Here is a 144,179-nt window from a genome sequence, read left to right as displayed (position 1 = left end):
TGCTGAACGCAGGACAAACAAAACTCACTCTACAACTAGTGAAACTTTTTTTTTTTTTTTTGAAAGGTAGTGTTTTGCATTCTGTCAGAAAACAGACTGAATTAAACTCATATTAGTCTCATTTGTAGAAAAAGATTTTGATTAAATGAATTGATTATTCTGAGGTTTTCAGTTCATGAGGTGGCAAAGATTAAGGGTCAAATCAGTTTGAGGTTAGGGCTCAAGTCAGCTGAGATCGGAAGGGAAAACAGTCCCAGCAAAGGGATGAAAAGCTGGAAATGATTACAGATTAAAGGAGACCATAACATTTCTTTAGTAGTAAAATGAACATAAAAGGATGAAGAATGATGTGTTTTGTAAAATGAAGAAGCAGAAAAAGTACAGAAACTGAGGAAACAAAATACACCAAGCCTGCTTTAATAAGGAATTCAGCAGAAAAAAAAAAAAAGAAACAAAAAATGTCATTCTGGCATCAGAATCTACTTCTCATTTTTCCAGTCACACTGGAAACCTCTCAATCACGCCGACACTTGGAGTGTTGTGAGTTTGCTGACAGAGACGGCTCCTCTCTCTCTACAGGGCTGCTTAAATCACCGTGTCCACCTTGAGTTCTGACTGCGGAGGGAACTCAACCTCAAGCATTTTGCGAGATATTTATTGTCGTCCCATTCAGGGAAATAAATGACTTCGCTCATAACTGTAATTCTCAGAGGAGATCCTCGGGCCTGCATGAACAGTGAATACATTTTGCAGAGAAAGGCTACAGTGTGTGCATATTATATTAGGGTATAAAATCCTAATTCCAAAAAGCTCGAGAGGAAACACTGTATAAGAACAAGATTCTATGACTTCCAGGCATGAAAAAAAGAACTTTAGAATAACATCATTCAGGATTTTGAGGAAAGCTTTTGTTGAATCTGAGATGTCAAAAAAGGTTGAGACAAGCACAACAATAACAGGTCAGAAAAATATAACTAATATATTAACATATAAAAAAAAAAAATCCATTTTTAATTTCTCAAAAAGAACACAGAAAATCTCTGATATTTTAATCTATTTCCAAATTCTCTTTGGTGGATACACAGAATTTTAATTTGCTTTTCAGTCAAATCGTGCCGATTTGTTTCAACTAGGTAATCAACTAAATGTCTAAAACAACAATTGAGGAATCAGTTGAGAACCATTAGCTCAATTGTGATAGCTGTACTTCTAATAAAAATCAAAAAAGCCTTTAATGTCAGAAAATATATTGGACAGCTTATCCATGGACTTTCTAAGACGTTTCTTTGATCTCTCTACTACCATAAAACTATTTTCTTATTAAATAACTGCTGAGAAAAAAAGAAAAGATAAACGAACAGGTCAACATCTCAATGAAACCCTGCTGGTTTGAGTTTCTCTCTCTGAGACTGGCCGAGGTCCACACTGTGATCGGCCCTAATAGACCCTCTAAAGCCTGATTAATGCATCGACAGGCTCCAGAGTAATTGATTGCATTCAATTGGACTGTAGTCATCAGCAAATCGACCAGAAACACTGACAGCTGTGATTCATTAACATTTTATGTTCAAAAGCAGAGTCATCAGGTCACAGATTATCTCGAGAAAGAAAAGGTGATTACATAGATGACTTGGGTGTTAATTATGAACTCTGTGTTTAATTTTAAATAATTCAGGCTGGCAAAGGTTATCCGTGAAGTCTCACGGCAGAATAATTTACACTTGCTCCTCCACCTCTGCCATTTTTTTTCCATTTCTTTCTTTCTTTTTTTTTTTGATGGTCTAATTGGGTAAAGTGATTGAAATATAAAAGAAGACGGTGTACTTTTGTGACTGACTGCTTCAAAAATAAAATTCACTATTTTTTTGTGAAATGAAGCCTCCCTTTCCTTCTAATTCTCTTACTCACCCTAACTATCTCTCACCCTCATAATGAGGCTTTTTATTATCACTGAAGAGCCTGCAGTCTCTTTCCTGGACTCAAATTATCCTCATACAAGGAGCACATGTGTCTAATTCATTTATCACTGACGTTCATTAATAATCCTGATCACTTTTTAGAATAATAACTGCTGATGATGAATCTATATGTTCTTATAATATGACTGGCTTAGTTTTTAAAGAGTTTAAGAAGGTAAAAAAAAATAAATGAATAAAATGAAGCGTTGTCTTTTACTGTGAAGCAGTCCCTGAACATTGTCAGCGAGGGCGGGGCGGACCGCCACTGAGCCCCAATCTGTTCACAGAGCTTCTGTTCCCTGGAATCATGGGGGTCCGATTCCCCCAGCAGCGAAATCGTCAGTAATTCTTCAACCTAATGGGACTCAAGGCAACCTTTGCGCAGATCATATATGTTATAGTTTGATTCTAAACCATTGTCTGGATGGAGCAGGAGGATTGACACAGATGTCAGTGAAGGTCGAAGCAGGTTAAGAACTTGATCTTGAGCAAAAGCCAGATTTTCAAGCAGCATTAAAACAAGCATCCAAACAACTATCAAAGCTTATTTTACACTTCAGTGCTGTGAATTCCATCCACATGAAGATGATATCTTCATTACTATTCTACTATTATGCAGAAACAAAATAGTGTTGACAGTGCTGAAAGATCTTGGCTGCTTCTCGCGTGCCATATGTCACTGGATCAGTAGAACAGTGGACCAAGACATAAATAACCCTTGGAAACCACTAAACCACTTGGCCTCCACACTGAGACCAAGATTAGCAGCATAATCACGGGCTAATAATGCCACAATCTGCAAGATTAGTAATAAATCAAGTTAATCTGTGCACCAGCAATGCCTCTTTGGTTGTTCCGACTACAAATGATTACGCTCCATTAGTGAAAGGAAGTTGGTTTTAAGTGTCATAATTACACACACTTGAGAAACTTGAATGACTTTCCAAGTATTTGCCAAGTTGAAGTTGCTCTGTGGCTTTAATGTAATTTGTCCAATATATCTGGCTGAGTGACAGACTGCTGTGATAAAAGCCTGATAAACATCAGGAGCCATAACATTATCAACTACTATTAAAAGTTGTTCTATTCTATTAATTCACTGAAGTTTAAAAGCTTTTGCACTGAAAAAAAAGAACACTCTTTGTGAGCTATAATTAGCTATCATGCAAAAGACAATCTGTATAATGTATTTTTGTTATTGTCATAGCCAAGGTGTGTCGTTCACAAAGACGATTGATGGCACTATAACAACATTACTTGTAATTGTTTCTGAAAAAAAACTCAAAGTTTAATGTAGCTGTGGCTGTTCATGGAACCTGTCATGTTTACATTTGCAGTAGGTCCTCACTATATCCTGCTACAGGGCTGAATGGTGCATATTTGGCAGCTTTGATGGTGGATATTTTGCTTCCACGCGTTCAGATTCTGCAGAAAAACGCTGCGGCCAGGACTAAATGTGCTCACTTTTACCTGGTGTGTCCTGATGAGGAGCCCATAAAAAGTACAAAGGAGGGACAACAGCAGCACGATTACAGGAAATGCAAACAGGAACACGGTGGTCTTGACGCCCGTCACGCTTTGTGTTCAGTTAATTTAGAACAGAAATGGGCAACACTCAAGCCACAAAAATGCCAATCCGCACTACGGGCCCAAATATAACTTCTACAAGGAAGATTTAAGAAAATTGTGTCTATTAAATCAACATCAACATCTATCTAGAATACCTAGCTCTCTAGCAAGTAACTCTCCTCCATTTACTCCATGCGCTGCACCGCAAGTGGTGATAAAGTCTTAGTTGTGCAGCATTTGTTGTCAGTAAAGCAGTGTGGGATACCTGGAGTTGTTGGATACATTTTTTGTGTATAGATTAATCCCAACTGTTTACAAAGGCTGTACCATGCCACCAGATACAAACACTGAGTCACAGTCACACATGGCAGTGGAAAAGGTGGTCCTCCCCTCGAGCATCGTCTGGTCTGTGACCCCAGCGGCTGACATGCTCAATCAATCAACAGCAAGAGACTTTGAATTTTTTTTTTTTTGTACTTGTTGCAGTTTTGTTAAACCAGTGCTGTCGAGACTTGTGCCATGATTATCTCTCAGTATGCCGAGTTATTTGTCATCACGACCTGACAGTAAACGTGTAGAATCCGTCAGACAGTAGCTGTGCTGCCCAGCTTGCTGCTGATAACATCAAGTTCAAGTAATCAGATCAAATGTTGATTTGATTAAAATAACACAGAGGAAATATCTGCATCGGATCAGACTGGCCCTGTTGAATTAAAATGATAGGTGGTGGTATCGCTTCATGCAACATTTATGTCCATTTTAACGCCACATCGGTTTCTTCTGTCAGAGTTTGAGTGCATGTCTGCCCGGGAATTTAAAATAATGATAACGGGTGTGGCACACAGAGTGATTGATAGCCGATTGCATGCTCTTCCTTTCACACTCGGAACAGGGAGAAGGTTTCTTTGGCGCTTCGCTTATTCTAGTTGACAAATCAATGCTGGTGGGCTTCTTGGTAAGGCAGGTTGGCTGTCAGATCATGTGCACGTTTCACAAACAGCCAGCAGAGAATTAGAGCACAGATCGACTGTTCAGCGGTTTAGCATGCACCATAAATTTCATCCAGCTCATTCAGTTTGATCGCTTTATTCAGTTTTCTTTTCATGTGAAATTTGGGAGACGTGACTCCTCATTCGAAAAGGATTCAATCAGATCAATAAAGAAATGTCAGAGCTAATGAGACCGAATGGAAAGTATGATGTTAGATGGCGACGGTCAGCGTGTGAGACGTCTGTCCCTTCATTTGTCCTGTGATGGACTCTGTCCAGCATACCTTCCTTTCGCCTGGTGTCAGCTGGATCCTCTCCAGCACGCTGCTACCTTTCGTCGGGAAAAACTGGTAGAGAAGAAGACGGATGGATAGAATCTTGCCAGATCCCCCCTCACAGTGGCAAAGCAATGAGATGTAAACAAAATTCTTTTAGTTAATGGCAAAAGACAGTCTGATTGATTTATTGGGGATTCCACCCAAAACACGGCTGTGAATAATTAGGAGAATAGGCCCGATGTCTTTAACAGTTGTTCAAGGAGCAGAAACAGATTCTATCACGCCGAGTCCCTTCTCTACACAATATTCCCTCATATATAATTTTCATTGGGCTAATAAATCATACAGTTCTTCAGATTTTTCTTCATCCCTTGGGGTCATTTTGCTCATGATGTTGAAAGCATGTGTGTGTTTGTGTGTGTGTGTGTGTGTGTGTCCATCAGAAATGTAATAATAGCATGAATACAAAAGAGATGACAGGCTGTATGTGTGTGTATCTGTAGCCTGGGGGATTACTGTGTCACAGAGAAAGGTGATGCTTAGCTTCTTTTGCCAAGAGTTATCTCTTATCTTGACAGTATTCCTTTCTTTCTTTATTTCTTTTATCCCGTCGGGTGAAGATTTTAGCCACTGAGAAACAGATAATCTGCGGTAAAAACAAACACAATGCTGCTGGAGGACACGGTCCACTTATGCACAAAGCACATCCGACTCTGCATTGCATTATTAGAAAACGTAATTATAGCTATGATATAACCATGCTGACACTTCTTAAACATCTTAAAAACAGTTGAGGAAGGCATCTTTTGTCTTCACATTTTCAGACATGCGTGTCAGACGTGTCAGTCAGACCCGCACGACCGGTTATTATACTCTGAAAATAAATGTCTGCCATCTGATACACTTAGCATTGACTACTTTCATTACACTCGGGGGCAGCGCACCTTTAAAGGCACAATAGGTCCCCTGCAGAGGACCCCGGATCAAATGGCAGTCTGCAGCTGCAGGAACATGACCTCCTACAAGCCTGCAGAAAACCCGCAGACCTTTCTTGCATTTTGACTGTTGCCACCAGAAAAGCACAGATTCGTGGAATGAATTGAAGCAGAGGCTTTGTTCCATGCAGATGTGCCAGTGAGTCAGAATGAAGTCCGCCAGAGCCGCAGCACTGGCACATGTGAATGAGAGCTTTTATCAATATAATTAGAAACACCTGTCAACGGCAGACCCAGTGTCCATTGCGAGAAAAAGGTCTGTAATTTCTAACTGAGCTTCCAGCATCAGGTGCATTAGTGTCTCCCATTGATGACTGAACAACAAGCTTTTTTTTTTTTCTTTGCTGTTTTGTTAAAAAATCCAATGTGTTTGATTGATGTGTTTTTGGAGTGGCATTTGGCCCCTGTAATATATTTTATTTAGAAATATTATCATTCTGCATAAGCCTTGACTTCCTTTTTTCTTTGGGTTCTCTCTTGAACACAGGTTTTGAGGAGTTTTGATTGTTCAAATATGATAAATGCAACATTGAAAACATTGGAATTCTTAATTCCCTTATATAGCTTAATTGTCTGAGAGCATGCATTGGCTTAATGGTTTGATGTGTACACTTAAATTACCATAATTGTATTATTTTATTTGTATTTTTTCACCTTGTTTCAGGAATCGATATAAATCCCTCATAGCTTTCCAAAAATCATGCCTATTACTAACTAGAAACATCATTAATGATGATTTTCAGTCACAGAATATTTTTAATCCTCTGTTTTCCAGTGTATTTTCTCTCATTTGTGAAAATATCCTTCATCATGCATTTTAAATTCAAGAAAAACCGGTCTCTCTGACCAAGATCACATTCCTTCAAAACCGAAATTAAGTAATTGGTACTTGTGTCAACCAATCAGTCTGAATAACATGTATGAGTGGATACAAATAGCACTATTACGAAATTTGCATGTATTTCAAAGATTAGAAAGTTGCCTAAAAACCTCAATAAGCACTTCAGTGATTATTGATGAAGTCTGTAGTGAAGTGCTAAATTACCAAACGCTCCACGAAGTCATGCAACATGGTGCAGCCTCAAATAAACGCCAAATGAATGGAAATGTGGCTCTATTTGGGGAAGAACCACTGCCTTTAAGTGATGGCATGTTACAGACTTTAGAAACGTGGATGAACGCTTCGCTCTTTTTCATTTGAAAGTGCAGTTTAGCATTATTAAAACCGTAATTACCTTTGCAAATCCAATGTACATGTGAAGATTACTCGGGTATATTAAATAAGACTTGCATTATAATTTTCTTCTCATGTGAAAAGTGGAGGCCACGTTCATGATTAATTAAACACTAGAGGTTTGAGTTACAGGCGCCATATGGCTCGAGCTATTGAACTGTAATTTCACTGTGGTTCACCGGCGCTACATTAGTTACATGACGGCTTTTAATAAATGAGTGGAATTCTGAATCGTGACACTTCAGCTTTTTATGATTAACACGGTTTTATGCTTTCCTATGGATAATTCCTTAGTCCTACATTTGAATAAGACCAATCAACAGCCTTTTATGTGAATTTTAACACATGGAGGAGGCGTTTGTTAAAGTACTAAGTCCTTCGAAAGCCCGTTGACTGATGCTTTTTTTCAGTTTCAGTGATAAGTTGAGATAAATATAGTGTGGAGTGGAGATAAAAGCTTTAGATTTAGTTTGGTTTCAGGACCTGTAATCACACACTGCGTTCTCCATTTGTGCCAAATTTTCATGAAGCTGTTTTCTCGTCACTTAAGAAGTTTTTGTGGTTTCAGTTGACAAATATTCAATATGCGCATTGTCGATTAAAAAGGCAAATGAAAAATTGATTGTTGTTTTTTTTCTTAGTCACCAATATCATTTGTGGGCAGGACTGACTGCGTGTTTTTACCCATTCATACAGCTTTAGCGTCTGGTTTCAGTTGCAGTGAGCCGCGATAAACTCGTTCAGCCATATGGTTTGAGTTCTAAAATAAAACAAACAATTACAGTTGCTGTTCTGTCCTCCAGCGTTGCGAGCACGAGGGCATGCTCAAACTACTTTGTCGCAGCTCCACACTGTGGTAAAGTCATTCCCTCTCGTCCCATCTGCTGCACCCGAATTATACTTTTAACCACGAGTTTAGGAGGTGATGCCTTGATGATTTGTGTTTAGCAGACCCGTGAATGTTTCTCACAAGCTGGACAGTTTTTTTTTTTTTTTTTTTTTTTTTAACACCCTAACTCCAGGGGTTGAAGTTTTTGAAATATATTTGGAAAGCATGTAGCCTGGACTAAGTTGAGCATCTGCGATGCTCCGCCTGCAGAGGCTCCACAGTGGATCATCCATCATTCCTCTGGATGCGTCGGTATGAGGAGCTGCCGGAAAGCCCTCCACCACACATGCCTTTAATGTCTGAGTGTATTATGGCTGTGCGTACAGTCTGCTGTGGGCTATTTGTTTTGTTTTGGTGGGTTGCTCATGCCGGACCGAGACACGTTGGGAGCTTTCGCCACATCTCTAGTTAGAGTGACATCCCTGATCTCTCTGCTAAACTTCTGATAGCTCACTCTGAATTAGTCCTGAGGAACTGTTTGTGGACATCTGGCATTATTCTTAACTGAAAATATTTTTTGTGAACAGAGAAAGAATCTTGAGCATGAGTTTGTGTAAGTTAATAAATATTACTGTGTGTATTTTCCTGGAGACAAACGGTTTTAAAAATATGCTTATTAACTCAAACTTGTTTAACAATATGGTAATATCTGTCTAGAATTGTCAAATTTTGATGTCTTACAGTTGCCAACTAGGAAAGGTATAGTCACTTGTCCAAGTCAAGATTTTTCATTTATTCTGCTTTCTTTTCTTCTTCCTTTTCCTTATTGTTATTATACAGTAAGTACTGCTAATTATTGTAGGTTAGATATACATTTGTTTGTGCATTGCACCATTTGTGTTGTCTATGCTGCTGCAACACAACAGTTTTCCCACACAGAATCAATAGTCTTTACTCTGGCCACAGTGTGTGTGCTTGTAACCATGTGCATTTCTGCAATGGTAGAATTAAACAGTAAGTACTGCTAATTATTGTAGGTTAGATATACATTTGTTTGTGCATTGCACCATTTGTGTTGTCTATGCTGCTGCAACACAACAGTTTTCCCACACAGAATCAATAGTCTTTACTCTGGCCACAGTGTGTGTGCTTGTAACCATGTGCATTTCTGCAATGGTAGACACCTGTAGATGTGTAAAAGAAAAGAAGAAGTTTTGGTAACACTTTACTTGAAGCCCCTCTTTATAACACATTATAAGTAGTTATAAACACTAATACATGATCACAATGCTTTATAACTCACTATACAGCAGTATACAGCATAGGATTAAGGTTAGGGTTAGGGTTAGGGTTAGGGTTAGGGTTTGGTCCTGGCATTGTGATCATCTATGAATGTTTATAACTACAGCTACACATGTTATAATGGCATTATAATGCTTTATGAATGTACTTATAATGTGTTATGCAGGGGGGCTTCAAGTAAAGTGTTACCGAAGTTTTTTTTGTTGTTGTTTTTGTCCTAGACGACACATTTCTTGAAGCCATACGGAGATAAAGTGACAGCTGTGATGCAGCCAGAACAGAGGACAGCTGCAGTGTGACGAATGAAACCAGACTCCGTGAGAACTTATAGACAGATTCTCACCAATCCTAACAAACGGAGTCGCTGCTGTTGTGCCATGTGCGTACATGTGCACCGGGTTGGCTTTGGACTTACATGGAGATCATGCTGCTCTAAGGTGCAGCAGGTATTCGCTGAAGTGAGCGCAAAGGCTCTCAGTAGAGGAGACATGAACTCCACAAACTGCCGTCTTCCTCTGGAACAGTCAGCCGCCCTGTGCTCACTGCTCTCACCTCTCAGAGCAGCTCCTTCGGAAGCTGGCTGCTGTCACAGCGCTGCTTTGCATCACGACTCGGGAGATCCTTCACACCCAGAGGCGTCAGAATGTAAAGTACGTTAAACTGAGGAAGAGGAGCAGGGAGCATGACGACAGCATCCTGTTGATCTGATATTATCTATTATATGAACCAATTGTTCTAAGTGTTCGCAATACGTAATTTCACCACAGTCGCTCTTTTCTCAAGAAAAATTAGATGTTTGAGTAAAAAGGTTCACCGCTGTGGTGGTGATGGAACTCGTAGAAGGGATATCTCTGAAAATATGTGAAAAGAAATATACTGTGGGTTTTTTATGGCCTTGAAAAAAAGCATTTCACATGATTGATCATGATATATTAATGAATAAATTAGAGATATATGGTATTAGAGGATTAGCATCCAAAAAAGGTAAATGGATGACAGACATCAATATATGTATTTAAATAATGTTAAACCAGACCTACTGAGGGTCACTTTTGGGGTCCCTCAAGGATCTGAGTTAGGTCCTTATTTATTTATTTTATATATAAATGATATCTGTGATGTTTCCAGAATAATTAAATGTGTTTTATTTGCTGATGACACCACTCTCTACTGCTCTAGAAAAAACCCAGAACAACTTCTGAGTACAGCTGAACAGGAATTAAATGTACCAAAAAACTGGTTTGAGATCAACAAGTTATCACTGAATCTAAACAACAACAACAAAAAAGAAAGTGTATGATTTTTGGGGCCAGTCAAAAAAAAAAAAAAGAAAAAGAAAAAAAGAAATGAAATTAGGCTACAATCAAGGTAAGTGAAACTGAAAAGAGTCTGTGAAAACAAATTTCTTGGTGTGATTATTGATGATGATGGAAACCACATAATAATAATATATAAAATGTCAAAAATCATTGCTGTAATTTACAAAACAAAGGATGGCCTTAATAAAATGTCAGTATACACACTTTACTGTGACATTACTTCCAACTATGACTGACTGGGTGGAAAACTGGGGGAATGCTGATGAAACACTCTTCCTACTTTCAAGTTACAAAATAAAGCTACGAGAATAACAAATCAATCCAACCACTTTGCACCAACTCAATTTAATCAGTTTATCAACTGTTGGATTTCAAAACCCTTTAATTCTATTATTTAGTTTAATTCAAAATGATATACAAAATATTTTATTTTTCTGCATTACTCAGAAGCACATCTCTGCTTTATAGTTGTTCTGGCCTTGACTTGTTTGAAATCAGAGAGCTGTTAGAATCAGTGTGATCGACAGACTCGCTGTCTGCGGTGCGGCGGCATGTTGACACCAGCCTGGTCAGAGTTTCTGAGTCTGTTTATTCGCAGGTATGTAGGTTAAAACAAAAAGCCAAAAACACATAACATCAGCAGGAGTCCTTTTTCAGACGAAATCCTGTCGGTATGTTGGTTCGATGCCCGTCTGCTGCAGTCTGCCATGAAGCTCTGTCCCAACTCCTCCTGGAGCGGCTCTCTTAAAGCCTCTGCTGGCGCTGGGAGAGGGAGGGGAGAGGTAATCAATAATCACCCACAGGTCACTTCAACCAACTCTCCTCACACCCCTTAAAGGAATACTCCGAAGATTTTGGATCCACGCCCTATCCCGATCATTTACAAGTGAGATAAGCTCATAAATACCTTTTTGTGTCCGTTAGTCCAGTGCCTGGCTCCCAGCTGTTAGCATCGTAGTTAGCTTAGCTCAACTACGGCAGGTGAAGAGGAGACAGAGCCAGACTGAGAAAGTGGACAAACTACTCCTTCCAGTGGTCCAGGGGACGGCGTATTAGCACACGAAGTAAATCCGAATGGTTATAAAACTTTTTAAAAGACGTGTTTTCTTTTCAATCCCTTAAAATAATGTTTTGATCCACACAGACCTGCGCATGCGCAGTGCTTCGCGGAAGGATATACCGGAGCACAGCAGTAGAAGCATAGATTCAGCCGCTGTGCGCCTGGTATATCCTTCCGCAGCGCACTATGCTTGTGCAGATCTGTGTGTGTGTCAAAACGCTATTTTAAGGGACTGAAAAGAAAACACGTCTTTTAAAAGTTTTATAACCATTCGGATTTACTTCGCGTGCTAATACGCCGTCCCCTGGACCACTGGAAGGAGTATTTTGTCCACTTTCTCAGTCTGGCTCTGTCTCCTCTTCACCTGCCGTAGTTGAGCTAAGCTAACTACGATGCTAACAGCTGTTAGCCAGGCACTGGACGAACAGAAACAAAAAAGGTATTTATGAGCTTATCTCACTTTCTAAATGATAGGGATAGGGCGTGGGTCCAAAATCTTTGGAGTATTCTTTTAAAGCAGCCAGATCACCACCTCTGTCTGCCCTGCAGCTGAGCTTGGCCACGCCCCGGCACACCCCGCCCTGCCCCGCCACCACAATCAGTAGTATTGAACACACTGAGTTGCACCATATGTTTCTTCAGATTCCTCGTCAGAGAGTTTTTTTTTTTTTTTTTTTTTTTGTCTGAGGGGCACTGATGTGAACAAGGGGCTGTCTATGTCCTCATGTTGAGAGTAGGGCTGTCAAAAAATTCCCCCCACGACACAAAAATTCTTTTTTGACCCTGATTCTTAACATGGTCAAGGAAAAGCAAAATTCTTTTTAACCATCCTAATGATGAATGAAAAATATCTGTAGCACATGAACATAATTAGGGACAAAATTCATCCTTCTGATCAACATATTTGCAAATGCAGTTTAGTTGTCTCTGAATGGAATTTTGTGGAGACAGGGTTGCTTTTTCCTAATTAAGTTTTGGTGATCATATAATGATGCCATTAAAAAAAAAAATAAAACTCAATGTCTTGATCTGATATCCAATTCATAAATCATTAAAAAAGTAAATTTCATGCCACATGAAAGAGTCAAATGTCAGCGTTAAATTCTCTACCGCCGTTGTTTCAGAGCCTCCTGAGCATTACATTGAGCACAGGACCGATATCTTGCATTTAAACAATGAATCTCAACAAACGCTGTGAGAGAAATCCTCTACAATCCATTAGGATCTGAACATATTTGAATGAGTCGAAAATGCTAATTGATACCAGCATGTATCGTGATGGATGCGAAGATGAGGAACACAGACGACAGACGGCTGAATATGGATCAGTCTTGTAAGAGATTTAAGACAATGGATTTCAAACTAAAGTGTGAAGCCTGTCAATAAAACGGCTGATTCTTCCATCTTCATTTGGACAATTACAGAAGTTCCATTAGGAAGTAAATGCCACATTGATCTCCGAAGAAGTCCGTGAATAGCAGAATGCAAATTAATGTGAGGAGAGAGGAAATTCTGTGATTACAGAAGACTGAAAGAGCAGCATTAGTCAAATGTCACATCAGTTACGTCTGTCTGGAAATGACAAAAGAACATCCAGGCATTTTCTCCGCTCAACAAAAAGAAAACATTTCGTGTGACTCTAAGTAGCTGCAGACTGCTACACCTGCCTTTTAATATGTCAGCCACTTAAAGGAAAAGTTCAGTCATATAAGCTTTTTACTTTGTTATGTTCCCCCAGGACGGATATACAGTTGGTTTTATTTAAATGTAACAACTGCAGCGTGTCAATCAATTAGACCAACGCAATTTTTCTTCTCTTTCAGGATAGCACTGATTGTATAATTAATCTTGAGAAACACACCAAGAAGTTGGGAAAACAAGCGTTTTTATGCAAATATGCAGAAACCTGTCAGCTAAAAAAAAACCAGGAGATCACTAACTGGGCTCATTTTGATTCTATGTGGGAACAGAGAGCTGCTTTCTAACTCCAACAAAACATAAATAGAGGTGACATGAATTCCAATTTCACACAACACACCCAGGGGCAGAAGTGTTTTCAGATGTTCAGTAATAGCAACACTCAAAGGCTGGGCAATGGGTAGCAATAAGAGATCATTATTTAAATCACTCTAAGGCATTCTGAACAGTTCACTGAGTTGGGGAAAAAAAGATAAAAAAGTAAATATGTGTATAATACATAAAGCCTTTGTGTCACAAAGAAAGAAAGACATAAATCGAGCCCAAAGACTGAAAGACTTCACACACAGGAAAAACACATCTGAACACTGAGAATCAATTGCAGAAAAAAATAGAGTAGTAATATTTTAACCATCCAATCATCAACACTGTGATATCCTGTGAACCTCTTTCCATTCTTCTGATGTTCACTGGATCAAACCATCTTTGAAAACCTCAGAGAAGTATTTTAGCTAAAAAAAAAAAGAAGAAGAAGAAAAAAAAACACTTCCTACTACTGTCCATTCCTCAAAATCACCAGGAGCATTACAAATCTCTTCTTTGAAGCCGCAAGAGAAAATATCCTTTTTGCTTTCAAATCTCAGAGCAGCTTTTCATACAGTAAATGTCACAATTTAAATCCACCTGAATCACTTCTCCGGTTTCTGGAGTCTCAAGTTCACCTTCGGATGGTTTTTAATATAACAGAAGTGTGTGGCATGGTGTGAATCTCCTTCTATTTCTGTCTTCCAAGAGTTTCATTCTTTGGGTTATAGTCGTTTTTTATTTGCAAACCCTCACTAGCCTAATTATAAGAAAAGCATAGTAAAAGGTCAGTCACAAGAACAGGTTTTAGAAAGCTTGTAAGGTGACTTTCTTTTCTTTATCTCAGTTACAAGTTAAATAATGTTTCACTGGGAGTGTTTGTTGGGTTTTCACATTTGTGTTGAATCCTAATGACATTTATTGAATACTGAATTTAAAGAGACAGCATGAGTGGCACACACAGAGGTGCTAAGGGTGTGTGTGTGTATATGTAAAAGATGTCAATAAATAAACTCTCACAGCATGCTCCAAAAAAAAAAAAGAAGAAGAAATCTTGTGTGTGATTGATGGTGTTTTGTTTTGTGTTGTTCCTGCAGCTTGTCGTCACTTTACTGCATCTTTTGTTGAAGCATTTTTCATGGCGAATCTCTCACAGCGAGGGATACGGCATTATACTGTACATTAAGTCAGATCATATTCCCCTCAGTATGATAATCGGTGGCCGGTCCATTACGTCTAATTATATCAATCATCGCCCGTAGATTCAAAATGCCACATTGCGCCCTGCTGGGGGCGTTTATGGGCCTGTATTCATCAGAGACAAATTGAAATTCAAGGCACATGATGCACAAACTCAAATCACACCTACCGCATCTGTGTGGAAAATGTCTTTCTCTCCCTCTCACCGCCGACAGCATGAGTCCTGTTGGAGCTAATCTGGAGAGTTCTGCTGGAAAATCAACCCACTATAGCTCTAATGTGCTTGTTATCGCACTGGCATGGCTGCCACACAGCTGGACAGCTCCTTTTTTGTATCCCTACATTTCTGAACATCTTTTCTTCCTCAGTCCTGTCAGTCTCACAAATATTTTGAATTTCCTGGCAACACAGCTGAAGGGAAGCTACCTGTGTACTTTAAAATGATGTAAATAACATTACCCGAAGGAGACGTCGCATACAGAGGATCTAATTGTTTGTTCCAGTCAACTGTGACAATGTGAACAAACCTGCTGGAGTAGACTATATAAACATAAGAAAGCAGTATAGTTTTGAAGTGGTGCAGTTTAGTGTACATGTGAGTATTAAGATTCCTGTATATTCTAGTAAAATGCTGCAGCCAACATGATCCCCTGCCAGGAACAAACTAAAGCTCGCTTTTGCTCGTTTGTTTTAGCTGGATTTGCTTTCTTATGGCATTCCCTTCCACAGGAGTGTGCACTGCTAATTGAAAAATAATTTTCTGGGAATAAAATGTGGAAATCAATTAGATGAGAAAACAAGTGTTTGTTTGGCAGATCTCCAATAAATAACTGGATGAAGCCAACATTTCCCAGTGTTTAGTAGAATATAAGATTCCAATCTGTTACCAAAGAAACCTGTTCAGAGTCATGAGACGCTCATTGGTAGAGTATTCAAACAAAAATCCCTACCTAATCCAAATTCATGATCAGTTTTTTCTCTCTTCAGAGAATAGTCAGTGAGATGATTGCCTTGTGGCTCTCCAGCAGTATTAATTTGAATATACTTTATTGATTATCGAAAATACTAACTTCGCCTCCAAGAAGAACAACTTTTGTTGAATGAATGAACTTGTGAGGAAAAATTACTTTCATTATTCTATTCATAAATGTATACATATATATATATATATATATATATATATATATATATATATATATATATATATATATATATATATCTGTGGGTGACCAGACGCAAGCAAATCAGCACTGATCAGAATGTTTTTACATCACATTTTTTAGAAAATACCATGAAAGATAATCAAACCACAGAGTGTAAACATAATGCATTTAAAAGAATGGTAGTTGGCAGTAGGGTGAGGTGGGCGCCACTCTGATTGGTCCAGCCCGTCACATTATATAGGAAAATGGTCGCAGATGTAAAGCATCATATCCGGTTCATCCACTAGCTCATTATCAGTCGGTAAACTTTAAAGATGTTCAAACATCATTTACTCTGAAAAATCCAGAGGAAGTTTTAGCATTCAACAAAAAGAAAAAAAAAAAACCTGCTACTTGGCAGAGTAAGAGACGTGTGTGGTGTCAAAGCTTGAGATTAGCAGGATTTATGAGTTGGTGTGACTTGGCAGCCGTGGGCCATTGTGCTGCAGCTCTCAATCTTCTTGTTTTGTCCAATATCAAGGAGGCCAAAACCGCTCTCCGCTGGTTAGTTGTCCAATTTGGCATGAGCAGGTTCACCAGAAACGCCTGTGCATCTAATTTGGTGATCTTCAAGAATCTAGAGACAATAAGTAGGTCTGTGCAGTTTTATGTAAAAGTTGATATGAAGAGAATTTATTGAGCAGAGCCTGTATAGAGGAGTGATTTTCTAGAATATCTCTTTAAGTTGTATAGGCGTCTCTGAGGCCTCACCGCCTCCCTCACAAATAGATTCTCTCTCAGTGTGTCATCCAAGTGAACTCTGCCATCTGCTGAACTCTGCTTCTGCCTACACACACAAACACACGCACACGGACAGATGCACACACACACAGTGTAAAAAAATCAAACTTTCCCTTTTAAATATATTATCAATTAAACCACTGTAGTTCCTGTTAAAATCACATATATAACAGATAGTTATTCTATTAAACAGGTACATTATTCAGATTTTATACTACTTTTGATATAATTGTCACATGCACTACCCTTAAAGTAAAGTGATATTTCAGTTGCTACAAACATAAAAGCATAAGTGCAGTTGATGCCTTCTATAATAAAGAAACATTCAGTGGTATATTCCCTTAAAACAGCCTACAAACAAAAATCCGCTTGAAGATAAGGTTGATAACCTGAGTTACATCGTGAAGTAACAGTGATTTCCTGGATGACTGCGCAGAATTGAGCGCTGACAAAATTATATGTGTGATTTTAAATGGATCAAAGTGCTGCACACATCTCTTGCTGTAAATTGAATTTCTCCCATTCAGCCACATTTTTTTTTTTTTTACCGGCAGTTAAGTCCTTTTGCAGTTGACTGTTTGTAAAAGTCGTGAATTGTTCCATTTTCCGAAGCATTTCAGGTTTTTTCACAGATTGGTTTAAACCAGCGGCATTCTGCTGCTTTCTGGTCAACCAGCAAAAATACATGTTGGTGACATTCCTGTCACAGATGGATTTGGAAAATTCTAATTTAGAAAAGTGGGTTGTCCACATGAACGGACACACACACGCACACACACACACACACACACACACACACACACACACGCTGGCTTAAATGCATGCATGTCTGTGTGTGTTGTGACTTCCACTATGACTTGGTTTCGGGTTACCAGGCCTCCCTCTCTCGTCTCTCTTGTATTTCAGTCTTTTCCTCCGCTGGCTCCAGGAGTCTGCTTGTCTGCTCTCTAAATAGAGTTGACCTCAATGCAAACTTGCTGCTGCTACTGTGTTTAACTTTGCATGGGAGGTGATGCATATGGACGATACGATGTGTGTGTATGTGTGTGTGTACTTTCTGTACATTTGAATGCAAATACCGGCAAGAACTGATTCGAATTAAAATTACATGTTTGAAAAAAGGGAATACGGCCATAATTCACTCCTGTACTTGTGGACGGAGACCTACTAAGTGGAAACAAACACACAGTTGTACTAAAACTGAATCCACTACCGCTGAGGTTTTATATGATGCAAGGAAATGTAAATTTTGTCATTCTAACCACAACGTACTTGTGCACCCTGAAATGCACGCAAGTAATCTGAATAAGCCCCCAAACCACGGAAACCATTATCCGACCTGCATACAAATCATGCTTAGCATGTTTTGACAGAGGACGCTCTTCACCGATCTGTGCACGTCTCGGCGAAGCAGAGCGACGGAAAATCCAGACCTGGCATGACGAGGCTGCTGAAATGATACAGTGGAACCTACAATTGAGTTTTGCCTTTGAAGAGTGAGTCATTGCAGATTTGTGGCCAAGCAAAACATGCCGTAAACTGTATTGAGACTTTTTCTATCGTGAAGGGAGAGACCTACATGGAGCGTTCTGCAAACGTGACGTAGCATTGAGGATTTATGGAGAAAACAAGAGAGATGTGATTGTTTTACAGTCATGCTCACAGCCGTCGTCATTCACGGCAGCAGCTCTGGAGTTCCTCTGGACAGGAATCCCCGCGGGTTTCATATGAGTTAAATGTCTGGCATAAAACTATCAGAAAGAAAAGAAAACACGACTGAAGCTTCCTAAGTGACTGTAAAAAGATGATGTTTATTTTGAAAATACTGGGTCATTCGTCCACTTTTTATTCCTCTACATTTTAACCATTGTGATCAGCGTCAGGAAATAGAAATGATTCAGACTGTACTGTCACTGGAGGGGGGAGTTTGCTTGTTTAGTCCTTTAAGTCCGGACTCTTCATTACTGAAGAGCCCGACTGAGAAGTGCAAATGAAACAAGAAAGCCGCTACGGCAACCTCAGCTGAGGTGAGTTCAGGGGAAAAAAAACGAGGTTAAATAGGTTTAATTCAGAAACGTTATTCACTCAGTCCCTTCAGAGGTGCTTATTCAGCGAAACAAAGAAGGGAGGTGACTTTAAACAGGCCTTGAAGGTGGCAGCTTCCAGCCGTAGAGGACAGCCAATAGGACGCCTGCTCCCGGATCGTATTACACCACGTTAGAAGAAAGATAAGATGAATGAGGAGCAAACGGGATACGAAGACGTTACCAATATCCTCAGATGTGTCTGCAGCTTTGAGGAACCAATTAGCAGCAGAGCGACACATATAGAGCGGCAGTAGCTGCCATTTAGCCGCTGAGGTCTGTCAAAACGGCATCGACAAGGAAAAAAAAGCTGATATTGGATGCAGACACTGAAATGTCATGTGTAGCACGTCTTAGCACTTTGCTGCGTTTTTCCCCCTCCCCTCTTGGTATTTCAGAAGCTGCCTAATTGTAAAGATAAAACTGTCAAAACAAAATCTGTGTTGCCCGTCACACACTCCATCGTCGTGGGAAACGACCCCGACCTCAGGAAAAGGGGACCAACAGCTGCCGGAATAGAAAGGTCACAGAGAGAGATCAACCTCCCGTGGCTTCAGGAGTTCATAATTAACATGTTCCCACCCGGTTTACTCTCCATCCTTTACTCTGTCAGAGGCTGTGCGCAGCTTTAGCAGATCAAAGCGATGGACGGGCTCCCTCCAACAGAAAACCTTTACCCAATTAGCTTTTAAATATTCACTCTGAACATGTTATCAGTTAGAACTGCTCAGAGGCTGATGCAGTGAAAAAAGCTTGGATGTGGATTCATAATTCCTCGTACATTAAACTTGAAAGCTCTTTATGTAAATCTTTAAAAAAGACTAAACACTATCAGACAATGATAAACTAACACGATTCCTACTGGAAGTGTGAGTCCAGGACCAACATGTTTCTGACCGATCAGCCACACGGATTTATGATCATGCTTTGTTAAGGATATATAACTGTGTGTTAGTTTTGTCAAATGACTACTTTTTTTTTTATCTGATTTGCAAACCAACAGTACAGTTCGGGTTTAGAAAATAGTTGTGGCTGAAAAAAAAAAAAAAAAGTTTGGCATGAAAGATGTCCGTCTTTGCCCAGAACTCAAAACACTCTCTGTTAGATCCAATCTTAAAAATCTAGTGTTTTGCTCATTTTGTGGCAGAAACCGTTGTTCTTTTTGACTTATATAAAGCAATGCCCAAGATGTGATATCAAACCCTCAGTAATTTCTTTGCTCCCATCACACACACACTGCATACAGGTATACAGCTTATTCTGACCTCACACCAATTAGTCTTTACAGCAGTGATGTGTGATCACTGCGGACAGATGAAGCAGGCCTCCTGCCAGTTTAATGATTTTACCATCAAAATCACCAAATTAGCATTTTTTTTTTCTGTCAGATCACAGGGAATCAAGCAAGGCGTCCCTGAAATGTGAGTCTGCTCATCCTGCACAGTCCAATACAAGTTGGGGTGAGTCTTCTGGTTAAGTGAGTGTCTTTTGCTTTCTTTCTATTAGTCATCAGAATAATCTTTGTAGACACTTTTATTGTGTGTCCTAACTTTCCAAACTAGAGGTATTTCAGGTTTGTCAGTGAGATATTAAGTCTTGCTGAACGGACATTAAAGTGAAAAAACAAGAGGTGAAGCCAAAATTCCATTTTTCCTCCATAGGGGAAATGCTGAGAACATGAGATGAAACCATGCATCTTCTTTATGTTTTTTTTTTTTTTTATAAGATGTGTACAGTACAAGAAGATATTACAATATAAAAAAAAAAAAAAATGTTTTAAATCATCTTCTCTTCTGCAGCTGCCACAAGTCTGAAAGACTTTGTTGATGCAACAGTGTGTTTCAGATCCTGTTTACATGACAACGCTGCTCTGAAAACGCAGCTTCTTGAAAACAGCTCCCACGTTGGAGCTTTTCAAAAATACGCAAAGCTGTTTTGACATTTATTTTTCTACAGGGATGGGAGTTATCGAAGCACCGCCATAAAATGAGTTGAACCAAATACTTAAGTGACGCCTTTGAGGCAAGCGCTCAGGCTTTGGAATTTGGGCCTCAAATGGAGAAGCAGAAAATAGTAATTCTGTTTTACAGCTCTCCTGTGATGTGATATATTCCAGGGTACTGTGTGTGCAGTGGTCACTCCACGTGGCAACGAGAACGACGGATCAAAACATAAGTGCTGGAGCAGAGTGAGAGGAATTAGTTTGTTCTCACGGGGTGAATAAACCTCCTGCTGCTTTTCAGAGCAGCTCATCAGCAGAGAGGAAATAGTTACACAACAAACCAAACCAGAGTGTCTGGGAGTACAATGTAAGTGACAGTTTGGAGAAAAAAAAGACGCTGCACTACACAACAGGAAGAAACAAACAATCAAGGTGGACTTTTTAGGTGAAATGAAAACTGTCCTGCTGCTATATGCCAACATTTCGCATGTGATCGCGCATGATTAGCGGGACTCTGTCCCCGAGGAGCTAAGCCCACATAAAGCCCTTCACTCTCACTTCTCCCTCCTGCGCTCAGGCTCTCTGGGGAAGGAGAAATCACTCAGCGTGCTCGAGATGTGCCAGCATGCGATCCGTGTATGAGGAATGGATTTTGAATATTTGGATCAGAAGAGGCTTCTGGGTGGGGTAATGCCTGATAACACTGTCACTGAGGTAATCACCCATAACAAATGCTTCCACGGCAGAGAAGTGGGCAGCCGCAGACGCTGAGGGGGGAAATGTTTTTGGCTGATCTTGGGAAACTGTCAAACCAGAAGTTTACCAGCGGTGGTGAGTTTGGCTCCTGAGAGAAGTGGAGTCGACAGACAGACTGTCTCTGAAGCCTTCCGAGTCGCAGAGGAAAATCCAGACATTCAATCATTTCAGTGCCTTTTTGTTTGCTGCCTTCAGGACCACATCTGCATTATTCAGTCTAGAGATGTTCCGATTCCGATACCAGTATCGGAAATTGCGCCGATACTGCTGAAAATGCTGGCATCGGTATCGGCGAGTACTGGAGCCCAGGCACCGATCCGATACCACGTCATTAATTAAATTAGTAATGTATTTACTGGTCAGCTCCTTTAGCTCCGTTAGCGCTGACACTTCTTCTTCTGTAATGTTTTACGGCAGCTTGCATCCCGTTGGTTGCACTACCGCCATCTGCTGGTCGTTAGCTCCCACACAGTTCTTTGCTGTGCCACTGTGCTGCAACTTGCTATTCTTGAGAAGAAGAATGGATCACGTGACAGATGTACAGCGCCCGTTATAGAAGCCTTTTTTTTTTTTTTTTTTCAATTTAACTTCATTTGTTGGTTTTGGAAAATAACATTTTGGAAAGTAATCTTTTAAGTTGCTGTTGAACTATTTTTTTTATTGTTCTATTTAAATGCCCTGTTCATTTTATTATGTTATGTTTGCACCCTAATTAAAAAAAATATTTCTAGATTTGTTTATTAAGTTACTGTTGCACTACTGATATTTATACTGTTTTATCTAAATGACTTCATTTTACAATATTGTCTGCACTTCAATTTAAAAATACAACAACATATATTCCTAGATTTAAGTTGTTGTTGCACTACTATTTAATATTGTTCTATTTAAATTCCCTTTTCATTTAAAAATATTGGGGCTGCACTTCAAGTTATTGAAAATAATTATTCTTAGAGTGATTTAGTTCAATTGCATTTGCACTATAAAGTTTTTATACTGTTCTATTTAAAAATAAATGGCTTGAATTTACTGATTGATTCATGTTTTAGAGGGTTAAACCTGAGCCAGGCCTCACATCAGTGATAATCATGTGACAGTCCTGCAGGCGTGGCATGGTATTATTTTATAATATACTGGTATTGGATCAGTACTTGGTATCGGCCGATACCCGCAGTAAAAGTCTCGGAATCGGTATCGGGAGGCAAAAAGTGGTATCGGAACATCTCTAATTCAATCATACATACTTCCTATTGACTCCTTTCCAATGTTGCTTGAATAATTACCGTTATGAAAACAAACAGTTTCAAGACGAACAAGCCTTTTTTTTCATATTTGGTTCATTTCATGCGAAAGCTGGTGTTTTTAACATTATATCAAACGATGAAGAGTCTATAGTGCAGATAGAAGTGTCAAACCTTCCTACTTTGCTTATGTTAATATTTCCACAACCAGTTGAGGGCGCCATAATGATGAGAAGCTCGAATTTGCGGCGCTAAAGATGTTAACTGCATCCTGTGCAAATATTCATTTGTGGTAGATTTATTTCTCTTGCTTCATGACAGCACAGCGCTCTCCTTTCTGTGTAACACACTCTACTGATACTGATATCCAAGGTCTTGAATCTCACATTGCCGGAAGGCGGATTTTTTGGTTGACTTAAAATCTTCTGAATATAAAACATACATGAATAAACATGCTGCGTCTGTACAAAAGGTTAAGTGGGCATTTGAAATGAAGCACTCGCAGAATAACAGCAAAACTTAATGTGCTCAAAATAACTTCTTATTTTCTGTGACAGAAGCTAAATATAAGCCACAGCAGCAGAGAGCAGAGCCGAGTGTCTGGACTTATATTTTGCTTTGCTCCTTTCCCCAAGGACGCTTTTTGCTGACTTTATATTCTTTTCCACTTTCGAAGAAGTCCTTTTCTTTCTTTGTCTTCAGTAAACACAGATTTATTGCTATGTTGAATTTGAATATGTCACACAACGCCAATTACTCTGCACCACATTCTCAGTGTGAACTGCAACTTATATGTCAGAGTACAGAACATTAATAATCAGCATAAACTGCTTTTACTATTGTTTGACAGCTGGATGAACTGATCTGTCCAACATTGGTGAAATTGACTCCAGATTCATCTACGCTTCAAGAAGATGTGCCGGTGAATGTTTGATGGCCAGCGATAGTAATTTATTCATATTAACATTATTTTATGTTACTTGTTTTCAGTAGTACCACTATATGATTCCCTCAGGAAGAAGCATGCATTCATTTAATTCAATGTTACAGAGAAGTGGGTCTGAGTGGTTTGAATGAGTCTGTTTCATTTTACTTTAAGGTCTGTTCAGAAGCAGCAGCAGCAAACGGGGCAACAAATAATGCCTGTCTATTGTATTTCTGACTCGCTCTGCATCTTTCCACACTGGAAACAATTATTTTCTTTATCATGCTGCCGTAGCAATGTTACTCAGTGTCCAAAGAGTTTGACAAAAACTATTTTTCAATCTGCATTCATTAAACCTGAGTGTAAGATCATGGTTAAACCTACATTTACTCTGCTAATATCACCTTGATCAGAAGCCCAATTTATTGTGTCAAGTAGCAAAGATGCAGCAGACACTAAAAATTTAAATGTATCCAACAAACTTTTTTCACTGTAAACAAAACGAAGCCAATTATTGAGACTTCTATGCAACACAATTGATATATGTAATTAAGTTCAAATAGCAACAAAAAAACACTTTCAATTATTACACAAATTTGAGTTGATGTAAATCACTCTGAGCTTTGTCCATTAGGTCAAAGGTCCAGGTCCTCTTTACTTTGGCCCACGGAACATTATGCAAATTGTTCCACTGTTATGTTGGAAAATACTGTAATACCAGGGTTTTAACCTGTGTCAACAGCTTTTGTATAAACGTGAACATTACTCTCCACACAACACTTGAACTATTAGCGGTCGTGTGCACATTGGGTCCGAAGCGACAGCTGTGTCACTTGAAAAAAGCAAACACACTGAAAACAGTCTTTTTCCAGGTGAAACTGGCTTCTAAATGCTTACTGTGAACATGAATGTATGCTTTATTGAATGCTATACAACTAGCACTTGGCATTTCCTATTGTTGAGTATAAAAGTTGAATCCCAGAGGAAAATGTCAGGTCAGCCAGAGATGATCACATTCCAACGAATTACAGATGAAAGGAAGCGGATGTTCCCATCCATCACTTCAACTTCAATAAGCTCACTTCCTTTCCTCGTCTCAATGACAGCCACTGTCTTTCTTCCAGTTTTCAGTGGTATAGAACTGTAACTTTGATTCTTTTGCCCACTGCCCTTGACATATATTTTGCTTTAGCTGTGTTCATGTAGGCAGTTTTAAATCTTCCGAGTCGCACAAACGACGCCTCGGTCTCAAAACGAGCTTTATGTGAATCGTCCTTGAAAAGACATCATAGACAGAACTGATAAATCACCCTTACAGAAAAGAAACCACTTTGAAGACATCAGTATCCAGACAAGAATTAAGTAAATCACAAGTTAAAAATAGCAAATAATAGAGTTTTGCAATTATTTACTTTTAATTATGAGAAGTTCCAATAAAGAAATGATGCAAAACCAAATCAAAGTGGGCTGTTCTTCAAACCAAGCCACGTGTCCAGTAAGATTTTTTATTTGTAAGAAATATTATTTGTTGCTTGTTCTTGTGCGGTCAGAGTGACCTTCAAGTATATGATTATTCTTCCACAAAAATGACAGAGTACAGTGACCTCCACATCTGATCAGCAAAATCCATTCCATTCATGAATTAAAATGACTTTCAGTGTCACATTTGAAAACATGAGTCCCTGAAAGCGCTCAGCCCCTCTGGGCGAACCGCGGCGTCGCTTGAAAGCTCGCAAGCCAATTAAAAATATAATCTGATGTAATCGTCAATGAGGCCTCAAGGTCAAAGACCTGCTGAATATCTGTGAAAGTGTTCGTTAGTGGTGGATCTCTGAGGAGATGTGACCAGTGGGGAGGGGGTTTACCACCTCACCTGGCTCTTTTGGTTTTATTCACTCTGTCAAGATGGTTTGTGGACCTGCTAGTCAGCGGAGGACGTTACCCTACAGCTCAGCACCAGCTTCACCACAGAAAAGCCAGACGATCCAGCATCCTGACAACAGCAACGACTCACTCAGAGAGCCCCCCTACTCAGAGAGGACATGGCATCCTTTTCTATTTAGTACCAATATTAGCATTATCGTAGATGCTTCACCAGTCTGAACCTGCTTTACTATACAGTGTGGCACATCCACACACTCACACACACACACACACACACACACACACACACACACACACGCTCAGTCTTGTATTTCTATCCTCGTGGGGACCGTCCATTGACTCCCATTCATGTCTAGCCCCTAACCCTGACCCTTACCCTAACCCTAACCCACACCACAACAAAGCCTAACCCTAAAGAAATGTTTTTGCACTTTTACTTTTTTCAGTAACAACAACATGGTCAAGAAAACACTGTTTCTCCTACTTAGGACCGGAAAAAGGTCCCCACAAGGCACGTCGTTTCACGTTTTGCTATCCTTGTGGGGACATTTGGCCCCGACAAGGATAGAAATACAAGAACACACACACACACACACACACACACACACACACACACACACACACACACACACTGATGTGGTTCCAGACCTTCACACCCTCTTAGCTGGGGGTCAGTGTCCTCTCAGCGCACACAAGGGCAGAGTTGGATGGGGATTGAATCTCCTGCTACCACAATATAAGATGTGCCGTCAATATAAGACATGTGGAAAACCTTGAATTATATTATCTTAATTCTCCAGCTTAAAAATGAATGAGTTAGCAGACAGCTGAACTCAACTGAAAGACTGAGTCATTAAAAAAAACTAATAAATATTTAAAAAAAAAACACCCTCTAAACACAGCTATGATTAATTTTATAATAAAATCATTTGAGAATTTACTTAAAAAAAAAATCCAAACTTGTTCAGCATCTAAATGGGTGTGACTCGTGAAGTTGTGATCCTCATTATTTCGGTTTAGCGACCTGAAGAGCAGATATCAGCGTCTTTCTTGGAGATACTTTACTCTTCAGCTCAGTGTGAGATAAAAATCATCATTTTGCACTGCTGGGCATTTCATCCATCCAGTGAGGAAAATGAGCATTGATTGGCCATAAGAACATCCATTTGCATTCAAACTAGTTCTCGGTTTTCGGCTCGCACTCATTAATCACATCACTCACCGTATTCCTCAAAACTTTTTCCTCCCAACTCTGTGTCCCAGAAGTCACAATTCGCAAGCTGTAACATGATCAAATAAATCAAGTTTACATATTACTCCCTCTTTCATAGCATAAAGTCAGAGCGTATTGATTTTTGTGTGTCTCACATCATCTGTTTGAAAAATAATTGCCCCTCCTCATTTATTTCCCCCTAGTTTCTTGTCTGTGCTGCTGACATGCCATTAGACAGAGATATAACTATACATTTACATATACTTGAAGCTCAAGAGCCAGACTTGAAATCAATAAAATGATGCCCTCCCCATCTGAAAATAATAGGATTTTCATTCCTTTAATACATCCACCTTAAAGGCATCACAACGGCAACCTTTCACACACAAGGCATTGGTCTTCATCTCATCGCGATCCCTGCTGTAATACATTCCCACAGAACGTTTTGTTCTGCAGAATTAAATCATATTTTATTGTTTGACTCAAAGAGGCTCGATGGCACAAAGTCACCTCCACCACAGAAACAGCAAAAACTAAACACCAGTACTTAGAAAACACATAAAAGTTACAAATATCTGCTGGGAATCAGATAAAAGTTTTCTATATTTTCTTTAGCCTTTTGATTATTTATTTTTTTTTTTTACATTTTATTTGAAATACAAACGTCTTTGTATTTGGCGTTAGCTCATAACAACAACCATTAAAAGAAAGTGGCTCTTAAAGGTGAGTGATGAATTGCAGCAGACATCATGGGAAGGCTACCTTTGTCTGGATATTGTGGTTCTCTGCTGGATATCTGTGCTGTTTATAGCTCAAACTGGGAGGAGATGATGCAATTATCTCAGCAGAAGGACGGCTTTTTGTTTGACTTGCTGGGGGAAATATAAGGGTGCAGTGTTTGCTCCCTTAATTTCGGTGCAATTTTTGCCTTTTGACAACTGGGTCTGGAAACAAAGGAAGGTTTTATTAGACTTAATGTGAGGTGCAACTGAGCAAACTCATTTGCGGGAACAGCATGGGGTGGAAGTGGCATTTTCAGCAAATGAAACTACGACTTATTATTTATGCAGCTGCCCGCTCTTCCTATTTGTTATGGTATTTGAACTGAACCACTTTAAGATAAAATATGACAAAACTCACCTTCAGAGTATCTTTCCTGCATTTGGCTTTGATACGGCACAAATGTAGTAGATCATGGTATATATGGTGTCGCATGGGAGCCTTTAAAAACTACAATCCCACCTCTATTCGATGAAAATTAGATAAACATCAGTCCACTCTAGATAAATCAGGAAAAGCTATATTAGCTGGGCGATTTGTGTAGGAAGGGAATTGGACTAAAGGGAATCATTCAACCCAGGACACCTGTCTTCAATTCCACTATGCAACCAAAAGTAAACATTAACTTCTTTCAGGTAGTTATATGTAATTTTCCTCATGACTTTTCCTAATATTCATGGTTACTCCTTTATTTTAGGGTAGATTAAATCATTAAAAATAAATAAACCAAAGCTGGGCTATTTACACTAAAACATGCCATGAAAAAAGCAGGATCAATAGGCTGCTACAGACCATATCTATGAGACAACCAGGTGTTTTAGTGCTTCTGGATTTGGACTGATTCGAACCTATGAAGCCTCACTGGGAGTTATTTCATGGTCAATTTATATCTCAGTATCTGGCCGGAATAAGGAGGCCTCTGCTCCAAGTATGATGTTAAAAGAAAAAGTGCTCATGGTGCTGTCAATTAGGGGTGGATATTAGGCTGCTTTCAGTTCTTGAGCAACAGATTTATATCATAGTGCTAAGGAAACGTTGTAAAACTCTGAGTGGGAATAGAAATTATTTCACAGCATTGAGGAAAAAAAAAGTAGTTCTTGTTGATCGAATGCAACGGGGAGGGGGGGGGGAACTAAACATAGCAGGAGATTTTCATGCAAATAAATCTCCATAAACCTGCTTCATATGCAGATGTATACATACATGAGTGACGAAACACATTAAGGTTTTACACTTGCTATTCTAAGCACCTGCGTTATGAGCATCTCCTGCTCCGTCACCATCCGCTCCTTGTCAGTTTGATAACAGAGACATAGATGATTTAATCTGCAGCGAAGCAGAGCGCAGACGCTGTCGAAGCTGTCACCGCCGGTACCTCATATGGAGAATCATAAATATTAGTCGTGACAAGAGTTCAGGTTGTCGTTTTTAATTGTGATGTTCCACAATACGGCGTACATGATGTTGAATTTGTTTTGCGCACAGAGAAAACACATCGGCAGTGTATCATTTGTGACCCGCTCCTTCTTCTTCTCGCTACTCGTGCACTCAGTCAAGTCGGCTTGCTGCCGCCGCAGGTGCATTAACTCAAGGTCACTTACTTCAACCCCTCTGTGTCAACTCGTTTATCCATTTCAAGCCTGCTGTTACACCTCTATCGCTGCACAAAATCCCATCAAGCAAACTGGCATCACCGCCCCTTTCTAATTTTGTTCAATTTGAACTGGTGTTTGCTGGTATGCTCTGCAAAATGTGTTCAATTTAAGGATATTATACTTTTATTAGATGTGTGGGAGCGTACAGAATTGAGGGATGGAGGGATAGCGCTGGCCTGAAGAGACCTTCAGTGATTTTATTGTAGAGAGAACTTCCATTTATTGTGATGCTTCAACTCCAGAAAAGTTGCCCAGTGTTACACAGGAGTAAATCAGGATTCTGCAACATACTGATAAAAGAATGAAGCTACTCAAGTAAGCCTTACAATTGCCCTGGTGGTAATTAAACCTCGGGGGAGTTGAGGGATTCACCGAACCAATGATGTGCCTTCATCTCTCTGTCAAGCAGCATAAAAGGGCAGCTTGAACTGTCACCAGAGATTACATGCTGGATGGTTACTTGATCAGATGAAGGTATCTTTATTCCTCCAGTTTCCTGGAAGGTTTCTGTTTTTGTTTTTTTTGTTTTTTTTGTTTTTTTGGGGGTGGGGGGGGGGGTGGGGGGAAGGAGCTGCATTGCTGTAGATGTGAATAGCTGTCGCTGGCTGAGTGCAAGTTGGCTGCACTCCTGTGATGTTGCTTCATCAACTCAGCAGACCTTGGATAAGATAAAACACTGATCTGAAATCACGGATTGAAATTACCTAACAGATCATTTATAAATTCCCTTCTAACGTATTCCTAGCGTGTCAGACAAATGCTCAATTTGTAATCGAAAAACGGAATTGTAGGGAAAATCAGCAGTAGGTCAGCATGTTGCTTGTTTTTATTAGAAATCTTTAAGATTTTAAACTTATATCAAGTTTGTACAGACAAAACCAATATATTTTCACTTTCCCATTCGCAAACATCAAAGAAAACATAAAGCGTGATATGATGAAAACTTTGCATTGCACATGTTTAAGTAATTCTCCTGTGTTGATCTATCTTTAGTCCTATTTGTCCTGATTAGAAGTGCGGAGGCTGACAGCTCAGCAGACGCTGAGTGAAAGGGAGGACACACACCAGACAGGCCATCAGTCCATCACAGGGCCAACGCAGATAGACAGACAATCACTCCGAAGCACACATTCACACTTATGGCCAATTCGGAATAACAAATTAACTTGAGAATACCCAGAGCGAATATAAGCATGAGAACATCTACAAGTTGTCTGAGACTGTTGTTTTTGATAGAATAGATCAGATATTGAGTGGCTGTGGGCGGGAGTGAAGTCTGCAGCTTTGGTCAAATCTTTTAGTTGGGAATTTCTGGTAGGTTGAGGAAAACGATTTCAGCTTTATTCTTAGTGTAAAGTCAACAAAGTGATATTGATTAAAGCTAAGAAGCTATTCACCCAGTGGATGAGATTTCATTTAGTGGACCAAGCCGATGGATGCCATTGTAATAGAGATCAGTTAGGTTGAGATATTTACAGCTCGACGCCAATTAGATTTTATTGTGAGTAAAAGAATAATGTCAATGGGAAACTTCCAAACTTCTCAACTCTGCTCCCAAATGATTAGAAGAACTTTCTGCCACTCAGAAAAAAAACCCGCAGAATGAGTTTTGACTGGAGTTCTCGTGAGAATTGGAGATGAAAGTTCTGCATTTCAAAATATTTTGGCAAAAAAATAGCATAAAACCAAACATATGGATGCTGTTCCGCTGTGGCTGGAGAAGTTTCTATGGATATTTTCACACTTTTTTTTCTTCCATCATGACAGACGCCTTTAAAGTCTGCAGGGGCTTTTATACATGAAGGATCCCGTCTGGGTGGAGTGCCACTTTCAACTTGTTTGTGCGCACCAAGTGTATATTTCACTGGGTTTTTCGCAACAAGGCAATTAAAAAGATGATGAAAAAGGCTTTGCTGGCTAGCGGAGATAAGCTCGCGCACCATCCCTATCATACAGCCATTTATCACTTTTTTTGATTTCTTTAAGCTGTCATCGCTTGTTTCCAGTACGCCTTTTCAGATTTGAGCGCGGAGAGATCCGAAAGTGACTGCTCGAGATTGTGGATTGTGTTGCTCCTCTCAGTTTATTGAAGCACTGCATCATTAAAAATCTATTTTTATTTACATCCCTCCTTATCCGCGAGCGCTGAACCCCCTTAATGATGTGAGTGATTCTGTGACTACAAAACAAGACAAGTAAATGTGGAAAACTAATGCCTGAACATTAAGCTGTGTAAATCATGAAAGTATGTAATATTTAGAGAAAAAGAACCAAATAATAAAAGCTCTTTCTTGCGCCCGTCTTCCTTGCCATCTTTCTCTAACCTCTCATCTGCGTGATTTTCTATTTTCTTCAGCGTGGGACAGAGTTTGCACCTAATTACAGCCCACAATAAACTCGAGCAGACAGGAAAGATTTTCATTACTTGTGCAGAAACAAACTGGATTGCGATCCAATGCCTTACAAGTTGGAAGTGATTCAGACAAATAAACATGATTACATCGGGGCCCGATGTGCAGCTCATCAGCGCTGGGTTCGAGACTGCTTTACGCAGAGCTGGATAATGGAAAATTAAAACTCACTTCAGATTGAATAGAGAATTTTTTTTTTTTAATTGCTTCCAATCAGTGTAAGCCATCAGGACATTTGGGCAAATTTTAACAGAAGATAAAAACTGAGACCAGAATGTTTTGCAAACTACTACATGTTGTCATATTTTCTAATAGCTGTGTCATATAGAAGATCAAACCTAAATCAAACCAGCAAAGGCCACTGAACTATATTGTGTTTCTTATCTTTATTCTGGACAAAATTGCAAATGCGTCCATCATTATCAATAATGTTAGGCAATGATGCAAACATCACAAAGTTTTTTTTTTTTTTTTTCAATAAAAACACAGGCATCATTGTTTTCAGCATTTCTGTCATTCGGTATACAGACATCATTCACAGACATTGCCGTGTGAAGGCAAAACTTTTCCGAAATCAAAATGCAAAAATGATGTTTTCTCTTGCTATAATGTTGTATAAATAGGGCCTTAGAAATACCTAAGCCAATAAGAGGGCTTCCAGCAGACCGTCCAAACACTCCAGTGAAAATAGCAGCCATGTAATTCACTTCACCTCACGTTTCCACTGACAACTATAAGATTCAGACACAATTAACAAGTCTTCACAACATCCACACATAAGACACGTACACTTGTAAATTGCAGAGTATTTTCATTCAAATAATGAGTTTCAGGCTGATGCTGCTCCATCCAGTTCCCGCATGGTAAACAGGCATGTTTAAGCAACAGCACTTCCAGCAGAAAATGAATACAAAACTCTATTTGTACACTATTTGTGTGCAATGTCATTATCCTGAAGTGATCACCCTCAAAATGCAATCTAAAAGTACTATCCGTGTACAGCTCTGCATGCTTTATGCAGGATATCAGTAAATAAGTGGTTATACAACCACTGAATGACAATTCTCTGTTACCGTTTGGCTACTGGCCAGCCAGCGTTAATGTCAACATGCTAATGAGATGCTACAGCAGCGACCATGTCAAGCCCAGTGGATTGTCAGGCCGCGACAGCTGAAGCATGTCGTAGTGATCTGGGTATTGGCCTTTGAATCAGCCAACAAATGATTCACAAATCAAAAATCCTCTCTCTGTGCTTCACTATCAGATATTAATCAGCCCTGTTACCAAGGACACGACTAAAAACAGAGAAAGAAAGGTCTGAATTTCACATTATTAATGGTTGCCTGGATGTAGTTACTTCCATTATCGACATTCAGCATAGAAGTTGTAAACACTGTTTCGAATTGATCTGCAAGATTTTATTTCCTCCTTTCTTGATGCACATGATTTCTACAAAATAACCTGCTTATCTTTCACTCTGAAGCTTCTAATGTTGGTGAGATGAATATGGTCAAAGTCAAAATGTTGCTTTAAAGCAGAAATATTGTTCTGTCAAAACTGGCTATGAGCTGACTCCGCCTCCCTTCCCCCAGACCAGGTGGAACTAATCACCTGATGTCCCTGATTGCCTGGGTGTGGAGGAGACACCTGTGCACTCCTCGCATGAAGCAGGACACAACAGGTGGTTGTGTAAATATCTCCGCTGCTTAACACGGAGAAATGTTTGTTGAATTCTGGAGCACCTGGGACATTCCGGGGGGGGGGGGGGGGGGGGGGGGGGGGGCTCAGGGGAGCCATCTTCTCCGTGTGACGTGAACGTGGGAAACAGAGCATTTTCACGGGTGCGGGAGGGGCTGCCTCTCTGAGCAGCACAACAAGGAGGAAAGCTCAAACACGCAGGCACGAAGGAAAAAAATGCTTTGGGGGTGTTTTTGGTGAGTACATAACTATATAACGAGGTTAAAACATACAAAAAGTGAATTTTGCATGATACAGCCCCTTTAAGTGAAAAATTCACTAAAATGGAACCATAAAAGCCTGTTATGTGGAAAAGTATTTGATTCATCATTGCATTTGTTTACTACCTCTGTGTTAATAAGTTCAACATTTAAACTCTACCTTTGTTAAAAATATTTGCTTCTTTATGGCCAAATCATCATTAGTACTCTATTACTTTGAATTAACTTTTATAAAAAAAAAATAAAAAAAAAAGACTTAAATACTCGTAGGATTAATTGAGCTATATTATTTGTGTTTTCTAACTAAGAAAGAAACTGGCGAAGACCTAAGAACCTATAATGAACTCTTGGAATTAGAAAATGGTAAATTGTACTACTGAACCTAAGGAAGCCTAAAGAATTCTAAAGAAAGCTAAAAGAAAATTAAAGGAACCTAAAGAAACTTAAAGCTGCATTAAGGAGTTTTTCAACTTTAAAAATAGTTTTTTTCCACCATAAACATGTTACAAATATTCAATGATGTGTACAATGTGCCCTGACCTGTAGTGGAGCCAGAGTGGGGGCAAGGGGGCGGTCGCCCCAGGGCCCACAAGGTCATAGGGCCCCGTTTCATGTGATGTGTTCACGTTTACTCGTGAATAAATTATTATAATAAAATGTGCAGTGTGTGCGAGAAGGTATACGCATATGATTGTGGGCTCCAATTTGCCAATTCTTACATTACGACTGTCCATGAATGCATCAGAGCTGTAAGCCAGCGCTGATTGGCTGTGCGGCATGAACAAGTTTTTTTCTTTTGCACTTGATCTGAACTTTTTGGAGGGAAGTTAAACAGTATGCTAAACACTATGCTAGCCGCTAGCGGTACTACCCAAAACCTAACATCGGAGCCATTGGTGAGTCAGTGAAACCTTCAAAAATATTATCTTTATCAGAATGCTGTGGTCTTAAACACCTGCCTATTTGAATGTGCCTTTTGTTGCTCTCAACTATAAGAGACAGCGAGTCTATTTTTTTTTTTTCTAATATACGTGAATTCCAAAGGATATAGATAGCTGTGTCTATATCTATCTGAATGGATTGTGTAATTTTAGACCAGCTGTGTTCATTTTATATTTAAGCTGTATCAAAGATGGTACAGATTTAACCAGTGAGTTGTTATCTGAGTTTTCAGCACCATGGACAGCGGACGCTCTGAGATTGACACCTGTCAGGCTGCAACTCCAGCACAGACCCCACCAGGCAAAAGAAACTTAAATTTTACTCGAGCGCTACTAAAAGAGTGAGGAAGGAGGCTGACCAAAAGTTACAAAATAACTTTACTTACTTCAGTTGAAGCCATTCTTGCGAATCGATCACCTCTTCGTGCCAAAGTTGCTAATGCAGTTTCCCCTCCTCCGTGAACATACATGGACGCAAGCCACAGGCACGAGCGTTTCACTAAGCTACAGTTACACCCAAGGCCTGCAGGGGCCGTTGTATCGCATGAAATGTGCAAATTCCTTAATGCACCTTTAAGGATCCAAATAATTGCTAAATAAAGGAAAGCAACACAAAGAAGTCCCAGGCAACTTAAGAAACCTGAAGAACTGGAAAGCTAAAGGATAATATAGAATTCCAAATGAATTTAAAGGGCTGAAGAATAACCTGCATCTGGAACCTGAAATGTGATGACAATAAAAGAATTGAAAGAAAACTTGGACTGGTTCTTTGAGTGGAATCTGGTTTTTAACATCCCTCAGAAGAAAACAGGACTTGACACATATAGAAAACAAACATTGTGCATATATCTAACATTGTGTTATCTTGATGGATTCTTTAAAGTCTGCAGCCGTGGGAGAGACAGTCTGGTGACAGATGAGTAACAGCAAGATGTTTGTGCCTCTGGAGATGATGTCTATAGCATTCCTGTTGGCAATTGTTGCTCTGCAGCAATTGTGGCAATTAGACAAGAAATTAGCAATCAGAGACAGCAGGAAACTCAAACTGCAGGTAGCAAAAACAAAACAGCAAGAACAACGCTAATGCCTATTTGAAAACCCCATGAAGTGCCGAGCTCTGATGTGGCTGTAAGCAATGGACAGAATGTTTTTCTTGAGCAAAAACACAACGTCTGAAGTTTTTGGGGTAGATGGGCATGAAACGTAGCTTTCTTGTTCATCAGTTAATGCAGTCTGAACATAATTCAATGGGAAGATGAGTTTAAAGATTATGCAAAGCAATTCAGATGTTTCACATATCTGTCGTAAATAAAATATACAAAACTATGCAGTAGTGGTTGACAACAGTTGGGATGCAGCTTTAGCTGTAGAAAGACGAGAAGAAGAACCCGAACGTGTTCAACGGGAGAGTGTTTGTTGATTTAAGAAGTTGAAGTTAATGCCAGCAGATGTTCACGGTGTTTCCTGTGTAGCAGCAAGCAGAACAATTAATGCTGCCAAAAATCCAACCACATTCAGATCAGTCATTTTGTGCATCATGAGCACTCCGACCGCAGAAAGACTCATATTCATGAGTGCCATGTTTACAAGGGCACATGTTTACATTTTTCATGAGCAGAACTCACAGCTAGAAGACTGTGTCTGTCTGAATAAGTTAGTGAACACTTCTCCTTAACGATCCATCCACCTCTCAGCTGTGGCGACTCAAGACCCTTATTGGACAGCAGGATGATTGCACAGGGCTTTCTGTGTACACAGGAAAAGTCTTGGACCTTTGAGTTCAGCTCATGAAAAATGGGAACAAAAACAGAAGTGTTGCCTTTGTGTTGTTACTACACTCCCATGAGCACATTTACAAACCTCAAAATAGATAGATGAGGCCTTGAGCTGCACTTATATGAACCAATTTGGTTTGAGACTTAATCAAAGAGGCTGATTTTGTCTGCACTCATTTAAAGATTGAAAATAATGAAATTTCATTCAGTGGAGTGTGTTTGAAGATGAGTGTAAGGACATTAGAGCTGTGGCTTTTGTGGGCTGTTCTGGCATCGCTCCCTCAGTACCGGATCAAATTAAGATATATATACAGCTTTGACAGGACAACCGAGCGTTGTGTTATTTACCCTTGAATGCAGCATTTTTACTCCAGATTTTCCACATTTTCTCTGACAGCTGCAATCACCAAACGTTTTTGCAGCAAATTGTGTTGTCATCTGTGTGTATCGCTTTAACCGTGATTGAACAACATGTAAACGGCGGTGCTTTAAAAAAAAAAAAAAAAAAATCCTTGAGGTTTCCCACAGCCCACAAGGCTTATCCTGCACGATGCAGGCCACAACTAATCATCCTCCAAGACATTACTGTCTGTATAATATTTACTTGTTTATCTCTCCCTATAGATCTGGATGAAATATTTTCCCCCTGTAAAAAAGTCTCATTGTTATGCAGTGAATGCAGCGAGGCTTTGATGCATTCATGAGAGTCTCTGCAGATAAGAATTCACTTCCATTGTAACCCCAGTTAATAGGTTTGAGAGGAAAGGAATGACATTTTAAAGAACATAAGCAAATAAAAGACTTTTTTTTTTACCGCTTTTGCGACTGACAACCTCCAGAGTGTTTGTGCAGAAAGGCGACGTGTGTATCACCAGGACAAAGGTCACAGAGGAAGAAAAAAAAGCTACCTCATATCTTTGGTTGCTTGGTAATACACGGGGAAAGTGGCGAAAGAACAGACTGTATTATAACATCAAATGCAAGTACAGTGTCAGATAAGGTTTCTCGTACAAAAGTCACATTAAATTGTGCTACTTTTCTTTGCTCTGCATTCACACATTTGTGTGTTGTTGTATATGAGATGATGAGGAACAATGAAATGCCCATCTGTGGACATAACATTGAACCATAAAGTTAGATGGGAATGGAGAAATGATAGCAATCAACAGTTTTCCAGTTTCACTGTGAACGTAAAAAGACATGGGTACAGAGAGTAAAGAGCTGTAGTCTGAACTTACTGTATGTCAGGAGTGAAGGCGTCTTGATCAGGAGAAGGATTTACTATTCACAATACTAATTATCATTGTTTGATTTTCACAATATAATTATGGGGATATTTTGACAATAGCAGTATTAATTCAGCTAAATTGGAATGTATGCAGTGTTGATTTATTACATTACTCTGCCACAACACTTAATTATCACCCAAGGGAGCCAAGCAATTCCCCCATTGATCATTTGGTCTCAGTGGGGAGTTTTTCCACACAGAAATAGAACAGCCCATGTTGTGCTGCCATACGATTAAAAAGCAAATGGTGCAGTGCAGTATGATCTCGCTTCGTAAACTTTCATTTTTGCTCCAGAAACTTCAATCTGTGTTGTATCATAGTGTGTGATACTTTGCCAGAGAGACACCATTGTGATATGTGGTATGGCAATTCATCAAGTTTCACCTTAAAGAGAGCAGGAACAAAAGCTTTCAGACAGTCACATGTACTGTGATGCAAGAATAAAATCCACTTTGTTTCTTTTTTATAAATCATGGTAGTAATAGTAAGTAGTAAGTTGTTTTCTGCTTTTTGAAGCTGGAATTTGGCTCTTAAGGTTCAGTTCGTAGATGCTACAATTTCATTGAAACCTGTGTGTGAGTGTGTGTGTACATCTCACAACAGTGAGATAAACTGAGTGTTTTCATGTCTCACTAGAAGAAATGTTCACTGCTGTTTATCTCTGTGGATTATGGTGAAACTCAGGCCCTGTCCACACGGAGCCAAGCTCAGACAAATCCGCACAAATGTTTGTACTAAGTCACCCATTGTCCACACGGAGCCAGCATCTCAGGGCTCTGAAAACGACAAAGTTTGAAGCCGGGTCCCAGAGCGGAAAAAACTGAAGACGCGCCTGAGACGTCTCCGCTGTTACGCCTTTGCCGCATATATTTATTGAGAGGATTGCGTCATCGCCCCGCTTCTACAACAGGACGCATGCGCAGAAGTCCGACAGAACCACAACAACAATGAAGCTCTACAATATCGTGTACGCGCTTCAGACACTCACTTCGCTTTTATGGCTATTGATGCAGAATCTCTGCTACACCACCACCGACGATCGTCCGTCCACACCAAACTTTCGTTAACTTTTGCTCCGGAGGTCGCCATCTTTTGTGTTGCACTGCAGCGCCGCCAGTGGGCTTGGCATATGTATTACAGCGTTTACATGCGTCTTCAGTTCACTAATGTGGACGCTTTTTTTTTTTTTTTTTTTTTTGCTGACTCCGTCTTTACGCAATTCGTTTTGTAAAATATGACCGTTTTGGCTCCGTGTGGACAGAGACTCAGTTTTGGGGAACTTTGTATTGGAACATTCTATTCCTAAAAATTTGTTTAAATTTGTGCTTATTATCATTTGCTTGCTTGCATGATGTTTCACAATAAAGAAATGTGTAAGAGTGATGGCTGAGGAGAAGATTGAGTTAACAAATGAACCAGTCAAGAAGAAAAGATAGGAAGCCAGTTTATTTGGCTATTGTCCTATTTGGTTCTGATCCAGATACTGTACATCCTCCAGAAAGATGTGAAGAAGGGAGAGAGGACAGAAATAAAAGAAAAAATAAACTGCAGGAAAGACACAAAGTTATGAAAATGCAAAAATGGCTCATAAATGCATGATGAGTGGAAGGGAATAGAGAAGAGGAGAAGCGCTCAGTGCATCATGAGAGGTCGGGGTAATTTTATGGTGAGACAGTGTGTTTCTGAGGTTTTACTCCCAAATACAATTGCTTCAGGTTTTGTCTGAGTTCAGAAGCAGAAAATTAAAGGTCACCCAGGTCTTTATGTTTCTGAGACATTCTTGAAGTTTGACTAACTGATTTGTTTCATCTGGCTTCATGGATGAATAGATTTCTGAGTCATCTGCATAGAAATAAGAATTTAGGCGGCATCCTCTAATAGTCATGCTTAAGAGAAGCAGCATCGGTCCTGGAACAAAGCTCTGTGGAACTCCACAAAATGGGTGGAACAATAATTTGAAAACTTGTACACACAAGAGCGTGTATGGTATAATAGACATGACTTGAATAGTTGGAGATCAGGAGTCTGAAGAGAGAGGAAAGATATGATATAGGAAACCATTTCAGAAGATATGCTGAAGAATAAAGCAATTACTGACATTAGCGCACAGAAATATTGACAGTATATCTGAGAAAGTTGTGAGAAAATTAGAAAAAAGCTTCTTTTTTTTTTTTTTGCAGAAGTTTGTGAATTAAATACTACAGCTATTGAGTAAACTGGGCTCAACAAAGCTATAAAACTTTAAAAGCCCGTCCACAGTGCTGCAGTTGTAGTAAACGGTTAAATATTTCAATAATAGTTTTACAGTAAATACGGGAGCGGATGAAGAAGAAAAGTAATAATGTTTCCAAATCAATATCAGTAATGTTTCTTCTGGTCAATCAAAAAAAAAAAAAAAAAAAAAAGATAAAATCATTGTTGAAAGCATGTAGAAACCTGAGAAACATTGCTTATTTTGCTGTTTCATTGTGAGGTGAATATATTTTAGAAAGTTTGTCTTCATCTCAATATTTAACCAAAAATAAATAAATGAGCCAATAAACCAACTATATTAAAAAAAAATGAAAAAACTGAGTCTGAAGCTTCAGGTGATAAAGTGATCGAGATAAATGAATAATGGATGGAGTCTGAGAAAGAGTAAGGATATTCTGATTATTCATTTGAGTGAGGATGCTCACACCATCCTTCCTTTTCTTATCCCGTCTGGAAATAATAAATGCTGAGTCGTCTTTATCTGGCCGAGTTGACAGTATAGAGCGACCCATTAAACGCTCAGATTGTCTTGACTATAGGGGTTCGTTTCTGAATAAGTGTGATTCTGGGAATTTAAATCTTTGTTGTCAAGTGACATCTGTTTCATGTTATAGTTGGAGAAGCCTTTGTGGAGGTTTACATTGCAGTGAACTTATTCTCTTTCAGAATATGTAGAAGAAATATGGATCAAAACCTGGAGCTGTGTAGAAACTTCGCTGCTGTCCTGCTCTTTTCATATACTCCTAAACATATATTTTAAAAAAAAAAGATATCCAGCTATCTGCCTTGCTGGATTCTATTATCAGTAAATTAAATGTCATGTTTTTTTTTTTTTTTCTGTAATTCCTAATTTCATTTAGAAAATTAATTAGCAGCAAACGAATCAGATTCATGTTTTGTTTTTTTTGTTTTGTTTTTTTCTTGCCTATCCAATTAATTTTAGTGGTCCAATTAATTCTAACAGATCAAACTGTGGCGGAGTCACTTGTCTCAGTGAGGTATTCATCACTTCATCACAAAAAGCCTTTCATGACAGAATTTCAATGTCATGTTTGTCTGAATTCATTACAACGCCCACTTGATGAGCAAAACACAAAAAAAGAAAGAAAAGCTAAACCTTTGTTTGTGAAAAAAAATTAAATAAAAGCCAGTGTCTACATTAGTCAACTTCATCTACCTGTTTATTAAGTGGTCTGTTTTCACCCGTATCACCCATCATTAAATTTGATTTGCTACTTATCACCATCGGTTGCATTTTTCTCCCCCTGAAAAACAGATAAATTTCTTAAGATATTCTGCGCTCTGCTTCCCTGTGCCTCCTGTTCTCTTTACCTCACTGTCATCCGACGAGGCCCTGCCACAATTTAAACGAGGGAGCATGGGACATAACTTAATGAGAATTTGTCTTTACTGCTCTGCCGGTAATTAGTTTGTTAAAGCAGAACGGAATGAGTGTGTCTCAGGAAATGTTAAATTGAATATTAATTAAATTACAAATGAGAAGCACGCTTCAATGCTAAATGCTAAGAGCCGCTGCCAGACTGTGGCTGCTGAACTGTTGATATGTCTAAAAATTAAAAATGGTTTTATCTGCTTTTCTCATTTGGTTTGTTTGAAATTGAATACTGTCCGTCGTTGCAGCTCCGCGCTCCGGCTTTGTGGCTCCTGATGTATTGCAGTCTGTGACTCTTCCAAGACTTGGATGTGTCGCATGTACGGAGACAACCAGGTAATGAGATGTAGATATCCCCTCGTCCCTCTTTCAAAGCCCATGTTCTCATCCCGTCTCTGCCTGTCAGCTCTGGAGCAACGGCACGGTTCATATTGACCGTCTTTCAAACAACAGAGACAAAGGTCCGTGACACAGATCAGTGAGGGAGACGACAAGGGCAGGAGGACAGCAAGTGTCGAGGAAACGCCGTGAAAATCAACCCAAAGAAACGTGAGTTGAATCGCCGTCGACACGGGGTTGACATACTGGGAGGGAGCGCGTCACACACGCGCAGTGAAGTGTGCGCGTTGTCAAACCGTGTGAACGCCGTGTTGCTGCTGATGTGTTTGAGCAGCAGCTCAGCATTGTGTAAGCACAGAGTGACAGTGTGGACCGGCTGAATAATTCAGACTCCTGACTGCATGATCTCCATTCTTAAACATGCACTGGTAGTTTATACGTGTGTGTGTGTGTGTGTGTGTGTGTGTGTGTGTAGGCACAGACTGCAAAAATAGTACTCACCTAATCGTGTTTCGGATTGTGTTAGTGTTTGTCTGAATTTACATGTTTCAGATCAGATAAATCCGTCCTGGGAGGATGGGAGGGTTTTATCTGATGTTATCTTGAAATCAGTGCCGCTAATAAAAGTGACATCAAAGCGGGGTACAGTTCTGTACAAAAGTTCCAGACGGTTTAAATGTTTAGATTCTTATCGATCTCCCGTTACCACGAGGGCGCCAACTTGTTGTTTTAAATTGATTATCCAGCGTGATGACGACCTAGAGTAACAAAGAGTCGGAAGCTGTTTTCAGATGGATGTTTCCTCACGAAGCACTGATCTCATCATCTCAGCATCTGAGTCAGACTTTTATTATATAAAGAAAACAGAGGAGTTTTACGGTTTGCTTGGTGTCAATTCTTGAAGTTATTCTCACCTTTTTATCAGTGACTTCTTGTGAAAAAACTACTACACAGACAACATTCCCAAGACCTCTAATGCTCTGCTGGTCGATAACAATCTCTCAAATGCATTAATAAAGAATGTAAAAATTACCTTTAAGCAACTCAACCTGTATGTGGTGACTCTGCAGCCCCAGCCTGCAGGTAGCGCTGATCTTCTTGGTGGAGGGGATGAAACGTGGCAGAGATCAGGCCAGAGCCGGCCTGCAGGCTGCAGGTGAATCTCTGACTTCCTGGCCTGAAGGGGCGAGTTTTGCATGACTCCTCCAACCTTCAAAGCTGAATGCTCTCCATGACATGTTGAAATATCAAACTCATGTTATGTTTATATGACATGAGATTGCTTCTTAAACCAAATAAAAAGCTCTCTAATAAATCTCTTCAGTCTCAGGGAGAGAACTCCAGTTGATGAGAATTCTCTTCTGACTGTGTTTAACTGGGGTCTATTTATAGAGAGAGATATGACTGTTGCATGATATGTCTGAGTCCCCAATGGTGACACAATAATAAAACTAAGTGTATTTGTGGTTAACATTGACATCCTTCTGTTGATTCTACATGTGCTCAGTGAATACTGCTTAATTACGTCAAATGTAACAAAATATATGATGATTATAATTACAAAAAGAACAAATATTTTCCATAATATGCATGTACAAATAACCCAACAATAAAACTCCAGCTGTTCGTTTTCTACAAACCTAACTCTGGAGCCATTCCTAACATATTGGAAAAGAAAAAAAAAGACAGGTTGCACCTCACATTCACACCAATTAGCTTTAAATGCAAAACATATTTTGTATATTTGCATAGTTTTGTACACGTCGGGGTGGGGGGGTCACCTCAGTCTACCTTGGTAAAAATTTGGTTATCTCAAGGAAAAGGCTGGGAACCACTGATATAGCTAGTTCCCTGCTGAGTTCAGGAATTGCATTTTACCATCATTATTCCATTTCACTGACTTCACGGTCGGGCAGGGCTGAATAAGTGCAACTCCTGATGTGACAGGAACAAGACAGTATAATATTAAGACCTGTAATGGGTCACCTTTAAACAAAACCATCCTTCCAGCGCCACCGTCTGTGACTGCTGACCCGCTAAACGTGGCTCTGCGGATCAGCAGGTACGAGACAGCAAGGCACCATCACACCGCTCGCAGGGAAGCAGCAACATCAACAACATACGATAATCTGGTCAAACAGTGCAACAGGGCTAAAAATAGAGGTAGAAAAAAAATTAACTGTGACTGTTTGACTGTTTGGCACAAATCTCTTTGGACTGCTCAACAGAAGGTGGCTGGCATTGCTATTAACACATGCTAGTAGGAGACTTGTGGTCTCTCACACCTAAAACTGCTAAAATGGAAAGCACATCTCGAATAAAGTGGACTGTGTAGTGATCTTTTCTTTTCTTTTTTTTTTGATGGATTCAGAGAGCAGTGAATTCAGAGTCTTCCACCAGCCCTCATTCAGCAGAAGGTCAGTTTATTTTTACTTGGTTGAGTTTATCTGATAAGTTTAGAACAGGGTGACACTGGTACAATGAAGATTAAAGAGGGCAGTCAGAGAAGAACAGCTCCTTCTCTGTTGTCCTAGTTTGAACATGTTGGGCACCTGAAGCAGCTCAGGCAAAGAGTGGGGCAAAGATTTAATTAGAAAGTCGGTTTGTCAACTTGGACCCATGTTTTTCTCTCCTGTACATTCATAACTTTGTGAGTCCAGCTACAGAATAATGCTCAGCTGTACACTGTTAATATTATTGCAGAGTTCTAATAAGACCCAGACATTGCAGTTTCAATAAAATGTGACAAGATGATATTGAGACTTTTCTTGTGGTCTGGGTCAAAAAAGCAAAGGAATTATGAAGCAAATTGTGTTGTATTTATGCAGATGAATTCAAAACACATGCCTGCTCTGCTCTGACCGTGCACAGCTGATTCATCCTGTGTGCCACGGCTGTGTTTAAGTTTCGAGTTGATCGACCCCGCTCATTCGAGTCAGGTGTATTGATTCAGCTATTGACTGAATTCAAGCTAGTGCAGGACGAAAAACGAGAAATTCATCTGTGAATGGTCCATCATATAATCTATAACTTCATATCTCGATGCTCATTTTGAATTCTGTTGCCCTTTCCGCCTACGAATGCCTGAAAGGCAGGAAAAAGGCAGAAGAAATCAAATTTGGTGTCATTCTTGAATTCTTTGGAGTACAAACAAAAAAATGAGTCCAGAAATATTCTGAATTTGTGACTGCAACAGTCATACTGAAAGTAACAACAACTAATGAAAGGTTATTAAAGTTAGAAAACACCTAAATCAAACTTTTTTTCTTGAGTTTTTTTTCATCTGGCTAGATACGAAGGCTTGACGGTGCTTTGAAGTTGTCATCAATCTTTATTTTGGCACATTGGACTATTTTCGCAGCACGCCACACCTGCGCAGCACACAGCAGGTTGTGTCCAGGGAATTTTGCTATCGTCATGCACAGCGCATATAGCAAAATAGCAAAGAGGGACGAGAGAAGGAGTTACTGGGTTTAACCCAGGCGACTGTAATCTTGACCAATCAAATGAACGCCTCTCCTCCCCTTTAATAGCGCTGCGGGCGAGGCGCAGTGGCAATTTCTTCTGGGCACCATCATGGACGACGACAGCAGCAGCTGCAGCTCCAGGCGGCCAAACTTCTCCCAGGAGGAAACTGATGTGCCGGTCCGAGAGGTCCGAGCTCGCACTATCAGAATATATGGAAATGAGAACAGACCTCCACTGGCTGATGGTGCAAAAACAGCCTGGGAGGAAGTCGCTAATACTGTCAATCAAGTTTGCCCAGATATTCTGAGAACCACTGAGAACCAGTTGGAGACCCAGGGACCAAGGAGGTGGGAGACCTGGAGGTAGGGAATATGTCGATACCGCAAACTGGTACGAGGCCACACCTGTCTCAGTCTACAAAATTACCAAATTGACTTTGCAAGGGGCTGACGCCAGTTAAAATAATCACTGTGCTGGTTCCACACTTCCGTGTTGTGGCACGAAAATAGAGTCCATTGACTTTCATTGTTTGTTTTAGTTTGAGAAGAAACAGTGGGATTAAAGGGCCAATCTCATTTCAACAAAAACATTTAATAAAACATTGAAAATAGAGACTGAAGGTATATCATGCATTCTTTTTTTACTTTTTATTTCAACAGTATTTAAAGAATAGTCAATAGTCATGTTGTCATTCCATCTACGCCTACATCTCTACTACTTATGGCCATTGATGTTTCCAAGTTGCAGTTTTAATCTGATGTTTGGTAAAGTCCGCTGTTTGCAGAAGTTCCACCAGAACACCAGCTCTCTTTGGGGATGCTCAGGGTTAAATGTTACACTGACTTACTTTTCACAAATTCTTTCTAAAGAAAAAAAATATATCTAGGGTGTATGACTAAGCAAGCTGCAGCTCAATAGATGCACCTATCTGTGGAGGAATGAGAAAAAAGTGAGAACAGATTTTGACTCAGACAATAAAAGGCACCTCATAAGGTTTAGTGGCACAACGGTGTGCAGCTTGCAGTGTCTGTATTTATTTGGGTAAAACATCTTTAATCCATCTATATGCTTGAGTCTCTCAGTCTATTCCTCTGTGGAGCTCTATTGCTCTCTATATACACCAACACAATTATGAGAGACTGCAGTGTGTGTGTGTGTGTGTGTTTATGTGTGTGTGTGATTCAGGTTTAACCTGTTATGTCGTTTTGGCAGACTTCTCTGAAGCCATACAAACTGTAACCCCACATTAGAGTTGAGGTGGGATTCATTAGCAGAATCCCCAAAGAGAAACTCTGCTAGAGTGTCATCTTGCTGCCTCCCTCCATTGTAGTTCTGCTACAAAGCCACCAGTGAAGCCCACACTGGCTTGTTTCTTTGTTTTGCTTTGGGCTTTTTTGTTTGTTTGTAATTTTTGACAGGATGTCAAAACTGCACTTTTGTGTTTTCTGGCAAAACTCTTGAAGAAGTTGCAATGAAGACATAAAAGAAAAAAAATCACTTATAAAACCTATCGCTTTGTTTCTGAGTTCCTATTATGTGTTTGTATTGAGTTATGTGCATATACTTAGAATTATTGGAATTGGCCGAGGCATCTGCATGTAACATCTCTTGTCTATCCAGTAATTAAATCACTCCAGTGAAACTCCCTGGTGCTTGACGTGGGTGGAGTGAGTCAGTCAAGATCGTGCACATGCAGTCATTCTGCAGTTGCAGTGCAAAAGAAAAAGTGTGGCTGCATTTTACCAACTTAGACCTCCGTGATTGTAAATTTGAATATAATTTTTGTGGTTTTACCTGCAATCACAGAGAGACAGACAGCTGCAGCCCACCAGAGCTGCCTGAAAAATGTCTGCCTGTGTGCCTTTGAACACAGTTTATTGTCCTTTATTATAATATGTGCGGCCTATATTTGATTATTTGGGACTTTGTTAGTGTAGAACATCATAGAGAAGGATTACTGTGTTGCCGAGGCTGGCCTGCGTACGACCACAGGCTCATTAGGATAATGCTGCCTTCAGTTAGATGGGATGAGAGTATTCTGTCATTATGAGGTCTGATACACACTTTAGCTTCAAGATTATACTCGCCATTTATAACAATAGGGGCTGTGTGGGGCTGGCTGTGGAAATGAAGGCATTTTGAAAAATACCACAACAAAAACAATTCTCGCTCTGGCTGACTGTAAGAGAGGTGCTTATTTTGTAATTAGGTGTCTCCATAATGCTGATATGATGAATGAATCATTATCATGATTAACCTGAGGACAAGATAAGTTAAAAGCCTTTGTGCAGACACTCCCCTTTTAAATGAGCGCTCCATTTACTGAGAGACTGAAAACATCTATTTTTGAAGCAGCTGAGATCCTTAACATCTGCACTGTGTCTGCGGTGGCGAGTTTGTTGCATTTTTCTTGAATTTCATTCTTCTATGCTCATACCAGTCACCACTTAGCCACTTATATTTTAATATGCAATAGGAAATTGTTCAACTTTATTCTGCCGTATTGATATTTTAACTATTAATAATTATGTGTTTGTGTGGAGCGATGCTACAAAAATATCCCCTCTGTGATTATTGATGGATTTCAATTCAGTTCTATTCCGGATAACGAGAGGCTCACTCCCCAAACATAGAAGAGGAAACTGGACATGTACTTTACATTTTCTGTCCATTTCCAGACTAGTTTTCCAGACAGGCCATCTTCTGCCTCAACTAACGTTACGGTGTATCAGTGAAGACTATTCATCACTGCTCGATTTCCTCCGCAGCCTCAGCATACTGGAAACATACTGTTGTGTCTCTCAATCAGACTTCAGAGACGACACACTGTAATCAAGGAAGGGAGTTCTTCTAGTCATTATCACTGCTTTGATTTGTTCCATTTCAAAGAGAATAAATTATTCCAGCTGATATCCTTCAAGTTGAATCTCAGGTCTCAGTTTTTTATTTCTGTGAGAGACCATCATTATCGTAGGTTGATATTTCTATTGTATATCAGACATTTATACTTGATCCGGCAGTCTGAGGGCCTTTGGTGAACCCAAATTTGATATTACAATTCAAAATGTGATCGACACAAAGGATGTACTGATGATCGTGTCTGGCAACACAAGCAAAGTAACACACTCTTTATTGTTTTTCTTCATGAATTAAGGACACCAGTTGTGTTTTCCAGGTCACGTCGAATACAGGGAGGAGCACTTTACAAGGCGCAGTGTGATTTTCATTGTCTGAAAAGACTCGTGCTGCAATCGATTGTGTAGGAATCTGTTCCTATTAACTTATTTAACAAAGAGATGCATTTCCTTCACACTGACAAACTCGCTCTGCTGAGGTAAAGGCGTTTATGTAGCTGTACTCCATTCAAAACAACGGAGAAGGCAAATTGTGGCTTACGAAATGCGTTGCGAGATGATGGAAAATCAAGACGCCATAGTCCGAAGCTGGCCGAGATGATGTTTCAAATTTTGAAACATATTTTGTTGCGGACTGTGGCGGAGTGGGTGATGCGGGGTTAAACACAGGCGGTCTGAGAACTATCCATTATATGCGGCAGGAAGCCGAAATGTGTAGCATCTCTGCGGTGTTACTCCAAAGTCATACGAGAAACAAACAGTCAAAACAGTCGTAGGAAAATGAAAAATTCCACATCGGGTAGTTGCGGTTAAATGCAGGATAGCTGATCAACCTCGATCTCGTGTGTTCTCAGACCGATCTCACATTCTGAAGCCATGATCTCAGCTGCAAGATGAAATAAGTCACTCAGCAAAAGTGAGGAACAATAATAAGCGTTACAACAGTTTCACAATAGCATGCAAGCGTTAAACTACTCAACAACTTCTCTTCCTCCTACTTGTATCATCTCCACTTTCCAAACTTTCTCCTCTGCTTTATCCATTTATTGTTTCTCATTGTCAGTCAGTAGATATGTGGCAACAGTACAGGTTCTTTAATGTTGTGAAGAAATAACTTCTTCCAGGCTAAAATCCATTGTACGGTCGCGGTACCTTCCGCCGCAAACTCACAGGAATGATTCACCTGCTTTTTACGCTGTTTTAAACATGCATACACTGGGCAATCCGCATGGAATTTAATCAAAAACACCTTTTCTATCTTTAGAGATGCATTTTTTTTTTGACAAATTAGAATTTATGTTGTTACACTCCGATATATTTGATAACTTCTTCTTCCAAAACCTCCAATTCCATCATTTGGCATTTCATTTTGCGCTTGTTGGGAATGCAGCACTCCATCTTTTCACACCATAGCGAATGTAAGCAAACAAACACATAAATATAGCATTTCCTGCAGATAAGGCTCATGTACATGTAAAATCTTCATCTGAATACTCCTGTTTGATGTCAGTCACGGTGTTTTTTTTAGATGATCTACTTCAGAATGCATAAAACTGAAAGTGCAATCTATGTAGATGATCATGCAAGTTAGCATATTCAAAAATATAATTCAGATCATGGTAAAGTAAACTAACACAGGGTTAAGTTTAAAGGTGGTCATGTAAAGATTTTTTTTTTCTTGTTCCGAATGTCGTTCATATTTTTTTAATCTGCCTTTTTAATCTAGTCCGAGTGACTCCTCCAGGCTTCAGACGATTGCTTCTCTACATCAGACAGTCAACTCAGTTTTGTGAATCAAGAAAAAACAAAAAGAATGGCATGTTTCTGGACACCATTATGATTGGTTTATCTTTAGGCTAAAAAAATACAATGGTGTACATTTAGAAAGGCTTCCTGGAGGAGCATTTTTATATGTGTATGTATATTTCCTGCCCCTTTAAACAGGCTCCTAATATAAATTTCTGGTTTTACTCAGCAGTGAGCACATTTCCTCATTGATTCCTTTGTAATTTGAATGACCATTAAAAAATCACATGAAATCACATGAATTCCTGAAGATCAACTGGTAATAACTGCTCCCAATCGGTGTGTTTCTTGTTATTTGCTGCATTTAAGTTGTGGCCCTCATTAATATATATGTACATCCAGTGGCGGCTGGTGGTGAAATTTGTTGGGGGGGGGCTAACAAATGCTTGCATACTACAGATTAAATAGTTAACAGAGTTGCAAAAGCAACATCACTACACAGTTACATCAATTACAGGTACACTATATTTTTTTAGTGCTCTACATCAACTCTCTCTCTCTCTCTCTCTCTCTCTCTCTCTCTCTCTCACGCACACATTTACACACTACAGACGTGTTCCAACCCAACTTCAACGACTGCCCACAGATAGCCTGCTGCACCTGTCTTAATATTACAAGTGTTAGGTGACATGTAGCCAAACACGCCTTCAGTACAACAGATAACCTCAGCAAAAACAAGGCGTCACAGTCCTTTAACAGGTCGACATGGGCCTACCTTATTTGAAAAGAAGCTCACATCGACGCCTTTCTGGGATGTAAATAGGTCAATCACCATGTCGTTGAAGTCTGGTAATTTTTGGATGAAGTCCGTCTCGATAGACAGCGTGGCAAGTGCATTCAATCAAAGCAAATAATTGGATTATCCAAAGCAAATACTCCACCTGGTTCATGCTGACGCCACCATAGCTGAAGTTTTTCTCCGTCCTTCCCAACTCTGGCACAAATAGCAGCACCGCTGTGTTAAATCGCCGCTACTGGTCAAAAGCCAGTGGCCTGTGGGCTAACTGAAGTTCGCCCAAAATGCTCAGCAAACCACGGGGGGCGGGACATGACACCTGTCAATCACTTACAAGAACAAAATGAATGTATCTGCTGGGGCTTTAAAAAAATCAGCCAGTTTAAAGATATTCTATGTTTTCCTTTTGACTGATTGGTGCTGTTGCTACCTTTGTTTGTATCTAAACTTAGAACAATCTGTTGTAAGTTATTTAAAAAAAAAAAGTTCATCTTTTTTGTATTAGCTGTCTTTTTGTGCTGGGAGGGCTTAGCCCTGCTAGCCCATTTATACCAACCGTCTCTGTTTATATCTGCAAAACAGAATCATAGTTATTTTCTGGATCCTTGATGTTTACGTCATGATGCAACAAAGAAAACATAAAATCAGCAGTTGTAACCTTGGCGCTGAGATTAAATGTCGCTGCACTCCAAGCTCTTCCTGTCTTCATTCACAGCAATCCAGAGGACAGCCCAGAAAAAGCACAGATCCCCACTATCTGCTAATCTTTCTCAGTTGTACGGCTCACTTTACAAGTATCTTAAACCTTTACAAGTCCAGAATCAGGATGAAAAGACCCCAACTTAACCTTCGCCCTAACCCCCACTTTCTGTCAGCACTTGGTCTCAATTACAGCACTCAGCGCAGGTCTTTGTAGTCTGACCGAGTGCATCCCCACCGCTTTTAGATTTTTATGGTAATGTGTGAGTTGTGTTCTGCTGCTGGGGGCTTTACATCAGAGGGTGAACCAAGTGAAGGGAAAAGTTTAAGAGAAAGAAAAGCAAAAAAAAAAAAAAAAAAGAAAAAAACACAGGTGCATTTAATACCGACTAAGTGTTTCAATTAGAGATTGGAATTTAATATTATTGGATTTCAAACGGTGTTTAATGAATTGCACAACTAGGCTGAGGGCATCAAAAAGCTGGCAAAAAAAACAAAGAGGCAATAGAGCTGTTGTAGTTTGGACTCACTTTTCTCTCTGTGGTTCTGAAGGGACTCGTACTTTGTTTCGAGCAAATTAAATTATTTAAAAAAAAAAAGGATGGAATTCCACCTTTTTGTCTCATGGTTTTGCGTGCACACTTCAAATGAACATCCACTAAAACAGGATAAGAATAGCTGCGATTACATCCAAGTTACTCCTGACAGAGAATTTCTGTCCAAAACCAAAACACTGCATGAAGGCATCCTGCTGTGTGAGTCTCCTCATATCTCTATATATCAGTAATATCATGCTCTACTGAATCATTTCCATCATTCTGCCTCTTTACACGTATCTCTGTGAGTCACTTGACAGTGAAACACTCAGAAGAAAACCAGAGAAGCATTGACTTTCTTATATTTAGCTGCTGCACTGCAGATATGAAAACAACAAGATCAACACTGGCCCTTGTGTTGTGAATAATTACATTTTTATAAGCCTGCAAAGTGATTTTGAGTTTAATGAGAAGGAAAAGAAGAAGAAACTTTTATGGTATTATTATTACATGAGGCAGTCAGACATTAAAGCACACCAAGGTTTCCTTCGCTGCAAAACAATCACGCAAGGAAATACAAGCAAGTAAACAGAGAAGTGAAGGCATAAAGGTAAAAGCCTACTTTTGTAGAGAGCATACAGTTACAGCGGAGTTGGAAAGTTCGTCGAGCGGAAGAGGTCAATGTGAGGTGCTGGGAAGGAAAAGCTTCACACTCTGATTCGAGATCGGGAGTGATTGGAGTGAAGAGAGTCATTACAGCGTCAGAGCAGAGAAGGAGTTCAGTGATCAGTGGTGGCAGGGTAGAGCGCGCTCCCAGTGTGCAGGCCTGGATAACGGCCCGGGGACAGATCACCTCAGAGCCTCCAAACAAACGCAGGCATGGAGTGCAGTGTACAGAGGAAAAACACTTAACTGTGAAGTCGTACGACCTGCAGTACTGATTTGACCCAAATGCGTTTGTCAGCATGCTAGCAGCACAGAGTTCCAGCGACTTTGAGACGCCGCTGAAAAGTTTTCAAGTGAAAATAGAAAACTTCTGAGTGTACATTTACACAACGGTGCTCAGAGCCACTGAAAATGTAACTTTTTGAAAACGTTCTCCCAAGTTGGATCTTTTCGAAAATACTCCGACTCCATCTCCTTGTAAATGGGGGAAAATGGTACTTTTTAGAAGTGCTATTATTGTGCATGCACACCACCGTTCTTCTGCATGAGAGAGTAGATGGACGATTGGATGATTTCAAACATTAAAGAAGAAAAGGACTGTTGGCGGATTGTCCTATCTGGAGACTTCTAAACTCTTCACTGACACTAATATAATGCTTCGCTTCGTACTGCCTCCATGTGCAAGTTACTGCTTCTAACATTAATTACTAAAGTTGTCATAGGTTTATTTACTCTGCTGTATGATTTGTGGCACAAAATTAATGAACTTCTAAATCTGTATTGGCACGGTAGCACGATCACACTCGTGCGGTCTTCCTAATTACGCTGTTAAAAAAAGTTATTCTGTTCTGTCAGAGTTGTTCTAAATAAATTGAAAAACATTGAAAGTAATTAAAGTGCCAACTTGAAACTCTTCTTAAATATAAATCCAGTCAAAGCTGATACGACCACATATCTGGTTTTCAGTGCTTTTTGTAAACCATACAACATGAGCACCACATACGTACCTCCATCAGCCGTGATCGTCCGCTTACTGGAATATATTACAATAGCGACAATATTTCCACAGAATTTCTCTTTTTTTCTATTACTAAATGGGATATTATTCACCCCATCGTTTTCATTCAGCCCTTGTCAACTCACTGTCAGTTTTAAGGCGATGTCAAGTGAGCTGATTTTAATGAAATTCCTGTCAGTTCTTCATCAAGCCGGTATCACTGCAGAATCTCATCTAATCACTTGGATGATGGATCAGTTGAGACCATTGACATTTTTTTCCCACCAATGTTTTTTTAGTCTGAAGTACATTTTATTTTACTGCATACAAAAAAAAAATTAACATGGTGTAATGTTTGATCATAACTTTTCACTCCTGACTATCACACTGATGATGACTGCTCATTGGATAAACGGGTTTCCAACCTTCCAAATCTGTGAATGGTGAAATATAACATCATCATCAGAATTAGCATATCGTCATGAGAGAGCAAAAGTGTGAAGGTAAATACAAATATTTCATATTACATGTTTTATGAAGTGCTGTTCTGCACTCTGCTCAAAGTTAAAAAAGAGGTTCATTTTCATTTGCTGTTTACAATGTTAACTGTCAAAAGTGGTGCTACCTTATGCATGCACAACAAAAACAATCACATTTCTCACACCAGCTGTCATCGCACCTTTATTTACTCTTGTGGGGGGGTGGCTGCAGTGGCAGGTAAAATTATTACCTAAAGAGAAATCATTATTTCGTTTCAGATTTTTTTTTTTCCATCTATAACTAACTTCTTTGTTATTTCCTGACTGCCCGTTTCAGGATCATGAGGCGCTGCATCTTATCAGCGCTCATATTAAAACTGCAGTTTGCTTGGTTCATGCGTCTTTGCCCATTTTACGGATTCCAAGTGGATTTGGAAAATCACACATCTGTCAGTATCTAAAAAAATAAAAGTCCGATCAAGCCTAAACTCACAATGCTGGTGATATTAGAGGAAGGGATTTTTTATTTATTTTTTGTTAAGTATTCAGTGTACACACAGATAAGCTTATCTCACTGAGCAGCGGAGGTGAAAACAGAAAAATGCATCTTTATTTGCAATAAGAATAACACCAGAGCCTTTGAGACACGAGCGCCATGAATAGTAAGTCACGCAGCCGCCTGGTATGACACACAGTACTATACTGTGTTATCTTTTCAGCTTTAAAAGTCATTCTGTCACTTTTCAACCCACATAATGAAATCACCTCACTGTTGACCTTTAGGTAGTTGTAGCTATAAGAGTAAAACTGAAAAATTCACAACATGAACAAGAAACAGCATAGAAACTGAGAGAGGTTTTAACAAAAACTAAAAATATACAGCAAGTCAGACGAAAAAAAGGCCTGACTATATTTTATTCCCATGATCTTGATGATCAGAGTTAAACTAAAAACTTTTAAACGATTAAAGCCCTATTGACTGCAGAGGTAAGCATTTCTTGTACATGTCACAGACATGATGGAGGAGTCTGAGCCACAGTCTTTGCATCTACCCGGCATCATAATGTTGTCCTTTGTTTTCCCCTTGTGAGACTGTGGCGTTTCAATCTGTGCTGGAACAAAGATGTGCAAAGGTGGAAAACAAGATTGAAATTGCTGGAAAGAGAAGCCGTCTGTCTCCAATGGGTTTGGTGCCTGTTATTACAGGATGTTACCAGACCAGAGGAATTCCATTATACAGAAATCTATCAGGTTCTTCAGTCATAAAATGTAATGTTGCCCAGAAGCTGCTCTCAGATATCTGCCTGAGCATGCCCACACACACACTCGTGGGGGTATCTGTGTTTTCATCAAGCGAAACATTCACAGAATGGTACATTTCCATATCTGAGGTGATATGAACAGCCCGTGATTTTCCCCCTCAGCTCACAAATGGAAAACCTTTTGCAGTGGCAAAGAAATGAGAAGGTGCAGCACCCATCGCTCCTCATGGGTTCGATGTTGTTCTATAAAAATCCTAAAGTACAATGGAGTTTTGGAAAATGGAGGAAAGGTAATATTTCGACAGATTAAAAAAAGAAGTTGTAACTTTTTTTTTGCCAATATGGCAATAACAATAAAATGGAAAACTTCTGATTTCAATTTTGTAGAGAGTTGCTTTTTCTGTTTTTCTGACGGGTTCACTTTTAGTGAAATGAAGGTGGGCAGCAGGGTGGGGACAGGCTGCCAGTCCCTCCCAGTCCCTCCCAGAAACACAGACAACCACACACACTCACATTCACACTGACGGGTTGTTGTTGTCTTTACATACATTTATATATGTGTGTGTGTGTGTGTGTGTGTGTGTGTGTTCTTGTATTTCTATCCTTGTCGGGGCCAAATGTCCCCACAAGGATAGCAAAACGTGGAACGTCGTGCCTTGTGGGGACCTTTTTCCGGTCCTAAGTAGGAGAAACAGTGTTTTCTTGACCATGTTGTTGTTACTGAAAAAAGTAAAAGTGCAAAAACATTTCTTTAGGGTTAGGCTTTGTTGTGGTGTGGGTTAGGGTTAGGGTAAGGGTCAGGGTTAGGGGCTAGACATGAATGGGAGTCAATGGACGGTCCCCACAAGGATAGAAATACAAGACTGTGTGTGTGTGTGTGTGTGTGTGTGTGTGTGTGTGTGTGTGTGTGTGTGTGTGTGTATTTTTTTTTTTTTTGCTCCACTAATTAACTTCACATGCATGTTTTTGGACTGATAGGAAACCAGAGTATCCAGAGAAAGCACACACACGCATAGGGAGAGCATGCAAACTTAACACAGAAAGTAAAAGAAATGTAGACTGACTGATCTCAGGAAAACGTCAGCATGATTAAGCTTTAGTTTTATCGAGTAAGGCTTTTATTTTTAACTTTCACCCAGACTGTCAATGTTATGCTACCAAGAATGGCAAACATAAGGTATATGGGCCAAAACTGGTCTTCAAAATTCCCAAATCTGGCCCATCAAACCATCCATGCAAATGGTAAAAATTTAAAAGAAAATATTGGTATGATTAAGAAATTTCGGATGAGTAGCAGATACAACAAAAACACTGGGACCCAAGCTGAGATATTGGTGATGCTGCTACGAAAGACGGCCCTCTGTACTGGGTCTCAGTGCAGAGGGGGCGGAGCATTCCCGACGGGCCCTTATGATAGTAATTTTACCATTCAAACAATACCTCATGCTACCATCAAACAACACACTAATGCTCACTTTTATAGAGCCAAGCAAACCTATATGCCTCAGAAAGCAGAATAAACTCACAAACCAGTTCACAAACTTGTTCTGAAGAGCAAATACACTTGCGCACGCACGCACACACACACACACACACACACACACACACACACACACACGCAGCCTTATAGGTGTCAATCTCAGAGCGTCCGCTGTCCATGGTGTTGAAAACTCAGATAAAAACTCACTGGCTAAATCTGTATCATCTTTGATACAGATTAAATATAAAATGAACACAGCTGGTCTAAAATTACACAATCTATTCAGATAGATATAGACACAGCTATCCATATCTTTTGCAATTCACGTACTGTATATTAGAAAAAAATAGACTCGGCAGTCTCGTATAGTTGAGAGCAACACCAGGCACATTCAAATAGCTAGGTGTTTAAGACCACAGCATTCTGATAAAGATAATATTTTTGAAGGTTTCACTGACTCACCAGTGGCTCCGATGTTAGGTTTTGGGTAGTACCGCTAGCAGCTAGCATAGTGTTTAGCATACTGTTGAACTTCCCTCCAAAGAGTTCAGATCAAGTGCAAAAGGAAAAACTCGTTCATGCCGCACAGCCAATCAGCGCTGGCTTGATGCATTCATGGACAGTCGTAATGTAAGAATTGGCAAATTGGAGCCCACAATCATATGTGTGTTGGGGTTTACGATTGGTAATTGGTAATTGGTAATTTATGTGTTACATAAATTGTGATTTCCCAATTAATAATTGCAGGTCATTAACAGTGGATCACCAATAACAATCAATTACTGCATAATAAACTGTTTAAAGTGAAGCACCAAGTAATTTGACTCAACATCAATTATTATCAATCAGAATAAATTGTTATTTATTCGTTAATATCAAATAATCAGTTATTTGGGAATGGAGTAGACCACAGAGTGATTTAACCATCAAATTATTGATTAACAAGGTGGTATTAATTAATCAATAGTGCCACAAATTACCAATTACTGGAAATGGGTAATTTACAGAAAACGAGCTGAGAGAATTTGTAAATTAAGCATTAAATTAACCAGTGGTTGATTTAATTAATAATTTTAGGGCACCACCCTAACTACCAATTTTCATTCTCAAAGATGGAAAGATAATTTAAGCTGGTTGTTAAACTTTGGATAAACAACCGTTAAAATTATCAGAGAAGGTGTAAGATTGAGCACAGACTGTCCAACCATCAACATTGTCACAAAACACAATCCAAAAACACAATAATGAATCGTCCAGTTCAGTTAATGAGCGTTTATTAACAATGTCTATTACTAATTAACACATCAAATTAACACAAACAGAACATATTCAAACTTGCAAGTGGTGTGTGTGTGTGTGTGTGTGTGTGTGTGTGTGTGTGTGTGTGTGTGTGTGTGCGCGCGCGCGTGTGTGTGTGTGAGCGGCGTCTGAAGACGCAGAAGAGGAGGGAGGAGTTTCACCCTTCCGAAGCAACGCCTTGTGCGGTGTATTTGAGTCAGTATGTCAGTCTGGCTCGGTCCACTCTGTCCGGTTCCCGGACGCGAGGGTGTCTGGCGAGAGGGAGAGAGAGAGAGGGAGAGAGAGAGAGAGAGAGAGAGAGATCGGGCAGGACAAGCTACGCGCGCCTGTGTGCACGAGTGCAGACCTGACGACCGCACGCCTGCGCAGAAGAGAGAGAGAGGGGGTCTCCGAGCCCTCTTTCCTGGCTCCTCCCAAAGGGCAGAGGTCGGGCTGCGGATCTGCTGCATGGGGTGTGAGGCGAGATCACGCGAAGAGACAGAGTTGAAGAGATCTGTGTTTTCGACTGAGAGAGAGGGGTGAAGGACCGAGTGGGTGGGCGAGTGACGCGCATGTGTGCTCCCTACACGAGGTCTACCGCGCTGGCTCAAATGTACTAATCTCATGTTAGTAAGAGAGGAGAGGAAGAGAAGAGCCTACTTTCTCACACGCATAAACAAAGCAGCTCGGCTGGGTCTGAGGTGAGAAGGGAAACTCCTGTGCACGTGTGTGCACTGGAGGGGAGAAGAGAGCGATGAAGAAAGAAACAGTTACACAATGTCATGAACAAGCTTCAGTTCTAGTTCACAATAAAAGCAACACAAGCATGATTATCACCATTATCTAAGCTGTCTGCCCAGGCACCAACCTCTGTGTGATGAGGCATTTAAAGGGCAACTCCGGTTTTTTGACACCTGGACCTTATTTCTAGGTGTGTGCATGCTCACATACTCACTCAGACAAACATCGTGCAGCTCAGAGTCCTTCAGAAGTTATTTAGATCCAACTGATGTAGCCGCACTTAGCGGAGGCCACGGCAATGGAGCTTTAGCGCGGGACATAATTTCTGCAAAATCGCTCATTTCGGCTATATTTCTTCAACCATTGCCAGTGTTATAAAGTCAGCTCATCTACCGTCTTGAGGTGGGTCAGCTGAAGAGCTGACATTTTTCTCTAACTTAGCCACAATTAGCTCGGATGGGAACGTTGCGGACGTCCTCTCCCCAGCAGAGAAGCACTTTGAGTCGGCCTCGGTTGTCACGATGCCCCGGCATCTGACTTCCAGGGGCGGAGTTGGGGCCGAGTTGGAAACGGCCCTCAGCTGCTCCACGGAGGCTCCGGACACTGGCGAAGACGCACGGCTCACGCATGGCCGCTGGATGTCTCTTCTCGCCGGGAGGATGTGTATCTCCGCTCCCCGGCGGATGCGCGCTCTGGGCCAGCCACGGGACACGCGACGACCTGCTGCACCGCGGCCGGAGCTCTCTCCTCAGCGGGAGAATCCAGATCTCCGCCGCCTGGCGGATGTGCGCTCCGACCCAGGACGTGTGGCCCCTCCGGAGGCCCCCCTTCCGACTGAAAGGCAACCCAGCGCCGATGGAGGAAAAATACAGCCGAAATGAGCGATTTTGCAGAGATTATGTCACATGCTAAAGCTCCATTGCCGTGGCCCCCGCTAATTGCGGCTACATCGGTTGGATCTAAATAACTTCTGAAGGACTCCGAGCTGCACGATGTTTGTCTGAGTGAGTATATGAGCATGCACACACCTAGAAAAAAGGTCCAGATGTCAAAAAACCGGAGTTGCCCTTTAACGAGCAGCTCTCCGCTGCTCTGTGTGTGTCCGGTGGCTGATGAGGTGAGTTCGGTGAGGGGATCAAAGCCGCCGCCTTGATCTCGGTCCTGGCTGCGTCCAGCCGGACCTAGATGGCTCTTTCTGGTTCCACGTGGAGGAAGAGGTCCAGTCCGTCCGGACTGGACGCTCTGGACTGCAAAAAGGGAGAGGCGGAGTTGCAGCAGCGGTGTGGCAAGCTGCAGCGGTGTGGTCCTGCTGGTATCTCAGTCTGCTCAAAGGCAGCTATTGCTGTTCTGCTCCACTGGGGAAAGGTTTCACTGGTGAAAAAGGGAAGATGGATCGGTTCCGTCGCATCCCGCCTGCGGGTCAGTTTGGTACCGGGTATAACCCGTTGGAGAGATGCGCTTGTGCACGTCCTTCCTAGACAGAAACTTTTGCTGAACTGAAGATGACGGCTCTGGTGATGTCCATTTGACTGGCAGGCGGAGCTCCCGCCAGGATCTGTTTGGCCAATCAGATGGTTATCTGAGTCCCCCTCCTCTGCTCTGAGAAGGAGCCTCACGAGCACCCTCGTGAGGTGGAACGGTGGTATTGCACCATTACCTGGTTCCCCTGCTGTGCAGAGGTGAGTTGGTGGAATATTTCCATTGGTCAGTCCCCAACATGCGTGTACCTTCTCGCACACACTGCACATTTTATTATAAGAATTTATTCACGATTAAATGTGAACACATCACATGAAACGGGGCCCTATGACCTCGTGGGCCCTGGGGCAACCGCCCCCTTGCCCCCACTCTGGCTCCACTACAGATCATGAGCCTTAAAGTCCCAGTGACAGCGTGACTTCTGCATAATGGCACAGCTGTAGGAGTTTTTTTTTTTTTTTTTTTACATTTCACTGTATTTATTACCAGAAGGAATCACTGGAACTGGCCTATTAACCTGGTCACTTTTTGGTATTTGTGCTTCTGTTCCAAGTTATAATTTATCTTCATTTTTTCATTCCTGTTTAAAACAGGAACATTCTGGGTTTTTTTTGTTTTTTGTTTTTTTTATATCTATATATCCCCTGCAACCCTTCTCAGCTCTTCCTGATGGATACTTTTCTTCCACTTGGTATTTTTCTAAGGCTCACATTTTGTATAAAAAAAATAAAAAAAAACTTTAAAGTCTCCTTTAAAGTTAAAAGATCCTGTACAACCAACATGATATACACTCGTCTCCGAGCATCAACTGCCAGAGCAATTAACCCACAGTTAATTAGAAATTTTCCCTCTCCTGTAGTTCATTTGGATAAGACGGAGGTGCAGAATGGTACACTGGGTGATTCATGGCCCACTGGTAATCACACAAGAGCAGGAACCGGGATAGTTGAATTAATCACACATTCATTTACTTCGCAGAAATTGCCCACCACAGCTTTATGATTTAACTGTGTTTACCCACTGAATATATATCTTCCAAACACACCCTTCTCAAGTTATTCAGTATGCTTGTGGCATTCCAGTTTAAACAGTTCAAAAGCAGTTTTAATACCGTTGAGTTTTCAGAGGCACCGCTGATTTGAAGGCCCATTACAGCGACTAAGCTTCTTTTAAATCCTTGTTCTACAAAGAGAGCTTTGGGACTAAGTTCAGCTGTGAATATATATATGCCAAACATTTGTAAGGTCATTACAATCACGTGTCGGTAGAAGATGTGTTCTTATTCACACACAGCATAGCGTACACTTTCAAAGAAATGCTAGAGAGTTTGAAAATACAACAGTTTTGCTTGAATGTCAGAAATCCAGGAAGCTTGTTGGTAAAAGTGCTTGGCTTTAAACTTGGACTACTATATAGTGTTGTGCAAAATCTCTGTTTTTTTTCTTGGTCATGCCCTTAGTTCTTTTTTTTTTCTGTGTGTGTGTGTGTGTGTGTGTGTGTGTGTGTGTGTGTGTGTGTGTGTTTCATGCTGCTGTTTGTAACTCAGGCCTTTCATTAAACATTTATAGTGTCAAGCAGATGCAGAGATAAGACCTGAAGCCATCACTGCTCATGTTCCTTCAGCTCGCATTATACATTCCTTTTTAACAAGTTAAGCAAATCATACCGTAAGAAGCAGATTTTTTTGTTTTCCACAATGATTCTTCCATCCATTTAAAAAAGGGAGAACAAACAACTTTCTCATCGTGAGTTATATTTAGCAGTGATGTTTGACAAATTTCTGCTGAACATGCTTCACAATGAGCTTGCTTTAATGCAGGATGTTAATATTTCAGGCTCGGTCATAAAAGCTGCAGCTATATTTGCAGCCTGAGGTGAAACCTTAGTTTTCAGTGTCATAGAAGTGTTTGCTTGTTTCTCACCATCCTGGGGATGAGGGTTAAAGCCACAGCATTAGTACTTCACTTGGAACCGACTGGATTAGACTGGCTGGGAGTCAGCTGATTTTCACATGTGTACACACAGTCCCGCGTCTGTCCCGGCGGACCTGTCCTGCTGCTGCTCCCAGGACTTTGTCTGCACTGGCTCTGCAAAGCAGCACAGCAGCAGCAGCTGCAGCGTTCTGTCAGTGTCACCTGATCATTCCAGCCACAGGAAATGACTGCCAGATCCCACTGCAAATATACAGCAATGCATATTTATGTGTGTTTGTTGAGAAGTTTGAGGCTTCATGTGACAAAGAAAAGTTTCAATCACGCTAAAAAAACAGAGCCGAGGCAGGAAATAAAGGTACTGTTGATAAATCAATTTCTTCACCAGCACTGATTCGATAGCAAACATAAATCCTGGAAGCCACACATAGACTCCATTCATTTTTAGACTTTCTGACAGCTTTTGATATTTTCCTGGAAGAAAACCACATTTTTTCCGCAGAGGTGTGGTGCGGTTTGCTTTAAACAATTCAGCCAGCGCTGCCAGTTCTGTGATTATCCTGGTTAAAACAGGCATTAGCTTAATGTTTGGAAATAGTGGGCCACACACATTCCCAAATACCACGTTAGAGTCATAACATTTCTGCTGTAGTTCAGCTGTCAGGACAACTCAGTTACAGCGCATCCATTTCTCATGTCACCGAGCACAGTTGATGGAGTGTGATAGCAGCATGACGATTTTATACAAGCTGAGCTGAAGGATTTTCAGTTGTTTCATTTTGAGTGGCATGACATGACCTCCCCATCGGAGATGCAGTGAAGATATGGAGCCTCGCTGTCATCCAGGTAACCATCAGTGGGCTGGAAGCCTGCTGGCAGCTCAATTACTGCACATCCGCAAAGATGGCATTCCAGGCTCTTATCAGCTGTTCGCCCATGCAGGTGACTCAGAGTGAACTCCGAAAGTAAAAGACGGTGCTCCAATTACCCATGGGGTAAAAAAAAAAAAAACCCAATCCAGTGTACATGTGATGTATTACAATTATCCCTTAAATTATCCCCTCAGTGGCTGAGGTGACGTTAACACTTCTAATAGTTAGATGTACATCTGTGGTGCCAAGATAAGCTTTTCAGAAGTAACTTTCGGATGAAATCTGTCACCTTTGATGACTGTGCTGCAATAGTATATCATATCCGTGCTCTATATTGGCACTTTGCTGTTATTTTTAGAACTCTCATTGCTTAAATCCCCTCCTCCATATCACAGGATTAAAGGATTCCTTAGGTGTGTGTGTGTGTGTGTGTGTGCGTGTAGTTGGATTTTTCCCAATGCCCTGAAGAAACGCTCACGTCAGTGTCTGTCTGAAATGTCTGCACCACACTTGACACACATTCACATATTTATGCTTCTTAAGATACCAACTTATACATTTACACTGACGTCTCAGACACTGCTGACATCCACACATGAAAATGCCTCCCGAAAGAAACAGCTGAAAGTTCCTTATCTGGTTTTTCAACTGGTCCATCCTGCACATTTTTATGTGATAATATGGCTGAATTCATTAATCCATCTTGATCAAAGATCTTATCAATTTGAATCACATTAACTCTCACACCATATATGCTTTATCTCACAAAAATGTATATTTGTTGAAAACCTGACTTCCTTGTCTTTTTCACCTGACACATTGTTAGGATCCATAATGAATAAACAATTAAAAAATGGTAAATCTTCATGTATATTCTGATGTGATGCTCCACTTCTAGTTTAGCATTTTAACTTATTTGATTGTTTTGACCTGTCTGATCCATTTATAGTCAGTTCAGTTGTGATAAAGTAATCCAGAGTGTCTTTTTTTTTTCCTTTGGACATGATTTCCTCTTAAAGAAGTGTTGATGCTATAAGGGATGCAGGAAGTTGTCCAAGAAGTGAAATCAGTCTCAGCTTCAACAGGTCAGGCATATGCTTCCTGGCCTGTGCTAAAATAACATATGGAGTCTCCACCGAGTGCAATATGGCCACAGCAGGTCAACTCCTGATTTTTAAAGAGCCGCACTCAAGTGAGTCTGCAAAAATGTAAAAGTGCTGATAAAGACTCTGGTCATTTACATTTTTTCCATTGCTACAATAGTATAGGGGCTCACATCAAACCCTTTCCAGTTGCAGAGGCTGCAGGCTGCTGGTCCTCGCTCGCCCTCCCCCCCTGCAGTCCTCTGGTTGAACTATCGGGTCCCCAAGCGATGTCCTCACCATGACCCTATTGAGAAGTCCTGTCCAACACATCGGCACGGACAACAGTCAGTCTTTGTCTGGGAACTGTGATCATACAGAGGTCACACTTTGTTCTCCAGGGAAAACGCCAACACAGCCGCACTCAGCTGGGGGCTCATGAGCATCCCCACAGGGAAATAACCAACATTAGTTCACGCTTCAAACTGGCTAATTAGATTGCACAACAAGTCTGCATCCTGCAAAGCGTATGTATGAGCTGTAGACTGTTTGTTGTCATGCTTTTTATCAGCAGGAGTCATCAGATGGGATTTTTTTTTTTTCATACAACTTCGCCAAACATCTCTCCAGAAATGTCAAACCACAACAGTGGGATCACAAAGGATTCCAGAAACGTATTTACAATTAACATATAGAGAATTTACATATTTGACATTAAATCTAACAATTCACAACACATTAAAAAAAACACGATTGTTGCTGAACAACACATGAATGAAGCTGTTGTCTTTGTTGACTGATCTTTTAAGACAATATCACACTTATTTGCTATATTTACATAAACCAAGCTGCACATCAAGTTTTCTCTCAATTCTGATATTACAGGCTCGATTCCCTCTGTCCACATGTCGAAGCATTGAATAAGAATCTAAACTCCGTCCATTGGATGGACTGGGTGTCTTGCATAGCAGCTGCTTTATTGGTGTGTGAATGGATGAATGGATGAATGTGATTAACAGTGACTGCTCAAGCAGGGAGAAGTGCTATAAGTGAAATCCTTTCACTATTTACATATTTTTCCACGCTGTCGGTTTGAGGTTAATCAATGAAACAAAAATTGGTCTGATCACTGTAAACAACTCAATTTAGCAGTTTTGCCCATAAAGTAGTTATTTCATTAGTTTTTTTCATACATCTGACTGAGCAATGATAATCTTCAAACACACACATGTTAGTCTGGTTTCAAATGACCAGTCCTCTGAAGAGCGAACGGTGCTTTAACAATGAAACGGCCTGACGTGACCAAAAGGGGGCTTTCGTTTATCTTTCATTTACCATGTAATGAGATCCCTCAGCCAAATAGATGGGTTGGCTCAGCGATGGAGGCTCCAGTCATAAAGTAACACTGAATGCACCGTGTGCCTGCTCAGCACATTTAAATTACCTCCTTTGTCAGCCCCATTGCTTGTGAGCGAATGAATGTGAGGCCACAAACTGCCAACTTATCTTTTGTCGTTAAATTGCTTTGAGCCCCTCTCTAATTATTTAAAGACCAATGGACGATATTGAACCGATTTAACTGTATTAAAATAATCCCATTAAGTTCCCCCTGATGGTGACTTGGCTTAAAACAGAAGTATTTTTGGATCATTTTTGAGGAAATACAGGATAAATTACCCTCGCAAGACAAATAATTCAGGTTTTCTTGCAAATCTGAAACCAAAGAATCTCTAAGGTGTTTCAGGGGGAAATAATTATTTGCTTCACATATGATATTATATAAAAAAGCAATATTAGGTTCTCATTTTTGAAACAAAATTCAAAAACTAAATACTTTAGTGTCAATCCTCTAAAAAAGCGATGTCAAACTGAAGGCTCAGCCACCAAAACGTTTAAATCCATCAAACCTGGATACACATAATACCCTGGATACCCATAGAACTTGATAACCATCCAGCTTCCATCCTATTGAACTCTGAGTTATCCTCAATTGCGGCCTCATCTTGTCTATTGGGTCTAATCCCAATTAGACTGTTTAAAGACATTTTTCCCCTGATTAGCACATCAATATTAAATCAGATCAACTTACCTTTACCATAAGGTTATGTTCCACAGGCCTTTAAAGATGCTGTTATTAAACCTCTCCTCAAAAAGCCCACCCTTGATCCAGGTGCTCAGACAAGCTACAGGCCTTCCCTTTATTTAAAAAAATCCTAGAGAAAGTTGTTGCAAGTCAGCTTCATAACTATTTATATAATATTTATTATATAATAAAGACCTATCTGAGTCTTTTCAGTCAGGTTTCAGAGCTCATCACAGCACAGAGACAAGGCTCGGCTTAAGACCGTTCTCTTTAATAAAGCTTACAGTAGTCTGGTTCAGGCCTCCCTGGACCGTTTTCTCAGTGAAGCTGCTGTCGGTCAAAATCCCTGGAGGACCTAGACAGAGATTCTCTTCTCTCCTTTCTCACGATATGCTTCACTACTATGTTTCACTAACGTCTGGCTGTCTGTCTCTCTGCCCCTCCCCATAAAAGTGTGTAGAAATGACTGTGCTGTAATTGCCACTATAAATAAAGCTGAACTGAATTAAAAAGCACAACTTATTTAAAATCATTTTGGGACTTTCACGGTTTTACGTACAGGAAGTTACCATCAGTATATGTGGATATTGTAGTTTTCAGAGTTCATTGTTTGGTTTTGTAAGAATATAGATATTTTCATCACATTTACTCTACACCAGAAACATTTAAACTTAAAGGTTATTATGCCACTATTTCACAGTCTGGCCCACGCAAGATAAAATTGGGCTTGTTTGAGTCCCTGGGAATAAATGTTTGACAGCCCTGCCCTAAACCTAGCTTATCCAACCTGGTGCCAAGAGAAGAAGGCCGTGCCTCTCCAGATAAATCAGAAACAAAGTTAGAAATATCTTTTTCCTGTGCCTTAATATCCACCCTTAATTTAAAGAAACATCAAGAAAACCTTCACAGAAATAATAAACCTTCAGCCCAAATCCCAGGTGTTAATATGACAGTGACCTTTACAGGAAGTAATTTCAAACAGTGTTCATGCACCAGTTAAGAAGTCTCGGAAAAGTCAGGTCTTTCCTCTTTCAGTCTGATTTCGAGCCCTTTAGGTAGAAGTCTATCTTGGTTAAATTACTGTGATTCATTGTGTTTTATACTGAACAATAGATAAAATAAACATTGCATGTTATCTGCTTGTGCAAAATGTTTAAAGACAGGATTACATCCATTTTCTCTTAGCCTCTTTTCAATCTTTTAAACCACGTGGACACAAGCAGACATGAAATTACGCTCATGCTCAGTTTGAAGGTCAGTGATGTTCAATTTCCAAAATTTATCAGAAATAGAAATCTGAATGAAAACAGAAACAGAATATTTCAGAAATGTGCTCATCTACATTCAATCAAACATTTTGTATTGTGTAAACTTTGTTTAAATGATATGATCCTGAAATAGCTGTATTTTCACGCGATTGTTCGTGATCCTTCACTGAAGCTGGATTCACACTTTTTTCCTCCACCGATATCACGTGCCCGCTGTGACAGCTCTGCTTCACTGGACCAGTCGAACGTGGTTCAGACAAGCTCTGGTTTCAGGTTAGGATCAGGTCATTTCAGGATTTTATTTGGACACATGCTCCCTCGCCGCAACAAGAATTTACATTTGGGTTACATTTACAACTTGCATAATTCATGCGCGTGGTGTCTGAAGACGGGCAGTTGTTGCAAATTAAAGATCACTTTGGAGGATGATGCCGTTGATTGCTGTTAGTCGATTCAATTTAGCTTTCAATGTGGATAATTTCAACTCAGCCAAAAAAGACAATGATGAGGGACAAGCGGAGATCAGCCAGAGTCCAGCCAGTTTGAGCCGGCCAATACGATCCATTATTGAGCCTGATATTGACTAATAGGTGTTGCAGATGGTTTACAGTTATGAGCTACGATCGTGCCAGGGACTGATATTTGCTCACAGTGTATGTACTGCCGCAAACACAGGATGCTCAAATGAAAATGGTCACATGGATGGTTATGTAAGTATGCGAACTAAAACCTGGATTTCTGTCCTTCATTAAGAAAATGTATCATCCAAACGACAACCATCAACAATTACAGCTATGAGTTCTAAAACAGTCAAACTATACTGCGCACAGTAATTATGGAAAGAGATAGTAGATAGACCTTTACTACAGATTACAGACAACCACGTGAGGATTTTTTTTTTTTTTTTTTTTTTTTTTTTTTTTCCTGGTTCGGATGTTTCTGATGACAGACGGGCAGTTAAATACATAACTCACAGAAATGCAGGCTCTCTAATCTCCAACAAGCACAAGCCCTCAATAAACTAATTCAGATTCTGGGTCTGATTTAAAGTGCATTGTAATAAAACTCTTAATTATACGTCATTCTATTGTATCAAACATTCTGATGTTTAAAGCAGCGATAGCTAAATAATTTGGGTCAGTCGGCGGCTTTAATCGGATGAGAAGAAATCATCATTATGTTTCAAAGCAGGTCACTCCTAATCTGAGAAACAGCATGTATCCCTCATCATTGTATTCTCTCACTAATCCGCCGGATGACGGCCGCCGACATTACCGGGGCCACAGCGCGCCAGACGACAGTCATTCACTGTGAACCGCAACACCCGCCGGGATCCTCAAGTATCCATTTCCAATATGAATTAGAGAGGACTTTGAGGGGATTTGCTGCGGATGCTCGGTCAGTTCACGACATCGTGGTATGTTGAGAGCATCAGCAGGGAGGCACGAGGGAGAAAGCCGGATTACATCTCATACCTGAATGTACAACAGATTATTATGGAGCTGGATTTAATTTCCAGTGTCTCTACTACAGGTGAGCCTGCTCTGAACCCTGCCGGAGATAAAGTTTTAATTACTCAGAATGGTGAAAAAGCATTTGAAACATTCAGTGCTGCCATAATTCTTTTATGCATTGTCAGATCATCAATAAGTCAGATGATTCAGGGTTGTTGTATAGATGCTCAAGAGATAAAAACTGACCCATTACATCCATCCAGACCTTCAGCGGTCATCACTGAGGCATGGGAATCGTATTGTGTAGTTGTTCTCCCCGTGCTCCAGTTTCTTCCTTCTGTCCAAAAATATTCTCTAAATACAAAATATTCTTAAGTTTCCTGATACATTTTATTTATTTCCAAGGATTTGTAGAAAGTTGTTCAGAACCAACTCCAACAATTGATAAAACGGTACAACGGTGATGAATTGTTTCAGTCTGGTTTTCTGCCTCTTCAAAGGATCGAAACTGCTTTTTTAAGGGTTTTTAATAATCTTTTAAATCTTGATTCTGGTGATGATGCTGTTTCAATTCTTCCAGACCTACGGCAGCATATGACCCAGTGGATCACCACAGCTGGATCTTATATTTGTTCTATTTCACTGTTTTGCTTTGATTGTTTTATAAACCACTTTATACTATACTATATAATTAAACCTGACAGTAACGTGCATGTTTCAGCGCTGGTGACCATTCCAGGATGTGACCTGCTGTCACTTGAATAAGCTTAGATCAGCTCCACAACCCTAAATTGGATGAAGAGTCAGATGATAATATGTATGAGGAAATGTCTTACAGCTTTCAATATGACTTCTATCATATATCATATTATATCAGCATCACAGTTAATATATTTTTGTAGCTTTTTAGCATCTAAACTTAAAGCTCTGAAAACATATCTTTCAAACTTCATATTCCATTTAATGATTTTGTTGGGTTTATGATTTGCAAATTAATGCTCACACAGAGGGAGAGTTTTCTATTTCTTTTTTGTTTTTTTAACAAATGCAATCTTGAAATCTAAAGGGTATTTGTTTGCGTGCAAAAGGCCAAAATGTAGCGAAATGTCACATAAACAAATCATGATTTCATTTTTCAATTCACCCAATCTGTAAAAGCAAATTGAATAGTGTATTATTATTATTATTATTTATTTATTTATTTTAATCAGATAAGGGTCTACAGATTTTACATTCTGTAAATTCAGAAAATGCCTCATTTATTTAGTTCACCACCCTGAGAGACTGGGGTTTTTTTTTTTTTCGGTCATTGAAATAACAAACACCAGTGGTGACACCGGCTGAACTCTCTCTTATCTGCTCCGTTTCAGCTGGTTTATCGATCCTGTAGATCCTACTGGAACAAACCTCTAACCTCAGCTAAACGCAGCGTCGTCTCAGGGTTACAAATGTGGAATCTGACAGGATAATTAACGGAAATCCACGCCGACAATTAGTAGCTGTACAGTAATTTATATTCACTAATGGTTCGAGGTGACCTTAGACATTCTTTTTTCTGAGAAACAAAAGCTAGTTGTCATTTGTGGAACAATATTTATTAAAAAGTGACTTCATACAGTCATTTAATGTGTATGAAATGGTTCACAGTTATACTTCACCGCTATTTATGTTAATGATGACTTTCTCATTCAATTTGAGTGATAATAAACATGACGGTCCCAAAAGAATTCGAGGAATTTCACCTTTTCATAACAGCAAACAATAAGGCTTTGCTGCATGTTTTGCTCTCTAATATAAACAAATAAAAGCTGTGAATCAATTCATTGTAGATCACCACAAAGCACCTTAATTACTCATTAAGTCTGCAGTGACTGCTACAATTTATATCGCCTCCAGCTGCTCCACCAGGTGTGTTCATCTTTCACTATTAATTTAGTATTTAGTTTGAATGAAAACACAAAAGGAATGAGAAATTATTTGAGGCTGTAAATAAAGTGAGAATGGCTTGAAAATCTGCTTTGAGGAGTTGCGCAGTGCAGTAAGTGGAAAATAAATGAATCGCATTCACTGAATTGTGCCTTGTCTTTTGTGTGAAAGCTTTAAAGATATACACACGTGCAAACTAAATTTTTACTCCATAAATTAAAACTTTTAAGTTCATAATTTAAAGATTTGATAGCAGTATTTTAACAGTCCAGCTCAGAGGCGGAGCGTGGGTCTCAGTACAGAGGGGGCGGAGCATTCTCAATGGGCCTTATGATAGTAATTTTACCATTCAAACAATACCTCATGCTACCATCAAACAACACACTAATGCTCACTTTTATTGAGCCAAGCAAACCTATATGCCTCAGAAAGCAGAATAAAGTCACAAACCAGTTCACAAACTTGTTCTGAAGAACAAATACACATATGCACGCACACACTCACACAAATGCAGCCTGACAGCTGTCAATCTCAGAGCGTACGCTGTCCATGGTGCTGAAAACTCAGATAAAAACTCATGGGCTACATCTGTACCATCTTTGATACAGCTTAAATATAAAATGAACACAGCTGGTCTAAAATTACACAATCTATTCAGATAGATATAGATACAGCTATCTATATATTTTGGAGTTCACGTATATTAGAAAAAATATAGACTCGACGGTCTCTTATAGTTGAAAGCAACACAAGGCACATTCAAATAGGCAGGTGTTTAAGACCACAGCATTCTGAAAAAGACAATATTTTTGAAGGTTTCACTGACTCACCAATGGCTCCGATGTTAGATTTTGGGTAGTACCGCTAGCGGCTAGCATAGTGTTTAGCATACTGTTTAACTTCCCACCAAAGGGTTCAGATCACATGAAAAAAAAAAAAACTCGTTCAGCCAATCAGCGCTGGCTTACAGCTCTGATGCATTCATGGACAGTCGTAATGTAAGAATTGGCAAATTGGAGCCCAAAATCTTATGCGTATACCTTCTCGCACACACTGCACATTTTATTATAATAATTTATTTACAAGTAAATGTGAACACATCACATGAAACGGGGCCCTATGACCTTATGGGCCCTGGGGCGACCGCCCCTATGCCCCCACTCTGTCTCCGCTACAGGTCCAGCTGTATGTGGCCCCTGAGTTACAGTGATCAAGCGGGAAGCTGAGCTTGCTCCAGCACCGAGATACTGGTGAAGGAAGTTATGAAATATATAATAAAGAGCTCAAGTGTGAAGAGATGAATTTATTCAGATTTTTTTTACAGTTGTACATTATTCTGTTAAATGTGAAAAGCCTGATATTCCACATTCAGGAAGGCAAAAGTTACTTTGTTAGACTCAATCTTCATTGTGCCCTGAAGTAGATCGTGAGCCATCATTTGTGAGAGAAATGTCACATTTTTTTAACCGGTTAACCCCTTTAGGAAATCCTTACCCGAAACAGTGTGCATAACTTTTTGTATTACAAGAACTTTGGTTGATTCCCTGTACCTTTTCAAATGGAGCTCATTGGGATAACCTCTTTCTTTTAAAAAGTTGTTTTCAGAAGTCCTCACATAGTTTTCTAATATATAATTCCACTTTAGTGGTCTCCTGTGCAAAACTCTCTTCAAATGGCTCATAAATGCCTTCCAACCTATTTATCGCCTGTGTCCCTGTGAGATCCTGCAATAGAACTAAGTGAACAAAGCGCATCACAGATATTATCCATCTATATATATATATATATATATAGTTACAGTGCAGTATATAGTTACAGTGCACATCAATAACTGTTGCTTTTCACACCTTAAGATCAATAAGTGAAATTAATTCAATGAATGAGCATCAGCCAGCAAAGAATGCTGTTTGGCATTTTCACCGTAAGAGATGTTACACAGCACGATGCCATGCAAGTGCAGCATTTCTGATTATTGATCCATTGTTTAAAGTCATTATGGAATAATCACTTTATGAATATTTATTGAAACCTGATGAGCCTGAGGCGTGGTTACGGTTTGCAGGTTTGCATGGAGTCATCAGATCCCTGTCAAGGATGGCAGGCTGGGTAATCATCAGTACGACGCTCTGCGTAATTATTCACTCGAACTGATTAATCGTATGACAATATGTGCACAACAGTGTCAACACTATAGAACGTGGAGCAGATTACAAGAGCAGAGGCAAAATAATAGGAACAACCGTGATTCGTCTCCCAGATTGCACGCTGATAAGAAACCAGAGCCATGAGGATGATGATGATGAGACACACAAACACCAACATTCTGTTCATTTAAACACGACCGTCACATGCTGCTGAGAACATTCACTCCCTCTGAATCCTATTCAAAACGTTACGTTCCTCGCTGCTGAAGAATCTGTTCACATGTTTCTAATGTTTCCTTTCCTCCAAATCGCACGACTCAGATAAACGTCTCTTTATCGGCCTTCTCTGGAGTTTGATGACAAACTGGCTGCTTGTATTGGTCACGTCACAGCAGGATAACATCTGACACTAAAGAAGAGAAACGCTGCTGTAAATTACACATCAAATGACTCATTCACTGCATTGTTTGTTTTATTTCAAGACGCTGGAGATGGAGCTTGATTGAAATTCATGCAACAACTTTGTCAGAACAAATCTGAGCAATCATAGGAGAGAATTTAAGCCTTCTTAAATATTCAGCAGGACAAAAGCTCCTAAGATAACTGAGATTGTGAGGACAGCTAGCAGTAACCAGAGACGCTTGTGAGAAGGTGGTAGATTTTTTTTGGGTGGAGTTTTAATACTAAGCAAACTAAGCCTGAAAGAATTTATAACAAAGGTGCAGTATTTCAAATACTTGGGAATTTTTTGTTAAGCTGAAAGGATTTCTTTCTATGCATCTCTGTTAAAATTCCTGAAGTCTCCAGTCTTTTCCTTTGATTAGCTGCTCTGGTTGTATTGGATAATCCCTTCATCTCACCCCCTTTCTGGAGAGGCTTATATCATGACCTATTTGAACTTGTCTTAATCTCACTACTCCTCCTTCCTCTTTTCTTGATATCACATCTGTTCCCCCTCGTACTGTGAGCCGCAACTATAAGCAACCTCCTCTCCGTGCATCTCTCGCACCGTTTCCTGTGGCGTCTGCTTCAAAGTCTGCTCCCATACGGCTCGACCTGCACGCTCCCCAGAGAAAACACTCTGACGACACACGTTCAAGAGGCTAAAATATTTTTGCCAGGTTCAAAAACAAACAAACAAACAAAAAAAAAAACCCTTTCATTCATCATCTTTACTCACTTCATCTTGAGTAGGGTCACAGGGAGCTGGAGTTTATCTCAGTCAGCAGCTGGCCAGGTGCAGGAACAGGTCGCCGTTCGATCTCAGGTCAAACACAAAGAGACAGACTTCAGCATGCACAAACAGCCATGGAAGAATCGCCACTGATACTGAAACCCGTGCTGCTGTGAAACGAGAAAGATGATTAATCCACCTCACCACAGGTCCCCTTTTTGGAGTAATGTTAAAGAAAATAAAGTCACAATACAATCTATCCAATCCAATACAATCCACAAATATGTATGGTGCTGAGAAACCCCACTATGTCCAAATATCAGTCAACAATTATTAGTGCATACTGGTGTCCAGTAGGTTTTCTTTTAAGCTCTTATAATTATAGCAAACAGCATATCGAAAAACAATCACTGTTTTTGTTGACAACATACCATAGATTGATTGACCTAAAACTAAATTGTTGAAAATAAATATGTCAAGTGTATCATGAGTGCCCAAGTCAGAATACCAACTTTTTTGTGTGCACGCCGATTAAAATGTCAGGTGATATTATTAATTTCTCTTGACGTGTGACCGTCTCTGTGTTTACCCTCTGATGGACTCCCAATTTTTATATTCTGTATTTGTGCTCCTTCTTCTGTCATATTGAGGTGCAGAATAACACTGTATAGAAGATGGAAGGAAGGGTTCATGGATGAAAATAAAACTTACTTTAAAAGTGTTTATTTCTTGGATTTGAAGAGACAGTTTAGATTTTGTCATCTGCTGAATACCAAATGATCTAAGTAGTAACTTCCAGCTCACAATAAAACACCTTAACCACATGTCCAACTTCACATTCATAGAAGTAGTTTCTCCTCGATTCATTAACTTTAACAAGGCGGCGGGGATCCTTCTCTGGCACCTCTTAAATGCTAAGTTATGCACATGCAGCGCCGGCCAGAATCTCATTTCACTGCCTGGTAAAGTTTGCATGCGAGGCAAGACGAACCTGCAGAGTAACTTTAACACATGGAGGGAGCTCAGCCTTCTGAAAAGCCACGTCACAGCAGAGTGTTTCTACTTCCCTTCGCTAATGCGCCCGTTAATGACTGCGCATTAGATCAAGCGTGGAAAGGCAGCAGAGCATGAAGCTGAGATGGAAACATCTATGACGTCCAATCCGTTATTCTGCTCTTTACTCCTTTTAATGTGATCCTAAATGACAGAGCAGAGGCAATTACTGACTTGGCCGCTATTTATTTAACTCCTGTAACATCAATAACAGGTCTGAGTTTAGAGAGTCTACGACTGAACACCACACAAGCTTTGCAAGCCTGGATGAAAGCAACATCATTGGAAGAGGTCTATTTATGTTTTGTTTGTTTTTTTTTTTTTTCATCACTGTGGCTCGCAGCTGTTTGGAGACGTGATCAAACTGACGCTAATCTTTAATGTGAACTTGTGAACTCAAGAGAAGTATGTCTGTTTCATTTTGTGATCACTGCGAACTAGAAAATGATCCAGATGCAAGTAAATTAATACCTCAGGCTGTCCAATCACCCTTTCCACATTGCCTGATTCATTTTCAATGGTGCCATAAATCTCTGTGATAAGCTAATTTAGAGAGCAAGGCCAAATTGTCCGATTTAAGATGCAGAGCAATTAATTACAGCAAATCAAGTGGGCACATTAAAAACAAACAGAAGGAAACAGTGCTGAGTTTCAAACCGCATTTAAAAAGCAGAGTCAATGATATGATTTTCTTCAGAGCAGGGCTCCATGGGAGGACAAACGGCAGCGGAAATGTACACTTCAGCGTCGTCAGTCAGTCAACCAAAGTCTTCCAGACCCTGAGTGAAAAACAACACAACTCCTCGAGATCTGTTCATGTCTCAGCCGCTTTCCCCCAGCATGCAACAGCTGAACCTTGCAAAGGTTTCAAGGCTACATCTGTTCATTTTTTTATTCACTTATTGATCATATTGTGTGTCTGATGGCTGGTCCGGGACTGAAGAAGAGCTCTATCTGCAGATGGCCGTTCTCATCCTGCATTAAGACTCTGACATCTGCTTATGAAACTTGGCTTTTTCAATTGGTGCTTGAAAATAGTGTATCCGACTGGTTAATAGTGACTTTTCCTACCACTTCTATACGATTGATATATATCTGCTGGTTGAATCAACTTGTCAGCAACTGGATTGATTGCTTTTACAACAAATAATCACGATTAAAGTCCATGGCTTTTATTCTTATACCTCGTATCAAAACAGTATGATAAAATCTTCTGATGCTGAACGTTTCCACTTTTATATGATCCAGTTGTGATACTAAGAAATGATTCGAGCCATGATTCGTTCAAGTTAACTGAGCTGTTTTCCCGGTGGCAGGATGGATTCCCTTCCCAAACCAGAGTCAGTGCTTCAATACCAAGTGACCATCTGTCGTTCTGCCACGTCAAGGCAGCTTCGACAAGTTTCCTCAACTATCAGATCATTTTTCTTGCTTATGATTAAGAGGGATAAATATGGAGAAAGCAGAAAGTTCAAAAAACCTTAATCTGATGGTGTTCAGGTCAACATCAACACAAACTAGAATTTAAAATACAAAAATACAGTGAAGTCACATTAAAACCTCCTTAAACCATTTCAGACTTTAAACCTGAATTTATGTTTATCAGACTTGTTTTTACTTCGATTTAAGCCATGATGATTAAGGGTCAAAAACTTAAACCAGAAAAAGTCACCAAAAAAAAAAAACAAGTCATTAGTGATCTTTGACATCTATGTATGTCCTCACAACACATGATTTGGTGAGGATGAGGATACTGAAAGTGGTTTAAAACATTTGTGTCACTGGTACGTTTACTAACTTCCACCATTTGTTTTTTTTTTTTTTTTTTTTGGGGGGGGGGGGTGGGGGTGGGGGGTGGATACAGGCTGTTTTCTGAATATTTAAAAGGCAGCCTGTGCTGTGGCGATAGATCCATAAGGTCCCGCAGACACACGGTATACGAATAACTACATGAAGTCATGTCTGGCTGGCAAGCCGCTTTCATCAGATTGGTAGTGTCAGAACCTCTAATGAGATGAAAATAACAATCCTTATCTGCAGGTTGGCAGATGTGGTTAAAGTCGGCAGATAAGGCAGGAGTCAGCTGACGGGGATACAGTCTTGATGAGACAGGGTGTGAAAAGATCTTTAACACACAGTTGCCTCTTAAATGAGTGTCTCGTTAAATCCATTAAGGGTATTTAAAGGTATAAGGGTAAAAATGAACGCATCTGCAAAACATTTATGCCCAATTACTCTGCGGCTGCGTTTACCTGAACCCTCACAGTCCCCGGGAAATTCATAGCCAACGTGCAACAGCAGGAATGTGTGGAGCTCAAGGTCGGCCAGATTAGAGTTTTAAATAAATCATCAGAAGCACATCGAAAAAGCTCTAATTACTGACAAATTTCTTTTTTAATTGATACACTTGAGATCTGCAGCATTTGTCATATTTTAGTTCTTTGTTATTTAGGGACTCTTTCTATATTCACAAGATAGAGGGAGTGTAGATTCTTTCAAATTAAGGCTTTTTAGTCAAGTGACCATGTATAATGCTGTGTAGATTTCCTCCTGTTCTGTTTAAGCTCACTGATGACCGTGACATGATGCATTTGATTTCCTAAACTTTGAAATAGGCGGTGCGGCTGTGTGCTTTGTGCCTCTCTGCTGGTAAAGCAGCTTTTCCTTCCAGTCAAAATTCCAAATTGATGCATTCAACGAGAAAATATTATCCTGTACTACATATGAATCTTGTAGACTTTCTAAAACGTGTCCAATCAAAGCAAATTTGAAAGTAACTTCTTCGCAACAAAACTCTTCATGTAGTAGGACTTTAGATTTTGGTCAGAATGATGTTTCTCAGTATATTTTACCATGTGTAAGTGCCACCTATAGGGGTCAAATATTGGATTATTCTTACGTAGCGCTCTTTGACCCAAACAGTGCTTGAACAGATATATGTATCCAGACAGAACATGAGTTGAGACAAAAAGCTTTATGTTCAAGATGCAACACTTTCTGAAGAAAACCCATTTCATCATAGTTTGCTCATTTGAGGGCTCAAGATGCAAGACTCCACCTTTGGTGGAACAGGAGCTCATTCAAATGAGCAAAACAAAAAACGAAAAAAAAAAGAAAAAAAAATCCAAAACAACAAAAAAACCACTAAAATATGAAGATCACACAAACAGACGCTGAGATGCTGGAACATAATCCACACGGGACGACCCAACAACCAGAACACAGGGAAGACGCCCAATATATGCCGCAGTCAGCAGGCGCAGACAATCACACACTCAGCCGCAGGTGAAAGACGTCATCAATCAGACATCAGGAGAGGAAGCCAAGCAGCCTGAAACCAGAGACAGAGGTGTGGCGTGCACGATGGCTTTATTAAAACTTCACTTTATAACACTTTTGACAAACCTGAAATCTAAACCACTACATTTTCAGTATTATCTCTGCATCCTTTACACATATGCATTCCAATGTATAAATCACATTTATTTTATTTCTTCAACATCAATTATCAATTTGAATATAATGACCAATTAAAACCATGCACTTTTTTTTTTGCAATAATTTATTTCACACTTGTGCACATGAAACGGTAAAGTTTCTTCTATCAAACTCTATAAAATGATTTGAACAGATAAGTTGTGACATCAAGACCATTTCTCCAGAACCCCTCCATCTCAAACAACTTCAAGTTGCGGAGAACACATGCTGCGAAGACGCCTGGCTCCCATCTCCGTCTGCAGACGAACAAACCGCAGTAAACAGTTTGGGTGGCACAGGTGGCCCTCGGTGGTATAAGCACCGCTTTTAATTTGGCGAGCCCAGATTAAAGAGTGACACATGTCAACAGGAAACAGAGATGTGAGAGACGGAGAGCCGACTGAGATTAATGATACACTGCTTGTTAAGTCTGTGTCCCAGTAAACTTTCCTGCAGGCCTCTGTCTGCCTGTCTGTCTCTCAACCCCGACACTGAGGTTCTACAGCTAATGTGGCGTAATGAGGGACATAAATCAGCCCTGTCTGTTGTGTTTACCACTGCCGCATGCAATATTGCAGCACCGGATTTATTTGGTGGTTTTGAGCAGAAAATAAACAGTGAAAGATATGAAGCTTCCCTCACTGACAACTTAACAGAGCTGTTGGATCATAAAATACCCAAATAACTATAAATACTGATGACGGATCAGTGGTTAAAAAAAAAAAAAAAATTGTTTGTGACTGAAAGACTTGCAGGAAATGGACTGGAATACGTTTGTAAAATGAAAGTAAGTGATTTAAAATGTCACTACTTCATACACAACGTATTTCTGATGTTTTATAGCAGGGACTTCTCCTATAAAATAAGAAGGATGTAGATCAGAGCCTTGAAATGGATTGAATAAATATTCTATATGTGACTGATTTAACGTTGTTGTTTCCTAAATAAATTCACCTTGTCAACAGTGAACATATTTTTGGCCCAGTAAATCATTTTTTCCTGCGCGACAACAAGGTACATATGTCCTCTCAGATACTACGTTGTCAAAATAAAGATTGAAGAGATTTTTTTTTCAGCAGACAAGTTCTCATATTTCCAGCGGCATGCCAGGAATAAGCAGCTATATATAAGTTATCACTCTGGAGACATGTACAGTACTGCTGAATACACTTTCACTGAGGTAGCAATAGTCGGGAGTCACAGCCGACCTCAATGCCTTAAAATAGAAAAGTGACAAAGGTCAGTATTACGGCACTGCTCTCAGAGCTTTAATCGTCATCTCTGAAGTAATAAATCATCGCGGCAGGTTTCGCCTGTCCTGAAAACAGCGCTTTCTGATATGTTTGAATCTAATACAAAGCTGCAGTCCCGTTCGACTTTGCAGCCTGCTCCGTTTCGTTTTCTATGTGCGGAAAGCAATAAATACAGGAAAGTGGTCTCTGAGCCTCATGGATTCTTGAAATTGCAGCTCGTTCACTCTCACACGGCCGTTTGAGGTGCCACGGCCTGTAATTCTCAGAGACTCGGTTTCTGGCATCAAAGTGAACGCAACTGTTTTTTCAAGGTGCAACCTACCAACACAGCAGTGACACACTTGTATTGAGATTAATATATGTGCTCTGTCACTATCGACAGTGGTGTGCCAGACTAAAAATATCATTTAAACATCAAAAAGATGAACAGATCACCTGATTCATGTTTAATTGATAAACCTGCCGCCAAAATAAACGAGCCTCAGACTTGTGACATGAAGACATAAATCAGCCTCAGTTAATTCAAATGTAAGACAGCTGAATGCAGCAGCTTCATGTCGTAAACGCAAGAATGAACAAGCAAACAATAACATAATTAGACTCAAAGGTGACAACAAAATGTGGCATTGTCCTTTAAAAAGTAGCATTCCAGATGTTTTCTTGATAAAGGAGTGGGTAAAGGAGATGTGTGGATGGAGGAATGCATATGCTGCAGGACTTATTTTCCAGAGAGTTTCTTCGTCTGGAGGTTTCTTTGTTTGTGGAGTACAAAATAAATAAATAAATAAATAAATAAATAAATAAATAAATACTCAATTCACAGCAGTGTAGATATAATAAATAAAACTAAAATGAGTCATGTGGGATGCCTCTGCTGTAGTCGAGTAACTTATAGACCTTTCAGACTGAGAATCATTAAAACAATTGGAAAAACTGAAAAGATAACTGGTGCAACTTAATGCCGCGCGAGAGAAGATATGAAGCAGATGCTTTGTTAAAACTTAATGAAAAACAACAAAATAGAATTTATCTTCCAGGCAACGGGGAAAAAAAATCATCATCTTATTTGTTGCAGCTTCAGATAATAATGTAAAGCACTAACCAATACGTATTAGCAGTCCCTGTGGTCTGAAATGACTGGATGGAGTCATGTCTGCGTTGGTGAAGGAGATGGAAGCAGGAGCAGGTGGAACTCCTGAGGGGCTTCGCTCCACGGGTCAATATACTGATAAATCCTTAGTCTGCTCATAGAGAGAGAGAGAGAGAGTGTGTGTGTGTGCACGTTGTGTGTTTATTTATGGATCTCTGTGTGAGACAGCGATGGGGGGATTTCTTTCTCCCGTAAGAAAGAAATAAACAGCGAGAAATGAAAAGATTTATGTTCATTTCCTCCTCACTTGGCTTCCTCCTGAATGGCGCATGAATAATAAATGTTTAGCCAACATAAACCTGACTTCCATTGTTGCACCAGATGATAGATTGGTTTGACTGGAGCGTGCCCTTCCTTTGAACACTGTTACTCTTTGATTTAATCTGGCAGCTGGGGATGTGTTGGAACACGGCGAGTGTGTGGAGTCTTTCATTGTTCCGCGGCGCTCACCGCCTCTCAGAACGTGAGGCGCCGAGGGACGTGAGCGCAGGTTGTCATTCCAACCAAACACTTCTGCACTAATTACAATTCCTCCAACCACAGAGGAGGAATCCTCGGTGAGATCGCCTCCTCAAGTGTTTGGTTGAAATAAGAATCCAGAGGACAAGCGGGCCTCATTGTGCACAAACGACAAACCACAGCCAGCAGTTCGTTCCAACCACACAGTTCGTTGCAACCAGGCAGAATAACAGTTATCTAGTCTTCTTTCTGGAAAAAGAGGTAAAATAAACAATGGAAGCAATATATAAACAACAAGTTTTGGGCATCTGTGAACAAGCCTCAGACAGGTTTTTTTTTTTTTTTTTTCCAACACTTGCTGCCACAAATTATACTATGTCAGATTGGTTTTTGTAGAAAGTGGTAGAAACGAAATGCAGATCTCTGATGCAGGAGGCCAGAAATAGCAGCTTAAGTTCATCAGTAGCTTTAAAAGGTGTCAGTTCCATCAGTTCCTTTTGTTCCCACAGATATGGAGGAATAAACCACCTTTATAAACCACCTGGCCATTATCAACTGGAAGGATGAGTGCTACAGTGGTGCCAGATTGCAATATTTCTGGTTATTGTAACCACGTCTTAGTAGTTGTTTTCATTTAATCATGAGCGGGTTGAGAGGCGGTTCATTGTTTTCCCCTCACATTCTGGTATTTGGCAGCGATACTGAGAGAAGAAAAGAATGCCAAATTTGAATTAACTGTCACACAATGGCAGTAGCTTCATTCTGGACCTGAGGACCTTTCTGTGTAGAGTTTATTTCTTCTCCTTGTGCATTTGTGGGCTGCTCTGAGTATGAACACACTCAACTTACATACAAGGTTAATTGCTGACTCAAAAAAAAAAAAAAAAAAACATGAATGTGATTGTTTGTCCCTTTCTAAGATGTCTTTATGAAGGACTAATGTCTTGCCCAGTCCTTCGCCTTGGTCACCTGGGACCGACTCTGAGCTGAATGGAGCATGAAATAATATTATCATGCATGAAACATCTCCAGACTGCACTGTGACGCACCGTCAGCGACACACCCCGGGGTCACTGTGTGTCTCGGGTGCCGGATAGAGAATTCCCCATCCAGCTGCCCCACGCAGGGTTAATCGAGTCTGACATACATCCAAGGAACAACCTATTTTTCAGCCTCCAAATCCAAAGACACCTTGTGGCTTATTGTATTGCTTCATTTGCTGATTTAATGGCCTTCTCCTCTGCTGCTCCTGTCATGCCCAGCTGAGTGGGGGGCTTCGCAGAGAGCAACCTACAGCACCTTTAAAGTCGATTTAATAGGCTCAGAGAAATTTCACCCGTTCTCTTTCTGCAATCCACCTTCAGTTCATTGAGCAGAGCCTATTTCCTGTTTTAGTCTTCCTCAATCCGAGGGTACAGCGAGGTGATTACATCCGGCTGAATCTGTGTCAATAAAACATGAAAATTAAGCTGTTTTCTTAAATTGACCTGTAGGTTTCAGTCAAATCTGTACAGAAGAGGATTATTTTGATCTATGTTCATGCACAAAACCTTTCACCAGAATTGATCAAATAAATGTCTTTATTGCACATCTGTCTTTCCCGATGATGATGGGCTGAATTTTAGCCTCCTGTACATCTGGCCATGTGTCAACCGTATCACCCTTCTTTGGGGTAGATGTTGAGGACATCATTCAACAAAGGGAACGGTTTGCTTTTCTTGCCAGATAAATCTTTCTTCTTTATTTATTTTTAATCAAAAGTAAAACTCGAATCGATCAAAACAAACAAACACAAATGACAAATGCTGACAATTGCTGTAGCTCAAGAGATGAAATGGAAAAGAAATCAAGATGTAAAATGAAGAAATGTCCTGTATGTGTGACTGAATACAAATACTAATCATCGTTGTGCTGTGGATTTGAAATGTTAGACCAAAGCACACTGACTGCTGACTATATACTTTATTGATTTGACCTTCGGAATTAAATAAGAGCCGGCTATTCAGTCTTCAGTGGACATTTCCGTAGTCTCCAATGCATATGTGACCTCCTTTGACTTCCATGTTGTTTTTTTTTCTGTTTGTTCACACTGGCTTTGAGAACATGCGCCTCTGAAGTTCATACTGAGGAAATGGCAAATATATACCTGCTTCCTGAGGAACTCAAACATGTCTGAGCTTCAGCTGAGTTGCACATCATGTCGACGCCAACGTCTGGTTGACTGAACGGTTTCACAGAGTGAGCAGTTTGATTATAAAGGAACGCTAATAGCTGTGAGAGCAGGAGTGTGAATCTCTGACAGGCCCGGGTCCAGAGCACTGGACGGCCACTTCAGTATGTGAATGTAACCAAAACTGCACACTGGTTTACCATTCAAACAATACCTCATGCTACCATCAAACAACACACTAATGCTCACTTTTATTGAGCCAAGCAAACCTATATGCCTCAGAAAGCAGAATAAAGTCACAAACCAGTTCACAAACTTGTTCTGAAGAACAAATACACATACGCACACACACACACACACACACACACACACACACACAAATGCAGCCTGACAGGTGTCAATCTCAGAGTGTTCGCTGTCCATGGTGCTGAAAACTCAGATTAAAAACTCACAGGCTGATTCTGTACCATCTTTGATACAGCTTAAATATAAAATGAACACAGCTGGTCTAAAATTACACAATCTATTCAGGTAGATATAGACACAGCTATCTCTATCTTTTGGAATTCACGTATTGTATATTAGAAAAAAAACAGACTCGCGGTCTCTTATAGTTGAGAGCAACACAAGGCACATTCAAATAGGCAGGTGTTTAAGACCACAGCATTCTGATAAAGATAATATTTTTGAAGGTTTCACTGACTCACCAATGGCTCCGATCTTAGGTTTTGGGCAGTACCACTAGCGGCTAGCGTAGTGTTTAGCATACTGTTTAACTTCCCTCTGTGTAAAAGTGCAAAAGAAAAAAGTTGTTCATGCCGCACAGCCAATCAGTGCTGGCTTACAGCTCTGATGCATTCATGGACAGTCGTAATGTAAGAATTGGCAAATTGGAGCACACAATCATATATATGCGTATACCTTCTTGCACACACTGCACATTTTACTATAAGAATTTATTTACGAGTAAATGTGAACACATCACATGAAACAGGGCCCTGTGACCTTATGGGCCCTGGGGCGACCGCCCCCTTGCCCCCACTCTGGCTCCGCTACTGATAATAATACTAGAAGGCAGCCAGTCTGAACATTTACTTCGCGTGCTAATACGCCATCCCCTGGACCACTGGAAGGAGTATTTTGTCCACTTTGTCAGTCTGGCTCTGTCTCCTCTTCAGCTGCCGTAGTTGAGCTAAGCTAACTACGATGCTAACAGCTGTTAGCCAGGCACTGGACGAACTGACACAAAAAAGGTATTTATGAGCTTATCTCACTCTGTAAATGACAGGGATAGGGCATGGGTCTAAAATCTTCGGAGTATTCTTTTAAAATAACTTTTAATTAAGCATTGGTAAGATAGGTTCTGTTTTTGGGTTAATTTGGTATCCATCCTCTGGAATAGTTGAAATACTTTTCACAGATTTCTCATTTTTAAAATTTTTCTTTTCATGTGATTAAAAAGATATTTTCAAATTCTTGGACATGTACAGTACTAAAAGTACAGAAAAATCATATTATCATCAAATTCTCCAGTTTTAAATTTACTCCGAGAGTGTTAAAGAGTGGACTCAAATATACACTTTTGTAGTGTTCAATTTAGGTGTTAAAAGATACACGTAAAAGTGTACGTTCTTAGAATTAATGCTGTACAGAGTTAAACATTAACACGAGTCAACACAGTGTTAATACAGTAGCACTGTTCAGAGTGTCAGGATTGAAAACATCAACACTGAATCTGCAGGGTGCAAACTTCCATATTAATGTAGTTTTGAGACTGTCAGAATTAGTTTTGTTTTTTACTTACTGTGTTCCGCAGTTACTTTTTTTTTTTTTTTGCTAACGCGCAAAGCAAGCTCTAATTTAGGCAGTTGTTGACACGTCTCAGCTACGGATGAAGGCGAATGACTTGTAAAATTGAGAAGTAGATTGACACAGGGGTCACAAAATGAATTGTAGCTACACAATTATATTTACCCATGGCTGATTAGTCCATTAGACGCTAATGTAGGAGACAGAGGTACAAGTCTTCATCCATCTATTTATTTATAATTGCTGTTCGTTATACATCGTTAGTGAGAGGCAGGGAAGGCTGAGCCTCACCTGTCATTATGAAAAAAATATATTAAACAGTATATATACATAGCAGTGATTTGAACAATAAATCATTTTGATTGCTTTCCCATTCCTCATTCAAAGGGGAGGCGATGCACTGTGCGGCAGCAGCAAGCTGAACTTTGCTTTGAATTGTGCTGCCAATGAGAGCTAGCTACTGCCTCTCTGTGTGTTGCCAACCTTAAGTGTAAAACCCTTTAATATATGCTGCATGACTTTCTATAGCTTAGGCAGGTCTTCTGCCTCATGGCAGAAGGCAAAGAAATACTGGAATAAATTCCCACCTAAAAAAAGTCCTGTTTACCAATTGTGGAAGAACACATGTTTGGTGGACACAAAAAATAACTTGTCACTGTGAAGCACAGTGGTGTAAATGTTCCAGTTTGTGGCCACTTCACTGCCTCGGGGGACTGGGCAGCTCATTGCCACTGAATCAACAGTGAAAGGAAGCCTGAGTAGTCGGTCCTTAAGTTAAAGTTGAACCAGGGGTGGATTTTCCAACAGGATAATGATCCGAAGTACATGAACAAATCCACCAAATAATGACTCCGAGAGAGAACGTAGTGGCTTTATGGGATGGAATTGTCGAAGCGCAGATTTTAATCTCATTGAAATGTCACGGGGGGATTGGAAATGAGCGGCGAAGGCAGGAACACGCTCAAAAGTCTCACCGCGGAAGGAATTTCAGGAGGGGGAACACGTTCAGTGAGTTGGTGTCGGAAACGGATCCACAACTGTGAAAAACATCTTAAAGATGAACTTATTGTTTCCACCAAGAAAAATGATATTTTTCATCTGTTCATTTTTTGGGAAATTATCCATTTAAATAGTAATTTATTTTTTGTTATTGTGTCACCTTTCAAAGAGGATCACAGCACTGACTTTTTAATACGACTGTAACTATCTTTCATTTTTATTCCTCAGGTGAAACACAGCAGACTGCAAATTAGATTTGATTGAAATCACAAAAACTAATCCAAGATTCTCATGGAATTTGAATCTGAATACACGACAGGCCGTATCGAGACTGTGTGGGTTTCTTTGTCAAGCTTTGTATCAAATCTGGTAGAAATCCTCTGCTGTAAACATCATGAAGCCGGAGCTGAAAGTGTCTTGGCTGAATGTGATGAATGAAAATGTTCTGGTGTTGCTCCCTCTGAATACCTTTGGTTATCTCCAGCTCTCATCTCACCCACAGGTATTTCTAGCAGCCAGGTATTTGCAGGTCATTGTCTGCTGGTTCTTGGATTTATGACCGCAATCTGCAGATTCATGACATTTTATTAGATCATGGCGAGCAACAACTACATTCCAGGGGATCAGTTTTAGAAGAGACACGCTATCCATCTTCCCTTATGTTTTTTATTTAGATAAAATGAAAAAGGCAAAGAGCTGTGGAAGAATTTCATATTTTGCCAGAAGATGCCTGTTTAGTCATGTCAACAAACAGATCAGGAGATCAAACATTTAGATCCTTAAAGTGGAGAAAAATAATTTAAAAACGTATTAAGAAATGTGGTTTCAAAGCTCTGTCGTCAGACACAATCTCACTGCCTCATCATGCATATTTGTGCCAGTCTAAGGCCTTTAATATTATTTTCATATTATCTCCTTTATCACAGACATACTATTGCAGGATTAGATAATGCCAGCATATAATACATTACGCAAAATGATTACCGCCATCCCCCAAGGCAGCACTTCACTTGTCATTTACATATTTACCACTCTCAGCCTCTCCTGACACTTTTGGTTACACAATCAGTCAGTTGTTCCTCCTCCACTGTCATCTTAAAGCAGAGTTTTCCAACCTGGGATCTGGAACTCATTTGGAGGAGAGGCTCCAGAGGGACGCCAGAGACACTTTTCAGAATCCAGACGCTGCCAAAACCTTTCATTTTGCAGACTCTTGCTTTTTCATAATCATGAGAGTCGATGTGTCAGCCGGGATTTGGCAGAAATTTTATGTTTTGAAAAATCTGAGGAGATCCACAGTATTATTTAGAGAAAAAAACGACAGGGAAATAAAGCCTTTAAGAATGTTTAAGGACGATTTTACAGGACTTTTTGACCGAGGAATCAAACATGCATGACAGGCCAACAAGCTTTGTGATCAACACTGACAAACAATGACATTATTTACTGCCCAACAATTTGAAGTGAATTGATCATAAATTATACATAGGTGTAAATTTGTGTGTGTGTGACTTGTACCTGCCTTTTCAATGGATGGCAAAACAAGATAAAAATCTGTACGTCTTCTTCTGTGCCTGAACGTAGGAGCGAAACACTTTTCTTTATTCTCCAACATAAAAGCTGTGCTGTATTTTGAAAATTGTGCCGACACAGCCGGCTGTTCCTGTTCATTATTTCCTGTGCAGTTCATCCTCTTTGTAGGGATTGATTAAGTTTCCAACACACAGGGAGTGGGAGGATATTTTTATCAAAGCAGAGCAGAAAGCCACCGCTGGGACGCTGTAGAAACGCGCTGCAGTGCATCTGGTGGAATCAGGAGTGTTATCAGACTGGCCTCAATCAGGCAGCGCACGACGCGGCCGAATCCAGCCGAAGGGCAGCAGAGAATCATTAGAACACTGTCGCAGGCAGGGCTTTCTAGTTCTCCTTATTTCGGTTATTTATTGAGTCTTGGTTTTGTGTTCGGAGGAGTCACACCCACATAGTGTCCCGCCTTGTCTATAACCTGATCTTCCCACCCGTCCCCTCTGTTCACCTGCCCAGTCACTGTATGTAAACTTCTGGATGAATGTTAAATATCTGTCTTTTCTTCGACCTTCTGACGTCCCTTGCTTTTGGATTCTGTCTCATTTTGCAATCTTTTGTCATTTCACCCTGTGCGTCCCGTTCTTGGTTCCCCCTCAATGTAAGATGTACAAAACTATGCATCAGTGTTGACTTCAAACATGAGGCGGCGTCTCTGTCCCTTCATTAGAGATACAAATCAACAGTCTCCTGGTTTGGATGTGTTTCATGCTGATGTGTGTGAAACAGGATCTCCATACAGATGAGCTGCTGTACAGATTTCACCCATTGCATGAAGCAGATATATTAACGCTTTCCACACATGAGACACATATTTAATTAACATTGGGGGGAAACTCATAGATTTAGCAAAACGGCATAAGCCTGGTTCAAATCATCAGATGCATTTTTTTTAGATAATTACATATAAACAAAGAAATCAGTGAAGAGACATTTGAGACATAATTAAAACGTCTTCAGCTGAATAACTGTAAACAGAGTTTGGCATTTGGCAGAGAGTAAACAAACGCGATTGAAAGGTTATGATTGAATATCTGTTTGACCTACAGGACGAGACTCACTCAGGCAAAATCTCCAAGTCGGCATTTCTGAGAAGCAGCTCAGCTCCTGCTGCCAGGCTGCAACTTGGCAACCTTGTGCAAAGGGTCAATGACACCAGACGACGATGTTTAAGAAGAGGTCAAGTGGTTTTCAAACAAATCCATCATCTGATGTAATAGCAAAAAAGGGTCAGTTTAAGCTCTGTGAGCTTTTTATTATTCATAAATGGGTGAGAGGAAGTGCTCACGTCTCACAAAGTAGAGGACAAATGAATATAAACATCCCCACCTCTTCCTCTCTTCTTACCTTTTGTCTCTGAGGGGATTTTACCCTTGGATCAGTCTCAGACATGCATCAATATATTGACTGGAATAATGCATTGAACTCCCGGAGGACTCCTCTTTCCTCTCCTCTTTTTCTTGACAGGGTGTGGAAGATTGAAGCCATCCTCTTTCAAGAGAAACTGCACTGGCGTTAAGACATTTCAATCAGGGTGCTTTGAAGACAAGTAGCAATGAGAGCATCTGGCTAATGAGGATTTGCTCAAAGATCAAATAAGCTTTAAAATAGCTGACACTCTTTCAAAAGTATTTTAAATTAAATTAAAACATTCTCAGAAATTAATAGATATGCATGGGCCAAAATGCTAGTGCCGGGCCTCACGTCCAAAGGGAATTGAGATACAGTGAGCGAATTTTGCTCTACATCCTTTATCTTGACTCGGTGTGGGTTTTTCCATTACCGAGGAGAAGTGGGAGCAGCCAACCCCAGACTGTCTCCCAGTGGCTTTGCTCAGTTGGCTGGAATGATAAATTTTCCAGAGTCCCTCTCCTTCCACTGAAATCACAAGAACAAGCAGCGTCTATGTTTAATTTGGAATTCACCTAGCTGCAGGAATATAAAAAAGGAAAAAAAAAAGTGTTCTCACTTTCAAATGAGGCAAAAACAGGTCAGCAATTACTAATTTATCGCTGCAGATGTGATTCAAAGTTGGCACAGACGCACAGGAAGGTTGGTGGTCTGCAGAGATGACAAAAGGTTACTGATGAGCACTTGGGCTCGAAACACCCGGCCCATTCTTTAATGACACTTTCTGCACACGTCTCTGTGTTTCCTGCTGACGCTTTGATGCGGCTATTCTCAATTAAATGCTCTACATCTGCCACCATGCTGTGCCACCCACTTCAATGCCACAGTTATAAATCTTTTCCACCACAGACGCAGAGCGTTGGGCAGTCCGGTTCCTGGAAGAAATGTGGTTTGGCCTCCCTTAAATGCAAGTTTCTCTTTTCTGTCTGTTTTCCTACATGTCCTGCTCTTTGAGAAAAACTTACCCCAGAAAAACCTTTAAAATTATGGCTTTATGGTCCAGCTGACCTGGTGTAATTTGATCTAATCTTTTTTTACCTTTTGTTTTTTTAGTGATTTTTTTTTTTTTCTTCTTAATACTATTCCTGCAGTGTGGTCTTCCAGCAAGTCGGATTTCCTTCAGATCCAGGCTGGAGCTGTTTCAGCGGGGTGTGTTGGTTCTGTGTGCTCACGTCATCACGGCGTGAAGACATGCATGTGAAGGAAGTAAAACTCTTCCAGAATCTGGTTGTTTTAGAAAAAAAACGGCTCATTCAGCTGAAAGTAAAACTCTGAATGCCTCTCTTCATCCTCGTGTCTTCAACTTGGCCAAAATGCTCACCCTCATTTATTAACACTCACAGACATAAACACAAGTAGAGTAAATGTTTATAATGTGCCATGGAACATGGCGCACGGCAAAAAAAACGGCGTAAATAAAACTTTTTGTATGTATTCAGGTTGAATTGAGTTCGACCACAGCTGTTTGGAGATCACCTCTTCAGACAACACAGCCGGTGTGAAAGCACCTTTACTGAATCGTCCGTACTCTCTTGTGTGTTCACGTTGAAGATGCGATGCCTGATGAAATTGGTTGTATTGACTGATGCTTCACTCTGGTATTGCAGACTTATGCAGTAGCTTTTGGACTGTAACAAATGTTATGCTCAAAGAGACGCTGTACACTCACTGTGCACAATTATGTGTATTTATTTCCCACATGGAGTCCAGATAGCAGTTCAGAGTTACAAATTTTTTGTTAAGCGTGGAGATGCAACCTTTTGTTTTGACAGTACAAAAACACAAATGTCTCATTCCAAACATTTTGCTTGTTTTTGCTGTACAGTATCACACTATCTAGTTAAATGAAGCAGCTCCCAACAGTCTTTCCTTGAGAGTTTTTGTGCCAAACCGCGCACAGCTCATCTTCTCCAGAGCTGATGATCAGTACCTGTCCTCCACAACCTGTCAATCAGCAGAAGTCATGGGACTGGAGCCGGAGAGTCTCGCAGCCTGCGCTGTGATCGCAGGTGATGGCTGACATGCTGAGGGACCTTGTAAGCCCACGCTATGGATGATTAACCCGGAGCAGCCGAGAGGGCTCCTGGCCCGTTACAGAGCCACAGTCACAGCAGCAGTCCATCGCTGGATGGTGAAAACATGGCACATGAGTGATTATCTGAATTTGAATTTGGTCATGTCCGTGTTATGTTGTGACTGCAAATGGAAAAAAAAAAGTACAAGATGTAGTTTTACAACACAACCTGTACGATTTCCACAAGCCAAGTATTAAAAAAAAACTATTCAAAATATTAGCAATCCACAGTTGTGATATAACTCACATCAGTGGTCTGAGCAAATAAGGATATATTTAAAATTGCCAAAAGAATGACAGAAATAAATCTTTTAACCAGGTTTATTTTCCATGCACTTGAAAGATATATCTGCACTGAATCAATAAATTAGAAAAAATAAATAAATTAATTAATTAATAAATATATAAACAAAACTTTTCAACATTTTTAAATCAAATAAAAAAGTGGTTATCAGTGTACATATCAGTTTGCATCTTATACAGATACAAAGGAAAAAAATGCTTTGTGGCTGCCTCATTCATATTCCTGTGGATTCACTCAGTGCAGCTGACGGAAAAAAATTTGAAAAACAAAGAATTATATAGGTTTTCAAACATGTGCACAGTTATATTTATACACGTTTCAAACTGTATTTGAAAATTGTACGGTGTGGTGCTTCGTAGGAGGCTGATGTTCTACAGAAATCTGTAAAGAAACGTATTAAACCGAGAGATTCGTTAAATCACGAATGGTGAAATCTGTGTGATTTGATCAGTATAATGCTTTTCAAGAAATTTCATCATGTGTACATGGTAAATCTGGACTTTTTTTTACAGACTTTTAAGCATTGAAATCTCCTTAGATAACAATCAGCTATGATATTTCAATGAATGCCTGATAAAAGGTGAAACGTAAAAAAGACAAAGACAAACTTATCAACAAACTTATCATATGTTGTGTGTTGAATGCAGAGTCAGATGACAGGGGAATCAAATAAAACAGTAAGGTGATGAAAAAATTATATTATTTTCATAAAGACACGAAGCTTTACAAGTTAAAGTTTACAGAAAAGGTAAAAATGTAGAATTATCTCTCGTTAACAAATATCATTTAGTAATCGGTTAATCTCCCACCTCACAGAAGAATACCACCAGTTTGATTTCTGCTCTGGGTCTCATGCAGCGTTTGAATGTTCTGTTTGTACTTTTGTGGGTTTTCTCAGAGTAAATGGTTCTCCCCACACAGTGTGTGTGAATATGTGATATTCTCTGATGATCAATATGTTAGTTACTTGATGATAACCTGCCTTTAACCCAAAGTCAGCAGGAATCTGATCCAGACCGTGAAGACAGGAATAAATGTCGATCAAACAGAGAAGAAGAGCGGACATGAAGACCAGAAAGACGCTGATATTTGGATTTCTTTGGACTAATAATCTTACGACAGAAAGTGCAGTGGAAACTTGCAGCACCACAGGGTGTGAAGAGTAAATCTCTGCAGCTCCATTTCACATGCTCATCATTCCTGTACCGCTCACGTCACTGCAGCTTATAGATTTTAAAAGAAGTGGATATGATTCATCAGCATGTAAAATCGTTCAACGTGAAAGTGATCAAGAGTCGAGAAAATACTTTAAGCTAATCAAATTGAAAGGCGGCCCTCGGAGAACATCATTACGGAGGCCGTGGCGCTGACTGCGAGCTTCATTTAAAAGGGGAATGTTTCTCAAGTAGTCCAAGTTCATTGCCAGTTCATCAGCGAATCAGTTGTATTTCCTCTTGTGTTTGATTTAAGGACGACAGAATGATCTTTGAGGAGAGTCTCTGTAGCAATTGTCCTTTCAGAGTGATTTCAGAGGTCTAATTCATTTTTGATTGTTTTTTTTTTTCTTTTTTTTTCTGTTGCTAACAGTTAGGATTAATAACGCGGCAGTGCTGAGAGCAGATTGGCCTCAGCAGCAGTGATCAGCCAGAAACTGTGTAGGAGTCTCACTGAACCTGGGCAATTATTACGGTCATGCTAAGCTGTAATCAGTGGAACCTGTCAAGTAGGAACCATTACTTCATATCAAAAGATCCAGCGTGTGAACGCGAGGGTGTAAATGAGCAGAAAGCTTGCTCGATGAGGGGAGAGTTGAGGAGGATATTTTAAGTTTTGGAGGAGAGGTGATTTACGTGTCAAGAGCGAAATGCTCTTGGAAAAAAAAAAAAAACGGACATGTGTTTTCATCTTAATAAAAGTGAGAGGAAAAATACTTAATGCAGTATAATTACATCCTCGCCTAAAGGTTGATTAGGATGCATAGTGAGGTTTTCTCTGATTGGTCTGAATTTAAATGATTTGCAGTAGCTCTCTTCAGAGGCAAGGGATGTGATATGTGTTTCAAAGTGGGTGTAATTCCACCCATGAATTTTCTTTTTCATTTGGATAAGGAATGGTTTCATTATCTATGGAAAAAGAAAGAGGATGCAAATTTGGAAGGATTTAGATGAACAGGCTCCAGCATTTGGACATTTTCAAAGGTTCTGTATCGGGAAAAGTAGGTTTCATCAGTGTGTTTCAGCACTTTAGAAGCAAACTTCAGTTTTCAGCTATTGATCACACAATGAGCAAAAAGGCCTTTTAAGTTTTCTCTAGAAAAGTGATGTTCTTTGGAGGCCCTCCTGGATTGCCTCACCCAGCTAAAACATGCCTCTGATATTATTTATTTATTTTTTGCATGCATGCATGCTACGATTTGCATGTGTGTTTTCATGCATATGAAACATCACTCATGTACCAAATCACGCAAAACACTGTAAGCTGCATATCCTAATAAATAAACGCACAATGCGTGATGTGACTGACGACCTGGGGCAGCTGTGGCTCTGTAGGCAGAGTGGGTCATTCCTCAATAGGAAGGTTGCAAGTTCAATTTAGTCAAAATGTACTTCAGCAAGACACTGAATTCCAAACTGCTCCCAGTGGATGTACTGAGAGTCTTGCACTACAACTGCCTCCACTAGTGTGTGAATTAGTGATGTGATGAACAACGTGAAATGCTGCTCAGGTGAAATCCATTTACCGCAAAAAATGTCTCTATTGTGTTTAAGAATGTGGTTTGAATTGGCTTAGCATGTAAAAGCTGCAGTCATTGAGCGAAAAGGCATCTCATCAACTGGCTCCCCACAACTTTTGTAAGCAGACTTCTTTTTTTGTGCGTGTTGCAACCCCTCTTAGGTCTTGCAGCCTGTACCAACTCTCATCTGTTGCTCTTCCTTTTCCCACTGCTTTGACGTCTCATATCGCTTTTTTATGCTTCCCGATGAACTCTGATGTATTTGCACAACACAACACAACTTTAATACGTTTGACAATTCTTTCCACCAACATGTCTGTGATAGCACATTTCACTTCAATCACTTTCAGTCAGGTAAAAAAACGATTCAGGCAAACAGAAACACAGTTTTTGAGTGTGAAAATGTCCAAAAGCAGGTGCAATCATCATAGTTGAGAAAATTCTCTTTTGAGAAGTCCAGTGGAGGTAAATCCTCAGGTCGCTTCTGTGTGTTGGATCTTGAACCCCCGATTTGGAACCACTGATTTAGAAGGATTTTTTTTTTTCCAGTCATTTACCTGAGAAATTGGTCAGAGTGCAGAAAATAAGTTAGACCTGGGCAGAGTCTGGGCATGTGCACCACATGCCAGTAAGACAAACACCGTGGTCCTGGAATGGCTCCATCAGTCTGCACTACCATTACAGCTCCTATTATCTCTGCCCGATCTGCACTACAAACCTGATTTGTTATGTCCGGCGACTGACTGATACAGATGAGTGTAATAACGTCAAGGTAAAACAATCACGGGCAGAGTGAGTCGGGTCACTTCTTCGACACCGGTTGTTTTCACACGCTCACAACAAATTAAGTTTCCCGCACAGGAGGGATACAGAAACCTATAACTCAAGCCAGCTCCAGGTTCAGAGGTCTTCACCGCAGGTGGGTGTTCGTCTGAACCAGGTGAAATATGGACTGGAGACGTCCATTTATCACTCCCCACTGTGCCAGTTGGCTTTGAGACTGGTCATTTCCTGGTTGGTGGCCCAGGTGATTCTTGGAAGGAAGTAGGTGTTAAAAAAACAAGCAAAAGAGTAATTATCAAGCTGTGGCAGTTTTGCTGGGTAGTGGAGTTATTTCCTTGTTGATGAGTCTCAGCATCAAAGTGCTGGCTGAAGCAACATGTTAGGTTGTTGTTTTTTCTGTGATATGAGGCTTCTCTTCAATTTCAGCCAAACTTATCAGTACCAATTAGACTGGCTGACTTAATCTGTCATCTCTCAGCATCCCAAACCCCTGAACGCCACCGCTCTGATGCAGACTCTGAGTGCTACTGATGCTCGGTTCTTTATGTCAGAGCTGACAGTCTGCCACAGAAAATGACTGACTGGTTGAGTAAGACGTGTGATAGTTTGAAGGCTACTTCACAGAGCACTTGCTATTGCACAACATCCGATGGAAAAAAGGTAGCGCAGGGAAGAGGGTTTTTATTTGTTTTTTTCTTTTACATAAAAGGAAAAACATTACAAAAAACATAAAAGTTCTCCAAGATGGCTGCTGTTTCTTTCATGCAATAGATCAGGTGCAGATAACAGGTGCCATATAGATTATGTTCCACCTGCCCAGGAGAAAAATTGCCAACTCAGCATCAGTTTATATTCCCTTGGTGTGCCTCATATTTATTCCCCTTTCAAGCAGTGCTTTACTCTAGCTCTATAAAAAGCATTGTTGGTGATGTACTGAAAGTGTTTGGATTTATCAACTTGCTTAATTGCAATAATTTTTACATAGCTGGTTGAGATCAATACAACACAGAGTAACGATTAACCCTTTGTAGAGCAAATAAACAACTTTGAAAAGAAAACATGCTCAACATGAATTATGACATTTGTTAATTTTGCAGATCCAGTCAGGCTGATTTTTCCATTTTGCAGTGATTTTCCTCAGCTAAATTAACTAAATGCTGTTCATATTCACATTAAGTATGCAGATCTGAGAGCAGTCCACTGTGTTTTTTTAAGCATCCTCTGTTTTGACGGTCTGGAACAAAACTGGTAATGACATGCGCTGAACACTGGGTATTTCAGTCTGTTTGTGAAAGTGTTTCAACTGCACTTAAAAGTTTGAATCGGTGTAATTCCATCAAAAATATCATTACCTTATAATATGCAAAACACAATGTTAGTATTTGAATCTTCAGAGAGTATCTCAGCCGGCACGGCTGTGTGTCAGTGTTTTACAACCCAGCGCCTCTCAGTGAAGGAACACAGTCGCAGGCTCACCGATGTTTTGGTGAACCCCGCTAATGGGGGTGAGGGTGCTCATTTAGCAACCAGATAGAGTCTCGTTTAATCCCACAGATGTGCCTTATCTGTGTTTTCCAGTTTTTATTACCTCACTTCCTCTACTCTGTATTCTGTGCCTATTTTTCTCCCGTTTTATTTCCTCTGGCTGTGGAGATGGAAGCTGGAGAAATAGAGCAGTGAAGTCCGCCTCAGACTCACTCTCCTCTACACATTGTGATATAGCAACACCGGCGGGCTGTTGTAACTTTTATTATTGTTAACTGAGTCATGTTTGTGTCATTTGTAACCACAGGTTTGACATTGAATGTCCAGATGTGCTAATTTCCTCTTTATAAATGGAGTCTTATGTTTCTTTGACATATACACGGTCTGATTTCTTAATGAAGGAGAAACTTATTTCAAACACAGCCTGTTTGCCTTTTTTCACAGGCTATCGAAGGTCCATTAAATGATCCACGGTGAAGCCAGAAAAGTAAATGTGTTTATTTTTCAAGCATATTTGACAACAGCTTTAGAACTTTTCTTCCATTGTCACATTAAATGTAAAAAAAAAAAAAGAATATACTGTATATACATATACTATATGGTCCAATTTAGTTTTTCCAAGGAAGTAACATTTTTGGAAGTTTGTCATTTTGAGAAGAATGGGAGACGATAATAAAACCATAAAAAGCAGCATATTTTACATGAAGTCTTTCCGCCTCTGAATTCATAAAATCTGAAACGATTTGATGGCAGACATGATTGTGGAAACTCATTTTGAGGTGAATCGCTGAATAATGCAGATTTATTCAGCCTGCATCAAAAGGTTTTATCGCTGCAAGTTGTGGAGCTGTGATATCTGTAACTGGCTGCACGTGAACCACCATCGACCGCATTCATTAGTGAAACATTTTCTGGCATGCACTCATTATTCGACCGATTCTAACAGTTCCTCTCACTATAACGGCATTACGGAGGCCAGAGGGTGGAGTTCGAGATCGCTGAGATGTATGTGTGCCGCATGAAGGATGCGATGGAGCCTCAGACCCCCTGAAGCTGCTCCAGCCTTAAATCTGCAGAAGTGGCCTCAGCGTGACGGGGAGAAAAGGAGCCAGGGACAAGGTGGTCTGACTGAGACCAAAGCAGAAAGCAACTCACATGTGGGGGAGTTGCAGGTGATGGAGGAATATAAAAGAAAGAAAGACAGACTTGAAGCGCTGAGGGGGGTCAGCTGCAAAAACCGCATGTGGGAGGAATAAAGAGACGCAAATTCAGTAAACCTGCCCCGCCTTCTCTCAGCCTGCTCTCACTGCCGACAGAGACTTATCAAACCGCAGCGCCAATCTGAAGCCAGTTTTGCTGTCATCTGATGCACACCTTTCATCAAGTCACTGAAGTAAACCTTCCCGCTTCATACATATGCATTCGTGTCACAGCAGTGTGCAGCGAGACTGCTGGAGATGCATACGTGAAGCTGATTGAGCATGCATGCTGTAATTCGGTTTCAGAGAAGAAATAAATATTTGGTGTGTTCTCAACGATTCCGTGAGGAGAGCAGGTCGTCGCCTCACCAGCAGCGCCTTTGTTTTTTTTTGTTTTTCTTTTTTCCTCTGGAGCTGTGAAGTGCCATTGAAATGAAATAATAAAAGAGCTGATCCAGACGACTGATAAAACACAAATATCTGTGTGACTTGAATAATCATATGGTCTTTGTTAGAAAAACGTGTCTTCGAGGTGAGAAGTTAGGAATAAATCTTCCAGGAGCGCTTTTTATACGACTAAACTTTAGACTATAATTAAAGGAGGGGATGAGGTGAATGAGGAGAAATCAAAGATCAAGAAAGGATTAGCATTGACTGGATTTTGAGTTTGACGACCATATTGGTGGCGATGACAGCTTCAAGACCTCTTTGGCCGGCCGAGGATGAAGCAACATGAAAGGATTGAGGAGGGAACCGAGAAGGACATGGAGCAGAGGTGATTAGCTTCAGATATGAAGCCAATAAGATGGTTGGATCAGAATTCAGGGCGATGAAACTGACAGGTGATTCTTTAAGCATCAGGAAGAGGAAGTTAGTTGAACAGCAGAGCAGCAGGAAACTGCAGAGACTCTTTAAGGCTGTCGGAAAAGATCAAGCATGTATTAAGTGTTCTTTGAAAACTAAAGCTTAATTAATATGTCCGAACTTATTATATTCTCCAGGTATTTTTCAAAAACAAACACACATACATGCATTTTAATCCAACATCCACTTTCGGTGACAATGACAGGTTTCAGCACTCAGTGTCTTGCTGTCTTTTCAGAAAGTCACAGTCATATGAGAAGAAGTCCCCATTCAGCTGCACCTTTTGATAAGCGTCGTCACACCTTGTCGTTACAACGCAAATGACACAATGAACGCAGATGTTGTGCAAGCACATAATTTAAAATGTTGTTACATTTTTTTGTTATGTTGTGCTGAAAAGCTCCAGTTTGTTGAACTTAGGTTTTCATTCTCAATAGATCACCTGTGACAATGCATTTTTTCACACTTCATCTAGAATTATAGTAAGTCAGTTCTGCTGTGATTTTGCACAGTATTTTTTTTAATCAAAACCCCATTTTATCCCTAATGAAAGTTCTAAGTGTTGCTAAGCCGAAACCTACAGCAAAATTCTGAACGCCTGAGTGTACAATCTGCATCCAGTCTGTATGTTCTCCTGAAATATAATTAGGAAAACAATTGTCTTCAGTAGAAATGGAATTTTTGGAATGAAATGTTGATCCTGCATTTGGTCAAAAACCACTGAGTAATCTTTAGATGCAGTCTCAGTGACATCCATTCATCCAGAACAGGTTGGATCTGTGACTTGTTGTTGGACATATTATAGAAAATGAGGACAGGATTTGTACCAATGTAAGCACACACTGTGTATAATAATCACTAAAACGACTGGCATCACTCAAGAGTAGTACTTCGGAATAGGGCTGGGCGATATGGCAAAAAAAATGATCACGATTTTTTTTTTCATATCATTCAATCTCGATTAAAATCACGATATGCTATATTGTTTTTAAACCAGTTTTAAAACATCGGCTCTGAAAACTAGAACTATAGAATAGTTTAACATTTTATTAACAAACCAAGCAAATAGCAATGCAAATTAAATAATATAAACATAGAAAAATATAAGAACAATCTCACTTAACAGTGCAGTAAATGGGAAAAAAAAATCTAGCACCAAGACAATAAAATCCTGCGATGCACCGTTTTTTCAGTAAAAGAGAAGAACTGAACGATTGTTAGTTAAAGTGTGACAGTTTTCAGCCCTGAGGATTTTTGTTGCTATAAAAGATTAAAAAACTAAAGAAACCACCTGGGGATAATGAAGGTGCTTTAGAATGTAAACATTATTTTCAAGTTATGATGCTAAATATGCTGCTGCCATCATTAATGCTTGCATCAAATGTACAAAATTTAAATACTCTAGATTGGACAGATTAGATTTAAAATGTAACGGTGCAAAACTACAATAATATAAAAAAAATAGACAAAATTAATCATTTTTCTCCTCTTACAATGTTGCTCGTATGGTGCAGTGGCCTGAAAAGACAGCACTGGCTACATTTACGTGCAGTCAATATTCGTGTTAAGATAAATATTCTGGTTTCTGAAACATTTGGAATAACCCCAGGGAGATCCTCATTCAGACCACTGCCACAGGCGACGCCATGACTGCATTTGCACTTCATGCCACTAGGTGTGCTGTTTGCATGTTCAGCCTTATTTTACACAGACACCACAGAAGAAGACCGGCGCTGCAGCCGCTGCAGGCTCTCTGCATGTTGTTAGAAATAGAGCGTTAGCGGCAAGAAGTGGTGATATGTTCAATGATGCGATGCACCGTCATTTTCAGTAAAAGAGAAGAACTGAACCATCGTTAGTTAAACTGTATCACAAGTAGTTCCTGGACTCAAAAGACCAGATTATTTGCGGATCGGTGAGCTAGCAGCGGTGAGCTAGCAGCGGTGAGCTAGCAGCGGTGCGGGTGGAGCAGCCTGTCCTGTCAGCAGCAGCCTCATCTTCAGAGGATAACGCCAATACATGGCTGACTTCATCTGCTTCGCTGCTCCACGTTCAGCTCCATCTCTGTTTACTTCTCAGACAACTTGCAGGCGGAAGTTGAGCAGGAAAAAGTCGACTGTGTCACGCACATTTCTGCCATGTCTGATCGAGTAAATGTGCTCACAGCTGATCACCGTGATCGACTGGAAAATAATCGCGATCACCAATCACGATCATATAATCGCCCAGGCCTACTTCGGAATCATTTTAGTCTCAATGAGGCTTTTAGGGCTGTTGACTATTATATTAACAGCTTTTAAAAAGTTTGACTGACATTGGTAATCAGCAGCGTGCGGTGGTGTTTCAGTCAGGGCCAGCAGTACCGGAAGAACACACAACATTGCAGATCTATGCTGCACAATATATACACACTCTGAAATCAATACCTCTATCAAGGTCACTATTATTCAACAATTCTTCAGTACTTACTTAATCAACATGACAGCTGATCAACAAGCACCAAACGTCAAGATACCACGAGATCATCTCCCATCACTCCTCACTTTGCAGACTGGGAGAGAGTTTTTCCACCAAGGAGCAACAGCAAAACGCATATATATTCCCAACAGCAACACCAATCTGATCCAGAGAGAGTAAAAAAAAAAAACAACAAAACCCAGAACTCACCAATCCTGTGATCCATCTTGATCAACTGCTCTATGACATCCTCGTAAGTTCTTGTTGTTTTTAGTAAGTTTTTAGCATTTTAGGATATCCATTTGCTTAAAATTTCCATTTCTTTCTTTCTTTTTTTTTTTTTTCAAAAGTTTGGGAAGAAAAAAAAATCTGCTTGAAAGTTCCACAATTTTCTCTGTCAGTCAATCATCCAGCATCACGTTTCTAGAAAAACATTCAGCCATCAGTGTCGTCACACAGCTGCCCACGAGCCAATCAGTGAAGCTCATCTGAAAGGCCCCATAGAGAAACCTCAGCTGTCTGTCAATAACACATCAAAATCTGATTGGCTGTTCATGCTGCCATGCAACGTGATACAACCCAATAGCGCCATCCAGCTTGGATCCAAGTCCAGCTAAATGAGATAAACTCAACAAGTAATTGAGTCTGAAGCCAAATTGGTAATTTTGCTAAACGGTCTGCTCCACTGGTGTCAAAATGGGTGAGTTGCATACCAGGTGGAGGCGTGGAGAGATTCAGCTTGGCACACTGACAATTTCGTGTCAACACAAGATTGCCACCTCCATCCATTCAGTGAAGGTGGAGCAACATCACTGCGCATGATTTCATTCTAGTAAATTAAAACTAACAACAATTGCAACCAAACACATGGTGGAGGAAAATATTTCGGACTATTTTTCTTATCTGCCTGAATTTGTACCCCCCTCAAAATGGGTTAATGAAGCCAATTCTGGCAGACGCCTGAATTCTTGGCATCGTGGTCCATGGTGCTGTCGAGGTGAAATTACACACACACACACACACACACACACACACACACACACACACACACACACACACACACACACACACACACACACACACACACACACAAACACACGCAAATGCAGCCTGACAGGTGTCAATCTCAGAGCGTCCGCTGTCCATGGTGCTGAAAACACAGATTAAAAACTCACTGGCTAAATCTGTATCATCTTTGATACAGCTTAAATATAAAATGAACACAGCTGGTCTAAAATTACACAATCTATTCAGATAGATATAGACACAGTTATCTATATCTTTGGGAATTCACGTATATTAGAAAAAAAATAGACTCGGCATTCTCTTATAGTTGAGAGCAACACAAGGCACATTCAAATAGGCAGGTGTGAAAAACCACAGCATTCTGATAAAGATAATATTTTTGAAGGTTTCACTGACTCACCAATGGCTCCGATGTTAGGTTTTGGGTAGTACCGCTAGCGGCTAGCATAGTGTTTAGAATACTGTTTAACTTCCCTCCAAAGGGTTCAGATCAAGTGCAAAAGAAAAAAGTCGTTCATGCTGCACAGCCAATCAGCGCTGGCTTACAGCTCTGATGCATTCATGGACAGTCGTAATGTAAGAATTGGCAAATTGGAGCCCATAATCATATGCGTATACCTTCTCGCACACACTGCACATTTTATTATAATAATTTATTTATGAGTAAATGTGAACACATCACATGAAACGGGGCCCTATGACCTTGTGGGCCCTGGGGCGACCGCCCCCTTGTCCCCACTCTGGCTCTGCTACAGACCACGGCGATTCGCTCGTGGTGCATTTAAAGGCAAGGAGCAGTGTTCATTTAATTGGTCACAATTGCAGTCGGCTGTGCTAAACTCAGTCACGCCTTCCGTCCTCCCTCTTTGCCACTGGCACCAGTGGGAGGGACGGAGGCCTGGATGTCCTGCTCTGTGCCAGGCTGCGCCATTCACCAAAACTGCAAAATGTTCTACACACCCTATCAACGCGGTGTGCGCCACGCTTGCACCTGGTCGACTAAAATACAACCCAGAGTCTGAGGGGTGATCAAAGTCCAGTCTTCTGATTGGAAAAAAAAAAACAAAAAACAAATAAATTAAATAATTTATCTCTAAAGTCGCACTCTTCCCATCAGATGGTCTTTGCATTGTTGAGAAAAACAAATGATCGGGCCAAACACATTCAAATGATCAAACATTGACAATTTGTCTGACATTTATGAAACAGACATGACAAAAGGTTTTAGGTAAATGTAACAGAGCCTAAATGGCGGAAGATGGATCACTGTCCCTGATTAAAAACAGAATAAATAACTGGATATCAGAAAAAGACAAAACAGTTGGGATTGTTTGGGGCTCTTGTTGCAGTAAAGGCACATTTTTTGTGCACGTGCCTTTGCAGGTACATAATTTACCTTCATGAGTGAGTGCACCAATAAAACACAGTGAATTACTTGCAAAGTCTGTGTTTTCCTGCATATTAATAAATGGTGTCATTACTTTCTGGATTGTTGTTTTGGTAGGTTATCCATTAGTCTTAAAAACAGAGCTGCATTATTAAGAGCGATTACAAACTACCTTGATTCACCCACCCCTGTGCCTGTTTAGCTCCAGTTCACTTCATTTAGAGGTGTGCTGTAATTAACAGGAGGTTAATTGCTTTGAAAGATTGGCTCCTGGGATTTATATATAGTGACCTGAGTCATGTGACTTATTTGCTGCTTACCAAGCCATGCCAAGATGCGTCCAAAGAACAAGTAATGAGAGGGGAGAGTCATTACGAAATCTAATGGGACTCTAATTGGTGTCATTTGGTTGTGGCAGTCACTTACGAATTGAAAATAGTTGTATGAAGCCTGTCCACTGGTTACCAAGCAACAGATATGTGACAGATTATTACTGGAAATGCTAAGTATTGCAGCTCATTATGTAATCAATCAATAATTTATAGATTGGACTTGGATTTTGTGTTAATTCAATTTAAAGGCCACTGTGACCCCACAAAACATTCTTTTTAAACAAGAGTTACTAGATTATGTGTTAAACATGACACAGTTTCACATGGCATTGTTATTCAGGAAAGCTTTTTTTTCTTCTCTCATTTAGTAATTTCTACACCTCTGTTGCTTCTGACTCCCGGAGGAAAAATGTTTTTCACAGCCAATGTAGAAAGGATACAGCGATAATTAGCTGTTTTCCTAAAACTTTTCTTTTTAAACTTTTGGAATCAGCTGAACTATCGATTGCAATTGCACTGGTTGATATGAAGTGTAACATGTCATTCAAGTTGATATTTTCACAACAGTTATTTAAAAAAAATATTGTGCATTTGTTAAAGATAATTTCCACCCTTTAGACTATTACGTATTGTACAATTTCAAACATATTACTTGGTTAAAGAAACCGTTTTATTTTTAATGGTAGATGAACTCCATGCATGTTATAATTACATTTATACATTTATTTTGTGTGGTTGTACACGCAATCATTAACCTGTGAAGTTTTACTGTCGGTGCAAATTCAGGAAATAATAGGAACTTTTTAAGAAATGCACTAAAAGATCAATTATCAATGCATATATTTTCATGTTTTCAGGCTGGAGGCATCTCAGAGGAATTGAATCAGGCCAGCTGGACTCGGCCGTATATCTCGGACGATGTTTCTCTCCGTATCCAAATGGCTTCATCAGGTCATGCTGTTCCCGTGAATTATATGAAGTGATATAGAAGATGGATGCACGGACTGCCCATGCAAAGCTTTCGCCTCTCATTCAACCTCCACCAGTTTGTAATGGAGGAAGGCGGCAATTTATTTTCTCATTTTCAAATTTTAGTTGGAAGACGTGTGAAATTATCCAAAGTTCAGCAGCCTCATATGAATTTTGTTCCTCTATTTTGTTCACAGCGTTACTCCCAATGAGCTCGCTGCCTCAAAATATCTAAACTTAACAAGGTGCAGCAGTATTAGCGGTGCTCAAAATGCAGCTTTTAAATGGGTCGACAGTTCATTAGCAGATGATCTGGGTTTTTTTACAGTTACTAACAGATACAGCAATGCACTCCATGACGTGTGTGAACATGTCTCCAGTTTGTTTTCGGCAGAATTCTTTCGAAGTAGAAAGTTTCAACAAATATCAAGTGTAAGGCCAATTTATTCAAATCTTTGTGAAAGCTAGTGGAAACCCAGGGGAAGCAATTATTACCAGTTTTAAAGAATAAACGTCTAGTTGCATCTGTAGAAAACAGCACACTAATACAACACCTTCCATTGAATTAGTTATAGATCAGTATGACAAATAGCGTACACATCCTTTTTAAAAAAAAAAAAAAAAAAAAGTTTTACATCTTATTTTACTATTTTAATAGGTTTAGAATGTAAAATGTTTGCAAATCATTCATTTCCGGGCATTTTTACAAATCCACCCACACTGTAGGCTTTAGTGCCAGTCGTGGGGATCGGGCACTTTGAGTTTTAACTTCAAATATTATGTTCTGTTTTATACTGCTTTCTCAGCTCTTGAAAATAAAATAAAGTGCTTTTGGCCTCCTGCAGTTGCAAGACTCACAGGGAGGCTGTTAAAATCTGCGGAAAACACTTTCAAACTGATTAGGGCTGTCAAAGAATTTTGGGCGCAGAGTATTTCCTTGAGCTTTCATTCAAAATTGTGATCACTTTCTTGTGGACTCCTTTCACTTTTTTTTTTTCTTTTCATGCTCCACTTTTTTGGTTTAGTTTGTGTTAAAACAATGTCCTAAATTGTATTAATTTGTGTGATTGTGCTCTTTCTGCTTCTCTGGTATTAATAAATTCCGTATTCCTTCATTTTAACCATCGACTCTTTAAGAGACAACTGACTACACGAATAAATGTTACACTTTATCCTCCCTCCTTCCATTTTCTTTATTTTCTTCCATATTTTCCATCTTTGCCATCCTTTCCCCTGTCTCTTCTTGACTCTTGACTGAGTGATAAATCATTCAGTCCACTTGAAGGAGCCCGGCGCTCCATCACATGGTCTCAGTGACCTAGAAAGACTGGGAGCTTTCTTCTCCACACCGTTGGCTTCTTGACAGAGCTTCTTCGCGTCAGCCTCGGCCCCGCAAGGTCACCGCCGAGCTTCCAGCCACACTCCCGCCCTCCTTGCCGCTCAGACGTGACCGAAACGTCTTGAAGCACGAGATGAATGACTGATGTGGTTTTTAATTTGGCCAGGTGATCGCTCAGCTTCACATATTCAAATGATTTCCAACAAGTTCTTGTGTTGACTCAAGTCATTAAGTCTGTTCAAAGCTGTTTACTACACACATCATAACACACAGCAATTAGGCAGAACAATGGGCAGTGACAGGTTGATTCACATGTAGAAATAAACACCTCCAGGAGCAGCGGCACACAGAAAGTGGAGCATGGAGTCAGTTTAGACAGATCCAGCGTGGGTTTAACAGGTTTCAACACAATCAGTTCAGTGGAGAGACGCTCCCACACATACAGTCCTCCTTCTTTATTGACGTGGACCTTTAATAAACACAGTTCATATTACTAAAAATATGGCTAATATTATTCCACGTGGTGCTGATAATTAGTCCCGCAGTAAAGTTTTATTACTCAATGAAAACAAGCAGACAAAAATAAGAAAGTTGTAGTCCTTGTAGTGTTTTAGTGTTACAAATGCAGCAGGCTATAATTTTTCAGAAACGTTCAGTAGTAATGAGGTTTAAATTGGACAGCGGATGATTATCACAGATGTACATCACAATGTGTAGAAGGTATCCAGGTAGCGCTGCGATACAGCTTTAATACGATACACCCAGATCAGTGGTACGCTAATGAGGACACCATCAGCCAAATGACTTCTGCACTGCGCTATTAGACTCCCATTTGATTATCCATATCTTAATAAAGCAAATCTGAATTGATGGGAATTACAGGGGGGGTAGCTACTCTGGCACCAACGCCATAATTAACGGGAGACTAAAAAGCATTTACACAAAGACAGATAATTTGAAACTGTACAACAATGGCAGCTGAAAGACACTTCATGGTCTTTAGTGAATGTAAGCCTGTGAAGACAGAAGAACAGTACAGACTGCTGTGATTATGTGCATCACGGCATTAATTAACTGAATTTTATGGATTATGAAGAAGGTCATAATGGTCATGAAGGGGGGAAACACTCTAAAAACAATGGAGTGAACACCAGTTTTTGATTAATCCTCATTGAAGCATATTCATTTTGTGTGCCACAAGAAAAAACAGTAAAAAAAAAAATTAACTTACTGGTAAATGGAGAGTCTGTAATCAATGCGGCATTCGGGACACCAGCAAACAAATCCACAAGCAACCAGAAGAAGAGTCCTAAAAAGCAGGCAGTGACAATAAGCCACGCTGTGAATAAACACTGTAAAAACAAAGCAGAAAGAAAACATGTACAACGATGAACAGGTAAGATGGAGATTCTTTACTCACGGACAGGCTGGGATAGAAAACACAGCTTGGACGAGTTCTGACAAATGGAGGGAAACTCAAGTATGAGTGGCACACAGGATCATGGGAAATACATCCAGTCAGCGTAAACAAGCTTCAGAAAGCGACACAGAGTGGAAAGACTGTGAATAGAAGGACGGAATCACCAGAAACACCACGGAGAGAAGAAGTGACAGAGAGACAGAGGTCGTGATACAGCGAATCTTTTGATTTGCTTCATTTATATGATGGTATTTTCTCACTTTCTGCTTTGTCTCTTGCAAAAGAAGCTCAAAGAAATATGGGGAAACATAAAGACGCTTATTTAAGTGCACCTGTCATTATTCACAAAGATGTCTGTGTGTGTGGCTGATATTTTCATCAGGCGACTGTCAATTGAAGCAGAGGAAACAAACTGTTCTGATGAAGCAGCAGAGAAATTTGTTAAAGATAGCACGTTTTGTTGTTGTATTTTGACATTTAATTTTCTCACCCTTGATCTCTAAGTGGCTGAAAGAAGCACCGAAATCCATTGCTAGATGTCATCCTGTCAGGATTTGTTGATTAATAAATCCTCTGACAGTGTGAGAACGCAGGAGTGACGAGACTAATGTGATAAAACCCGAATGGAAAGCAAGCAAAGTGGGATCTGCGTTCCAATTTGACCAAAGATTAATGTTGAACCATCAAAACTACACTGAAATCAGGGTTTTATTTTTGTGCCTTTGCTCATAATAGTTTATCACGATGTGAAGCTTACTCAGCAAGCTGAACTTGTATCCTAAAGCTTAATTTATTTAGGGTATTTCTTTTAGCTAGCTTGTGCCCAGAAGCTCAACAAATTGCGGGGGTACATTTTGCAGAGTTCACACAAGAGACAAAGTCGTACAAATGAAGAGAAAGTGCCTCAGTGCTCTGAGTTGTTGGTGATGTTGGACTGGTTGGTTGGGAAGGTCGGACTGTGCTCGGTGAGAGGCAGGCTGCAATAAGTCTGAGGTGCACCTTAACACTGGCAGATGAATTGATCATTCAGCAGCCGCCAGCAGTGTGAGCCTGACGAACAGAGGAGGAGGAGGAGGAGGAGGAGGAGGAGGAGGAGGAGGAGGAGGAGGAGGAGGAGGAAGGAGCTCTGGCAATGACACAGAGTCACTTAGATTGGTACCTGGGAGTATAATTAAATGTGAATGGATGGAAAACAGTTGACTCCCTGCCAATGCATTGTTTACCAGCTTTGTGCTTATATTTATTTATCAGTCTATTGATATATTTATATGTTGTATAGCCTGGATTGTTTCTCATCATTAGTGGTTTTAACAGAACAGATTAACCTGGCATTTACATAAGAAATTCAATTTTCCCTCTTAACCTTGGATAAGAATGAAATGTTGTCGCTTGTTCGTGTGCACACAAGAACTCAATGTTAATGTAATTATCTCGGGATGCAGCCTTTGTCTTGTGAAATAGACTCTAACAAGAGAGGTGATGCACCACTCACATCGCATTGTTCAGATGAGCTGCTGGCCACAAAACCCTTCAAGTCTTAGCTCTAATTTAGAGTTTTAGGTGTGAAAAATCAAACTAGGAACAACAAAGAACAAGTGTCAACAGATCACTGGCTCTGCAGCCTGACTGACTGATGTAGATTCCCAGTTTACAAATATGAACAGTTCTATAATGGATGGATGAATAGACAGACGGATGGACGGATGGATGAATATCTAGCTGCACCTGTTGAGAGGGTGCAAATGAAAGGTAACTGTGTGTGTTTTATTTTTATATTCCTCAGGCAAATTGACCTTTGCAGCATACCTTTGACATGTTTTCATCAGAAGTGTCCTCCAGTAGTGGTGTATGGCGTGTATTTTGTTCGGCATATTGGCTTAATCTACTTAACTGAAGTAATGAAATGTTAAGATTGTATCCCTATTGATATTAGAATATCACATTTGTTGCTGGAAATTGTAAATAGACTTCAATGGCCAGTTCTCCAACTGATCAACATAGTGTGTTATGTTTGTGTGTGTTCACCAACACATGCTATTTCACAAAAATTACCAGGTTGTGAGTCCGTTCTGCTGGACTGTATGGAAAATAAAAGTTCATTGTGATATAACAGATGTTTTAGAAGGACAAGTATAAAAGAGCCATGTGTGGAGCCGCAAGCAGGGTAAAGACTGAGAGCCTCACAATAAAACAGACACAAAGAGACACAGCTGTGACACATTCACCTGTTTCAACATCTTTTTCAGTGAGAGAACCGTGGACTCTGACCTGGAGCTGATGATCTGCTTTCCAACATGCTCTTCTACACTCTTGGCAAAAAACCATATGCGGACCTCTGCTGCAGCCGGACACCCTGTCCCAACAGAGTTCAGGCAGGAGCAGAACTTACTCCAGGTTATTTGTTGAAAGGAATGCGGTCTTGTCTTCATTGAGAGGCCAGCACTTGAATGAATTTGTGTCATTAAAATCCATTTACTTTTACTATTTTTGTTATTATTTTCTATTTTCACTACACAATGACCACAGTAATTGCATAGTATGGAATAATAAAATAGTAATAATGATGTAGGTACACAGATGTTGCCCTACTGAGATGCATGAAATGTACTTCCCTGAATCCTCTGAGTTTTCTTCCCTTCCCACGGACCGCTCGATGGATAACAGTGTTCAGATGTGTTCATGCATATTCTCATTCATCCTGGTGGGAGGCGTCTCAAATCAGTTCATGAACTGATGAAGCCACTTCACAGGAGCGGAAAAGTCTTCAAAGACATGTGACCAATTCCAGTGACCTGATTGAATTACTTTGACAAGCGTTCAGATGTATTTTCCCTGCTTGGAGGTCAGAAATTTACTACTTATAATATTTGGGATTTCATGAACACCCCATGAGAAACGGGAAGAAAACACTCTGAAAATGACTGTTGTTTCTATTTTTGGAAACATAAACGAAAAAAAAAGTGATACATGGCAAACTTTATGTTAGCAGAAAGGATTTTTGTTTCCCTGAAACTTACAGATGAACAAATCCTGAACAACTCTGCAGGCGGTGTTGCATATTCACTAAAATGCTGAGGCCTGCCTGTTGGTGGTCTGACGGTCCTGTGGATGTGTGGCAGCGCTGCCTCGTGTCCTCTCTGCTCTCCGTTTATGGGTTTAGTTTGACTTCATCCCTCTGACATCTGAACTGGCTTACAGTTCAAATGCCTCTTTTGATTATTGCAGAGGAGATTATAATGTCCCATCCTTTATCTTTTTCACATGATCATTTTGTGGGCAAGCAGCACTGGGCAGTATTAGTATTTAACATTTAAAGATACTGGGGTTATTTTTTTTACATCAGAACTCCTCAAAGCTTTTTTTTCTTTGTTCACATGCAGTCTAATTACATAAAGTATTCAAAACTCATGTAGATATTCAGCGATAATCTAAGTTCTGCGAGTGAAAAATAATCACAACATTCATCGGAAAATGCTGTCATGAATTAAACATCACGAATGTCATGTTGAGACCACAATCACCTCCACTTTTATCTGCTTCTAACGACTTCTGAGCATATTTTTGTTTGTCTGACTTTTATGCAAATGATCAAGCATTCGTGTGAAGTCATCAGTAATTAATCAATCGGCGACCTTTATGTAATGTAAACAGGTAAGATGCGAAAGACAGTGAAAATTAACAAGAGTTGTGCTTTGCTTAAATCGCCTGAATGTCACACCTGCTGTGAAAGCCTGCTTTATCTCTCATATTTACTCAGTGGATATAGGAGTCTGGAAGCACCTGCTGCTCGTACTGCCTGTGTTTTGTAAAAGGAACAAAAAAATAAATGTATATTGTGAGAGAAGTAGTGTAAATATAATAACTTTTACAGATAACAGACATATTTTTACACATGCCTATAGAAAATATGCTTGAGTTGTTTTTTTTTTTTTTTTTTTTTTTTAGCAAGGAGATTTTCTCTTACATCAATTCAAAACAATTCAGTATCCAAGGACGAGGGCATATGACATTACTTTCAACACCATACGATACAAGAAAACTGTACATTGAGAGCAAAAATACAAAGAAAACTGTGGCAGGCAACACATAAAGCATCCACTTTACACAACAATAGTATCATATTCAAGATCGTCTTAACTGAGAAAATCGCCACAGAGAATCAAGACTGAGGAGTTCTGTCATGAAAAACACATGAAAACATTGAATGAACACGCATTTTAAAGCTCTACTCAAACTGATTGGAACAATCCACAATTTATTATACAGACCTACAGAAACCCAGAGTCCTAATCCCACACCTAATCTATTTCAGTCCATGTTTTATGCCTTTCGTTCGTATTGCTAATGAAAACCAACCTAATGGTTGGTCAAAATAGGACAGAAAATATTAGGATATGGGCAGAGATCTGTTACAACTGAGATCATAAATCATTTCACTTAAAAGGCATCCTCTTCTGTGCTTTCTTCAGATTAGTTATTCAAATCAATTAAATCTTTTGTGCAGATTTGGGTAAAAGCACTGAAATCCAAATTCCTAATAAGTACTGTATGTGCAACGCCTTTGGTGGCAGCCATTGCCACTGGTGGGTGAGTGTGTGCATGAGTGTGTGTGGATATGAATGTGAATGGGTGGATGTGATTGATCATCTGAGTGTATTGAGACTGCTACGGCGGCAAAAACGGTACCGTTTAAGAAATGCCCATTCAGCATTGACCAAAGTTCATTCGATACACTTCAACAACGGTTCAGTCACAGCTGACACGGTGAACACAGAAGAAGGGACAAACAGACGATCACGGTCAACAGTCAATCATACATAGGGTCATACAAACAGAGCAGAGAGTTAAAGTAATGCACATGTCGAACATTAGTAAAGGGTAAAAACAGGACTGGAGTTAAATAAAATATCCGCTGTCATCAGAAGGAGTTGGTATTTGTGGAACTGCTGATCTGGAAGTTTTACCACAAGTGGATTTGAAGTTTCACAGAAACATTCAGACGAGTAGTTCTGCAGATAAAATATGTTGCAGATGAGAAAGGTCAGACTTGGCGCAGTTACACACACACACACACACACACACACACAAGTGTGTGAGGAGTGAGCAGAAGAGCAGAGAAGCGTGTTGTTCTCCCCCTCTGCCAGGCGGGGCTGCATTGGGCACATGGCTCATCAGAACTGGACAGTTGTAGACTGGAAAAATGTCATCTGGTCAGATGAATCTCCTTTTCTGCTGAGGCAGCAGATGGTGGAGCGAGGATTTGTTTTAACAGTGCAGGCCAGCGGAGGTGGTGGAAAGGAGCGGGGAATGCTTTCTGGGAACACATTGGGTCCCTTAATATCAATCAATCATGATTTAAATGCCTCGCTGAGTACTTTTGCTGACTGCGTGCGTCCCTTTACGGCCACAATTTACCATCTTGTAAATGCCTGCTTCCAGTACAATAATGCAGCATGTCACAAAACGCAAAATGTCGACTGGAAGTGATTTCATGACCGTCACAGGACGTTCAGTCGCCTCTCAAGTATCCAGCCGTACACCTTTGATATATAGTTACCTGATATTTATAGGATGAATGTGCAGCTGATAAATCTGTGGAGATGATTCGATGCATTTTCACCACTATGATGGACATAAACTTTCACTGCACACAGAAGCTTAAGCAGTTTTCTAATCACAACACCACACAATGTGATGCAAATGGAACCTAAACTCTTTTCCTATTGGTTATTTAGATTTTTTAAACACAGTAAGGGGTAAAAAGAACAGGCCGCTGTGTAAAAATGCACCCCATTCAGCTCCTCATAGTTGTTGTTTACAATCCGCTGTTCTCTGATTTGAAGAACAAGGCATGGAGCTGTCACTTTGAAACAAAAACAGCCAGGGAAGAACACAGCGCCGTGACAGTGTGATCCCACAAAAACATCCCACGGGAGGCAAACACAGAGCGGCAGAGACAAGGGGACTGTGTGGCGCCATAACATAATGTCACTTTTCCCTCCTCACACACTGAAACTGAAAGCAAGCATGAGCAGGCATTAAACAATTTGACTATTGAGGCAAACAGGCCACATTAGAGTCTGCTTTAATACAGTCTGACTGGGTTTCTCTCGCTGACTGCAAACAGATGCTGGATGATCAGTACAGTACATTTGAGTTTCACACAAGTGCTGCACCATTTCTCTCTGCTTCTCTCCATTATTGTCTTTTTCACTCTGCCGCCCGACCGTATCCCCAAAGCGGAGGATACTGAAGCCCAGAGACATTCCACTGCTGCCACTGACAAACAGGTTTCTTTACTTTTCATGCTTTACGCCCACATTTATACCGATCCCCGTATTCAACCCTTGCTCATATCCAGTATCTTCCAGGTCCACAGTAGGTATTTTCATTCTTCCTAACCATATAAGAACCATTTCTTATTATCAAATTGAATCTAGATTTATGTTTTTTTCAAGTTTTTCAATCATTGGAAATATGTCAAGCACGAAAGGGTTAATCCTCTTAAATAAATCTCAGTATGAGGATTATATTGGACATATTTTGTATAAGCAGCCTCATTCTGATACCTGTGCAAGTTCACTGATAAAAATCCTATTTGGTTTAGCAAAGTTGGTTAATCCAACCCAGAGGAGGGAAATACAGTGACTTTAAAGCAGCAGAGCGATGTGGTTATTCATTTCCATGTTATGTGAAGCTCTTTCATAAAAAAAGTTTACCAAAAAACTTGAAGTTCTGAAGATTGTTACGGCCGAAGTTGATGAAGACCGACACTCGTGAAATGAGATTTCTACATTTAGATTACAAGTTACAAACAAGGATGGTTCAAAAACACTTGTTTTGTAGAAGTCTTTAATTTTTATGAATATTTTACAAAGTATATCAGTAAAAAGAAACTGGAGAAACAAAACAACAAAGATGATGAATCTTTGTTTAATTTGAATTTATTATTATGATTGCAAGCTTACTATTTACTCAGTGAAATCTGTTGGTGGGAGTTTAATGAAGAAATTAGAGCATTTGAGAGTGTAATTATCATTTACTCACTCCATTCTAATGAGGTTAACATTATAATTAAGTGTAATAATTCTGACATTCAAATGACTTTATACATTCATCTCAAACATCTTCATGTTGATTGTTGCTAAGTCTTGTTGGGCTGTATCCCACTTTCACCCAAAATCCAAAACAATCTTGTTAATAATACCTCCAGTGACCATTCAGAAAGACGCATCAATGTAACGGACAATAATGTAAGAATTTTGACAATTTTAAATTTCATAACTTGCAAATACTGTAAGACAATCATGACTGAGACAGACTGTTAAATACCATGTCAATCATTCAATCAATTTATTTTTGTATAACCCAGTATCACAACAACAGTTGCCTCAGAGGGCTTCAAGATGTTACATTGGTTGGTAAAAATAAAAACAGTGAATAAGCATAATGTTAATATGTCAAATTCACAGTAGCGAGACAAAACGAAGCAACCACCGCCTTAGACCCTCACATCCGGCAAGAAAAAACTCCAAAAACCCAGTGGGAAAAGAAGAAATCTTGGGGAGAACCACAGTATGGAGGGATCCCACTCCCAGGGACGGACAGCTTTGGCAACAGCTAGCATGAGACAATAAGAAGTAAAGCCAAGGACTATGTGTCCTCAGTAAAGAAATAAGATAACTGTCTCATTCTCAATGTTTGTTTTTTGACAAGAGAACTGCATAAATGCCAAAATATTTATCAAGAAATGCAGAATTATGTATTATTAAAAAGGTTTGTACATTTGTATCTACATTTTCAGTGAAAAATTAAAATGCAATGTATACCTACAGGTATAGATTCGAATAGAACAGAATAGAATAGAACAGAACATATCAATTCCAGATGGATCAATATTGTTTTCAAGCACATTATCACAATTTTTATTTTCAAAAAATGTTTAATGCTATTCAAATAATGTAGTTGTTTACAGATACATGTTTATATCCATCCACACTCAGGTTTTCAGTAAAACACAATCAACTTTCAAAACAGCTCTCTCTTTAGCTGAAGAATAACTTCACTATTATGATACACTGAAAAGCACTGATTCACCCAGTAGCACGTGTGGTCATGTGATATTGTACCTCGAGTGTTCGGAATAATTAAGCCTCCGCGCTTCCTTTTAGTTTCTGTGTGAAACTACCCATGAAATAGACAAGTGATCTCCAGAGACTCTGCCCTCACTGTAGAGGAGATTAACACATTATCTGGATAGAGATGTACATGACTGGGGGCAAATTGAAGAGCGGGTTTGATGGAAACTGCAAACTGTGAAATGATTTTTAGCGCCGTCTCATCAATGTTTATGGTGTTGAAGATGTGAGCGGTGACATTCAGAAGTATACAGGCTGTGTGGGACCGATACATGTTCCAGTAAACTGCCTCATTCTCTCACTCAGCAGCATCTGTATCAATACGAGTCAAACTTAAGGAGGCTGGGAGTGTATCTACATAGTATGTACCATATATTCCATTAAGGCAACGATCAGTAAACATAGCGTTGCAAACAGCACAGTGGTGTTTTGGTTACCATCAGCTTAGAGTGAGGATATAGAAGAAGGTGTGTATTATGATTACATTATATCTACTTCAAGGACATTCATGTGTAGAAGTGCACACGGTTATCCTGTCTGAGTTCTTGGACTTGGCAGAGTTTCATGTGGAGTTTGCATGTTCTCCCTGTGTGTTTGAGGGTTTTCTGTGATGGACTGGCTAAGAATAAAAACACTTGAATAATAAACTAAATAGTAAGACTAAATAATAAAAACTCCATGAAAAACATGCAACAGCACTAATAATTTCATTAATATTCAACGTCCTCTTAAAACTATTTCAGGTTTATATTCCACTAAGCATTCTTTATTTACATCAGGTCCGACACAGGACAAGTCAGTGGACACACTTCCACTTCTACTGATATTTTAGACTCACCAAGCAACAACATCTAACTCCCATTGTGTGAGGAAGATAGAGCCATGAAGAACACGACACTTCAAACTGATCAACTGAGGAATCATCTGTCTGCGAAGCAACAGCAGTAACAACCGTACTCATCTTCTTAAGATCCGCTCTCTTTCATTTATTTTCCAATTTAACTGCTTTGTTTAATTTAAATTCATCTTTGATAAGCCGACATTTTAATGTACTCTTCGGGTTTCCGTGCCTCCTCACACTGCTTCACTATAATATCGTTTGAAGTCAGGTATTAGAAAACTACTTATCAACAAACTACAATTAAATATGATTCAATTTTACCAGCGTGCGGATTACAGATTAATTGCACAGTAGCGTGATCGGGAGTAGAAATGTTTGAATGAATGCAGTGGGATAATGTAATTACAGTCATCTGCACCCTGCAGAACCTCGGCGTTAGACAGTTAATCATATTTCCAATGAGGTGTTAATGTTTACAAGACACCGCTTTAAACCTGCGACTACATGCTGTTCTGGAAGAAAACTGAAGAATCACCTGCTTATAGGCATCGCTGTCACAGCATGAGGCAGAAAATGTAGTTCTCCTCCCACATCTATAAAAAGATGACAGTCGTATGTATAGATTTGTCTCGAATCCTAAATCATAGCGAGCGGTCCAAGGCTGCAGGAGTCTGGTGTGGTTTCTGAATTTCTTCCCCTGCTTCGTCCTGTGGTGGGCTGCGTGACCCTGAAGTGTAAAACTTTAGAAACTGCACATTCTTAGTCTGGTAGTAGAGCACAGAACTATAGTAGAATCTCGGAAGTACCACAGACTGTAGGAGAACGTAGCTGATAACCTGCAGCTCCACCAACTCCCACAAATGTCCTTTAAAAACAAGGACAAAGTTTTGTTATTCATGGCTGTACTTCTGGAATATGTGAAAAGAAAATTACTTGGCTGATAGCTATGGCTTAATGTTTAGTTATACTGTCATCGTTTCGGCCATTTTTAATGTAATAATGTGAATAGTGTAATAGGATACTTGAACCATTATTGTAAATGAAGTAGCATTTAAAAAGCTCTTACTATTTTGTGTTCTATGTTATGTGTGATCATGTTTGTTCATTTTCTAAAAACTTGCATGCTGAGTTTTGGTAGGATTCTGAGTTTCTCTGTGTATTTTGGCCTAAAAGCACAAACTGAGCTGTAATCTTCGAGAAAGTAATACAGAAAAATCTATTTGCTCATCTCCATGCGCCTCCTGAATCGTGATGGAGGAACAGCCCTCCAGATAAAACGGCCATCAGCCACGAAAAAGCCGCTCCAGCTTCATATCTTCCCAACACTGGAAAATAACCCCTGAAAATAACTCCAAGCTGACTGTCAGCACAGTTTATTCCGAAGATATCTCACTACTCCGACTGACCACACAGCCACAGATATTTGCTCTTTTGTTGATCAGTGAATGAAGCAGGAAGCTGTAATGAGTTCAGATTCGACTTCCTCGGCGCTGGATTTCCTCAAAGGTCAAAACAGTCAAGACTGTTTGACTGTAAGAAGCTGCCACAAATGTATGAAAGGTGCATCAAATACATAAATGAATAAAAAAAGTGAATGCACTGTTTGTGATTTAGTCTCTGCTTTACTCAGGGAATCACTTTAATTAGGAAAGAATTTCAGAAATGTAAAACCAGAGTTTCTTACAAAACATAATCAAACATTGAAAGGAACCTTTGGAGGAGAACATAACACACTTTCATCTTTTACTTCTGCCAAATGTTTTTTCTTTTTCTTTTTCTTTTCATTCGCTTGAATATGACCGCCCTTCGATGACACCCCTTCCTCTGACTTTCTTTCGTTTTCATCTCACTCTTTCTCACTGAAGACCACAATGTGACGGCTGTAATGACTACAGAGGCTATTTAAGGTTGGCTATTGGAAGGTAGTAGGCTCTTCTACTTTTCTGCTCTTTTCACAAATCTAAACGTCCTTTCAATGACTGTCTAAGCCATGGATGGCAGTGAATCTTCTTTCTTTTCTTTGTCTCAGGGGTAAGTGGATCCTCTTCCCTCAAAGGCATGATAAGGGATGCCTTGGGTGAACGTGCACTATGCAGGCATTCATTTATACGATGAAGAATTTCATGCACAATCCCTAAAAGTGGACATAAGAGGAAGTAGTTACTTTTGGTCTTGATGGGGAATTGGATGAAGTGCACGAATTGAAAAAGGAAGTGAGCAGGAAGAACAAGAGCCACTCGCTGTGAGTGAGGACGATTCATTTTGAGAGAGAATGAAGTGTCTTTTAGATCTGTTCATTCACTTCTGGCTGCTCATCTGGATTTAAATGCAGTGGAGAAAGAATTGATGATATGCTTTTCCCCTAACACTGATAATTTGAGAGAATGTATGTGAAGTGGAAATATTCCATAAGAATCATGGGACAACGTAAAGACATCTCCAGTGATGGGAGAAAAAAAAAAAAAAGAAAAAAAAAACCTGAGATATTCTGCTGTACAGAGGAAACAGAGGTTGTAATGTAAAATGATGACTGTCTTACATTATTTACATTAGTATTCATATTAATCTGTTATCTAAACAATAGAGTAAGTGTGTTGGATCAAATGATTTCAAGTCACCTAGTATCTCACTTTTTTTTTCTCGATTCCAGTAAATTTAATGGAATAAAACTCACCATACACTTCATTTCATGTTTATTTCATCCCTCGCTTTGTCAGTACTGAGATTATCATGCATACATGCAGTGATGGCTTCGCTTACTAACTGTGAGCAGTGAAGATGTCACCTTTTATCATTTGACTTAGTGCACAGTGTGTATCAGATGAACTTTCTTGGTGGGGTATTGTGTATGTTGTCATAAGAAACGTATTCAGAGTAATTGAAATTGATAGCTGGTCCACTGGACCTCATGGACAAATACCAAAATGATCAAGTTATATTAATAATGGGAAGAATATGATGTTCATTTTAATGGGAAGTGCTGTTTTCTGTATTATTTTTCAGCTTTTTCACACAGACATCAGCAAAATGACCTTAAACCACTGTTGTGGTCGTGGTGGGAGGTAATGTGTTAATATTACATACCAGAAGCAGCAACAGTGGAAAATCACTTGGTTGAATTTTTCATAGAAGTTAAACAAAGTTGAGTTGAAACGTTTTGTTGACCTGTTTTGTGGTCCTAACTTAACTTAACTTATTTATTTGTGTTCTGTTGTAACAAAGATGGGCAGAAAGGTTTGATTAAAGCCATCCAATAATAATAAAAAAAAAGATTACATTTTAAATAAGTCATCTTGCATTAAATAGCGCACAGAATTATTCTTTACATTGTTTAAAGGGACTTAAGGCAACTTTACAAAATGTACCTCAGTGCTGCCGCGATAGGTGCTGTGGGGAACTGCAGCCAGCAGCCAAGGCGGGACGGGAGCGCGCACAAACACTTTACAGACTGTCCGTCTCCACAGCACTGCAACAGATGGGCCAGTGACATGGGCCATGTCAGCATCCGTTTTCACTCCCAAATGCAGCTGAAGTTCCCTCCGTGAATCAAACGCATATCCAATATTTATTCGGGTGCCTGTCCGGCTTCTGTCTTTTTTTTTTTTTTTTTTTTTTTTTTGACTCATGAGATAACGCTGATAAAGTATTTTTTCGTGGTGGCACTTTTTTGTGGGGCTTTGAGTGGATGCAGGTGGTTTGATGGCTGCTAAAGAATCCATTTGTATCCCAGCAGTGTTTGAGTCCGTGTCCACGGCGGCCATGTTCTTCCTGTTCCAGAGCTGTCGGCAGCGAGCATACAGCGTCAATTTACGTCACATCCCCACGATTGCGCGAGAAATTCAGATGTCGAACTGCAGCCAATTATGTGGCACACAGCCTGTATAAGGCAACAGACAGATACGCGGATTGGCCCGTTATTTTAGGTTTTTAATGCTTCGCGGCCCATTAGCATTGAATAAACTGGAAATGCATGTGTAGTTTTTCACAAATCTTGCCTTAAGTCCCTTTAATTCAACTTGGGATTGTGAAGGTTGGAGTCAATCCCAGCTGACGGTTGGTAAAAGCAGAATTTGTGTGCACACACGCCAATTAACACCAAATATATTTCAGGGAGAAGCTAGATTACCTGAGGAATAGACCACAAATGCACAGAACATGCACATTTCACACAGGAAGGCGTTGACTTCAACTGGTATGAAGCAAAAGAACGAGCGACTGCTCTCCAAAAAACTGCAGCACATATTTCCTAATTTTGCGCTCCTCCAAAAAGTTTATTGCCAGATATTAATATCCCGAGCTGGATTGAGGTGTCAGGCGTTAATTATGAATAAAAGATTTTTCAAATGCTTTCCCCACGTCTGCAGGTAAAGGCACACACACTGATGTTTCTGATAATTTGTCTTAAACTTTAATTTTCTTCACCAACCATCCCGTCAGACTTCGGGAGACAGAAGAGTCATGACTTCTACATGCGATTGCTGCCGACCCTCACAGCTCCAGGCTCTAGGAATAGGTCCCTGATTTTTTTTTTTTTTTTTTTCACCTGAACTGAAGGAGAAAAACAGTTTTGTCATGATGTACAGTTGCACAAAGTGATCTAACTCCTCACTGCAGAACACAATTACAGGTGGCAGACGCTAGTCCTCAAGAGGGAAGAACGCAGCATGGGGGTGTTATCCTTCTTTATTTCAGCTTTATTAATGCCAACAACCACCCTTGCCAAAATACCCTAACAGTTTTCAAAGATGAATCCTTTTAGTTTGCTTGTGTGCGCGCTGCCAAAGACACAGGCATCGACTGCAAGTTATTCCCCCAGGCTCTGTCCCATTAACCCATCTCATCATGGTGGAGTCTGTAATGCAGCTAATGTGTATTTATCTGAGGGCATTTTAGAAACAAACATATGTTACTGCTATATTTGCCCGTTTCTCCTGAGAGGAGACAAAGACATTCATTAACTAAGAGAATGTGTTGACGGGTCGACACAATGCAGTGCAGTGCGTCCCCATTATGTAACAGTCTTGGGTCACATGCACACCGAACTGTATGACGTATTGCAGCGCACGCCTGTTTCCATCATGTTGTCACTTTTCTTTACCATGTCAGAGGAGGACGTTATAATAAGGTGTCCATTCCTGTCATTGTTCATCTATACTGCAATTTCCCAGTGCAACTTTTATGGATCAGAATTGATAAGATTCATATGATGTGACACAGCTGATATGAAGAGACTTTGGATCCTGTGCAGCGCAACCAACAGCAGTTTAACACACACAGCCTTAACTGTACGGCCTCATTCTAACTTCAGATCTTGGCAATTAGTTCCTGTTAAAATCAAAAGAGATCTCACTCCACATCATTATTACATGACTTTACATCAGACGGTGTTTTGGCCTTGGTTGATGCGTCTGTGGCACAAATCATCAAACCTTGATGAAGCTTAAAAAATGATGGCCTTTCATATGAGCTAAATCCCTCACTTCCCAAAGTAAACATGGAACTAGCACTCAGACACCCGTGGCTGCTTTAAATTATGGACAGCTGGCCTTTTTCTGCTTTATACGTGGGTAAAGCCCTTGATAGAACTTGGTTTGTGTGAGTAAAATAGAGGTGTGCATTGACACAGAATTCTGTGTCTGCCATTTAGAGTTTTAATCTTGCATGCGGTACTCGATCGCGTACGATCATCTACCAATGGACGGTTTTCACAGAGATTGGACTTTGGTGTTTCTACCTTGCTGACAGCATGCTGCATGAAATAGTGAGGACACTGAGAGTTAACTGGGTTGTTCCTGTCAAGCCAGTGATTAGAGATGTTGGAAGCACAGCTGCTTGTTTGCCAGAGAGAAAGGAAAAAAAACCCCACAAAGGCCACCAGTACTGAGCATTCCCCTCATTAAAGCCAGATCACATGTGAACAAAATAGACAAACTGGAGCCTGAAATTGCTGGAAATCCGACCGTCCACATTCGTTGTTATAGCAGCAGTGTGTCACATTATCAGGGCCAATAGACTGGACCAGTTCTTGTCAGTCCTGTATATATTTTATGTAGTAGTGGGGCCCACTTTCCTTGCTCTGCCCGATGCTCCATAGGTAGAAGGCTTTACTGGTGTCTGTATTCGGGACCTGACTGTACATCGGGAGGCTCATTCTAATATGAACAAATGCACTGCATGCAACTTGAGTACTCTGTGTAAGTACATGCTACGAATGACTTTTTGGGTTAGGAAAGTAAGCCTATTGTCCACTGCCAGCCTGCTGCAGCATCACCTCGGGTGAGGAAACAAAATGAAAAGCAGTCTTTGAATTCAAAGTGAATGAAAAAAGCATTTGTAGAGTTCCAGGGTGTTCTCTGGGCATTATCCTCCAGCTATTTGAGCAAGTGACTACAGCCCAACAGTACCACGCTGGCTTCCCAGGACACCTGCTCATGTGGATGCTTAAGTTGGTTCCTCTACTTCGTATTGTGAAAGTTGAGAAAGCAGATCAAGAGACAAGACACATCAATATATCCTGTGGGGTATTATTTTTTGGAGAGACAAACTTTTCTGACTCCTCATTTTATCTTTTGCACCATTAAAAGACCTGTGAATGCTATGATATGTTGCTTCTACATTCTATTCAATTGTAGGTTTTATCGAGTACTTTCTTGTACCATTGATGTGGACAGACCATGTATTTTGTGAAAGGGAGAAAAGAAACTTGTTTTAAAGTAACGATGAGGTGAATAGAGCAGATTAAATTGCAAGGTCAGTGACATTTACAAGCTATTACTGCTGTGCTGGCTACCTGGGCGGCTTGTGATTGATGTGAGACTCCTGCTCTTTCATATCCAGCACATTCAGTTTGGTTTACTTGCTCGGTAGAAATTCACACAACAGTTTATTTTTTGTGGCCACATGCATAGACCCGGGCTCAGGTCCAGGTCCGTGCACAATCTGAATTATGACCTAATTTACATGACGGCATTGGTAAATCGGATTTCTGTGTTGTGATTGGCTGGAGCGCTGAGACCCTGCATCACTGAGAAACCGTTCAAGTGGAGATGTCGGTGAAAGACGTTATCAAACATATCGAAGCCTTACAGCAACAAACATCTGAATGTGAATCAAATCTAAAATCAAATCCAAAAAAAAGCAATCGGGAAATGATCTGTAATTAAAGTAAAGCGGTATTTAAAAAATAATAGAACAGATTCAGAAATGAATGCAATAACCACAACATCAGCATTGTGTCTGCTCAAGGGTGAATCAATTTGAATCTCTATTTCTTTAAGTATTTTTCCAGACACAAAACATAAAGTTCGTCAGGTGCTGTAAATTACAGTAATTTAAATATCCTAGTATTTAATGTGCATGATATGGAACACACACCTACTATTCAATATTTATGTAAGCAAACATGCTAAATCGATATTGTGTTATATTGTGTTTTTTAGTCAGTCAGATGTGATCCTCAGTGTGTCCGCTCAGTGGATCAGCTTGTACACACACATTCACATAATCAAACTTATGCAGACTATTCCTAGACCAGGCCCTCCAAGACCTCTTGGCTGTTCCTTCTCTTTAGCCGTTGGTGAACACAACATGTACTTTTTAAGGAAACACTTCCTGGTGTCATCATGTTGGACTGTTCGGAAAAAAAACAGTTCAGCTTTAATTTAACTGTGATTCGCATGAATTTTTTGTGTAATCTTGTCAATGAACAGCAGAGCCACACTGCTTTATTTGTATCATCATGACTATTTAGTCACAAAGACACAAAGAATTTTTGACATTTACTTTGTGCTTTAAGTGTAGAGACGCTGTGACCATCTTCAAGGTGACTCCTGAGGTTTTATCACAGTGGAGAAAATAACATCTGGATCATATCCTCAATCTGATTTTGAATTTTCTACCACTTTTTACTGTGGAGAACACTGTAACAGTGTATTTCAGAGAGTCCTTTCCGCATTGATTCCATTAATTTACTGTCAATGCAGATTATAGCACTCTCGGAGGACTGTGGGTAATCTATGAAAACAAGTGAATGAATAGATTACGTCTGTACAATGGAGAGCTAAAGGAAAGACACACACAAACCCACTGCAGACTGACAGTTTTTCCTTCTATATAGACTTTCTACCCGGGCAACTCTAAATATTGACATTGCAGGTTCTTTAGGGCTAATTAACTTTGACTAAATCTCACTTCACAACAAGTCGACTCATGCTTTACTGTCTCCCTTTCTTTTCTCTTTTCTTAACCTTTTTTTTTTTTTTTTACTGTCTTCCTTTCTGGAAGTGATGGATTTGATCAAGGCTTCATGAATCTCTGGCAAGTCTTCATGGGGCTCCATCTTACAAAGAGGTGGACTGACATTCAAATCTGCCCAGATTTAGTTGTTTGTTATGTTTTGATCAAATATTTGTAAACAATGATTTGTGTACGGCACAATCTGTGACTTTCTTTGCGCCTGCCTTTTCCATGTGTGAAAATAGTGTCTAGTCTAGTCTAGTTGTTTACTTTTAAAGGCTCATGATTTTTTTTTTTTTTTTTTTTTTTACTTATCTGAGATGCTTTTGAAAGTGGCTACTGAGGGCAGAATATCCCTTGGTTGTCTTTTCACCCCATGGTTTTGTGATGGTAATGTCAAAACCTGATCAAAATTTAAACAGGGCTTTTCACATGTCAAACTAACAACCACACTTTTGTCGAATACATGAAATTAATATATATTATGATTTTGTGGAGTATTAGTCATCAATTCATTTAAAGTTTATTCTAAATTTCATCCTGTTTTGTTTTCTCATTTTCAGTGCGTTTCTGTGTTGAGCTCCTAGGTCCATCTGCACTCCAAGCTATAGGTTTAGTTTGAAGTTGTTATTCTCGTAGTTTTTGGTTTTGTGAATAATATCTTGTTTCACTTTTTAAAGGGGACGTTGATCTGCCGGTTTTGCTCATTCGTATTTAATTTCTAGCCCCCCCTAGAGGGCCTATACAGGATAACCGGCACTGAAAGCTTCTTAGATCTGTGTCTTTTACTGCGCCACTTCCTTGCTTTTCCTCCTTCCTCCGAAAACGCCCTGTTCAGTTGACTCCATCCAAGTCTCATCCATGTGCGCATTCCACTCGCTGTGATTGGTCACACCCATTTTGCCGGTACGGAAGTCGAGATAACTGACAAGCGTTGCCATATCAGCTGTTTGTGAAATGGCACATTCTTCAGAAATCCAGCCTTAACTTTTGAACATACTGTGCCTCTTTCGTGTAATCACTTCCATTTAATTTCGCGTTGCGTTCAAGGACCTCCTCAGCGGTGTGGTGCATTCAAAGACAGTTGGTGACGACTGCTGGCTCTCCCCTGTGACTCAGACGTGTAAACAGCTGATTGTAAAAATATTTATTTATGTGTACAGTGTTTCCTGCAGGATAAAAGTTTAGCCAGGGGGGAACGTGTGTAGGGCTGGGTACCGTTACAAGTACTTTTTCGATACCTCACGTACGGTACCGGTTCCTGAACGGTACTTTTTTTGGTACCAGCCTTCACGGCGCACAGACGACGCCATGATTGCATTTGCACTTCCCGCCACTAGGTGTGCTGTTTGCATGTTCAACCTTATTTTACACAGACATCACAGAGGAAGAATGGCGCTGCAGGCGCTCTCTGCATGTTGTTAGAAAAAGAGTAGGAGCCGGTAAGACGTGGTAATATGTTCAATGATGCGATGCAGCATTTTTTCAGTAAAAGAGAAGAACTGAACGATCATTTCCGCGCATGTTTATTGACCGCGCAGCCACTTTAAGAACCGACACTGATACCCGTACGCACGGCTCTTGTTCGGTACCGGTATATACCGAAGTTTTTCGGTCGGTACCACTGAGGTACCGTTAAACGGTACCCAGCCCTAAACGTGTGTGTGTGTGTGTGTGTGTGTGTGTGTGTGTGGGGGGGGGGGGGGGGGGGGGGGGACTGCGCTGCTCTCACGGAGTGTCCAAGCGGCCGCCGCTGCAGCTCCACAGTGCGCAACTGCTAATTAGCCGCAAACGTGGCACTATTTTTATTTTTTTTTTTTTCCTGTCCTTTGTCCGGGCGCTGCAGAATTTAGCGCCCGGACTGAAAAGGTCTGGTGGAAACCCCTATGGGACGACTGTATTTTCACTAACCTGCTGCAGTGACGCTGCTCTGATAATAAACATGCATACGGTGTAGCATACGATGTGCTATTATGCTAGGATAACTCTGATACACCATAGACATGCTGCACTATGTTTTCGTTTCAACTTGTAGTGATCCCACACTTTGCGTCCCAAAACACTTATTATTATTATGGTAGAAAACATTCACCCGCTTGCCCCGTGTGGCAGATAACCCTGCTATTTACTTGCCAAACAGAAAATTCATCTGCCGTTGGCGGCTGTTAATTTAGGACATTGGTGGTAATTCTAACTTTTTTGCACTATTCCCCTATCAGCTGATGATTTCGTCAAGCACCCAACCTTACGATCTAAAATAACTTTTATAGCTAACACAAAATAAACACAGGACACTGAAAAGTTCTAACTTACCGCTTGAAAAACAGTGCCGTGCAAAATGCCGTTGGCAGACAAAGACTGGAGTATTTGTCTTCTTCTGACCTGGAAAAAGAAATAATTTCCACTGCTGCCTGGCCGATTTCGTCTTCAGGAAAGCCAAATAAAACTGCCTTTCCAGGATATCCAAATAAACATTTTCTGGGAGCCATGTTCTCTGGATCTAACACCAACACAGGCACACCAGGCACAGAGAAGCCTGGGCCGAGTCTGAGCATGACCATATGGAAGCCCAGATCACATCTACGTCACAACGGTCCCGGCTTGAAAAAAAAAAAACAGTGAAACAGAGCGTTCACAGCCAGGCAGAACATTTTTCAGGGTTTGCGGGCAAAGACACGATCGCATTACTTGACACTTTGGTGTCGTTTCACATTGGTATCAGACAATTTAATAGTGTTTACAGGTTTAAAAAAGAGGTCCACTGATCAATGTCCCCTTTAAAATAGCTCCTGATGTTTTGTTCCACTCAATCATTCAGGTATCGGCTCTTCTTTGCTTATGTACAGTTAGTTCAACCAGAAAATATTACTTCAGGATGACTCTCAGATGAAAGCTTTCATGAGAAATTTAGCAAAAGAGAATAAATGTCACAGCGACCTTTTACTTTTGCCCCTGAAGATCAACTCCTGAGTCACAATGAATATTATCTGAAAATTGAAGAAATTGCTGGGGCCGGGTCAGACAAACAAACCAAATACCTCTCGCCTCCTGCCGTCGTCAGTCAGCTTGGTGTTTGTTGTGAAGAGAGGAGACGTGTAGAGAAATATGGCAGTGCTAAGACTTCAAACCATGGACAGCCTCCTGCATCGCTGTGATTTGAACATCACAAAATGTGTGTCCTCTGGTAATTCACATCACATTGTGGTTGTCAGCGTAACCATTGAAGAGAGAGACAGGAAGACATGGTGACCGGATGCAACTAGGTAAGCAGCAGTATTGTCAAATTGCACATATAATTGGTATTTTTTGGAGAAACTCACCTGACAGTGTCTGCCAAGTAAAAAGAAATAGTGCCAGCATGTCATATGCGGACTGTCAATACTGTCAGAAAGGAGTGGATTTATAACTATTAAAGCTCAGTTAAGTAATTTTCTATTTTTTTTAACACTCAATCAAAAAGTTTCCAAAGTTTGGAAATGTTATGATATTCAGTTGAGGGGAAAAAACAACCTGTTTGTTTCTGACGCTGTAGCGGAGTCAGAGTGGGGGCAAGGGGGCAGTCGCCCCAGGGCCCACAAGGTCATAGGGCCCCGTTTCGTGATGTGTTCACATTTAATCATAAATAAATTATTATCATAAAATGTGCAGTGTGTGCAAGAAGGTATACGCATATGATTGTGGGCTCCAATTTGCCAATTCTTACATTCCGACTGTCCATGAATGCATCAGAGCTGTAAGCCAGCGCTGATTGGCTGTGCGGCATGAACGAGGTTTTTCTTTGCACTTGATCTGAACTCTTTGGAGGGAAGTTAAACAGCAAAAATGGAGAAGAAAAAATACCAATCTTGCACATTCAAGAGAAAAGCAAAAGAGAGAAACGAGAAGTTGGTTGCTTCTTGTCATCAACTAACGTCTTACTTTTCATCAACATCGCACCATGGCCGCGAGAGCTCAACAACGCTGGTTGGGGGGACTGAAGACGAGGCTATGCTAGCCGCTAGCAGTAGGAAAAAGTGGTCGGCAAAACTTTAAAAGACGACCACAGCATGTACAAAGTTCTGAATGTTGTTTTCCACGTTACCTGGATTGTTTTGTTCCAGGATGTTCAAGGATTATGGAGGAAACAACTGGACTGCGGGCACCAGCACAGAGAGAGCTATTGGTGAGACAGTGAAACCTTCAAAAATAACATCTTTATCAGAATGCTGTGGTCTTAAACACCTGCTGAATGTGCCTTGTGTTGCTCTCAACTATAAGAGACCGCCGAGTCTATTGTTTTTTTGTTTTTTTTATTATACATGAATTCCAAAAGATATAGATAGCTGTGTCTATATCTATCTGAATACATTGTATAATTTTAGACCAGCTGTGTTCATTTTATTTTTAAGCTGTGTCAAAGATGGTACAGATGTAGCCCGTGAGTTTTTATTTGGGCTGTCAAAAATAACGTGTTACTGGCGTTAATTAATTTATGTAATCAATCTCATGAAAATTTTTAACAAAGTTTAACGCATGCGCATCATGACAAGCGGCGCGGCGTGCAGTACGCGAAGCGGTGCAGCGTGATAACGCACGGAGCGGGGAGCGGTGGCACGCAGAGCGGGGAGCGGTGGCACGCAGAGCGTGCAGCGCGCGGTGCGGCGTGGTAACGCGCGGAGCGGTGCGGTTCGGTGATGCGCAGAGCATGTACTACACACACAGACATTATGTTATGGTGTGCATGTTTTAGTTTTTTGAATATTTATTTTATTTGGAGCCTTAAATAAAAAACATCAAATATATAAATATATATAATCATGTCCTGTCGTTTCTTTGTTAATGCAATGTAGGAAAAAAAAGGGCATATTTCAGACATAGTTGGAAATTGCGATCATTTGTGATTAATCATGATTAATTAATTTGTAAGCTGTGATTAATCTGATTAAAAATTTTAATCATTTGACAGCCCTACTTTTTATCTGAGCTTTCAGCACCATGGACAGCGGACGCTCTGAGATTGACACCTGTCAGGCTGCATTTGTATGCACGTGCGTATATGTATTTGTTCTTCAGAACAAGTTTGTGAACCGGTTTGTGACTTTATTCTGCTTTCTGAGGCATATAGGTTTGATTGGCTCAATAAAAGTGAGCATTAGTGTGTTTTTATGGTAGGATGAGGTATTGTTTGAATGGTAAAATTAAGGGCCCCGTCGAGAATGCTCCGCCCCCTCTGTACTGAGACCCACGCTCCGCCTCTGTTCTGACATGATGGTTGACAGAAATAAATTGACTCACATACAGATAGACAGCAGTTTATTTTTTGTGTTTATAATATTTTGATCACATATACTGCATCATATACCTCAATGCAGCGCCACTATCAGCACAATTATATGATTTTTTATATTATAAATATAAAAAATCATGTCGACGTCTCTATGGATTTAAATGAAACTAATGCTGAACAATAAATGAAGGTAGGGGAGCGGTTTCACTGGATCATGTTGAGCTGTAGGAATGTATATAATGAAGTAGGTAATTACAGGCTATAGTAACGCTTACCATGAGCATTTAAAGAATGAAAAGGAACGCTTGCTGGAGTGGGACTGCCTTACGAATGCAGCTGAACTATCATTAGCAGATTTTCCATTTCCTGCTGGCAAGCCCACTTGAGAACATATGGTGAGGAACAGAAGAGAGTTGGCCAGTGAGAGCTGGAGATCTGACTGCGGACTCGAAGCAGCGGCTGGCTCACAAGTTCTAAGTCATCACTGTTTTCTCTTGTCTTTTTTGTTTTTTTTTGTTTGTTTTTTTTACATATGAAGTGAAAACCCAATTCCTGTCCAAATCCTGAAGCTCTCCTGAGTAAAGTGATGGTTAAATCCATCACACAACATGCACACTGAATCTTGGAAAGCAGTGGACCTGAAGCAAATGCATAATGATGCTTTTTTCAGAATCCTCATGTCAGTAAAGCACAAGAAAGAGACTTAAAGGCTCTATTTTATGCAGTGCACCACAATGCCGTTGACTTTTTAACTTAGGTTTTCCATGAAATCAAGAGATCATGCAATTCAAACATTATTTCACCCTGGCACAGATTACCCATTTCACCCTTTGGTTTTGTGTTATGCTTTCAGTCGGAGGAAACTCTCCAAACCTCTGGGCCTCAGGTGTGCTGAGAAGACTTCCATCTCCTACCGAACAGGCTCCAGAACATCATTTTCACACCAGCGTGTGCATTCTGCTCGGTTTGGCATAGCCGAGCCCTCATCGCTGCACTACCAGTCTGCTCGGGGGCCCGCCTCACTATCAGTCAGCGTCTGCAGCTGTCCGCGGCTCTCCTCTCTCTCAGCACGTCCGTCTCCTCAACACTCCCACTCAGTCCCTTTCTAGGAATTCATTGGTTTTCAGTTGTGAGTTTATAATCGCAGCAGGTTGTGAAAAATGGGCCAAAAAGATGTGAAGTCAGAGTGAAACTGAGCTGGAGGTCAATGTGCCAGTGGCCTGGTTTGCAGTGAGCAAATGTGTGGCGTTCAATGTGTTTTTTATAGTTAGACAACAGTGGAGTTTCATGAAATGAATAATGGTAGGTTAGAATAACTGACACAGTTCTCACTCAAGAGTGGAAAACCAGTCTTCTGATTATTTGTTGCAACACTATAGTGTTAGTTCACAGTTTCTCTGCGTTGTCTTTAGTAGAGTGATTTTTTTTTTAATGAAGATATAGTCATACATTTCTTGCTATTTGGGGAAATGAAACAACACTATTTGAAGTGAATGTTTACTTCCTCAAGGGATCCAGGTACTCAGCTTTTTCTCACAGTTCTTTTCTGAAGTTTGCCTAAAGAAACTGCACCAATAAAACAGAAAAACGTTTAACTGGAGAGTGAGTCAAGCATTCACTTTGAGGTATTATTGGAGACATACAAATATTAATGCTGTATCATAACCTCACCTGGAATTATCTGAGTTCAAATTATAGAACAAATCAGCAATCAGCATTTTAAATCCCAGAAAAACAAATTCACAAAAACAAACACACGTGGTAACAAAACTGGACTGCTGCTATTATTTCTTGTCCAGATTGTGTTATTTGGACTGTATTTGGTGAAATAATGACTTGAACTTGCAGCACAAAGAACAGATTGCAGCATTTATTTGATTTTGCAGCCAGTGGAATGTAATCACCCAACCTGTCAACACTGATAAACGTCAAAATGTAATGGCTCATGACTTCCAGTGTGCTGTTATGTTTCCTCTGAGACTTGCCATGACAGTGTTTTTTGCTGTCAGACTGATCCACCACTCCTCACCTGAGCTAACCCTGAAAGTAGGCGGCTGAAAATCTGCCAGTATTGGTCAGTCCTCGTCTGACTGATCATGCACTGAGATGTGAGAAATGTTACTTAAAATCCTCAGTTTGCTCAATTATTTAAGAATATCTATGTGAGCTGCTAAGACTTAATCATGGAATGTGATCTTTTGTTGCATTTATAACGCTCTTGTTTTTTATTTTTTTTATTTATTTTTTTTTTTTAGAATGTGAAATGATAAATATTTGTAAATTCCCCTTCAGGCTGCCCTGAGCATGCAGTGACATTGTGAAACTACTTATTTTGTCAGCAGTTTGTACTCTTTTGACAGGCAAAATACGAGAAATCCTCCCATTACAGTGACAGAATCTCGGCATGCTGTATGTAGTCACGATTTCTGACTGAGAATATCTCTGTCAATAAAACTGATGCCTTCATATTATTTCAACTAAAAGTCATGAGTCTGACCCCACTGTTGATGTGCTGTAATTGTAATATTCCATCTTTGCTCTTTCACGTTGCCCTGGTGAGCACTGAAAACATTAGGTGTTGCCAAAAAATACTTTTTACTCTCCTGCTAAATCCCTGCTTAATACTTGTGTGAATCTCTCACCAAAAGGCTGAAGGCTGTTTATCTATTTCAGTCATTTACTTATTCGGGTGGAGGATATTGTTTTCCAGTTTTATTGCCTTCTTGCTGCAATAGAAGATGTTTTCAAACAGGTTATTTAAGACCAGCCAGCGGAGACCATAGTACTTCAATAACTGTCTCCATCTGCCTCTTTATGAAGAGTGTTTGAAGTTGAAATAGACTATTTTAGATCCAAGAAATCCTCTAGTGCAGTGTTCCGTCTCCAACTTTACTGTTGTATCATCTGTTTTCAAGTTGTGGCTCTTTCTTGTGAAATAGCATGAATCATTATGCTGGTGAGAAGCCTGACCCTCTGATAAAGAAAATGCTTTGATATATAATTATGAGGTGTCTGTCAAATAAGAGTTTCGAGATTCTCGCTCTGACCTGGTGGCAAAGTTAAAAAGTCTGTATTTCAGAATCCTCACAGGAGACTTATTTATGTCTGTTGTTGTTCTTTTTGACTTTACAGCTGTGGAAACATGTTCTGTAAAATCAGATGTTTTGCCAAGAGGAAACGTAAGAATATAGGTTCACTCCATTCTTTATAGCCTTCATCCACATCCAGAATAAACCCATTCTGAATCAAAAACACCGTGTAACCACACACGGTGTGTTCAGTCATGCTGAATCTTAAACCCTTGTCTGAGGACACAAAGGGAAATGTTTAAAGTCACTGAGGGGTGACGTGCTGTCACCTTAGAATTGTTGCTTGGTTCACTATCAGGCAACAAGGGCAGTAATTATTCAATTAATGATAATTAATAATAACAAGGCAACAAAAGCAAGAGAAAAAATAGACAGATCCTAAATGGATTACTCCTTTGGGATACCTCTGAGGCATACTTGAATGTCCTCATCAGATGTTTTAATTTGAATGTGGTCAGACTCCAAAACCAAGATTTTTTTTTTTGTCCAGCTTTATCTCGTCTGCACATCTCGTCGCAGAGCAGGACACCGGGTGACTCCTGGGAGATGAACAGGCTTTGCCTGCAGTGGCCAAAATCACTCTGAGCACCACAGCACGACTCCTTCTGGAGAAAATTAAAGGTTAACTTCACATCTGCCTCAATCCCTCAGGGAAAACACAACTATTGCTGCTCAGCCCCTCGATACCAATATGCAATTGGATGGGCAGTTGGAGCAAGTCTGCTCTCTGCTTCTGAACAAATGTAAACTGCTCATGTGCTGATTCTGTTCTCCTCATGAATGTAATTAACTATGGAATGAACTTTACTTTTAGTGATTACTAAAAGGAAGTTTCAAAAACTACTTTGGTCAGTTGATGGCTTTTTTTGTTTTCTTGTTAAACTCTGGCCTCCCTAATCACCCGCTGTTTCAGTGGTTTTGTGTCTTCCTTTCTCATTTTCCATGTGTTCTGTTTTGTTTCTTAAACTATCCCATAGCATCTAATTTCCTCATGTCTTGGTGTCTAATCTCATTTTCTGTGTTACATGATGACCCCTTTACAGTCACAAGGCAAACAAGATATTAAAATATGAGTTTGCAGGAATTTATATGTGATCTTTCAGTGAAGAAGGCTTTATTTGTCTTGTGTACAACAAATTGAAATGAAAGGAAGTAGGAAAATTAAAAGTGGTCAATCAATTGAAACGTAAGAGATGTCATTGTTAATACTGTCTGATTGTCAAATAAATAAATAAATGAATAAAAAAATAAAAATCCTAATACATACATAAAGTATTTTGTATTCTTGGAACTGTGACGATATTTATTTGGGATGCCCCATTTTCCAGTTTACAGCTTTCACGATAAATAATGACAACATGACCGTCTTCAGCTGTGCTGCTTTATAACTGCTGAAAAATCAAACAAGCATTTAGAAGGTACAATTTATTTTTACACTTAATTCCTCCACATTTGTGCGACAGCTGTTACTTTGCTTTCTGATGTCAATTCTGATTCATAATTATATCTATAATGAGCAAAAGTAAGAAATAGAAAAAGATCAGAAAGTTTATTCCACTGAATTATTTCCTGAGCTTCCAGTACATCCACTGCAATGAAAAACATCAACCTGCTTCTCGAAACTTTCTGAAAGTGAGAAGTTTTCAGCTTGACAGATTCTTCCCAGCAGGAAGTCAGACCTTTTGTACTGAATTACTCATTAACGTACAAATAATCTGCAACCTTTTTCCACTTTATTTGCTCATTCGTGTTCTTAAAGATACCAACTTTATCTTCAAAATTCTTATCCATGCAATTTTATCATTTTCATGTATGTTAATTCCAGCTAGATAATAAAAGACTGATTTGGAGTGAAGAAAAGGGTGATGGTATTATCATAAGCCAAGTTTCATACTGTTAACATTCAAGCTTCATAATGGCTTTTCCCCATCTTTTATCCACTCGGGCATGTAGGGCAGAGCTTCAGCCACCTGAAGTCTATGTTGTTTGTATTGGCAAAGATAAATCCTCCATTTTTGCTGTGGAAAATATCAGCTGGATTTTTATCGTTTATTTATGGAGCACCACAGCAAAGTTTGAGGAAATTATCCCTGAGAGGACTGCATCGATGTTCCATTGGAATCTATTATATATGGGCTACCGTGTGTTTTGGTGGAGGGAAAAAGAAAAGAAAAAGGTAATTTATTCAACTCTACAAAAAATGCCCAGCTGTTTATTTTTAAACAACAGCCTTTATAATGCATTTCAACAGCAAGCTAATGACATGTTTACTAAGAGTCAACACATAAATGTGAGGTTAAGAAGTCAGAGTGTACAATAATTATGTTTTGCCATTTTCTTATTGTGGTTTGAAGAGGGAAGTGCTCCAGAATACTCACTAAAAGCTTTGAAGTGTCTTCCTCACAGCCAAAAATGTGCTCATCTGCTAATTCGTATAGATCAACAGAATTGGCCAAACACAGATACGTTATGTTCATTTTGCGACGCTGGGCTGTCAAATCATCTCATTTATGAATGCAGAAGATGCACAACCAAAGTTTTAGGCAGATCTAAATTCATTTTATTAATTTCCATTATGGAGAATCACAGCCTTGACCCTTCATACTCCACATTCTGTGAATATGACAGTGTTCCCTTCTCTGTCTTTTCACTATCTAGATGCTAATAGCTCCAAAACTGTCTTCATATTACACATTTTAATTCTTCCCAAAGCACAATGAGATCCATTAAAGCCAATTGACTCAACAATCCACCGAAGAGGAAAAGCTTCATTGGAAGGACAAATCACTTTATTTAAACAAATATGACGACTTACCTCTAGACTATGGAGACTGACTGCGTCTGATTCTTTCAAGCAGTACGATCAGCCCACGAGCATGAAATTGTGTTCATTATCTACAAGAGTGATTCTGTTTGCTTTATGCATCAAGATTTTATGTGATTAGTGAATTTCTGTTTGCAGCATAATGACTGTCAGGCAAAAAAATTATAATAATAATAATAAAAAAATAAACCTTGACAAGGATAATGGATAATAGTTGGGTGTAGCCTGGCATTGCACTCATGAAGTCCTTTTTTCGCTGTTAGATGTCGGCCTATAAAAACTGTAGGAGGGCTCTTGTTTTCTCTGATGTCTCCATACATGAGATCAGCTAATGATCTCCCACAGAGAGACATCTGTTTCAGGCATATTCTCCATGTCTACCTATTTAGCAAGAAAGTTCCACCTATATTTCCCTCACTATCATAACCACTCTTCCATAAATATCAGGAAGAGATCAACATGCAAATATTTAATCATCCAGTTATTTTTTTTTCATATCCAAACACAGTGTAAGAAATGCTGACAGTGATAAATTTCAGTAGATCAAGAAGGATATATGTTTCGAATTTGATGGTAACAAGCCCCCTGAAAAAGGCTGGGATGAGGATAACAGGCAACTAACAGGGTGTCGGTTCACTAAAATATTGGTCAGATCAATGATTTACACATAAATTCAGTAAGCTGACTTGCATTGTTATCAACACACTGTTTGAAAGTCAGCATCTCATATGGTTTGAAGTGGAAAACTTAAACATGTGAAAAGATGCAGTCACTTTCCGTATTGCTTTTGATAATGTTTGCACTGCAGGAGCTCGTTCCAGCAGAGTGAGAGAAGGCACTGTACACACCGGTTATCAACCATGGGGAAAACAGAGAGGCATTCACACACGTTCACATCTAAAAGTCATCACTTAACCTCAAATGCGTGTTTTTGGACTGTGTGAGAAATTTTGGAAGGCCTGGATAAAAAGTAAGAACATGCAAACCCTGTACAAATAAATTACATCGAATTGAGTGTTGACTTCACGGCTTCTCTGGAGAAGAGTTTTGGAAGCCTGCTGTCGTCCAAACCAGAAAAAGGACAAGTTTAATCATTGTAAAACCCATCGAAATGCCTTCCTCAGTACCAGAGGTCCAAATTGCAAACAAGTACTTTCACTATAAAGAAAAATGACAGCAGTCACTGCTAATTACACTAAAAGAATTGTCTTTGTGTTTTATTTTCATTGAATATACATGAATTAATTTGACATTGGAGTATATTTTGAGACAGTAATTATGAACTGTCTCCATTTCCAATGTGGTAAAAATATTTATTTTTTTCGTTCATCACAGATGAGAGCAGTGATTTATAGATTTGAGGAAATCGTGTCACTGTCCACAAACAATGGGGATGGAGATCACATGTGGCCTGCAAAGCGTCCATGTCTGCACCACTGATCAGATTGGACATTTGGTGCCTCGTAAAACAAAAACTCAGGACCGTTAAGCAGATGCTACAATCTGTCATGAAATGGATAACATTATTTTCCCAAAACTTCAGAAATAGTTGTTTTGACTTTCAAGATGTTTACAGACTGCTGTTGCAAGAAATACAACCAATCAGCACATTTAGCATCATTGTACGTGGCTGATGCAATTTCTCTCACAGCAAAATCTCATAAAAATCCATAATCATGTAGAAAATGTCCATATTTCACAGTGTAATGGGCACAGCTCGGAAAATCTCAAGGCCACTCGCTCCTCTGTCATTTGTTTGACAGCAGTGCCGAAAGATCCAAATACTTTTTTTTTCTTTCGTTCAGCATTTCAGAACATTTCTTTTAAACCAGGGATGATTTGCTTTTGAGAAAAAAAAAAGTATTTAGCAGATTATTCATCAGTTACTCTTAAGCAAGATAATGGGTGCACACACACACACACACACACACACACACACACACACACACACACACACACACACACACACAATAATCATGTCTTTACAGAAGTGGGAAGAAGGAACTTTACCCCTTCTACATTTCAACTTACTATTCATTATGTTCAGTTTTCAATATCTTTGAAATGTCACACTCGCACAAGCACCTTCGTCTTCCACAACATAAAAAGTGAGAGAAGACAGAAACATGGGAACACAGAACAGGAGTTATTAATCAAGATGCATATCAGAGCCAATGAACTTATTTTCTCTAATTATGTAATCGACCTTTTGTCAACTAGTGCTACGCGCTGAAACACTCATTAAAATCAGTGAACAGAGGGCTGATTAAGTTTGCAAAATTTATGGAGAAACTTAAGCGCTGACCTTTCACAAACGCTAGATTACATCTCTTATGAAGCCAAAACAAAAACAGTGTCTTTGATTAAGATGCGTCAGCTCAACAGCCGCATGCAAACAAAAATTTATTTTAGCATTTAGCATCTTTGTTGAAGTATTTGCAAATGACATTAAAGCTGTTTTTTAACTTGATGATTAAAAAGGGTAATCATCAAAAGATGAAAAGTTAGAGTGTAATCTGTGATACTTCACAGAGTTTGCTTGTTTGATGATTGCAATGACTCTGACTTCAGGATGTGTTAACACCGTGAGCTGCGGCACAGTTGGAGAAGTTGTCCCAGTTTTGTGCAAAGTCTTCACAACAGAAACTAGCAAACAGCGACTCTCAGTAGGGAGGAACGGACATTTAGAGTGGAATCGATATTTCAACGCTCACCATTTACTCATTTAATATTGATTCCTGAAAAATAAAAATAGTAGAGAGTAAAAGACAGGCAGCCCTGCATCACCTTCAAAATATGTCACAAGGGAATGTTTGTTAAGGAAAATCAGCAGTTTCATCCTGGTATAAAGTCTGTCACTTCTTTCTCCCATTTGTTTGGGACATTAAGAGTTTTGCTGTTTGTATCAGTGCAGTGTAAGAGACACATGAAATATTGGGGTCATTAATAATCACTCAAATGAATGAATAACAGAAACATAAAAATGACAGCTAATAATGGGATATATATATATATATATATATATATATATATATATATATATATATATATATATATATATATATATATGTATATATCAGAGACGGAGCGTGGGTCTCAGTACAGAGGGGGCGGAGCATTCTCAAAGGGCCCTTATGATAGTAATTTTATCATTCTAACAATACCTCATCCTACCATCAAACAACACACTAATGCTCACTTTTATTGAGCCAAGCAAATCTATATGCCTCAGAAAGCAGAATAAAGTCACAAACCAGTTCACAAACTTGTTCTGAAGAACAAATACACATAAGCACACATACACTCACACAAATGCAGCCTGACAGGTGTCAATCTCAGAGCGTCTGCTGTCCATGGTGCTGAAAACTCAGATAGAAACTCACGGGCTACATCTGTACCATCTTTGATACAGCTTAAATATAAAATGAACACAGCTGGTCTAAAATTACACAATCTATTCAGATAGATATAGACACAGCTATCTATATCTTTAGGAATTCACGTATATTAGAAAAAAATAGACTCTGCAGTCTCTTATAGTTGAGAGCAACACAAGGCACATTCAAATAGGCAGGTATTTAAGACAACAGCATTCTGATAAAGATGTTATTTTTGAAGGTTTCACTGACTCACCAGTGGCTCTCTCTGTGCTGGTGCCCACAGTTCAGTTGATTCCTCCATAATTCTTAAACATCCTCGAACAAAACAATCCAGGTAATGCGGAAAACAACGTTCAGAACTTTGTACAAAATAATCCGGCAGTTTTTGTGCTGCAGTTCTGCTGCAGCAGGGCTCCTGGTGGTCCTCCGATGTTAGGATTTGCGTAGTGCTGCTAGCGGCTTGCATAGCCTCGTTTAAGTCACCGCAGCTGGCGTTTTTGGGCGCTTTCTTTTGTTTTTCTCTTGAATGCGCCAGATTGGTGTTTTTTCTTCTCCATTTTTGCTGTTTAACTTCCCTCCGAAGAGTTAAGATCAAGTGCAAAGAAAAAAAACTTGTCAATGCCGCACAGCCAATCAATGCTGGCTTACAGCTCTGATGCATTAATGGACAGTCATAATGTAAGAATTGACAAATTGGAGCCCACACTCATATGCATATACCTTTTCGCACAAACTGCACATTTTATTACGATTAAATGTGAACACATCACATGAAACGGGGCCCTATGACCTTGAGGGCCCTGGGGTGACCACCCCTTGGCCCCACTCTGGCTCCACCACAGGTATATATATATATATATATATATATATATATATATATATATATATATATATATATATATATATATATATATATATAAACTGTGTTCTCGCCACCCCGGCGGTATTGTGTCTGTCTCCTTCAAGCTCGGGTCCTCTACCAGAGGCCTGGGAGCTTGAGGGTTCTGCACAGGATCTTAGCTGTTCCTAGGATTGCGCTCTTTTGAACAGAGCTCTCAGATGTTGTTCCTGGTATCTGCTGGAGCCATCCTCCCAGCTTGGGGGTTACTGCTCCCAGTGTCCCAATCCCTACTGGTATCACTGTTGCCTTTACACCCCACATCCTCGCTATCTCTTCCCTCAGCCCTTGGTATTTCTTCAGCTTCTTGTGCTTCTTTTTCCTGATGTTGCCATCACTTGGGATTGCTACATCTATTACCACAGCTGTCTTCTGCTATTTATCCACCACCACTATGTCAGGTTGACTGGCCATCACCTGCTTGTCAGTCTGGATCTGGAAGTCCCACAGGATCTTGGCTCAATTGTTCTCAACCACCTTTGGAGGTGCCTCCCATCTTGACCCTGGGACCTCCAGTCCATACCCGGTACATATGTTCCTGTACATGATGCCCGCTACCTGGTTGTGCCGTTCCATGTATGCCTTGCCTGCCAGCATCTTACACCCTGCTGTGATGTGCTGTACTGTCTCTGGGGCTTCTTTGCACAGTCTGCACCTGGGGTCTTGTTTGGTGTGGTAGATCCCGGCCTCTATTGATCTTGTGTTAAGGGCCTGTTCTTGTGCAGCCATAATTAGGGCCTCTGTGCTGTCCTTCAGTCCAGCCTTTTCCAGCCACTGGTATGTTTTCTCAATGTCAGCCACTTCTTCAATTTGTCGGTGGTACATGCCATGCAGGGCTTTGTCTGTCCATGATAGCTCCTCTGGCTCCTCCTTATTGGGCTTTTGATGTCTGAGGCATTCACTTAGCAGATCATCACTGGGGGCCATCTTCTTGGTATACTCATGGAGGCTCTTGGTTTCCTCCTGGATAGTGGCTCTGACACTCACTAGTCCTCGGCCTCCCTCTTTTCTCTTGGTGTATAGCCTCAGTATGCTGGACTTAGGGTGGAACCCTCAGTGCATTGTAAGGAGCTTTCTTGTCTTGATATCAGTGGTTTGTGTTTCTTCCAGTGGCCAGGATATTATGCCAGCAGGGTATCTGATTACTGGTAGGGCGTAGGTGTTTATGGCCTGGATCTTATTTTTGCCATTCAGCTGACTCTTCAGGACCTGTCTTACTCTCTGTAGGTATTTGGCTGTGGCTGACTTTCGAGCTGCCTCCTCATTGTTACCATTTACCTGTGGGATCCCCAGGTACTTGTGGCTGTCCTGCACATCTGTTATGTTCCCTTCAGGCAATTCAACTCCTTCAGTTGTGATCACCTTCCCTCTTCTAGATACCATTCGTCGACACTTATCTAGTCCGAATGACATCCCAATGTCATTGCTGTATATCCTGGTGAGGTGAATCAGGGAGTCGATGTCACGCTCATTCTTGGCATACAGTTTGATGTCATCCATGTAGAGGAGGTGGCTGACAGTTGTTCTGCTCTTGAACCGGTATCCAAAGCCACTCACTTTGATGCTCACCTGTGCCACTGGCTTTGAGTTGGCCTCTAGACTTGTCTTCCACAGCCCCATTGAGTTCTGAATGAAGCTCCTTAGAGTCTTGTTGATGTTGTACAGTTTCAAACACTCCAGTATCCACGTGTGTGGCATTGAGTCATAGGCTTTCTTGTAATTAATCCAGGCAGTGCACAGGTTGGTGCTGCGGGCCTTGCATTCTTGGGCAATTGCCCTGTCAACCAGTAGCTGGTGTTTGGCCCCCTGGTGTTATTGCCAATCCCTCTTGTGCTTTACTCATGTACTGATCCATGTGCCTACTTATCTTGGCCACTATGATGCCTGATAGGAGTTTCCATGTGGTGCTGAGGCAGGTTATAGGCCGGTAGTTTGATGGTATTGTTCCCTTCTGGGTGTCCTTCATGATGAGGACTGTCCGACCTTGGGTTAGCCACTCTGGGTGGGTCCCTGATATTAGCAGCTAAGTCATTTGTGCTGCAAGGCGTTCATGGAGTGCAGTTAGCTTCTTAAGCCAGTAGGTGTGAATCTTGTCGGGCCCTGGAGCTGTCCAGCGTTTCATTTTGGCCACTCTTGCCTGTACATCTGCTGTTGTAATTACTACTGGGTCTTGTTCTGGGAGGTTGCTGTGCTCTGCTTACAAGCCTGCCAGCCATTGGGCATTGGTGTTGTGTGACACATCTTTCTCCCAGATACTCTTCCAGTATTGCTCAGTCTCAGCCCTGGGTGGGTCTGCTTTGGTCTTACTACCCTGCCACCGAGAGTAGACGTTAGCTGGATTGTTGGAGAACACCCTGTTTATCCTCCTGGTCTCCACTTCTCTCGTGTATCTCTTTAGGCGGGTAGCTAGAGCTGTGAGTCTTTGCTTAGCAGTCTCCAGTGCCTCAGTTATTGACAGCTTTCTGTATTTCTTGGGCAGTTCTTTCTTGAGATTCACCCCTCTGCCTTCCTCTCAGATATGGCCAAAAGTGTTTAAGGACCAGGTGTACTGCTAGCAGCTACAGCTTTTGTGCAGTCTTGATGGTAAAACTGTTCCTGACTTGAGACATAAATTCTGGGATATATTTAAATGTAAACCTGATAAGGAACCAATTTTATTGCTGAACAAAGAAGTCATTGATGAGAGGTTTCATAATATCACATAATCTGAGCATGATAGTAATTAAAGTCAAAATGGTGTGCAAAATGGCCACGAAATGTGGTTTGTTGCCATAATTTGACCACAATTACACCCTGATAAATCATATAATAGCTCAATTTGACCAGTTCTATAAGTTCTTATCATCAGAGATGTGAAAAGTATAAATTACATAAATTTTGAGCAATTTATTTGGGCTATTAAGAGATCAATGACACAATGAAAATCAACCCGAAGGATTAATTTGGAGAAATCTTAGAATTTGGTGTTCAGTTGAATATACCGATTGACATGATTGACAAAAGGTGCCAAATGTTCAGTGTCCTTGTGTGACCTTTTTCAATCAAAAAGCACACTGAGTTGCATTGCCGGTGATGAATGTCTTCCGGGAGTTTGTTGATGAGAATTAGAGTTAGAGTCAGACTTAGATGGCATGTTCCCCGACCAGCACCCTTAATGTCCTGCCTGTGAATGTGGACTCTGCTTTATAAATACTCCACACCAGTTCTCTAAAATAAACCGAATCTGAGGCTCAGCTGCAGGCAGACCCTGAATAAAGGAGAAAATATTCTAAAAAATATGTGAAAGAGGAAATAGAGAGAACAGTTTTTCATGTCATTTCAGGGAAGTTGGAATAACCTGCATTTTTTCCTCAGAGCACATTGTACATCTTAAATAAATATAAAGTGTAGTTCTCTATTTAAACCATAAATGAAGGGAATGAAGCCACGTGGACTCCATAATGGGTAGTTACAAATCCTCCAGTTTGATTTGTAGGTTATGTTCTGCATGTCTGTGTTGTCCGTGTGTGGATTTGATGTAAATCAAACAGTCCACGCAGGTGAATCTGTGTTTTAATAACTGTTTGCTTACCCTGTAATAGACTGGTCAATTGTCATATCTGCTTGCATCCACACAATCCCAAGAAAAACAAAGAAGTTGAAAAACTATCGCAAATTACAACAAGAGTCAAGATTTCCTTCAAGTTAATTTTAATATTCATTACCATGATGTTATATTTACTGGTAAATATAAAGTTACAATTATTTGTGTCTGTATTTTAAACAGCTTTCACAAATCTGAGCAGAGATGTTCATTCAGTCCATAGAGAAGCTTTTCTTGTTGTTGTAGCTGTATGTTT

This window comes from Salarias fasciatus, chromosome 6 (assembly GCF_902148845.1).
Source record: "Salarias fasciatus chromosome 6, fSalaFa1.1, whole genome shotgun sequence".
NCBI classification, from domain to species: domain Eukaryota; kingdom Metazoa; phylum Chordata; class Actinopteri; order Blenniiformes; family Blenniidae; genus Salarias; species Salarias fasciatus.
This window is presented reverse-complemented; position numbering follows the sequence as displayed.